This window comes from Anopheles moucheti, chromosome 2 (genome assembly GCF_943734755.1).
Source record: "Anopheles moucheti chromosome 2, idAnoMoucSN_F20_07, whole genome shotgun sequence".
NCBI classification, from domain to species: Eukaryota; Metazoa; Arthropoda; class Insecta; order Diptera; family Culicidae; genus Anopheles; species Anopheles moucheti.
The window spans coordinates 87,101,758-87,222,863 of record NC_069140.1 but is presented as its reverse complement, the minus strand read 5'-3'; the positions used below and the strand labels follow the sequence as shown (position 1 = coordinate 87,222,863).

The 121,106-nt window shown below is 43.9% G+C and overlaps 11 protein-coding genes and 6 non-coding genes across 17 annotated transcripts; 10 read left to right on the top strand and 7 right to left on the bottom strand.

Moving 5' to 3' along the window:
• Nucleotides 1-1,641: 1,641 nt before the first annotated feature.
• Nucleotides 1,642-2,519, bottom strand: LOC128298190 (protein YIPF5 homolog). Its single transcript, XM_053033937.1, has one exon. It carries the CDS (start codon nt 2,517-2,519, stop codon nt 1,677-1,679), a length of 843 nt encoding a protein of 280 aa, XP_052889897.1. The 3' UTR covers nt 1,642-1,676.
• A 666-nt stretch (nt 2,520-3,185) lies between these two features.
• Nucleotides 3,186-4,119, top strand: LOC128299065 (glutathione S-transferase 1-1). The gene is made up of 2 exons (XM_053034912.1): nt 3,186-3,488; nt 3,553-4,119. The coding sequence occupies exons 1-2, from the start codon at nt 3,354-3,356 to the stop codon at nt 4,117-4,119; spliced, it is 702 nt and encodes a 233-aa protein (XP_052890872.1). The 5' UTR covers nt 3,186-3,353.
• Nucleotides 4,120-4,135: 16 nt separating this feature from the next.
• LOC128299064 (uncharacterized) lies at nt 4,136-5,506 on the bottom strand. The gene is made up of 2 exons (XM_053034911.1): nt 4,609-5,506; nt 4,136-4,540 (listed from the first exon to the last, which is right to left on the bottom strand). The coding sequence occupies exons 1-2, from the start codon at nt 5,228-5,230 to the stop codon at nt 4,212-4,214; spliced, it is 951 nt and encodes a 316-aa protein (XP_052890871.1). The 5' UTR covers nt 5,231-5,506; the 3' UTR covers nt 4,136-4,211.
• A 3,488-nt stretch (nt 5,507-8,994) lies between these two features.
• Nucleotides 8,995-9,066, bottom strand: Trnah-gug (transfer RNA histidin (anticodon GUG)). Its single transcript has one exon. It is a non-coding gene; the product is annotated as a tRNA-His (tRNA).
• Nucleotides 9,067-9,428: 362 nt separating this feature from the next.
• Nucleotides 9,429-9,501, bottom strand: Trnav-aac (transfer RNA valine (anticodon AAC)). Its single transcript has one exon. It is a non-coding gene; the product is annotated as a tRNA-Val (tRNA).
• A 3,068-nt stretch (nt 9,502-12,569) lies between these two features.
• Nucleotides 12,570-16,806, top strand: LOC128299825 (zinc finger protein 70-like). The gene is made up of 3 exons (XM_053035941.1): nt 12,570-12,604; nt 12,798-13,019; nt 15,990-16,806. Exons 1-3 carry the CDS (start codon nt 12,570-12,572, stop codon nt 16,804-16,806), a joined length of 1,074 nt encoding a protein of 357 aa, XP_052891901.1.
• Nucleotides 16,807-21,274: 4,468 nt separating this feature from the next.
• LOC128310355 (SET and MYND domain-containing protein 4-like) lies at nt 21,275-23,395 on the top strand. The gene is made up of 3 exons (XM_053046977.1): nt 21,275-21,324; nt 21,398-22,858; nt 22,936-23,395. Exons 2-3 carry the CDS (start codon nt 21,411-21,413, stop codon nt 23,294-23,296), a joined length of 1,809 nt encoding a protein of 602 aa, XP_052902937.1. The 5' UTR covers nt 21,275-21,324; nt 21,398-21,410; the 3' UTR covers nt 23,297-23,395.
• A 540-nt stretch (nt 23,396-23,935) lies between these two features.
• Nucleotides 23,936-24,007, bottom strand: Trnah-gug (transfer RNA histidin (anticodon GUG)). The gene has a single exon. It is a non-coding gene; the product is annotated as a tRNA-His (tRNA).
• Nucleotides 24,008-24,382: 375 nt separating this feature from the next.
• On the bottom strand, nt 24,383-24,455 carry Trnav-aac (transfer RNA valine (anticodon AAC)). The gene has a single exon. It is a non-coding gene; the product is annotated as a tRNA-Val (tRNA).
• Nucleotides 24,456-27,512: 3,057 nt separating this feature from the next.
• LOC128299817 (zinc finger protein 70-like) lies at nt 27,513-31,756 on the top strand. Its single transcript, XM_053035931.1, has 3 exons — nt 27,513-27,547; nt 27,744-27,962; nt 30,937-31,756. Exons 1-3 carry the CDS (start codon nt 27,513-27,515, stop codon nt 31,754-31,756), a joined length of 1,074 nt encoding a protein of 357 aa, XP_052891891.1.
• Nucleotides 31,757-33,974: 2,218 nt separating this feature from the next.
• Nucleotides 33,975-38,209, bottom strand: LOC128299811 (zinc finger protein 70-like). Its single transcript, XM_053035917.1, has 3 exons — nt 38,175-38,209; nt 37,766-37,987; nt 33,975-34,794 (listed from the first exon to the last, which is right to left on the bottom strand). Exons 1-3 carry the CDS (start codon nt 38,207-38,209, stop codon nt 33,975-33,977), a joined length of 1,077 nt encoding a protein of 358 aa, XP_052891877.1.
• Nucleotides 38,210-41,259: 3,050 nt separating this feature from the next.
• On the top strand, nt 41,260-41,332 carry Trnav-aac (transfer RNA valine (anticodon AAC)). The gene has a single exon. It is a non-coding gene; the product is annotated as a tRNA-Val (tRNA).
• Nucleotides 41,333-41,706: 374 nt separating this feature from the next.
• Trnah-gug (transfer RNA histidin (anticodon GUG)) lies at nt 41,707-41,778 on the top strand. The gene has a single exon. It is a non-coding gene; the product is annotated as a tRNA-His (tRNA).
• Nucleotides 41,779-46,292: 4,514 nt separating this feature from the next.
• On the top strand, nt 46,293-66,390 carry LOC128299597 (polyamine-transporting ATPase 13A2). Its single transcript, XM_053035602.1, has 3 exons — nt 46,293-47,430; nt 49,025-50,657; nt 60,104-66,390. Exons 2-3 carry the CDS (start codon nt 49,972-49,974, stop codon nt 63,630-63,632), a joined length of 4,215 nt encoding a protein of 1,404 aa, XP_052891562.1. The 5' UTR covers nt 46,293-47,430; nt 49,025-49,971; the 3' UTR covers nt 63,633-66,390.
• Nucleotides 66,391-67,491: 1,101 nt separating this feature from the next.
• LOC128299264 (catenin delta-2) lies at nt 67,492-104,193 on the top strand. Its single transcript, XM_053035167.1, has 4 exons — nt 67,492-68,016; nt 98,078-100,260; nt 100,341-101,159; nt 101,223-104,193. The coding sequence occupies exons 2-4, from the start codon at nt 98,223-98,225 to the stop codon at nt 101,228-101,230; spliced, it is 2,865 nt and encodes a 954-aa protein (XP_052891127.1). The 5' UTR covers nt 67,492-68,016; nt 98,078-98,222; the 3' UTR covers nt 101,231-104,193.
• A 2,453-nt stretch (nt 104,194-106,646) lies between these two features.
• Nucleotides 106,647-108,779, top strand: LOC128297332 (phosphatidylinositol N-acetylglucosaminyltransferase subunit A). Its single transcript, XM_053032958.1, has 6 exons — nt 106,647-106,774; nt 106,843-107,179; nt 107,256-107,373; nt 107,440-107,562; nt 107,643-108,282; nt 108,358-108,779. Exons 1-6 carry the CDS (start codon nt 106,764-106,766, stop codon nt 108,563-108,565), a joined length of 1,437 nt encoding a protein of 478 aa, XP_052888918.1. The 5' UTR covers nt 106,647-106,763; the 3' UTR covers nt 108,566-108,779.
• A 221-nt stretch (nt 108,780-109,000) lies between these two features.
• On the top strand, nt 109,001-115,491 carry LOC128307041 (uncharacterized). Its single transcript, XM_053044759.1, has 6 exons — nt 109,001-109,014; nt 109,355-109,434; nt 109,517-111,145; nt 112,327-112,859; nt 112,929-113,072; nt 113,156-115,491. Exons 1-6 carry the CDS (start codon nt 109,001-109,003, stop codon nt 113,867-113,869), a joined length of 3,114 nt encoding a protein of 1,037 aa, XP_052900719.1. The 3' UTR covers nt 113,870-115,491.
• The last annotated feature ends 5,615 nt before the right edge of the window (nt 115,492-121,106 follow it).

The window sequence follows — 121,106 nt, the reverse complement described above, 5'->3', positions numbered from 1 at the left end:
GTGGAATTGTGTCCTTTTTGTCAAAAAAAAAGCCCCACGCTTTGGCGACTGCAGCAGGACATTCCACGCTTCACGAAAATACAGCGAACAGGTTCTAACAAATCGTATTAGTTTACCAAGCTTCCCAGTTCCAATTAGGCCCACCGAAAACTTGGCCGAAATTTGACCTCGCTACGGTTCGCCAGATAACGCACGCCGGAAGGTTTACCGGTGGCAATGGTAGCAACGGAAAGAGGCGAGGTGAACACGAAATCATTTGACGGTTCATTAGCGCGGACCAATATTGGGCTAGTCCGCCGGACGCTTACAGTACCCGTCATCGTTGGTTATGTGTTTCGATTCAACAACTCGAACACAGTGGAACGGTGTGTTCCTAGGTGGTCCACACACGAACGACTCATCGATGCGAGAGCTAATTAATTTGTGCAACCAACCGACTCTTCGGTTTGCTGGTTCAGGGAGAAAAAGTGCTGTAGTACGACACGAATATGTATTGCGAGGAATGTTTGCCTCTACTAGGGTTCCATGTTGAGATAAAGGCGAAAACAAAAATTATATAAAATAGATTATTAAATGTGTATAACGTTTTTGAGAGTCGAATGAGAAATTGAAGGGACGTAAACCTCAAAAACATCATCATAAATATGGTCATCAAAACATATTCAAAACTAACTTCATATTAATACTCATATTCAACTTCATATTCAAATTTTTAACTTTTTGAGGCATTCTTTAGAATGTTTTTTATCAGGCATCTTTTGCAGGAGTACTTTAAATCGTTCACGGTCCATCAGCGCCATCGTCTATCACTCTATCGGACGTGATAATTGTATCACATCATTTCAATATATGACGGTCACATATCGTCTGTCCGCATCTTAGCTTAAAAGACTTCCCGGGATGGGTTATCCGGTGTCATTCGAATGACGTGCACAGCTCTACCAAAGTCTTGTAGATCTTATACATTATGCAATAACAATGAAGTAATTATACAACTCACAGAGTTCGTTGCGGTTGACAGTCTTTTGTCATTTGGAATTAAAAGAAAAGTGACGATTTGTCGTAGTTATAATTTGGATTAACACCCGTCATTAAAGGAGGCGCCCAGTAGCTAACTAAACTAAGCAAAGATATCATGAAACTAATGTATAATACTTATTTAAAAAAAATGACTTTTTATAGATTTTATTTCCGATCTCAAACATCCAGAGATGATCTAATACACTTAAAGGTTGGGTGTTAAATCCCTTTTGGACCGGAACCCTGTCCAGCTAGGACTGACTATTTGGAATTACTTTTCAGAAAATGCTTAATGCACCGTCGTTTAAATAGAAGTATGAAAACTGTCTCCAACATATTTTCGATCACATTAAGTGAAGTGCAATAAATTTACATCTTATTTTTATAGTTTTTATGGACAATTACATAAATGATGTTTTTACAGACAGTATTAATTGTTTTTGTATAACATATATAAATAAAACATTGCGTTCCCATTTGCGACATTTTGCGTTCCCGAAAAAACTGTTCTTCCTTTGTCACGTATATTGTTAAGATTCATCATTGTAAAATTCTGCTATTAATCTTGATTTTATGACTAGCAAACTAAATTAATCGTACTTGTTAATACATGCAGGTATATGTACTTTACAAATGCATCACCATGAATTAATGTGTTAAAATAAAACTAGCATTGCAAAGATAGTATATAGCAACGAGCATGGATAGGCTAACAAATATCGCTGGTTTGGATCGCCGGTCATAAGACAAAACATTCGGCTCGAGTGCACCGTAGCAAGCAAAATGGACGTTCCGGCCAACATCATGCCGTGCAAGTTGTTCAGCGAGGTAAACAGTCCAATCACTGCCAGAAACACCACCGTCAGCATGCTGTAACCGAGCACGCTGGCCACGCCCGACACAGTCACGTGCCATACGTCTCCTTGGCACATCAGCCATATGAGACAGTACATTGCCAGCACGGATATAGTTGACAGACCGTAAATGTAACCGAACTGGGCCTTGCTGTTCGAGATGGACAGACAAGCGGCAAGCGTAAGACAGAACATGATCGGACCGGCCAGGTCAGTTTCCTGAAACAGATAATCCGGTGTGTCCGCCGTGGTGACGCAGCTCTGGAAAGGATTTAGTACCCCGACGGCCTTTTCCAGTATGCGCCGAGGATATATCTCCAGCTCTTCTAGCAGGGGCGGCTCGTCAAACTCTGTCGCTTCCATGACAGGGGCAGTGCCATTATAATCGCTATAATAATCCGATGTGTATGTTAAAGGTGGTAGTCCGTAGTGATTCTGTTGATGCATCATCACGTCATATGGATCACCGGATGCAGCTTCGGGTAACGAGTTATAGACAGCATCCGTTTGCGATGAATCATTCCAGTATGCCAATTTGTTCGCATAGAGCGTTTGAAAATCTAGCATCTGCGAGTTTTCGCTGAATTCGTCGTACAAATCTTCTGTCTGATTCGCCCAATATTGACTATCGGATTGGTTGGACATCTTTCGAATTAAATGGTTGATTTGCCCTGCAACAGAATTGTCTGAGATATTATTTATAGAACAGAAACAATACTCTGAAACAAACCTACTTCTTGCTCGCTGATCAACACACCCAACCAAACAACAACAATATCCCTCCCTGCTTTTTAAAGCTACGTCAACAATGTCAAATGCTTTGACAAGTTAGGTTGCGAATGATGAGACTGTTCAAACCGATGGTCAACGAAGTTATCGAAATTAAAATTGTTTCTGAAAATCTTGTTTCATTTTTCCCTAAGATCCATAAGCCACATAATTTGCCTTTTTGTTTTAATTTACACCATGCGTTTTCTATTTCATATGTGAAATTCAATATTAATTATCAGTTTTTCAGATCACTTCAAAAGATAACAAATAGAACCAACATATTCGTTTTGTTACGAACAAAAGTCGACCGTTTTGTCACATGCTAGTGTGGCCGGTCTACTCGCACAAAAAAATAAATAATTAATCATATTCAAGCATCTTTGCGTGTTCTGCATTTGCGCATAACTGCTTTTAAGGCATCAAGGAACAACTTACGCATACACTAGTAATCGGTTACATGCGCACACGCACACAATTACCAAAAAATGCATGTTATAAATAAATTCCTTCCAATCTACTTTCACTGCCCACAACCTGGAGATACGCTAAACCGGTTTCGGTCATTTGCTGGCTTCCTGTGCGAACTGCAACCTACACGTACTTCTAACATATTAATAATTGCGTTTAACTAGCCGTGCAAATCATTTGTGTGACGGAGCTCGATCGCTTAACATTCGGTTCGAATTTGCTGCAATATAATACTGTACGATGAAGCTGTACGCGGTATCTGATGGACCACCATCACTGGCTGTTCGGATGGCCCTCGAAGCGCTCAACATACCGTACGAGCATATAAGCGTGGATTACGGTAAAGCGGAACATCTTACGGCGGAATATGAAAAGGTAGGCTGCATGTTAAAACCATACATTGCGATCGCTTACTGATATTGCCCATTCGTATTCGTAGATGAATCCACAAAAAGAAATTCCAGTACTTGATGATGATGGATTCTTCTTAAGCGAAAGCAATGCCATTCTGCAGTATCTTTGCGAAAAGTACGCCCCGACGAGTGAGCTGTATCCGAAAGATCCCAAGGAACGGGCGCTGGTGAACCATCGGCTTTGCTTCAATTTGGCCTTTCTGTATCCGCAAATTTCGGCTTACGTTATGGCACCGATATTTTTCGACTACGAGCGCACGGAAGGGGGCTTAAAGAAGCTGAACATGTCATTGGCCGCCTTTGAGACGTATCTGAAACGTACCGGCACGAAGTACGTCGCCGGCAATGGTCTAACCATTGCCGATTTCCCACTAGTTACGTCCGTCATGTGTTTGGAAGCGATCGGGTTTAATTTGGGCGAAAACTATCCAACTGTCCAGCAGTGGTATACGAGTTTCAAGCAGACTCACGGTAACTTGTGGGCCATCGCAGCGAAGGGTATGGAAGAGATAGCCGAATTCGAGAAGAACCCACCAGATCTGTCCGGAATGGTGCACCCGATCCATCCGATTCGCAAGGTCGGAACCAAATAAAATACGGCAACGGGTGTGCTTTGCTAACAAGATGCATTTTTCCAATAAACTTTGTCATACAGACAAGCATTACATCAACGTGCTGTTACATTTCATTCATCGTGCTCCTTTGTGCTCGTGTTCTTGTGGCTTGATTTGGATTTAGACGCTGGAACGGCTTTCTGCACGGTGGATGGTGGCTTTTCCTTCGAGGTGAATGCAGGTGGAGGTGGTAGATCGTACTCTTCGTTCAACTTCTTCGCCAGGAAGTAGATCTCCGCCAGTGCGATTATAAGAGCGATGATAATACCGAGCAGTAAACGGAATCCAAAATCTAGCTGTCCTATCAGCAGCTCGATGCCAATGAACCCGAATGCGAAACCGGCGGCCACGGAAAACAAAAACTGGGCTACCGCAATCAAATGCCGATTGATTTGCTTCACTGAAAGACAAGAGCAATTAAGCGTATAGAAATGATTGCAACAACATCAGTTTTGTGGTGATAATTACTCTGATAGCTAATCGTCTCCTCGGGCATGTGCTTGCGAATGCTGTCGACATTTTTCGTCATTCGATAATATTCCCGATCCTCCTGTTCCTTTCGAAGCCGCTGGCAACGCGCTTCCAGTTCTGGGTTTCTCTCCTGTATCGGATTAACTGGCAGTTTCAGTTGGCAGCCGTTCAGCAGAGTATGCAAATACGGTACAGTTGGGTCAGTTTGCCGCATTTCCTTCAGTGTTGCGTAGAGCCACTTGATATCACTGACGTTCAACTGTGTTTCATCTGTGCTCGTATGTTGTGAGTTATCTTGCTCCGGGTCTGTGAAACCCATGGTGTTCTGTTCACCCTGTTGATCCTTCGTGCCGGCTACCATGTGATTAATTAGGTTCCGCTCATCCGCAGTAAAATCAATGGTTACATGCTTTTGTTTACCATCGTCCGGGGAGCCTTTCTTGTTAATGGAAGTTTTTCCCCTTTTGCCAATATTGTAAGTACAGTAAATTTCTCGCACTGAAGCCGGGGCTGATGGTGACATGGATAGATTGCTGCCAATAAACTTGCGCAAATCTTTAGACGGCACGATCCGAATTGTTGGATCCGTAATCGGTAGTTTGTCCATTGTATCACTCATTTCTGCAGAGCCTAATTGTTCGAAAACCTTGTCTGAACGCTGCTTTGCAAAGTGTTCAACGTAATATTGTGTAGCTCACTATGTTTTTTTCGTGCAGGAACCACCTCATGTGACCAGACCAGATGGTTTCACAGCTTAAATTTCATCAGCCAATGCCAATGTACAAGAAAAACCTTCATACAGAACCGACGCACGTTCGTATTCGCTAGTTGCACGATAATATAGCACTTGGCTTGTAACTATTTACATCCTATTCTGTGCAGTTGAATTACCATTCGTAAAATCCATTTTCTGTTAGCAGATACAATAATGACCAAAATATTTACACCGAGAAGAAAAGAGAATGGCGATTTGACAGCCAACCCATTGACAGCAGCTGTCAAAGGTTCGATTCGAAATTACAAAAAGGCGGTTGGACAAACATAAAACATGAAGTTAAATTGAAATAGGGTGAAGTAAAACAATAAATTGTGCAGTGGTTAAATATGCCTCATTAGAAAAATCCACGCATGTAAAAACTATTTGAACTATCCTATTGCTTCGAGGAGGGTTAATTAAAAAATAAAAATGAAGTTAAAATGATGAAAATGATGCTATAAAAATATTTGTTTACATTGAATAGCGGACTTCGGAAAACTATCTTGGGAAAACTAAAAAAAAAACCCGAGTATCTCGAATTTCCGCGTAAGTCGAATCCTGGTGCAATTTCGTTTGTACTTCAAAGTCACCGGGTCAACTTCTTTCTCTGCACTTAATTCATTCAACAAATCAGGTGTCTTTTTGAAAGCATACATTCAAAACAAATAAAAGCAAATGTTTTAAAAGAAAAGGAAGATATTTACATCCAAGTTTTCACCTTTTGCTAAGATTTTATGCTATAAACTAGCGTAGCTGTCAAATTTTAAAAAACCGCGTATTTCCGAATCTTTCAATTAGTCGTCTAATTTGTTAAATAAATTAAGTGTAGAGAAGAAAGTCAACTTGGAGACTTTTCAGTATAAACGAAATTGCACCAGGATTCAAGCTACGCGGATTTTCTCGGGTTATAGCGGTCCGCTATAATAGCGTATCTCGGGAACTGTCTGTTTGTGAAAATGTATCCTTTATGGCATACATTTTATAGTAGACTAATGCTTGCTCTAAAGTCATCCCATGTTGGTACGAAGAGGCAGTAAAAGGAATTGTTGATGTGATTTCACCGGGAATGTCACTACCGGTTTCAAAACCCTCGAGGACCATTTTAAAAAATTGAGCAGTTCTAAAAGAAATTGCTCCATACTCTTACTCCCCTTCCGTGCGCTCGTAGTCGAAAAATATCGGTGCCATAACGTAGGCCGAACTACATTTTGACCAAATGGTTAATTCACATAAAAAACAGTTTTTGCAACAGAGTCAACATTGTGACTAGTCCTAGTATGTCTTAAAAGTTTTATGTCAACGTGTCATTCATTATTTGGCTTATTTTTAGCTTAATTTGGCACCTTAACATTATACTAAAATTAACAATTTTTAGTTTTCACATGAACGTTCAGGTCGTACCCATTTGGGTAACTAACCAAAGCTGCGCCATTTACAAATATGTTCGTAGCGATCAGATTTTATTACACAAGAAATTCTGTCTTGTTCAGTCAGGCGTAGCTTATTGTACCATTGTATCAATTAAACGCGGCTCTGTGCAACCATATAGCTTAAGAGATTTTGCATTTTTAAACCTTTATTAAAACCAGCATCCTTCACAAGTCATTCGAATTATCCTCGATTTCCTCTAATTAAAGTGGCTTTACCCTCATATTACTAAAGTGCAAGAATTTTAATACAACCTAAAAATCTTTAAATCAAGAACTTAAATAATGACCAACGTCAGTTATATGCGTCAGTAATATATATTTTCTTAAAAATACCCAAAAAATTACTCCTACACTATTTTACAAATATTTGAATCATGCTATTATTGCGTTATCGTTGTTAAAACTTTCAACACAAACAAAAAGGTTAGTTTGTTTACTGTTCCTGACAGAAGTCAAATCGAAATACAATTGCAGGAATATACAAAAAGCCCTTCAAGAATCAATTACGTATGAAAAGGCAATCGAAATTATTTCAATAACGCAAAGAATCATATCTCCAATTAAATCGCATCCACTCGACTTTTCCTACACACTGCCGTGATTATTGAGCGATTGTTTGAAGGGATTGGGAAAAGTAATACAGAACAACGTCTAACCAAGGTGTTGGCCACAACGCGAAGAATCGGTCACGTGCAAGGCACTTCGCCACGGGATGTGGGATTGTTTTTGTCACTTTGATAACGCGTAAAGAGCTTACTGGTTCCGGCTCCGGACTAGGCGTTGTAAAGCCCTCGGGGTATGTTCTTCATTTTGTGACACATTACGCGTTGCCGTCGGTAGTTAATAGGGGGTGTAGGAAAATAGAACATTACAACAGGGGTGACAAATAGGGCGTGTGAAATCATTTCATTAATGACATCTTTATGAAGTGACTAAAATAATAACTGTATCAGCAACTCTACCCACAAATTGGGTTGTGCCATTACATTACAATAACGATACTCAATCTTAAATAGTTTAATAGCAGAATAGCTTTCAATCAAACTTTTCCATTGATTATTTTATATTTCTTGAGTTTGAATTTGTTACATCACAAATAATTTGGACCTTATTTGAACATTCATCAACGAACCCAAGCAAGCGTTGTCTATCGTACAGCAAACACTTCAACCACCGAAAAGCTGATGATGCATTGGAACTACAAACACACAGCCTACTCAAACACACTCTCGTACCCCGGGATTATGTTTCCACTATTTACACATCAATTAATTCGAATAATGACTTCTTCCGATTGTTCGTTCGACAACGAAATAGGCTCACCAAGGAAAAGGAACAAACTACGGCGCTCCTGTCCCTATGGTGGTCCTTTTGCCACGCATTCGGAGGTGCATCGAGAGTGCGCCTCCGAAATGCACAACAGCTGAATCAACTCTTGCCTGAAGTGTTTGCCACAGATTGCTTCCCATGAAGGTCCTTTCGTCCAAAAAAAGGTCCTCCAGCAACACCTTTCGCAAGTAAAATGGATTGGGAAACGGAAAAGATGAGATTACTGCAGAGATCCATTACATATTGATCTTATTGTTGCATTCTCGTGGTTAGTGAAATGATGATCACTTAATTTCATTCAATAGGTAAAAAAGATCAGCTGCAGAGCCCGGAATCGACTTGTATCGTTCCAACTTGTGGTGTTCCATGTGAGTTTCTCTTCAATTGGAGAACACACTCACAGCAACACTTTCGAAAGCTGATTTCTACCGACACTCTGTGTACTTCATGTGTACCGAGGGAAGGATATTCCGCTCCCACAATAATCTTTCTAGCCAAAGGCAATGCATTAGGCAAATGAGACATCTAATGTAACACCTACCAACGGGGGACGCAGATATGTCCTGCTGTATTTGCTATGCCAACTCAGAAGCAGCCATCCATAACGCCCGGCAGCGCTAACGCAAGAGCACCCACCGTGGTGTTAAGCTGGTTCTTCCAAGTTCTTCCAACAACCACCCAGGTAAACAAACCTTTGAAAATCTTCGCCCATGGACACTTTTGCAATATTTCAAGAACTTTTTGCCCAATAAGATTATCTTTCAATATTAAAAAAACATTTCTAATCCCCCGTCTTCCGTGACAGTGTGTTTCAGAGAGGAGACTTGAAAGAATGTTAACATTCATCTCTCCTTCTCATTCACACACTGCCGTGACCAGGATTCGAACCTGGGTTACTACGGCCACAACGTAGGGTCCTAACCACTAGACGATCACGGCTACAGACGGTGACTTGAACGAGTTACAGAAAAGCACCATCAAGCTCGAATCGATCCACCCAAATTGGGGCATAAAGTGAGCGAGACTTTCCTCTGGCCAATTCGAGTGAAAGTACACCCAAGCCGCCCGCAACCAAGTGAATGGAAAAACGTGAAACATCGGCCCATTCAGGGTGGGGTGAGAGCAACGTTGGGTACAATTCAGAGAAATGAGATCACTCCATTGCCACTGACCCGAGTGAGTGAACCGAGATTTACAATCATCAGCAACATCTTCGTTTGACAATATTAAACAGTCACATAATATTGATTTCAACAGATCCAAAAGATCCAAAAGATGGTGATCAAAATGAGGATGCAGTTTGTTTCCGCCCGGGATCGAACCGGGGGCCTTCCGCGTGTTAGGCGGATGTGATAACCACTACACCACGGAAACATCTGTTGTTCTCTTGTCGAATGATTTTCGCTAACCCACGCCGTTGCGATGAATGGTCAGCTCGTTAAACAACGACACCGTGGCATGCGGAATGCATCCATGGCTGCGAATGCATTCGTCGTACGTGAGGTGCAACATGAAGGTGCAACATGAATAAATCAACGGAATATTCGATAATACCTTTAACCGGTCAATGATTGGGAAACTTGACCCAGAGGGCAATCGGTGGTCCAGTTGAATGGTTATTGATTATGTTCATGACTCATTACGATAATTGAGTCCAGAGACAGGGTGACATTGTGTGACTTTAATCCCGCTCGGTGTTCATATCATCATCCTAATATAAACTTAACGTAATTTGTCCGACACGATGCAAAATGTTCTTAAAAATGCTTAAAATGCAAAACGAAGTTCATCGAAGTACATCCATCACTCATGAAGTTGAACCAACTTTCCAAATTAATTGTAAACAAGTTGATGGTAGTTGCTGGCGAGGGTTTTTTTGTACTATTGCTCTCTTTTCCTAGCTGATTGACGGTTCAACAAGAACGCAGGGCCTATCATGAATCTCCCTGTTGTTTCATATTGCTAAAATAAAGCGAAACTTCCTTACCGACGCCATGGTGTGTCTATTTCGTCCTTTTTCTGGGAGGTTTTGTTCTATCGCCATCCCTCGAAGCCGATTGACGGAAGAAAAACAACTGCGAGGCAGTTTAAATTTAATTATAAACTGTTGTTTTTCTTCATCCTCGTGCAATCAGGACTCACATCCATATTGGCCAAAGGATCAACGAGGTACCGTCACACGTTACAGCAGGAAGTGGCTTGCGGCCAAATTGCAACCAGACGATACGCCACATCTTGCAACATAAACACGCCACTCGTGGCTCATGTCGATGTTTGTCCTAATCTTTCACGGTACCATGTGGGATTTGCCGGGTGGATTGTGTTTTCTATTAGCGTTGATTGGATGACGCTGAATGGTTCGAATGGACGATGGAAAAAACTCCTCAGAAACCTCGAGTCACTCTCATTTATTTGCTAATGCGCCATCGATACACACTGACGAAACCTTTGGACAGGTTTTGACTTCTTTTCCCGGGGAAAATGAATCGATCACGTCACATCGAATCAGTTCAAGCGATTTGGAACACCTCTGCCGTCGGTATCGCACTAATCGGTTAATAAGGTTTTGCCAAACACATAAACTGCCTTCTGCGACTCCAATGCCGCCTACTTCCGATCTTTCCACTCTGATAAGCTTAGATACGTTATCTAACATTGCGAGTCCTCCCTCACTTATGTATGTGAGTACTTACGTTCCTCCTTCTGCTCTATTCCACCGCGTCCCTGAGACCTCCTGGAGAGGAAGATCGGAATATCAGGGATTAGAGTGTTGTTTTCCTTCGCATTTGGCCAATCGCTTTTCCGATCTCGTCCATTTCATTCCATCTACCACACCATCACGCCATCTTTTGTGTGTCGTTGCCAATTAACAATTGCGCATGGCATTGACGTCACCAAACGGAACAGGATGCGCTTCCTCTTCGCGTGCGCGGTACATTGTCTCTATCTGTTGTCATCTCGCTCCTGCTAGTGCTTTGAGCTTCTTGCTTCTCACTCTCCAGTACCCGAAGACCTCCCAGGTGTCTCACGATTCTCACGCACCAGAAGGAGAAGGATCCTTATCAGATAGTCCACACTACTCCATTACTAGTTATGGATGCCTTCCTTCCGCGCCGAGGATCGGAGAGAAGAGATAAATACATAATCCTTCTAATTTTCCTAAATCACTAATCGTTCTCACCCACCCGACTGACCCGCGCCAGTCGTAGGACGTTTATATGCATCGACAAGTACGAAATGAGCCATTCGTTCATCTTTTTTCCCAAATAATGTATGTGCGTTTGGAGCGTTACATAGGAAGAACACGATTCTCACATAAATGACGGGTCATGCAAGCGAGTGTCCAACCTCCAGAGCAAACATCTTCCCCTGCAGAATTGTAAATCAGATTTGGAAAATAAATAATCGCTTATGTGCAGCGCGCGTGTCCTCGCGAAATGATCCGACTGTGACCGGAGCTTGAACGGGTCCATGCCGATGAGTGAAAGAGTGAGCAGATTGTGAGAAGTGAGTTCCCCGTGTTTCGAGCGTAACCGAAAAGAACAAAAAACTCCGATGGAAAAGCCTTTCCTTACTCACTCTTCCGCTTTTCCGACCTGAGGAGGTCCCAGAAGGTCCGCGGATTATGTGCAGATCAATGTCGTGTGTCCTGCCTTTCCGGCAGTCGGGCACCCTTACTTTCCTACGTTCTCCCTTCCTTTCTGCTGGTTCTTGTTCTGCGGAACCAGTTCTGCCACACACATAAGCGTTAAATTTGTTTACATTGCTGCTTCCAGTCCGGATTTTCTACTTTGTGCAACGCTATCCTTGCGAGGCACCAGGGGGCCGAGGTATGCGGAAGGACTTCCCTTCGACCAGTCCATCTCGAGAAGGAGCGGTTCGAATGGCGTCGCACTGTGTTGGCCTCACTTTTGAACGAACTGTCGGATCGAATAGGTGCAATTGGAGTTGACACCACCGGAGAAGTTGTCAGTGAATCAGAATCTTGTGAGTGAAGGAAAACTATACCATTTGTAGAGATAATAATTCATAGTTGAGGTAGAGATGTGCGAGATCTTTCCGCTTTAATTGTGTAAATGCCCAAACTTCTTCAGGGAATGATATCCTGTTAAATGCAATGAGCAATCAGATAATTGGGAACGCAATTTGTGTCTAATTGTTCGTTTTGTGTGTTAAACGGCCAAATTTACGAACTCGTCGTAGGGAAGCACTTCACAACGGACGGCTTTAGCGAGCGCCTTATTGTGTTGAACTTGCATTGAACGACATCCCTTCAAGCGATTTCCTGGTCCCATTTGTGTGTTTTTTGTGATTTCTTGTGTGTGTGACTTCAACAAAAGAGTCTGTTTCAAAAAACTCTCTTCTGTGACGTGAGATTTCCTGCGCAGTTCCTCCGTACCTCCGCGGATATTGTACAAAGCGAGTGTCTCACAAGACCAATGATGGACGTCATGATGGACTGGGATATCATCGACATGTAAGTAGATTAGTTTTTATATCTTAATATTGTGTGTTGTCTTGTCCTTGTAATGATAGAAGACTCCTCCTGTATCGGGACACAGAACCGTGGTTGAATTGACCCGGAAAATGAGATGTTTTGTTTGTGACATTTGGTTCATCCTGACATCACTTGGGTCTAATTGCCCTCGTTATTTCTCACTTCATCACAGCTTCAACTTCCACACCGAAGACCGAGAGTTGGACATTGACATTCAATCTATTCTGCTGAACGAATCAAGCTACGGTATAATACTCTCGCAAACTGAGGAGGATCTCATGGGGCCAGCAGCGGAATGCCACAACACAACAAACCCCGAACAACCTGATTCCGATTCATCAAGGCAACTCGCAATGGTCCATTCGCCTTCATACTGGAAACCCTCCAAATGCACGTGAGTATGCCACCATCGGGTCTCCTTACCTACGGCGTCATTGAAGGGAGGTTTTAGATTTGGAGTAGTTCCTACTTTGGGCATAACGTACAGAAGGATTAAGACATTACATTCGCACCATTTGAGGTTGATAAATCCGGATCGACAAACGCACGACATGCGTCGGGGAGTATTTCTATTTGCCGTAAACTATTTGTTTGCGCAACTAACAAGCCTGGTACGGATTAGCATCCGACAAATGAGTTGTGATGTTGGAGATGCAGAGAACGCCTTTGTCCTTCCATTTTGGGTTGTTGACACGGTTCTCATAGTTTTCATTTTGTTGACATTACACGGCTTCCTTCAAGTCAACACAGTACAGCATCCCATTCATGCAACTAGAATTAGTTTCAATGTGATGTCGTACTCCACAGACGTTCATTCTTGGTGAACGAGCTCGGTGATTGTGTTGGAAAAATACTTTTTGCGAGCGGTCAAATACAAATTATAACTTGATTGGCTTCATTTAGGGATATGAATACGTAATGAAGTGATCTCGCATGGAAAATAGTGAGTTATTTCATCGCAGATATTACAGAGAAAAATAACCAATGAATCCATAAACATGCACGATTCTACGATAGCAGAGGTATCCAACTGTAAATGATGCTCAGCTGCACATGACGCACGGGATACTGAAGGATTTTTTTCATTCTCTGGTTTATTCCAGAATGAATAGAGATATCCATTGCACGGAAAGAACGGAAAACCCCTTTCAAGCAAGTTCCCACATTTCACACATACGAGAAGAGAAAATAAATCTTGCTTAGTCTACCAGCAAGATATCTGAAGGTCAATGAACTTGATAATATTAGAGCAATTCAAACAATTATTCTACTATTTAACAGCATCTTTTCTAAATCCAATCTTCTTGTAAGATCCTAAATATTAATCCAGAATAATTGAGAACCCAAGAATGAGCAAGAAGGTCAATTTCCGAAAAGGCTTCTTCTTCACACTTCTCCAATACACACACGTGTGACGAAAAGTTTGTTGTCCACACTCCCCGTAATCCCAGTTCCCGTGCCAGGTCACGTTGTTTGGACTTGTGAAACATTTACTGGACGGGTCTACCGGAATCTATTTGCTCGTTGAAACACAAAACTCCAGCCGAGAGCAACATTGTAAACTTTTGCGCAACTTTCCCGAACTCAATCTCGATCTCCACTGAACCGTTTCCGTTTCCCAAACGGATAAACCGACGGCCGACGTTTCTTTCCAGGGTTTTACATTCAACCTCCAATGAGATGATTGTAACATTCGAAAACAATCAGAACAGTAGGACAAAGTTCGAGAGATTGATAAATGTTTAATGACTCGAAAAGGAACATATTTCGCTTTGTTTCTGGAAAATTGATAGACCGGCTGTTTGCCCTATCGAAAGATGTTTGATTAGCCTGGAGAAGTTTGATTTACATTCGGAAGGAACCTGTAAATACCAACTAAGCTTGACTGGAGGACGAATATTACATATTTACTACAAAGTTGCAGATTATAAATTGTACGTACAATTGCAGTAGAATTTTTCTATAATTGGAGCAGTCTAAAGTTAGTTACTTCAAGCTTCAGAGTTTTCCAATTACTCTCAATACCTCAATAACTTATGATATGGCTCAATAAGACCAAATGATTTGTCTTTTCAATCCAAATTAATTTGTTTCGCATTTTCATCTTCTATATAAGCGATTGAATGCAATCTAAACGAGGAAACTCTACGAAGCCATACAGTTTAGCACAAAATTAGGGCGAACGAGTTCGTTTGTAAGAAATCAGACCAATATTTATCCAAAAATTGAAATTATTGCAGGGGAGGTCTACCGTTGAAAAAATGTGCACAACACGGAGTGTTACTTTCGCATTAAATTAAAGTTTTGTTTAACCGAACCCACAAAAACTCAAACATTCGGGATTCGGTACATTAACAGAAGATGGAATGAAGTACAGTATTGTTGCAGGAAGCCTTCTATTTCCGCGTTCTTTCCATCGCGTGATCTTTACGAAGCATATTTAATGAGTGGCTAAGGAAAACAATCACTCGCTGCCAATTATCGCTATTTGTATAGGCACAATCCGGAAGAAACCGTGAAAAAGGTAGACGCGCTGTTTGACAGTCGGCGAAACAAATGGAAATATGCGTTGGAACTGCGGTACTGAATGATTTATGAAGTTCTCCAACGGTATGTCCCCCTTTCAGAGTGCCCATCGCAGAAGGGGTTGACGCTGTGGAGAGCGGATCCGGAAATGTTCCGTGACGGAAAGTTTGTGCTAAATACACATCAGCTTCATTTTCCGATTCGACATGCATTAGAACATGTTTTAATTATCGAATGATGCGGAAGTGCAGTGATCATTGCATAATTTAGGTCGAGCATTACGGTCAGATGCACCGCACCGCACGTTTCCATGGTAATCAATAACAGTTGGGAGTTCTAGCATACTCAATCATTTCTAAAAACAATAGAAATCACATGCAGAAGCCCTTCACGGCGGTCATTTATTATACCCAAGGTTCCTCCAGAGCCTTTTAGCCTTGCATCCACCACACGACACTCATTTCCACGCTTTTCCGTTGATGAGCATTCCGCACAGAATCAATGAAAAAAGGATTTCCAAAGGGGCGTTGCCAGCGAAGGACCAATCAGTGCTCTGTACTCGTCGGAAGCAGGACGACAACAAAAGGACTCAAAGGGAACGCCGATTGATGGCGCTCACATCTCCCGCAGATGAGATTCGCTTACATCTGGCGAGAGATTGGCTGTGTTTAGTTCGCCACAGTTAGTTCTCGTTTGCGGTTAGGTTTAGATATACGACAAGCTCAAGGTATTGTCCAAGCAAAGAATTCCATCATCCGACGGCATTTGCAATAGAAAAGTGATGTTAAACTGCAACTCCCGTCGAGAATAATGTTGTGTGTGTGTGTGCTAATTTCAGAACTCCGACGTCAGAGCTGAACAATTCCGTGGACTGTGATGAACTAACTCCCGGCATGCTACAGGAGGCCAGCGAAACGGAGATCCTGTACAAGGACGATTCTTCAGCTGTTCCGCCAGACATGTGCTCCAAGGATCCGAATCCGTGTGATAACAACAATCTCCGACCATGTCCTCACTGTAACAAACACTTCCCGTGTAGGTCTACTCTCGACCAACACCTTCGGCGGCATACAGACGAAAAGCCTTTCCAGTGCGCCAAATGTCCCAAGGCGTTCCGGCTCTCATCCACACTGTCCGCACACAAGAAGCTGCATGACCAAAGAGGGCCCAGTCTGCGGTGTGAAACGTGTGGACGAGCCTTCACACAGCCCAGTGCCCTGTCGAGCCATCGGCTACTTCATCGGACGGAACGGCCCCATTGTTGCAATCTTTGTGGAAAACAGTTTGTCCGTTTGCACGCCCTCAAGACCCATGTCCTTAGTCACGCGAATGAACGACCTTTCGCGTGTGATCAGTGCGGAAAAACGTTCACCGAAAAGCACGTCCTTGTGCGCCATCGGAAGACGCACAGTGACGAACGGCCGCACGAGTGTGAGGTGTGCTCGAAAGCCTTCAAGGAACGGTATGACCTACTACGGCACACGCTCATTCACAGTGGATTGCGACCCCACAAGTGTCCCGATTGTTCGAAAACATTCATCCAGTCCAATGCATTGGCGAAGCATCGGAGGTGTCACGAGCGGGGACGCTTTCTTGGCCACCAGATGGATCCGGTCGCCTTTTCTGTGACTCGAACGGAAACTGCGTGTTGTTAGGTGTAGAGGTGGTAGTTTGAGCCAAGAAGGGACTATGCAATCGGGTGCATAGGCGGTCCTACATGCGACATTGTCGATTGTTTGATTTGGAAAATAAATAGACACGTGTTTGTGTCAATGTTATCGATTATGTTTTGAAATAATTTATATGTTTTGCATCATTACAGACATAACGTTACTGAAACATATGTTAAAGAATTTATGCATAAATAAACGGAAAAATAAGGTGAATAAAAGTGAAAACCAATTATTTGGAAATACTTAGTAACATACCCATGAGTCATTTGCTTTTCATAGATCCACAGTTTAGCTTGAAGTTACTCTTCAGAAGATATGAGAATTAAAGCGATTACCTGCAAAAGGAAGAAACATACAATTTAGCGAATGGTATATTAAAGAATCCCTTAACATTTATTTTGTTTTATTGGCTAAATTACCTAAGTAAACAGCTAATGTCCACTCTTATGACAATTTCATGCTATTATCAAACCCTCAAGACACCCGCAGGAAGCTTTCTCCGGGATAAGATTGTTCATTCGAGTACTTGATTGCAAAGTAAACATTTACAAGACGGACAGACGGCACAGCAAAGAATTCCTTCCCATTCTTTTGAGACAATCATCACAAAATGACCTCGAACTTGTTTACAAAGAAGACGCACACAACCTGGAATCAAATCCTGCCGAAGGTTTACGAACATTAAAGTCACGGTGCTACGTTCCAGCTACTCCGGGGATTTAAGAGAACATAAATCTCTGTTACTTTTATCACATTGAGTACTACAGAGCAAATAATGCGAAAAAAAGCTTTTATCTAACAAAAGCAAATCAACGTTGGATTATTTTTGATGGTTTTTCTTTTCCGTTCCACTGCAAAACCTTTCATTTCTTTAACAAAAAATCGCTTATCAGGGAAGAAAGAAGCCATGTTGTTCTGTTTTTTTTTTCGTTCAATCTCACAAAATTATGCATGCAAAGTGATCCGCCGCTTCGGGAATGTTTTCATAGGATGCGCTCTAACAAGCGGGTCGGTAATATGAAACCCATGGCGGGGGTTTGGTCTTTTATGTTTGCATCATCCATTTTCATATCGATTTGCATGATGGATATCAAAAAAAATATTGGTGGATGTACATAAACGTAGCCGTTAGCTTCATAGGAAGGCTTATGAAGGCTTCGTGTGGAATTTAACTGACATGATTTTGTGTTCAATAAATGATTCTACGCTATGCCGAGGGATTACTATCGTGTCGCCCTCTAAAGCCCTTTTTCCTTTCATCGTAATGCTCGACCCTATTCCATATCTCATAATTCGACGCCATTTGCAAATCGTATATTGGCAAATATTGAAATAACAATATCATGACGAGAGGGGGAAACCCCGTGACAAAACCGAACCATGATACGACGGTTGGATGCAAATTTTAATATGTCCCGGAAACGGTCATGGTGATTCTGGTACGGCACAACAGTCACGGTAGTCCAACTCTATCGGAACCATGTCGAACCAGCTTAAAGGCAGTCGGGCGTGGCATATAATCCCGTCACTGACTGTGTGTGTCCCTTGTCGTCACAATCATTACCCTCCGTGTTACCATTACACCCAATTATGCTGTGAATTTGGTCGGAAAGAAAGAAAGGGGACACTCAACTTCGTAACAAAGTAATTGAACCCATATTTGGTACAGAAAATTAACGTTTTTTTTGCATAGTCCTCTGATTGGTAGATTTCTCCCCTCGGACATGAATGGAAATTAATTGCATCGTTCGTTTTAATCAATGGCGTTTGCCGACCGTTATCATGCTCATTTTAATTGAAGGGGTTTAAACAATACCGGGTTAAGTTACAGGTTCTATAATCTTAATTAGAATTGACATTTTAAGCGTTTCGAAAGCATTTTGCTAGTTTAAGTTGGTAAAACCAGTTCGTGATTTATAATGTGCCATTTCTGTTAACATTGATAATTTTTAAATCTTGTTGAAATCAGCATTACTTCTTTTATAAAAGTAACTTTGGAGCAAATCATTACAAAACCACTTTGCATAAATAAACCTAGATGGATTAATCGAAGGCATTCTTAGTGAACTTTCATTGTGAAATTAAAATGATACTAATGTATTGCTGTACCATAAGCCAACAGAGTTCATTTACATTTAATTCTAATGGTAAAAACAAGCAAGAAGAGCTCCTTTACCTTATGAGATTAATGTATTTTTCTTGGATATTTCTGTCGAAATTCAAACGAAATATTTTCCACGGCGAACGCACGCATATCAATGTACGAAAACAATATCTACTCGACATTTCTTGCACATGTTCAAGATGGACAAGTGGTTGTTTGTGGTAAGTTATGCGCCGAAGGGATTGGGAAAAGTAATACAGATCAACGTCTAACCAAGGTGTTGGCCACAACGCGAAGAACCGGTCACGTGCAAGGCACTTCGCCACGGGATGTGGGATTGTTTTTGTCACTTTGATAACGCGTAAAGAGCTTACTGGTTCCTGCTCCGGACTAGGCGTTGTAAAGCCCTCGGGGTATGTTCTTCATTTTGTGACACATTACGCGTTGCCGTCGGAAGTTAATAGGGGGTGTAGGAAAATACAACATTATAACAGGGGTGACAAATAGGGGCGTGTGAAATCATTTCCCAATTGATATCTTTATGAAGTGACTGATATAATAGCTGTACCAGTCAGACTGTTAAACTGTTGAAGAAAGTAAACTTGAGATTAAAGCATTAATCAAATGGCAAGCAGCAAGGTCTAGTATAGGCTTAGAGTAGTAGCGGTGCCGAACCCGATAAGACCGATATCAAATGAAATCCGGATCTTTCCTTCGTACTTTCGGGATTTAACTAGCTGGCTAGCTCCGAGTTAATAAAAGCAAAAAGTAGAAGACATGTTGGTGTACTTACCTTTGTTAGTTCTGCGAAGAATAAATTAGATCACTTTAAACGGTTCGCCATCTTGCATCTACAGTACATTCGTCTGGTAACTTTAATTCACTTCACTCAATCCAAGCACGCGATGCCTACCGTATTCACAAATACCAAACACTTCAACCACCGAAAAAAGCTGATCTCGCACTCACTTGGACCCTAATCACACACAGCCTACTCAAACACACTCTCGTACCCCGGGATTATGTTTCCACTATTTACACATCAATTAATTCGAATAATGACTTCTTCCGATTGTTCGTTCGACAACGAAATAGGCTCACCAAGGAAAAAGGAAGAACCTAAGGCGATCCTGTCCCTATGGTGGTCCTTTTGCTGCACTCCGGTGGTGCTTTGAAATGCACAACAGCTGAATCAACTCTTGCCTGAAGTGTTTACCACAGATTGCTTCCAATGAAGGTACTCTTGCCGGAAAATTGAGCCTCCAAATGCATCTTTTTCAAGCGATTTTGTACGCTTTTGTGTTGCAGAGCAGAGATTTGGAGAAAGGGTCCACGGAGGTAGCATGACGATCTTACTATTGCATTTTCGTGGTTACACGATGATTGCTTAATTGGTGGCAGCCGGTCTTCTTTAAGTTTTGGTTTAGGGCCATTTACAGCCGCATATTGCCGTGGGTTGTATGATTACCTGCAAACCATGAAATTGAGGATTAGCTTTTCAGTGTGGATCATCTCATTTTTTACTTGAAAAAAGGATAGTTTTCTGCACGCTGGTACCTGGGTTTTACAATCAGACAGAATAAGGTCATTGTGCTTTGTTTGCATGGATAGAAAGATGGATATGAAAAGCAATAGGTAATACATTTAACGAAAATACTCTCTCGAATGTGCAAACCAACAAAAAACGTACGCTCCGTTCCGGTTAGGAGTTCCGGTGATTCCAGCTTTTCCATGTGCTTTGATCGAGTATGGAAACCGGCGGTCCGTGAACACGATTGATACGACACCAGACAACAACACACATTTCTGCGATGTTTCCAATTGCACTTCACGTAAACCATGATAAAAAGGAAGAGTTCTACAGGTTTATTGCACTATATGCGCGAGAAATATAGAGAACACAGTACAATTATGCAAAACACAAGCCTACACAATTCTCACTGCGACTATTGATGAAAGATTCGATCAACTGAGGCAGTAAACGTTTGCCATTTTGCTGCATCGGCCGTAATCAAACGTCAGTACCAACTTGGATGAAAAATCAGACGTTAGCCTTATTAACTAACATAACAAGCCATTATCAAGTTATCTGAAGGTGATATTTGCAGTTTTTAAACAAAAGTTTTAAAACGTTTCCGATGCCTATTGCAGATTTCTAGTCACATTTCACAGTTTTTTTTCACAAACTGCATTGTTGCCAGTTTATTGAAAGCAATAAATCTGCTGTGATTATTTAAACGAAGTTGTCAAATTGTACAGTTGTCAACTGGGGCGTGTTTGCAACAGCTTTCAGTTTCTCGTGTGTCATCAAAGGAAACTACGTTTTTTTCTGAGTAATACCAGTGTACATTTTTAATTCTGCAATATATTGCACTGTTTTCAAGCTACGGAATATCGTAAGTATGTTACATTACTGTTAGCAATAGCAAATTCAATGTAATTTTAGCTTCCCTTTTGTTAACACACCAGCTATTTCACCGCAATGTCTCGCGCACTCAAAGAACCGGATTGCGACGTTAAACAACTTTTCGATTCCCTGTGGGATGAAGAGATTGCGTACGGCTTAGCTAACGCCAGCATGTCTAATCAGCAAGCAAAGAGTGTTTTTTTCACTCGCGAAATTAGACATTATCTTCGTGATTTTCCGTACCGCGAACTGTTAGCCTTGCACAGTGATGTTAAGAATAACGCGAAAGCGGATGAGCTGCGGAACTTGGGGAATTACATGTTTCATCCGCGCGTCAAGCGCTATATTGAAGCCGTCAAATATTACAACGAGAGCATCACCTACTCAGAAAAAGGATCGGAGCAAAGAGCCCTAGCGTATGGTAACCGGTCATTGATCTGTCTGGAGCTCCGCCAGTATGAGGATTGTTTGAAAAATATTCGTCTCGCGCGGGATTCAAACTATCCCGAGCGGCTTGCAGAAAAGCTTAAGAAACGTGAAAAGGATGCTAAGCTAGCACTGGAAAAGGCATCGAAGAAAGTGCCGAAAGGTCCATCCAGGCGTACGCATGAACAAGCGGAGCGTCAGCTCAAGTTAAGCTACGGTGCGCATGAGAATATGCCGCAGGTTGCAAAATGTTTACAGCTGCAAAGGAATGATCAATTCGGTCGGCATGTAGTGACTAATCATCGCTTAAACGTCGGTGATGTCGTGATGATCGACAAACCGTTCGTTACGGTGTTGGACGACTTGCTTCGCTATGTACGGTGTGCCTATTGCTATGAAGAAAAGATTTTTACACTGATTCCTTGTGAAGGATGTACCCTGGCTATGTACTGTTCGGAGCAATGTTTGAGCAAAGCGTACCAACAGTACCATCGCTATGAGTGTGCGATCATTCGAGACATGTGGCGAATTTCTGGAGATGTTCCCGTGGTTGCAATACGCGCTATTGCTTTGGCCGTCGCTGCCTTCGATCACGATGTACAGGCATTGAAAGAGCATCTGAATGGCTTGAATGAAGCGGGAATAAACGCTTTTTCAATGGACTGGAAAGCTGCTACACCAAAGGATATTTACGACGCAGTGTACGTACTAACAACAAACCAGCAGCTACGCCGACGTAAAGATCTGGCATTTACGATATTCTTCGCAACCATCGTACATCAGCTCGTGTTGGAAAGAACCGAGCTGGGATCGATTTGTGCCGTGGATACCAACACGACGAAGCTGTTGTTCGATCTGATCCTGCGTCATTTGCAAATCGCAAAATGCAATCGACAATGGCTATGTTTCATGGACTACAAGATGGAACAGTCGTTGAACGATAGTGAGGGATATGCAACGGGTTGCTTCCCGTTGATCGGCATGATGAACCATTCCTGTGCACCTAATGTGAAGCGCATCACTTTACGTGATGGACGCTGCGCTATCGTTGTGATTCGTCCAATTGCTGGAGGAGGCCAATTGTTCGACAATTATGAGTAAGTTGTTAAACCACAAGGTGTTCATACTTTTTACTACGTGTATGGTATTCATATCTTCCTTTCGTATCTCTTAGGCGACACCATTTGAAGAACGATCTGGAGGACAGACAAACTGTATTGCTGAATATGTTCAATTTTCGGTGCGGCTGTGAAGCATGCATGAACGACTACCCTACACTGGAGGAGCTTCCGCATAGAGGTATTCCCTTTGAAAATATGCTACATGGGTACATGATACATAAGGAACTTGAGTCACATGATGTAAAAAAGGCGATTAAGTACATGTCGGTGTTGGGGGCGTGTTTGAAGAAGAAAGCAAACAAGTATCCCGAGTTTGAATTATGCCATAGTCAGGTGCAATTTGAACGCTGCTTTCTAATCTTGTATAGTTACACTTCAAAGCTTCCAAAGTTCTGGAAGTATTGCAATCCTTAATACTACCATAGGGCGCTATAAAAATGTGTTCCAATTGGGACTGTTTTTTATTGATGAGCTTACCAATTTTTTTCGACAAGCTATTATTCATTTTCATTATTAAAAAATAATCCAACAATAATAAGATGTTACTTTTCTTACATTTTGTAATTCGAACATTTTTCTGCTTCATGAAAACCAATTTTGTTCGTCAGGTTTAAACTAAAACAATCCATTAGAAATAGAATATTTACTTGAATTTCATAATTCGAATATATACATACAAAATATACATCGCAAACATCGTTTTTATTTCAAAAGAGGCGCTAATCTGCAAGTAAAAACACTGCGTACATATCAATATATCAATTTTGGTCTGTAATTAACATAATAACGTCGCACGCTTAAAATAGTGTGACAAACGAATTCATATACCAAACTTCCATACACCTAACATAGTATTATAAATATATTCAGTATTAAAGAGCGAAATGATCTCCCGGAGTTGTGGCTCATCCTTCCCATCATCGCTGGCGAAAATTTGGGCATTACTAAATTACATTAAAAAACTGGTTTCTCCGTCTTCCGTGACAGTGTGTTTCCAGAGATAGGAGGGCTTGTGAATTGTCAACATTCTTCCCCCCTTTCTCAGTTGCACACTGCCGTGACCAGGATTCGAACCTGGGTTACTACGGCCACAACGTAGGGTCCTAACCACTAGACGATCACGGCTACAGACGGTGACTTGAACGAGTTACAGAAAAGCACGATCAAGCTCGAACCGAATCGACCCCCCCAAAATTGGGGCATAAAGTGAGCGAGACTTTCCACTGGCCAATTCGAGTGAAAGTACACCCAAGCCGCCCGTAACCAAGTGAATGGAAAAACGTGAAACACCGGCCCATTCAGGGTGGGGTGAGAGCAACGTTGGGTACAATTCAGAGAAATGAGATCACTCCATTGCCACTGACCCGAGTGAGTGAACCGAGATTTACAATCATCAGCTCAGCAACATCTTTTCGTTTGACAACATTAAACAGTCACACAATATTGATTTCAACAGATCCAAAAGATCCAAAAGATGGTGATCAAAATGAGGATGCAGTTTGTTTCCGCCCGGGATCGAACCGGGGGCCTTCCGCGTGTTAGGCGGATGTGATAACCACTACACCACGGAAACATCTGTTGTTCTCTTGTCGAATGATTTTCGCTAACCCACGCCGTTGCGATGAATGGTCAGCTCGTTGAACAACGACACCGTGGCATGGAGAATGCATCCATGGCTGCGAATGCATTTGTCATACGTGAGGTACAACATGAAGGTACACATGAATAAATCAACGGAATATTCGGTAATACCTCTAACCGGTCAATGATTGGGAAACTTGACCCAGAGGACAATCGGTGGTCCAGTTGAATGGTTATTGATTATGTTCATGACTCATTACGATAATTGGGTGGGGGTGACATTGTGTGACTTTAATCCCATTCGGTGTTCATATCATCATCCTAATATAAACTTAACGTAATATGTCCGACACGATGCAAAATGTTCTTAAAAATGCTTAAAATGCAAAACGAAATTCTTCGAAGTACATCCATCACTCATGAAGTTGAACCAACTTTCCAAATTAATTGTAAACAAGCTGACGGTAGTTGCTGGCGAGGGTTTTTTTATTATTGCTCTCTTTTCCTAGTTGATTGACGGTTCAACAAGAACGCAGGGCCTATCATGAATCTCCCTGTTGTTTCACATTGCTAAAATAAAGCGAAACTTCCTTACCGACGCCATGTTGTGTCTATTTCGTCCTTTTTCTGGGAGGTTTTGTTCTATCGCCATCCCTCGGAGCCGATTGACGGAAGAAAAACAACTGCGAGGCAGTTTAAATTTAATTATAAACTGTTGTTTTTCTTCATCCTCGTGCAATCAGGACTCACATCCATACTGGCCAAAGGATCAACGAGGTATCGTCATACGTTACAGCAGGAAGTGGCTTGCGGCCAAATTGCAACCAGACGATACGCCACATCCTGCAACATAAACACGCCACTCGTGGCTCATGTCGATGTTTGTCCTAATCTTTCACGGTACCATGTGGGATTTACCGGGTGGATTGTGTTTTCTATTAGCGTTGATTGGATGGCGCTGAAAGGTTCGAATGGACGATGGAAAAAACTCCTCAGAAACCTCGAGTCACTCTCATTTATTTGCTAATGCGCCATCGATACACACTGACGAAACCTTTGGACCGGTTTTGACTTCTTTTCCCGGGGAAAATCAATCGATCACGTCATATCGAATCAGTTCAAGCGATTTGGAACACCTCTGCCGTCGGTATCGCACTAATCGGTTAATAAGGTTTTGCCAAACACATAAACTGCCTTCTGCGACTCCAATACCGCCTACTTCCGATCTTTCCACTCTGATAAGCTTAGATACGTTATCTAACATTGCGAGTCCTCCTTCACTTATGTATGTGAGTACTTACGTTCCTCCTGTCTGCTCTATTCCACTGCGTCCCTGAGACCTCCTGGAGAGGAAGATCGGAATATCAGGGATTAGAGTGTTGTTTTCCTTCGCATTTGGCCAATCGCTTTTCCGATCTCGTCCATTTCATTCCATCCATCACACCATCGCGCCATCTCTTGTATGTCGTTGCCAATTAACAATTGCGCATGGCATTGACGTCACCAAACGGAACAGGATGCGCTTCCTCTTCGCGTGCGCGGTACATTGTCTCTATCTGTCGTCATCTCGCTCCTGCTAGTGCTTTGAGCTTCTTGCTTCTCACTCTCCAGTACTCGAAGACCTCCCAGGTGTCTCACAATCCTCACGCACCAGAAGGAGAAGGATCCTTATCAGATAGTCCACACTACTCCATTACCAGTTATGGATGCCTTCCTTCCGCGCCGAGGATCGGAGAGAAGAGATAAATACATAATCCTTCTAATTTTTCTAAATCACTAATCGTTCTCACCCTCCCGACTGACCCGCGCCAGTCGTAGGACGTTTATATGCATCGACAAGTGCGAAATGAGCCATTCGTCCATCTTTTTTCCCAAATAATGTATGTGCGTTTGGAGCGTTACATAGGAAGAACACAATTCTCACATAAATGACGGGTCGTGCAAGCGAGCGTCCAACCTCCAGAGCAAACATCTTCCCCTGCAAAATTGTAAATCAGATTTGGAAAATAAATAATCGCTTATGTGCAGCGCGCGTGTCCTCGCGAAATCATCCGACTGTGACCAGAGCTTGAACGGGTCCATGCCGATGAGTGAAAGAGTGAGCAGATCGTTAGAAGTGAGTTCTCCGTGTTTCGAGCGTAACCGAAAAGAACACAAAACTCTGATGGAAAAGCCTTTCCTTACTCACTCTTCTGCTTTTCCGACCTGAGGAGGTCCCAGAAGGTCCGCGGATTATGTGCAGATCAATGTCGTGTGTCCTGCCTTTCCGGCAGTCGGGCACCCTTACTTTCCTATGTTCTCCCTTCCTTTCTGCTGGTTCTTGTCCTGCGGAACCAGTTCTGCCACACACATAAGCGTTAAATTTGTTTACCTTGCTGCTTCCAGTCCGGATTTTCTACTTTGTGCAACGCCATCCTTGCGAGGCACCAGGGGGCCGAGGTATGCGGAAGGACTTCCCTTCGACCAGTCCATCTCGAGAAGGAGCTGTTCGAATGGCGTCGCACTGTGTTGGCCTCACTTTTGAACGAACTGTCGGATCGAATAGGTGCAATTGGAGTTGACACCACCGGAGAAGTTGTCAGTGAATCAGAATCTTGTGAGGGAAGGAAAACTATACCATTCGTAGAGATAGTAGTTCATAGTTGGGGCAGAGATGTGCGAGATCTTTCCGTTTTAATTGTGTAATTGCCCAAACTTCTTCAGGGAATGATATCCTGTTAAATGCAATGAGCAATCAGATAATTGGGAACGCAATTTGTCTCTAATTGTTCGTTTTGTGTGTTAAACGGCCAAATTAACGAACTCGTCGTAGGGAAGCACTTCACAACGGACGGCTTTAGAGAGCGCCTTATTGTGTTGAACTTGCATTGAACAACGTCCCTTCAAGCGATTTCCTGGTCCCATTTGTGTTTTTTTGTGATTTCATGTGTGTTTGACTCTCCAACAAAAGAGTCTGTTTCAAAAAACTCTCTTCTGTGACGTGAGATTTCCTGCGCAGTTCCTCCGTACCTCAACGGATATTGTACAAAGCGAGTGTCTCACAAGACCAATGGACGTCATGATGGACTGGGATATCATCGACATGTAAGTAGATTAGTTTTTATATCTTAATATTGTGTGTTGCCTTATTGTCCTTGTAATGATAGAAGATTCCTCCTGCATCGAGACACAGAACCGAGGTTGAATTGACCCGGAAAATGAGGTGTTTTGTTTGTGACATTTGGTTCATCCCGACATCACTTGGGTCTAATTGCTCTCGTTATTTCTCCCTCTAACACAGCTTCAACTTCCACACCGAAGACCGAGAGTTGGACATTGACATTCAATCTATTCTGCTGAACGAATCAAGCTACGGTATAATACTCTCGCAAACTGAGGAGGATCTCATGGGGCCAACAGCGGAGTGCCACAACACGAACCCCGAACAACCTGATTCCGATTCATCAAGGCAACTCGCAAAGGTCCATTCGTCTTCATACTGGAAACCCTCCAAATGCACGTGAGTATGCCATCGGGTCTCCTTACCTACGGCGTCATTGAAGGGAGGTTCCATGCAGATTTGGAGCAGTTCCTACTTTGGGCATATCGTACAGAAGGATTAAGACATTACATTCGCACCATTTGAGGTTGATAAATCCGGATCGACAAACGCACGACATGCGTCGGGGTGTATTTCTATTTGCCGTAAACTATTTGTTTGCGCAACTAACAAGCCTGGTACGGATTAGCATCCGACAAATGAGTTGTGATGTTGGAAATACAGAGAGCGCCTTTGTCCTTCCATTTTGGGTTGTTGACACGGTTCTCATAGTTTCCATTTTGTTGACATTAGACGGCTTCCCTCAAGTCAACACAGTACAGCATCCCATTCATGCAACTAGAATTAGTTTCAATGTGATGTCGTACTCCACAGACGTTCATTCTTTGTGAACGAGCTCGGTGATTGTGTTGGAAAAATACTTTTTGCGGGCGACCAAATACAAATTATAACTTGATTGGCTTCATTTAGGGATATGAATACGTAATGAAGTGATCTCGCATGGAAAATAGTGAGTTATTTCATCGCAGATATTACGGAGAAAAATAACCAATGAATCCATAAACATGCACGATTCTACGATAGCAGAGGTATCCAACTGTAAATGATGCTCAACTGCACATGACGCACGGGATGCCGAAGGATCTTTTTTATTCTCTGGTTTATTCCAGATTGAATAGAGATATCCATTGCACGGAAAGAACGGAAACCCCCTTTCAAGCTTGTTCACACATTTCACACATACGAGAAGAGAAAATAAATCTTGCTTAGTCTACCAGCAAGATATCTGAAGGTCCACACACTGGATAATATTAGAGCAATTCAAACAATTATTCTACTATCTAACAGCATCTTTTCTAAATCCAATCTTCTTGTAAGACCCTAAATATTAATCCAGAATAAATGAGAACCCAAGAATGAGCAAGAAGGTCAATTTCCGAAAAGGTTTCTTCTTCACACTTCTCCAACACACACACGTGTGACGAAAAGTTTGTTGTCCCCACTCTCCGTAATCCCAGTTCCCGTGCCAGGTCACGTTGTTTGGACTCGTGAAACATTCACTGGACGGGTCTACCGGAATCTATTTGTTCGTTGAAACACAACACTCCAGCAAAGAGCAACATTGTAAACTTTTGCACAACTTTCCCGAACTCAATCTCGATCTCCACTGAACCATTTCCGTTTCCAAAACGGGTAAACCGACGGCCGACGTTTCTTTCCAGGGCTTTACATTGAACCTCCAGTGAGGTGATTGTAACAATCGGAAACAATCAGAACAGTAGGACAAAGTTCGAGAGATTGATAAATGTTTAATGACTCGAAAAGGAACATATTTCGCTTTGTTTTGGAAAATTGATAGACCGGCTGTTTGCCCTATCGAAAGATGTTTGATTAGCCTGGAGAAGTTTGATTTACATTCGGAAGGAACCTGTAAATACCAACTAAGCTTGACTGGAGGACGAATATTACATATTTACTACAAAGTTACAGATTATAAATTGTACGTACAATTGCAGTAGAATTTTTCTATCATTGGAGCAGTCTAAAGTTAGTTACTTCAAGCTTCAGAGTTTTCCAATTACTCTCAATACCTCAATAACTTATGATATGGCTCAATAAGACCAAATGATTTGTCTTTTCAATCCGAATTAATTTGTTTCGCATTTTCATCTTCTATATTAGCGATTGAATGCAATCTAAACGAGGAAACTCTAGGAAGCCATACAGCTTAGCACAATATTAGGGCAGACGAGTTTGCTTGTAAGAAATCAGACCAAATTATTTATTAGATATTTATTCAGAAATTGAAATTATTGCAGCGGAGGTCTTCCGTTGAAAAAATGTGCACAGCACGGAGTGTTACTTTCGCATTAAATTAAAGTTTTGTTTAACCGAACCCACAAAAACTCAAACATTCGGGATTCGGTACATTAAGAGAAGATGAAATGAAGTACAGTCGATGCAGGAAGCCTTCTATTTCCGCGTTCTTTCCATCGCGTGATCTTTACGAAGCATATTTAATGAGTGGCTAAGGAAAGCAATCACTCGCTGCCAATTATCGCTATTTGTATAGGCACAATCCGGAAGAAACCGTGAAAAAGGTAGTCGCGCTGTTTGACAGTCAGTGAAACAAATGGAAATACGCGTTGGAACTGCGGTACTGAATGATTTATGCAGTTCTCCAACGGTATGTCCCCCTTTCAGAGTGTCCATTGCAGAAGGGGTTGACGCTGTGGAGAGCGGATCCGGAAATGTTCCGTGACGGAAAGTTTGTGCTAAATACACATCAGCTTCATTTTCCGATTCGACATGCATTAGAACATGTTTTAATTATCGAATGATGCGGAAATGCAGTGATCATTGCATAATTTAGGTCGAGCATTACGGTCAGATGCACCGCACGTTTCCATGGTAATCAATAGCAGTTGGGAGTTCTAGCATACTCAATCATTTCTAAAAACAATAGAAATCACATGCAGAAGCCCTTCACGGCGGTCATTTATTATACCCAAGGTTCCTCCGGAGCCTTTTAGCCTTGCATCCACCACACGACACCCATTTCCACACTTTTCCGTTGATGAGCATTCCGCACAGAATCAATGAAAAAAGCATTTCCAAAGGGGCGTTGCCAGCGAAGGACCAATCAGTGCTCCGTACTCGTCGGAAGCAGGACGACAACAAAAGGACTCAAAGGGAACGCCGATTGATGGCGCTCACATCTCCCGCAGATGAGATGCGCTTACATCTGACGAGAGATTGGCTGTGTTTAGTTCGCCACAGTTAGTTCTCGTTTGCAGTTAGGTTTAGATATACGACAAGCTCAAGGTATTGCCCAAGCAAAGAATTCCATCGTCCGACGGCTTTTGCAATAGAAAAGTGATGTTAAACTGCAACTCCCGTTGAGAAAAATGTTGTGTGTGTGTGCTAATTTCAGAACTCCGACGTCAGAGCTGAACAATTCCGTGGACTGTGATGAACTAACTCCCGGCATGCTACAGGAGGCCAGCGAAACGGAGATCCTGTACAAGGACGATTCTTCAATTGCTCCGCAAGACATGTGCTCCAAGGATCCGAATCCGTGTGATAACAACAATCTCCGACCATGTCCTCACTGTAACAAACACTTCCCGTGTAGGTCTACTCTCGACCAACACCTTCGGCGGAGGCATACAGACGAAAAGCCTTTCCAGTGCGCCAAATGTCCCAAGGCGTTCCGGCTCTCATCCACACTGTCCGCACACAAGAAGCTGCATGACCAAAGCGGACCCAGTCTGCGGTGTGAAACGTGTGGACGAGCCTTCACACAGCCCAGTGCCCTGTCCAGCCATCGGCTACTTCATCGGACGGAACGGCCCCATTGTTGCAAACTTTGTGGAAAACAGTTTGTCCGTTTGCACGCCCTCAAGACACATGTCCTTAGTCACGCGAATGAACGACCTTTCGCGTGTGATCAGTGCGGAAAAACGTTCACCGAAAAGCACGTCCTTGTGCGCCATCGGAAGACGCACAGTGACGAACGGCCGCACGAGTGTGAGGTGTGCTCGAAAGCCTTCAAGGAACGGTATGACCTACTACGGCACACGCTCATTCACAGTGGATTGCGACCCCACAAGTGTCCCGATTGTTCGAAAACGTTTATCCAGTCCAATGCACTGGCGAAGCATCGGAGGTGTCATGAACGGGAACGCTTTCTTGGCCACCAGATGGATCCGGTCGCCTTTTCTGTGACTCGAACGGAAACTGCGTGTTGTTAGGTGTAGATGTGGTAGTTTGAGCCACGAGGGGACTACGCAAACAGGTGTATAGGTGGTCCTACATGCGACATTGTCGATTGCTTGATTTGATTTGGAAAATAAATAGACACGTGTTTGTGTCAATGTTATTGTATAAGTCTTTAATATTTTCCAAAGTGAGCTATCTCTGTCTTAAACTATCTTAAAGTGTACGAAGTAAACATATTCTAGTAAGGTTTGTTGGTTACCGATTTTGATTATTGAAGTTGGTTCGTAATTAACAAGAATTCAGTCTAAAATATTTCATTTTTAAAGTAGATAAACTATAGTTGTTTTAGTTGCTATAACGCAGTAGTTTATATCGCAACTTTTGATTTCATATCATTGATATCTTAAATAGGAATACATTACTTTGTGATTTATATACTTACAATCAGTGGCGAATTTACACTTGTGGAAGCCCTACGCGGCGTAAGGCCCCTTTTGAAGAGCTTATACTGGAAACATTATTTAAATCCTGAGTTAACTAACACATATGTAAATCAGAATTTAAACTATCAGTTAAAGTCACCGTGAAGGATTAATTGTAAAATTGTATTGAATGATTTAATTCTTAGAGGTTTTAATAAACTCTTTCCCTTGACAGATTTAAATCATTCATTTATCCTAAATCATTGTGCATGTCATTGATTAGTCTAAACACAACAGATCCGGTAGCAAATCTAATCTGGGATATCCCCCTGTTAAGTCACTACGAGCTACGAGTGAATTCAGTTAAAGTAAGGAAGCAATTGCAGGACAACATCACTTAACAGGTTCACAGGAAATAATCCTTAGTTATTAGGTTCACTGCGTCTCAAAATTATTGCCTTCCTCTCAATTTGGACCTACTACGCCTCCTCTGTCCATATGGATGACCTAAAAGAACTTTACGGGCTGGGTCGTCCGGTGTCATTCTCATGACGTGCCCAACGGAACCTAGCGAGCATTTTCAGTAGGACAGTGAAGTTCATCGTACAGCGGTTCCTCCATTCATTCTAGCGGTTCCTCCATTGTCCTTTCACACATACGGGACCAAAAATCCTTGTGCGCTTCTTCCTCTCGAACTCAGCTTCGAACTTCGATTGTCGCGACAGGTGTTTGGAGTAGCGAATTTTCCTCAGACTGCAGAAAGACCGATTGGTAGTCAGAACCCTAGCTCGTATCTCGACATCAATGATGATAGCCAAGCACAGTTTTTTTCTGTTTGGGGAAAATTTAAAGCTTCAGCTGTTTTTTAATAATTTCTTATATAAAAAAACATCAGCAACATTGTGACTAATTGCATTATGTTCATGATTCGGTGACAACTTCTGCTGATCGGTTTATGGAAGTATATTCCAATAGCTGCCAAACACCACCTGGCCTAGTTCGTCTACTGTGGAATGTACCTGTCGAGAATAACTTAAATGAACTAACGTCATGTTTGATAACAATACAGTACAATAACTGTACACTACACCAAGCATTAATCTCGTGAGGCAGTTTTTGTAACTAATAATTTAATCAACTATTAAAGAAAATCAAAGATTATTCCTAACTTGTAATAGTAATGTCGTCGTGACTCGGGGCCCCAAACGACCGCTTAGTCTGTTTACCGTCAAAACTGCCCCTGCTTACAATACTGCCAAAAAAGATTGTACAAATTGTAATTTGATTTATTCACATTTAAGGAGTTCTCTAAGATGTTTACATGTAACGAGTAGTTATTTATTTACATTTTTTGCTTTATTTTTACATTATCTAATATATTCAATATTCACGCGATATCCAATGTACTTATATAATATCAGAACAGTATAGATATAGATATAGTTGTAGTTTACTTATTAACATTTGACAACCTCAAGAGGCCTAGGCCTGCCTTTTCTGGGTTTCTGTAACTTTATTTACCCCTAGCTGGATAGTCAGCCCTGCGTACGGGGGATTGGTCCGGTCCGTTCGTGTGAAGATCGGCGTCTACTACCGTCATGCCACCGGGCGGCCCTTATAAAACACTTTCATACATGGGTGAAATTGAGTAAATTAAATCTTTTGTGATAATGAAGAAGCATGCGTAATAAGAGCTCTGGTAACATTGACACAAACACGTGTCTATTTATTTTCCAAATCAAATCAAACAATCGACAATGTCGCATATAGGAACAACTATGCACCCGATTGCATAGTCCCTTCTTGGCTCAAACTACCACATCTACACCTAACAACACGCAGTTTCCGTTCGAGTCACAGAAAAGGCGACCGGATCCATCTGGTGGCCAAGAAAGCGTTCCCGTTCATGACACCTCCGATGCTTCGCCAGTGCATTGGACTGGATAAACGTTTTCGAACAATCGGGACACTTGTGGGGTCGCAATCCACTGTGAATGAGCGTGTGCCGTAGTAGGTCATACCGTTCCTTGAAGGCTTTCGAGCACACCTCACACTCGTGCGGCCGTTCGTCACTGTGCGTCTTCCGATGGCGCACAAGGACGTGCTTTTCGGTGAACGTTTTTCCGCACTGATCACACGCGAAAGGTCGTTCATTCGCGTGACTAAGGACATGTGTCTTGAGGGCGTGCAAACGGACAAACTGTTTTCCACAAAGATTGCAACAATGCGGCCGTTCCGTCCGATGAAGTAGCCGATGGCTGGACAGGGCACTGGGCTGTGTGAAGGCTCGTCCACACGTTTCACACCGCAGACTGGGTCCGCTTTGGTCATGCAGCTTCTTGTGTGCGGACAGTGTGGATGAGAGCCGGAACGCCTTGGGACATTTGGCGCACTGGAAAGGCTTTTCGTCTGTATGCCTCCGCCGAAGGTGTTGGTCGAGAGTAGACCTACACGGGAAATGTTTGTTACAGTGAGGACATGGTCGGAGATTGTTGTTATCACACGGATTCGGATCCTTGGAGCACATGTCTGGCGGAACAATTGAAGAATCGTCCTTGTACAGGATCTCCGTTTCGCTGGCCTCCTGTAGCATGCCGCGAGTTAGTTCATCACAGTCCACGGAATTGTTCAGCTCTGACGTCGGAGTTCTGGAATTAGCACACACACACACAACATTATTCTCGACGGGAGTTACAGTTTCACATCACTTTTCTATTGCAAATGCCGTCGGATGATGGAATTCTTTGCTTGGGCAATACCTTGAGCTTGTCGTATATCTAAACCTAACCGCAAACGAGAACTAACTGTGGCGAACTAAACAGAGCCAATCTCTCGCCAGATGTAAGCGAATCTCATCTGCGGGAGATGTGAGCGCCATCAATCGGCGTTCCCTTTGAGTCCTTTTGTTGTCGTCCTGCTTTCGACGAGTACAGAGCACTGATTGGTCCTTCGCTGGCAACGCCCCTTTGGAAATGCTTTTTTCATTGATTCTGTGCGGAATGCTCATCAACGGAAAAGCGTGGAAATGAGTGTCGTGTGGTGGATGCAAGGCTAAAAGGCTCTGGAGGAACCTTGGGCATAATAAATGACCGCCGTGAAGGGATTCTGCATGTGATTTCTATTGTTTTTAGAAATGATTGAGTATGCTAGAACTCCCAACTGCTATTGATTACCATGGAAACGTGCGGTGCGGTGCATCTGACCGTAATGCTCGACCTAAATTATGCAATGATCACTGCATTTCCGCATCATTCGATTATTAAAACATGTTCTAATGCATGTCGAATCGGAAATGAAGCTGATGTGTATTTAGCACAAACTTTCCGTCACGGAACATTTCCGGATCCGCTCTCCACAGCGTCAACCCCTTCTGCAATGGACACTCTGAAAGGGGGACATACCGTTGGAGAACTTCATAAATCATTCAGTACCGCAGTTCCAACGCGTATTTCCATTTGTTTCGCCGACTGTCAAACAGCGCGACTACCTTTTTCACGGTTTCTTCCGGATTGTGCCTATACAAATAGCGATAATTGGCAGCGAGTGATTGTTTTCCTTAGCCACTCATTAAATATGCTTCGTAAAGATCACGCGATGGAAAGAACGCGGAAATAGAAGGCTTCCTGCATTGACTGTACTTCATTCCATCTTCTGTTAATGTACCGAATCACGAATGTTTGAGTTTTTGTGGGTTCGGTTAAACAAAACTTTAATTTAATGCGAAAGTAACACTCCGTGTTTTGCACATTTTTTCAACGGAAAACCTCCCCTGCAATAATTTCAATTTCTGAATAAATATTGGTCTGATTTCTTACAAACGAACTCGTCCGCCCTAATTTTGTGCTAAACTGTATGGCTTCCTATAGTTTCCTCGTTTAGATTGCATTCAATCGCTAATATAGAAGATGAAAATGCGAAACAAATTAATTTGGATTGAAAAGACAAATCATTTGGTCTTATTGAGCCATATCATAAGTTATTGAGGTATTGAGAGTAATTGGAAAACTCTGAAGCTTGAAGTAACTAACTTTAGACTGCTCCAATTATAGAAAAATTCTACTGCAATTGTACGTACAATTTATAATCTGTAACTTTGTAGTAAATATGTAATATTCGTCCTCCAGTCAAGCTTAGTTGGTATTTACAGGTTCCTTCCGAATGTAAATCAAACTTCTCCAGGCTAATCAAACATCTTTCGATAGGGCAAACAGCCGGTCTATCAATTTTCCAAAACAAAGCGAAATATGTTCCTTTTCGAGTCATTAAACATTTATCAATCTCTCGAACTTTGTCCTACTGTTCTGATTGTTTTCGAATGTTACAATCATCTCACTGGAGGTTCAATCCCTGGAAAGCCCTGGAAAGAAACGTCGGCCGTCGGTTTATCCGTTTGGGAAACGGAAACGGTTCAGTGGAGATCGAGATTGAGTTCGGGAAAGTTGTGCAAAAGTTTACAATGTTGCTCTCGGCTGGAGTTTTGTGTTTCAACGAGCAAATAGATTCCGGTAGACCCGTCCAGTGAATGTTTCACAAGTCCAAACAACGTGACCTGGCACGGGAACTGGGATTACGGGGAGTGTGGACAACAAACTTTTCGTCACACGTGTGTGTGTTGGAGAAGTGTGAAGAAGAAACCTTTCCGGAAATTGACCTTCTTGTTCATTCTTGGGTTCCCATTTATTCTGGATTAATATTTGGATCTAACAAGAAGATTAGATTTAGAAAAGGTGCTGTTAAATAGTGGAATAATTGTTTGAATTGCTCTTATATTATCCACTTTGTGGACCTTCAGATATCTTGCTGGTAGACTAAGCAAGATTTATTTTCTCTTCTCGTATGTGTGAAATGTGTGAACAAGCTTGAAAGGGGGTTTCCGTTCTTTCCGTGCAATGGATATCTCTACTCATTCTGGAATAAAACAGAGAATAAAAAAAGATCCTTCAGCATCCCGTGCGTCATGTGCAGTTGAGCATCATTTACAGTTGGATACCTCTGCTATCGTAGAATCGTGCATGTTTATGGATTCATTGGTTATTTTTCTCCGTAATATCTGCGATGAAATAACTCACTATTTTCCATACGAGATCACTTCATTACGTATTCATATCCCTAAATGAAGCCAATCAAGTTATAATTTGTACTTGGTCGCCCGCAAAAAGTATTTTTCCAACACAATCACCGAGCTCGTTCACAAAGAATGAACGTCTGTGGAGTACGACATCGCATTGAAACTAATTCTAGTTGCATGAATGGGATGCTGTACTGTGTTGACTTGAAGGAAGCCGTCTAATGTCAACAAAATGGAAACTATGAGAACCGTGTCAACAACCCAAAATGGAAGGACAAAGGCGTTCTCTGCATCTCCAACATCACAACTCATTTGTCGGATGCTAATCCGTACCAGGCTTGTTAGTTGCGCAAACAAATAGTTTACGGCAAATAGAAATACTCCCCGACGCATGTCGTGCGTTTGTCGATCCGGATTTATCAACCTCAAATGGTGCGAATGTAATGTCTTAATCCTTCTGTACGATATGCCCAAAGTAGGAACTGCTCCAAATCTGCATGGAACCTCCCTTCAATGACGCCGTAGGTAAGGAGACCCGATGGCATACTCACGTGCATTTGGAGGGTTTCCAGTATGAAGGCGAATGGACCATTGCGAGTTGCCTTGATGAATCGGAATCAGGTTGTTCGGGGTTTGTTGTGTTGTGGCATTCCACTGTTGGCCCCATGAGATCCTCCTCAGTTTGCGAGAGTATTATACCGTAGCTTGATTCGTTCAGCAGAATAGATTGAATGTCAATGTCCAACTCTCGGTCTACGGTGTGGAAGTTGAAGCTGTGTTAGAGGGAGAAATAACGAGGGCAATTAGACCCAAGTGATGTCGGGATGAACCAAACAAAACACCTCATTTTCCGGGTCAATTCAACCTCGGTTCTGTGTCCCGATACAGGAGGAATCTTCTATCATTACAAGGACAATTAGACGACACACAATATTAAGATATAAAAACTAATCTACTTACATGTCGATGATATCCCAGTCCATCATGACGTCCATTGGTCTTGTGAGACACTCGCTTTGTACAATATCCTCGGAGGTACAGAGGAACTGCGCAGGAAATCTCACGTCACAGAGGAGAGTTTTTTGAAACAGACTCTTTTGTTGGAGAGTCACACACACAAGAAATCACCAAAAAACACAAATGGGACCAGGAAATCGCTTGAAGGGACGTTGTTCAATGCAAGTTCAACACAATAAGGCGCTCTCTAAAGCCGTCCGTTGTGAAGTGCTTCCCTACGACGAGTTCGTAAATTTGGCCGTTTAACACACAAAACGAACAATTAGAGACAAATTGCGTTCACAATTATCTGATTGCTCATTGCATTTAACAGGATATCATTCCCGGAAGAAGTTGGGGCATTTACACAATTAAAACGGAAAGATCTCGCACATCTCTGCCTCAACTATGAACTACTATCTCTACGAATGGTATAGTTTTCCTTCACTCACAAGATTCTGATTCACTGACAACTTCTCCGGTGGTGTCAACTCCAATTGCACCTATTCGATCCGACAGTTCGTTCAAAAGTGAGGCCAACACAGTGCGACGCCATTCGAACAGCTCCTTCTCGAGATGGACTGGTCGAAGGGAAGTCCTTCCGCATACCTCGGCCCCCTGGTGCCTCGCAAGGATGGCGTTGCACAAAGTAGAAAATCCGGACTGGAAGCAGCAAGGTAAACAAATTTAACGCTTATGTGTGTGGCAGAACTGGTTCCGCAGGACAAGAACCAGCAGAAAGGAAGGGAGAACATAGGAAAGTAAGGGTGCCCGACTGCCGGAAAGGCAGGACACACGACATTGATCTGCACATAATCCGCGGACCTTCTGGGACCTCCGCAGGTCGGAAAAGCGGAAGAGTGAGTAAGGAAAGGCTTTTCCATCAGAGTTTTGTGTTCTTTTCGGTTACGCTCGAAACACGGAGAACTCACTTCTCACGATCTGCTCACTCTTTCACTCATCGGCATGGACCCGTTCAAGCTCTGGTCACAGTCGGATGATTTCGCGAGGACACGCGCGCTGCACATAAGCGATTATTTATTTTCCAAATCTGATTTACAATTCTGCAGGGGAAGGATGTTTGCTCTGGAGGTTGAGCACTCGCTTGCATGACCCGTCATTTATGTGAGAATCGTGTTCTTCCTATGTAACGCTCCAAACGCACATACATTATTTGGAAAAAAAGATGGACGAATGGCTCATTTCGCACTTGTCGATACATATAAACGTCCTACGAAGGGCGTGGGTCAGTCGGGTGGGTGAGAACGATTAGTGATTTAGGAAAATTAGAAGGATTATGTATTTATCTCTTCTCTCCGATCCTCGGCGCGGAAGGAAGGCATCCATAACTGGTAATGGAGTAGTGTGGACTGATCTGATAAGGATCCTTCTCCTTCTGGTGCGTGAGGATTGTGAGACACCTGGGAGGTCTTCGAGTACTGGAGAGTGAGAAGCAAGAAGCTCAAAGCACTAGCAGGAGCGAGATGACGACAGATAGAGACAATGTACCGCGCACGCGAAGAGGAAGCGCATCCTGTTCCGTTTGGTGACGTCAATGCCATGCGCAATTGTTAATTGGCAACGACACACAAAAGATGGCGCGATGGTGTGGTAGATGGAATGAAATGGACGAGATCGGAAAAGCGATTGGCCAAATGCGAAGGAAAACAACACTCTAATCCCTGATATTCCGATCTTCCTCTCCAGGAGGTCTCAGGGACGCAGTGGAATAGAGCAGAAGGAGGAACGTAAGTACTCACATACATAAGTGAGCGAGGACTCGCAATGTTAGATAACGTATCTAAGCTTATCAGAGTGGAAAGATCGGAAGTAGGCGGTATTGGAGTCGCAGAAGGCAGTTTATGTGTTTGGCAAAACCTTATTAACCGATTAGTGCGATACCGACGGCAGAGGTGTTCCAAATCGCTTGAACTGATTCGATATGACGTGATCGATTCATTTTCCCCGCGAAAAGAAGTCAAAACCTGTCCAAAGGTTTCGTCAGTGTGTATCGATGGCGCATTAGCAAATAAATGAGAGTGACTCGAGGTTTCTGTGGAGTTTTTTCCATCGTCCATTCGAACCATATTCAGTGGCATCCAATCAACGCTAATAGAAATCACAATCCACCCGGTAAATCCCACATGGTACCGTGAAAGATTAGGACAAACATCGACATGAGCCACGAGTGGCGTGTTTATGTTGCAGGATGTGGCGTATCGTCTGGTTGCAATTTGGCCGCAAGCCACTTCCTGCTGTAACGTATGACGGTACCTCGTTGATCCTTTGGCCAATATGGATGTGAGTCCTGATTGCACGAGGATGAAGAAAAACAACAGTTTATAATTAAATTTAAACTGCCTCGCAGTTGTTTTTCTTCCGTCAATCGGCTCCGAGGGATGGCGATAGAACAAAACCTCCCAGAAAAAGGACGAAATAGACACAACATGGCGTCGGTAAGGAAGTTTCGCTTTATTTTAGCAATGTGAAACAACAGGGAAATTCATGATAGGCCCTGCGTTTTTGTTGAACCGTCAATCAGCTAGGAAAAGAGAGCAATAATAAAAAAAAACCCTCGCCAGCAACTACCGTCAGCTTGTTTACAATTAATTTGGAAAGTTGGTTCAACTTCATGAGTGATGGATGTACTTCGATGAACTTCGTTTTGCATTTTAAGCATTTTTAAGAACACTTTGCATCGTGTCGGACATATTACGTTAAGTTTATATTATGATGATGATATAAACACCGAACGGGATTAAAGTCACACAATGTCACCCCCACCCAATTATCGTAATGAGTCATGAACATAATCAATAACCATTCAACTGGACCACCGATTGCCCTCTGGGTCAAGTTTCCCAATCATTGACCGGTTAAGGGTATTATCGAATATTCCGTTGATTTATTCATGTTGTACCTCACGTACGACGAATGCATTCGCAGCCATGGATGCATTCTCCATGCCACGGTGTCGTTGTTCAACAAGCTGACCATTCATCGCAACGGCGTGGGTTAGCGAAAATCATTCGACAAGAAAAAAACAGATGTTTCCGTGGTGTAGTGGTTATCACATCCGCCTAACACGCGGAAGGCCCCCGGTTCGATCCCGGGCGGAAACAAACTGCATCCTCATTTTGATCACCATCTTTTGGATCTTTTGGATCTGTTGAAATCAATATTGTGTGACTGTTTAATGTTGTCAAACGAAAAGATGTTGCTGAGCTGATGATTGTAAATCTCGGTTCACTCACTCGGGTCAGTGGCAATGGAGTGATCTCATTTCTATGAATTGTATCCAACGTTGCTCTCACCCCACCCTGAATGGGCCGATGTTTCATGTTTTTCCATTCACTTGGTTACGGGCGGCTTGGGTGTACTTTCACTCGAATTGGCCAGAGGAAAGTCTCGCTCACTTTATGCCCCAATTTTGGGGGGTCGATTCGATTCGAGCTTGATCGTGCTTTTCTGTAACTCGTTCAAGTCACCGTCTGTAGCCGTGATCGTCTAGTGGTTAGGACCCTACGTTGTGGCCGTAGTAACCCAGGTTCGAATCCTGGTCACGGCAGTGTGTGAATGAAGAAGGGGGGATGAATGTTAACATATTCTCTCAAGTCTCCTCTCTGGAACACACTGTCACGGAAGACGGGGGATTAGAAATGTTTTTTTAATATTGAAAGATAATCTTATTGGGCAAAAAGTTCTTGAAATATTGCAAAAGTGTCCATGGGCGAAGATTTTCAAAGGTTTGTTTACCTGGGAGGTTGTTGGAAGAACTTGGAAGAACCAGCTTAACACCACCGTGGGTGCTCTTGCGTTAGCGCTGCCGGGCGTTATGGATGGCTGCTTCTGAGTTGGCATAGCAAACACAGCAGGACATATCTGCGTCCCCCGTTGGTAGGTGTTACATTAGATGTCTCATTTGCCTAATGCATTGCCTTTGGCTAGAAAGATTATTGTGGGAGCGGAATATCCTTCCCTCGGTACACATGAAGTACACAGAGTGTCGGTAGAAATCAGCTTTCGAAAGTGTTGCTGTGAGTGTGTTCTCCAATTGAAGAGAAACTCACATGGAACACCACAAGTTGGAACGATACAAGTCGATTCCGGGCTCTGCAGCTGATCTTTTTTACCTATTGAATGAAATTAAGTGATCATCATTTCACTAACCACGAGAACGCAACAATAAGATCAATGTGTAATGGATCTCTGCAGTAATCTCATCTTTTCCTTTTCCCAATCCATTTTACTTGCGAAAGGTGTTGCTGGAGGACCTTTTTTTTTGGACGAAAGGATCTTCATGGGAAGCAATCTGTGGCAAACACTTCAGGCAAGAGTTGATTCAGCTGTTGAGCATTTCGGAGGCGCACTCTCGATGCAAAAGGACCAACATAGGGACAAGAACGCCTTAGGTTCTTCCTTTTTCCTTGGTGAGCCTATATCGCTGCAGAGTGAACAATCGGAAGAAGTCATTATTCGAATTAATTGATGTGTAAATAGTGGAAACATAATCCCGGGGTGTAGGAGAGTGTGTTTGAGTAGGCTGTGTGTTTGAAGTTCCAATGCATCATCAGCTTTTCGGTGGTTGAAGTGTTTGCTGTACGATAGACAACGCTTGCTTGGATTCGTTGATGAATGTTCAAATAAGGTCCAAATTATTTGTGTTGTAACAAATTCAAACTCAAGAAATATAAAATAATCAATGAATAATTTGAATGAAAGCTATTATGCTATTAAACTCTTTAAGATTGAGTATCGTTATTGTAATGTACACAAAATGGCACAACCCAATTTGTGGGTAGAGTTGCTGATACAGTTATTATTTTAGCCACTTCATAAAGATATCAATAAGGAAATGATTTCACACGCCTTATTTGTCACCCCTGTTGTAATGTTGTGTTTTCCTACACTCCCTATTAACTACCGACGGCAACGCGTAATGTGTCACAAAATGAGGAACATACCCCGAGGGTTTTACAACGCCTAGTCCGGAGCAGGAACCAGTAAGCTCGTTACGCGTTATCAAAGTGACATAAACAATCCCACATCCCGTGGCGAAGTGCCTTGCACGTGACCGCTCCTTCGCGTTGTGGCCAACACCTTGGTTAGACGTTGATCTGTATTACTTTTCCCAATCCCTTCAAACAATCGCTCAATAATCACGGCAGTATGTAGGTAAAGTCGAGTGGATGCGATTTAAATGGAGATATGATTCTGTGCAATGATATGCCCAAGCGAACAATGCTACCACTTCAATTCATTTGCATTTCAATTTGGTTTGTGTCAAGTACATACATTTAAAAGTAATGAACAATTTTTGCTTGTGCGAATGAAATTCACTTTTTAAGTAAATGGTCAATGATTTATAAAAAAAATAATCAGTCGAGACAAGTTAGAGTGTACATACATATCAAAGCTATATATTGGTTATTATTTTATTAAAAAGTTATTACTTATTACTTTATTCAATAAAACATCACTGTAAGATCAAGTTCGGCATTTAATGTAAGTTCAAACGGCTTTATCTTTATATTAACAACTTCGATAAATCGTTGTCGGTTGACGAATTAAATAAAAAACATTAAACAGTTCTACTGTTCCATGTAAAACGAAAATTGATAGAAGAATACTCCGTAAAATCAAATCCGACGACCCCTCGTGAATATCTATCCTTATTATCAAATACAGTGTAAACACGAATAAGGCAAATGAAAATAACATCATGCAAAAAAAAGTATTCTAAACAAGGAACAAAACACAGGCGTCATGTTACGGGCTCGGCATTCTAACGAAACCCTATCAAAAAACATATTTTTCGGAATGGGTATTATGCACGGATATTTGAACGGATAAATGAACGGATATTTGCATGCATAACGTTACGTTTATGTATAAAAATCCCTTTTAAAAAAAATCGTTGGAAGGTTTGTTTTGATAGGATTTTTCTATCGATTTTTGGCCATTACGCTTTTGTTTATCGTGCTAAAGATTTGCTACAAGGAGTGGCTTAAAGTTTCGGTAATTCTAATGGGGGATCTATTAAAAATACGTAGTCCGTAATGGCACGGCTGAACATCATCCCGGCTTCTGGAATACTGAATTCTGATCGCTTAATGGTTATTAAAGTCACTTCATTATCTATTACTCATGGCAAACTAAACCAAATGTTTCAGAGCTTATTTTAGCGCGGGCCATGTCCTGACATGGCTACCTAGCCATCAATCCGTTTCGAGGCTGCCTCCATCCCTGGTTGCACCCAATCACCGACAGATCCTCCTGAACTTAGTTCAATCAACGCGCTGCGTTCCTCTAAGGCTCGCGCCAAGATGGTCGCAAACGAGCATCTTCCTGGTAGAACCGCATCCTCATCAGGCATGCAGTCTGTTCCGCCAAACAGCTCAGCTAACTCGTGGTTTATTCTCCATCTCCACAAGAGTTGCAGATCGCACAAGTTTGTGGAACCCGTAGTAGGCATCATTATTGATCCGATAACAGCCAGATGATAGTCCGATGATAGTCCGATGGTTGCCCAACGGTAGTCCGATGTTAATCCAATGTTAATCCGATGTTAATCTAATGCTTATACGATATTAAACCGATATTTATCCGATGATAGTCCGTTGTTCATTCGATGTTAATCCGATATTAATCCGATGCTAGTTCGATGGTTATCCGATGGTTTTCCGATGATTATCCGATATTTATCCGATGGTTATCCGATATCATTCCGATGTTTATCCGATACTAAACCGATTTTAATCCGATGTTAAACCGATGTTAATCCGATGTTTATCCGATAATAATCCGATGTTTATCCGTTTATCCGTTCAGACCGCCATCGAACAGTGCGGTCACACCACTATCGGGCAGCCCTTTCAGGACGCCATCGAGCAGTCCGTTCAGATCGTCATCGGACAGCCCGTTCAGGTAGCCGTTGGGCATCGTGGTATGATTCAATGCTTATTCCTCTGTGCCCGCTCAATTGAGCACTCAGTGCTAACATGGTTACCTAGCTATCCATCCGTTACGAGACTGCTCTCCTCCATCCTAATCGCCGCTGCTCTGTTTGTTGCCAATCTCCGACAGGTCCTGCTGCATTTGCTCCTATCAACTTGCTGCGCTCCTCGAGCTAACGGTCGCTAACGAGCACCTTCCTGATAAGGCTTAAACCCGACATCCTCATCAGGCAGGCAGTCTGCTCCACCAAACAGCTCAGCTTCTCCGTTCCGTTTGTGCCTGACCAACCGAATCCCTGGAAAGTCTGTGTCCTGCATATCCGGCGTTCCTCGAGGTAGTGTTCTTGGACCTTTGTCGATCGTCGCAATGATGAGTCAACTGTGATTTCTGGCCGTAAGTTCTTCTTGAATGATAACTAACCTGTCCCTTCTGTTGATGATTGTGACCGTTTAGTCGTTCAAAAACTGCGTTAGCCATACAAGTACAAGTATCCCTGTGGTTAAACCACTTGAAGGAGTTAAAATACTGTTCAGAAAAAATATCATACGCATATCTTCTTCGAAGATATGAAGAATGAAATGTTACGAGAGTAACATAGACACCACAAAACCATGCAGTATGTCGACACATTTTTCTAATATTATTGAACAATAAACTATTAACTATTCGGTCAAATTGTGTATACACCCGCATTTGCATTGTTTGCATTGTTTTAATTCTGAACGAAAAACTCCGTTAAGTCCAACTCCTTTCGGTTTTTGCCCATAGTTTTTCTTCGATGAAGGAAATTTCGGTATGATTTTTTTTCACAAAGTCTTTTGCTTTCCGCCAAATGAACTGTAGTTGCAGCAGTATAAGCATTTTTTTTGTTTTCTTATTATTCACAAATTCGATTGCTGTTTTGTACCACGAATGAAAATAATTTCCACGCTGTTGTGTACAATTTGAATTTCATGTTCGAAAAAACTACCACACATTTCGAACATTGCTTCGATGTTCCGACATTCGAACCTGCGCCGTCGTGTGGTCTTCGTATTCTTCTCGGTTATTTTCGGATCGTACGTTTAGCACTCGGGTTGTGGAGTTCAGTTCTTCGCAAGCATTCAGAAAAAAGGTGCACGAAAAAGGTCTTTTTCGGTCAAGGAAGTAGGCTGCGTGCAAAAGTCTGTCACATTGCAGCATCTTTTCGTGCATAGAAAGGCGAACCTCGCGGGTTTTTCAGTGTTATCTTGTGCTCGTGCCCTGTGTGTGGGAAAGTGGGTTTTCGCACCGTAAAGATAATAAGAAGGAGGCAAGAGAATAGTGTCAGCGCGGAGAATTCATGTCAGCGAACCGGAAGTACCGTGTGTGTGTTTTGCACAGTGCCAGGCATGTTTGTCGTGTGTGACTAAGTGTAGTTCCCCAGTCGGTAGGAGCGAAACAAGGAAAGCCCTCAATTTGCCAACATTGCGAGGCCGTACGAGCCCTGCAATCTTCCCGCATCCCGGACCCGGTGTCCAGCTGCTATGTCCGGCACCATTCCTTACCAATCGTTGCTAGTCAAAAACGCGAAGAGAAGACGGTGAGAACAAAAGAAAAGCCGCAAAGAACAAAACCCGTGGGTTGAGTGTAAAGGTCGTGTGTGAAACCGGGCGACCGTGAGTGAAGATGTAGTTGAGATCCGCACCACAATTTAGCACCTTTATTTGCGACGTGTCACAGAAACGAACATACTGCATGCCGCAGTCCCTTGGAATCATACAAAATACCTGCTTCCTGTACGGTTTTTGTGTGATTGACAAGAGTTGATACAAGCGGCAGAAATCATCAAGGCGACATTTTTGCAACAACGCGCATCCTTTCTCATACTCCAATCGCAATAACCACCACCGGTTCCTGTGCCCGACTACTTGGATATTAAATTCAGCAGGGAAATATCGTTTGTCGATTGATTCGCTCAACGCTCAAACCAGTTACCAAGCGCAAGCCGAAGGATATTCCCGTGGCTCCTACCACATATCAACACACGAAAGACACAACATACAGCAACAAAACACACACCAACAAGCACCGCTCGCTTTATCGAGGACGCGGCGCGTGAGCACACGTTTTTATCGATCCGTAGAGGAAAATCAGGAAGTGCCACACAGCTCCTTCCGACGTCCGCCAGCGAGAACATACCGATGAAAACAGACCAGTCACACTTGTACGCTTGGTAAACGGACAGACCGTAAGGCAAGGAAAGGAAGCAACACAAAAAGCACAGGAAGCCCTCCAAACCAAGGTGCGTATTGGTACGATTTCGCATTAAGCCATTTTCTTATCGTTTTAGGTCAACTTTGTTTGGTCAACCATTAAAAAAAAACACATTGATTTTCTTAATTTGTCCCTCTGCCAGAAGTGGGATCACTAGGAATGTTTTTTTCGTGATGCATAATCGATTCAAAATGAGGGAATTTTATTTGGCCGTTTATAGCAGAACCATCTAGCATTCAACGAATTTGATAGGGGGTCAATTTCCATAAAGCGCTCACTGCGTCATGCCCTGTCGGGTGCCTCTTATCGGACGGGCATTCCCTTGCGCAACCGCCAGATTCATGACACATTTCACACACCGAGGGTTTGCCACGCTACGGAAAAAACCCTACTTGGCCCATATGGTTGCAAAGCCTGGAATGAATGAAACGTGTTGAAAAAGCGGCGACATTGGCTTATCGCGTTGCCGATGTGCGATAAAATAACTATCTTCGCTGGTTGCAGGAAGACAGCTGTGCATTTGCTTTCTAGAACGATTTTACCCCTACCCTTTCTGGCTAAATTATGTTAAATGGTGTAATATATTTATCGCACCATGGACCGGGCACCATAATTGCTCGCATGATAGATTATCAATAATTAAATTAGAAATCATTTTTTATCACGTCTAACGTTTATTGTGTGAGCCAGTTTTTTTTTTGCTGAATGTCGTAGCATTTAGATTATGTAATGTGAAGACCTGCAACACATGCATGTTCGTGTCGGTTCTCCAATAGGTCCTAATTGATCTTCAGGAGTGGCATGATGCAAAATTACCACCCAATGATGGTTGTTGATGACAGCAGCTCGCGCGAACATATGAATCGTTCAATTTGCAATGCCTGTTAAAAAAATATTCCCCGTACAGATTGTTTGGCAACATTCCATCCGCATTACATGATCGTTCACGGATCAGTAAGTGACTCCGGTCAATTGCAGTCAAAATCATGGCTGCATCTTATCTGTATTTTGTTGTTGTTTGATTCATATTTGTAAGCTTATTTGAGCATTTTTTGTGATTAACATTGCTTACGGTGTTTCTGATTTTTTTTAATGTTTAGTTTATATTTACGAAACAAAAAGCGGTTTTTATAAAGCATTCCAAAACCTTTGTAACATGTACAGGAATAGTTATAGGTTTTTGTTTGTACACATGTTAGTTAGTTAGTTCTTGTATTGTTAATATCATTAAGTTTCAAGTTAACGCTAAAAGTACCTGTCCAGTCATTTTGGTCATTAAAAGTGCTTAAAAATTTCATTGAATTTGATTGCTAAAACAAAACAATGGAAAGACTATAAAATTGGAACGAAAAGTAAAATGTGATAAATATTAAAATAATGAATCTAATAATGTTGCTAATTGTATAAACAGTTTGTGAAAAATGGTTTCTAAATTAAAACGCCACGAATTAAGTTTTCGATCCATTACCGGGCACAACCTAGATTATTACGTACGTGGCAGACGCGATTAGACGAGCCAACGGCCCCTTACGGGTAGCGGTGTTGCCCTGTCTAGTCAGCTGTCTTTGGCAGCAGCCATTCATTAGATTCATTTGTTTATTTCTTTCTTATGCTGTTTACAGGCAAGCCACCGTCTCATATGCGAGTAAATGAGTTCGACGCTCGAGATCATCGTGTCCCCGTCTGTCTAATGTGTGACGCCTGCAGGCAGTAGAAAACCGGCTCCCAAAAAAGGAAACAAATCCTTATTTTGCCAGCATTAGTTTCAAGTTCATCGCGATCGCGTAAAGCAGAAGGCGCTTTATACCTCCTGCACTGTGACAGCACAGCATTATTCGTATTTGGGTAGAGCAAAACCAATCGCCATCGACGTCGTCGTCGTCGTCGGTGTACGTTGCAACTGAGTGGCTTCGTGGGACCATGTGCGCGATCTGTACTGCCGTGCCGGAGAGTGACATCTTTGTGCTGAGATAGCATAGATACGCGCCCCTCGTAGCCTTTGTCGCGCAGCTGATAAGCGCCGACCACCAGCCGTTCCTGTCCCGTCCTTCTTCGTGCGCTCGCAGCTTATCAACATCATCGGTAGCGCCGATCGTTCATTGCCACCAACACCGCCAACTAATATAGCATAACAAGAGTGCGCGGTCACCCGCACAATAACACCGGCACACACGCGTGTCCATTACCTCCCACCACCCGGAACGTGGGTAGGTGCAAGGGGTGGGGATTTGCCAGCCGGGCACAGCACAACCCCTCTCTCTCTCTCTCTGTAAGCCGCACACTAACACCAACGTCGGCAATCGCACACGGCCCATCATTACCGCGGTTACGGTGGTCGTTGTAGAAGCGCGTCGCTGTGCCGCGGCAGCCACCGATTGCGTGCCGGCAGTCGTTGAAGGCATCATTGGCGGCGTGCTTGCATTCTCGTGTGCGAGCTACTCCGAGCTCCGGCACCGTGCCTCAGTCAGTCTGATTGCGCGTCGGAGTGTCACACGGGTGAAACCTCCCTGACGGTGGTCCCAACCAGGGCACGAGGGTGCGTGTGTGTAGCGTGTAAGCTGTGATATACATGATGCCACTGACGGAAGGATCGGCCTCGGCCGATCGGTTCTCGGCGGCGGGATCTGCAGCTGGATCGACGTACGACGTTCCAGGCGAGCTGGACACGGCGCTTACCGACCGTGACCAACATCGTCACGGTGATCCAGCTGCCTTGCCAACCGCTGCCGATGAGACCGATCGGTCGACGGTACCGTGTTTAAACGAAACTCCCCGCATACTACCGGAAGCCGAAGAGGAGGACGGGCCAACGGCAGTACAGATCAAGAAAGCGCGTAAGTCCACACTATTCCAAACGCAAAACCATCATCCACATCACCGGTCGCACCACCGGTACGATATCGAGCAAGAAAAGTCGCATCCTGACGCTGTATCCACTTTAGCGGAGCTGTTGCAGGACTCCGGTCTCCAGGCGTCCGTGCACGACATCCTGAACGATGGCGAGGAGGACCAGATGTTTATCACCGGGTACGAGCGGTGCCTGCGCAAAACGTTCCTGTGCTACGTCGGCTTCCTGCTTACGTTCGGCATCCTGCGGTTGGTGATGCATTGGCGGCGCCATTGGTTACTGCTCGCGACGCACCGCGAATGTTCGCTCGAGCACGCCGAAAAGGTGCTGATCCACGAGGCATACCAGCGCAAGCACGATCTGTACTACGTGAAGGACGTTATTACGCTCAGCGGTGATGTTATCAGGTAAGACGGCGGGGATCGTTTTCCATTGTTTTATGTTAATTCGTCAAGGGCGCGCGCACACGAACTGATCGTTATCAAACTGGAGCTCCGTGCTTTCTCGCGTGGCGGAAGTACCTTCCCAAGTGGATTTGCATTGAATTCTCCCCCGGAGTTTCTGTGATTTACATGGACGCATGCGTTTTTATCGTTATGATTTAAAGTATGGAAAATGGCATTGAATGATCAAAACGACCTTCCGCTTCGGGCGGCCGGCTAGTGTGTGTTGTGAAGGGGTTTTTCAGTGGAGTGGAGTGGAGTGTCGTTCCGCTTTTCCTGGGTGTATCCATGTTAAAGCTATAGACATATCTCACCTTGTGTTGTGTTCTGTTCTGTTCTGTTCTGTTGCATGCCGAGCAAATTGTTTGATGTTTGTGAATTTGAATAATTTCCGAGCAGTGATGCGAAACGATCGGGGATATTTTTTTTTTTTTGCTAGCTTAACCTTGTAAATTGTAGAAGTTAGGGTTAGTTAGGTATTGTAGATTAAAAAGTCGTTACAAATATCCTTCAAAAGCAATGAACAGCTCACAGCATTGTTGGAAAATATAATGGAAACAAGCACGTTAAATGTGTAGGTCGTTTAAATAGACTTTTTTGTGGAGTACCACTTGAGCAAATAACTACATACTGGATGGGTTTTGTTTCTTCTATGAGAGCAGTACTCAGTACAACTGCGATCGTTTATCATCGTTCCAAAATGCTGAATAACGCAATACGCGTCCATTAATCGTGCTATTTTGCATATACTATTCCATCCTCTAAAACTCGATGTTAATCGCTCGATAATGTAGAAGTTGTTAATTTCTGAGCAACAATGTTAGTTACAAAAACAAGAAACACAAACTTTAGCGGTGATGAAACACAAAAACAAAACCGGTTAATTATTATTTACGACACTGGGCAGCGCGTGCTCTCGACAACAGACACCGGATACCATACAGGCACAAAAACTCCCCGATTGACTGGTCTTGCATACCGATGGTGTGACTCAAAACGAAAGACGCGAAAAAACCCACTCAACCTGAACTTGCTAAAGAACGCCCGCTTGCCAGCCCCTTTGCCCAACGAGAGATGGATGACCGATGGGATGGCTTCAGGATAGGAAAGTAAGTGTTCGTGTCTCCTGTCGTCCGCACGCTCCCACTTAAACGTTTTTTTGTTTTGCCACGCAAAAGGGACCAACTGCAGGAGAAGAAGGTTGCTTTACCAAAACTGATGAAGGCTATGAGAAACCGTTTGGGTGGTGATTCAAGTGTTTGAGCTTTCCGGTCTCGTCCCAGCGGGAAATATATGTGCTTTAGCGGAATACTTGATGCTTTCCACATCAATCCCCACCCGGCAGCGTTTGCCTAATGATGGATTAAAAGGATTGTGTAAATATATGGTAAACCTACAACTGTGTTAACCTTTGGCATGGAGAGAGGCTAAACGGCAGAGACTGACCGGACCGGACCCCAGTGACTTCGGATGGTTAGATTGAAAAATTGTTTTTATCACTGCCGGACGTTGCAGACCATCATACGGCCAAACGATCCGAGAGGGCAGTATTCTTCCTTTCCACGGTGTTTGGGAACGTTATTAGATTGTGTCTCCGCTATCCGTTTGTCCGTTGTTTCGTTTGTTTTTGGGGCATCCTTTGCGTTGCCGTGCTTCCGGCGTGGATAAACGACGAAGTTCGAGACGAAGATAATGACAAATTCGCTTAGAATGATGTTGGATGTTGTTGCTTCGCCTGACTCGGATGACGCAAACTGGACATCTCCCCGTCCGTTTAAACGATCAACAACATACCTTACCAAGAAATTTTGCACACGCACACGTGTAATTAATGTTTGGCAATGGATTGAGAAAGCTGCCAGAACATCGACTGCTCCAAGGCTGTTGCCATGTTGCGCCGATGTATATTCCTTTCACTTTTGCACACAGTGCAGCTACTGCTCAGTACAGTGGCTATTAGCGGGAGCTAATGACTGTCCTACGATCGAAGAGGTATAGTACAAAGCTTTTGTTTGCCTAACTTCTTGTATGTTAAGATCTTCTTATTTATGTGTTGTCCCAGAGATACTCGATACTAGAATTTGACAGCTCAGTAAATTAAAACCTCAAACTTCAAGTGAACAGGAAATAAATTCGTGGATAATAGCTTCAAATACGATATAATCCTATCGTTACAGTTTTTAATAATGTTTTATATCAAAATGACATCATATGTGGTGAATGCATTACGTGCAGATAAGTAAGGTTAATTCTATAACGTAGTGGAGCTACTTGAATCCTTGCAACAGACTTGTAAAGTACTAGGACTTATAAAAGTATATCTAAGGAACTACTTGTATATCTTATTGTGTAGTATTTTGCTTTATGACTCTTTTGAAAAGGGTCATTCATATGAATCTTACAAATAGAGATTAAGATTCATTCACATTCATCTCAATAACCTTATGGTAATGGTACTGCACAGTTGAGCATCCCCGACCCAATCAATTAGCCGTACTTAATGCAGCCGGGCTTTACATTTCAACTCCACCAAATCTTATCTTGACGAACGATACCCGAAATGTGAATTCCGTGGCGTCGTTCCATTTTTCTTTGTCTCCTTTCCACCCACATTATCTGCGCCGTATGCGGAGATGTAGAAAACACCTATTACAATTGTAAAATCGCTTTGTAAACCCTATTTAAAAATAATAGCAACAAAAATTAGTTGAGATTATTACCCTCGCGTCGGCCAATCAATCAACCCTGTTGACAATATTGAGTACGCGGCACACACGCACCTCTGTGTACCGTCGAACGTGTGCGAATCAGTTTTAGGGGTTTTCTTGGGGATGGGAAAGGAAATACTTGTTTTATGTGCGACCTAACACAAAACGAGTACGGTTGCAATAAATCGGACCTAGTCTCCACCCCAAAAACCCCGATCAATGGAGCGTTTTCGGTGGTGTCGATTCCACCAATACTATTTTGATGATGTGATAATAATAGTTATCGCCGTTCTGCAGCGAACAAACAATAAAATCTCGCCGCTGCTGCCAATCCGCGGTCGGTTGTATCGCTAGCATTTCATTGCCTGCCTATCGTTTGGCGTACGGGTTGTCGATAAGGTCTAATCTGATTTGATGGCCAATGTCGTGCTTTCAGCTGTATTTTAATGTGGTATGTGTGCCCTCCCCCCCTCCGCCTATCTCTTTCTCGTCCTCTTTCGTTGTGACCGGGGGAATTCTGATTCTCATTTATTACGCACGATTGATGCCGCGGACGGACCTCACGCATTGTACAGGGAAATGGCAACTAAGAAAAAAAAAGAAACATTTTAAACATGTGGTCATTTGTGTGTAACGTAATAATCTTTTTCGTGGGATTTATGGCTTTAATTTAACGCGTTCGGCGCCAATCGCTAATCACTGCAATTTCCTGGGGGTGGCAACTTTTCAACATCGAAATTAGCACTAATAACCGCAATAGATGTCAGAGAAAAAAAATACGCATAAATTTGCGAAACTTATGTTATAATCGATCCGCTAGGGTGTATTTAGTAGTGGCATCGGTTTTACACGATAGGACCGATTCAAAATGTCCCATCCCGACCAATTCCCCTGTACGGAGGACTCACTTTAAACTATGTGTGTGAATAAAAAAGTCAAAATTTACTAGAAATAGCCGAACTAGTCCTCTTGAGGTTGTTGTGCCGGTAAGGAAGAATTCTTGCCTTCTTCTGCAAAAATAAATCGAAAAAAAAATCATTTCGGTCTGCTTTAAACCAACCGAAGTTGTTGTAGAGATATTGTTTCAACATTGAACAACATTAAAAAATAAATATTTTGTATTACAAAATATAATACTGTTAATACTCTTTTGTGGTTCATTTGTATTTTGCCCTCAGGAGCTTGTTGAATTAACTGCGTATCAAAAGAGCTTCATGAATCTATTAAGAGTCGATTTGTGTTTTGAATGATTCCTCACTGAATATTAATATGAATAACTCTTCTCAAAAGACCTTTTAAGTACAACACATAATCTCCACTATGATCAGTTATCGTAACTATCGACGTCATCTGCTACTACGAAGGAGATAAAAGATGCATCCAGAAAGATGTTGCCGTCGCGGTACTTCGCTCTGGGCGTACTTGTTGATAGACTTACTTTAATATTATTTCATTTTACTTACCATTATCTACTTTTGTTGTTCCCCGTTGTTGTCACACTCGTGTGCAAACCGGAATTAGTAATCATGGTGGTCTAATCATGGCGCTGTGACTAAGCGTCTATCTACAATGACGTAGACTGTGGCACTCTCCTCCATCACTATATATGCTTGTTATCTTTCAGTTACAATACTACAAATACAAACGATCAGATTTGTTTCCAGATGTTTCTAGACAGAGGAAAATAATACAATATAGAAGACTTTTTTATTTGAAAATTCGACTCTATGGGTTATAAATTCTCGAGTCTCTTTAAGTAGGTTATACTGGTGAAGTTGATTATCTGGTGAATAGGATTCAGTCTGAATTTGTTAATTGTTTGTATAGGTACTCCATTATAATTGACCTTAACAAGTCGTAATGGAATGTTGTGAAAGTGAAATGAAAGTGAAGTAGTAGATTATCTCACTTTCATGGTTATAGTCGCATAAAACTTACCGACGAGAAGGGTTTACATTATAAGTTGCTTTGGAAATACTGATAAATCAAGCGTAACAGGTGCTGTTGACCTTATTACCTAGTCTTCAATTTCTTGGAATACGCGATAACAAGCACCACCGAGCGTGGTGGACAGCCGTCACTACTGATAGGGTGGACAAATTAAATGGCCGGAAATGCAATTGCACGCTGAAGGAAATGGGGTAAAAGTTGATAAACTGGGTTTGTTTGCGATTCTACACGTTGCACGTTAGCAGTTTGTGCACGATGATGCTTGCTGATGTGAACCAGTGCGGTGGAAATAGCATAGAATGGATAAAATGGTAGTGGGCACATGTAAAACTTTAAAGCTATTGTGGGTGGTGGCCTTTCTATATCATGTGATGTAATTGTATATCACAAATTTTGCAACTCCCCATTAAGGTTGAGTCACTTTACGAATTAATCTCTAGTCAATAAACTGAGCAATGTATTCAACCGTAATCGTCATCCCATAAAGCCGATAGGCTTTTCCCTTATCGCGTCTTAGCAATCTCACGCTCAAATAACATCCCTTTGCCAGACATTCCGCTTTCATGTCGCGGCAGCTTTCCGTTTACAAACGGAATGAATGTACAGTACGTAACATGAATATAGGGCCCCTAGAATTTGTCGGGATAAAAAAGAATGAAGAAAGTGGGTGGGTACTGCTAACCATAGTCTATGGGAAAAGTCGAAAATAAACATTTCTAGTATTCTTGGACTTCTTGTTCAATATTCGTCTATGTTTAGTGCGTACTACATCTCTGCTGTACACGACTGTGTGTGTTTTTTTTTCGCTAATAACAAAATTAATCGAGGTATTCTACATTTCTAGTTATAATAGATACTTTCAGCAAAAAGACGTATTTAACGGATTTTAATAAATAAATAGATAAAAATTCTTTTGGAAATCAAATAAGGGCAAACATTGTTCCGTGAAAAGAATGACAGAATAGGAAACAAATGACAACAAATTATTGTACAAATTAACATCAACACGTTAATTGTCTAGATGTCAGCCTTCCGCCACGACACGACTCAAACATGCTGGAGGTTATGGTAGGGATATTGGAGGTTTGGAGCAGTTTTCCGTAATTTCCTTATTTCTTTCCATAATTTATTCTAACTCCGAAGAACGTTGCTTTCAACTGTATCTTCTTTCATTCTCTAAAAGACAAGTGTCGATATAGTTATGTTACACACTGTATAGTTATGTAGAAGCGTTTTCTCTGCTCCACTAAGACATTCCAACTGCCTGGGTGGCTGTGCATGTGCGTGCTTACCAGGAGGTGTATCATTAAGCAAGTATACACAGCAATTCACCCCACCCCATCCCACAAACAGCACCAGTCCACGCGGTTTGTGAAAAAGACCTAGAACAAGCATAATTGTGTCACACCCGTAGAGTACCTCGCACACAATGCTGCTTGAGGTGGAGCAACAATGAATGCAATCCGATCGGAACAGCGAATAACAAAAAAGTGTCGAACAATGACTTATCTGGGCAGAGCTTTGCATATACCGTACGATACGTGCGGGAGGCTTGGAAGTGCTGAAGATTAACACCGGTATCACACGTGCCACATCGAAGATCATCAATATCAATAAACCGTGGCGAAACGTGCATGGCGGGATTCAACCCGAGGGATAATGACATGTGGTGGTGGTATCACACCGCAGGTGTAACGATCGTGTGTAGGTTGTTTTGTAACCTTCGCCTCGAAAGCATTCAAACAATGTAAGTGCATTTTGAACGCGATAAGCCACATGTTTTAGGAGGTCGTGTTCTCAAACGGGTTGACTAAAACTGCACGAACTAAAGCTATTAGTGGCCGATTATTGGTGAAGCGTTTAAATGGAGACGTGCATTTTTGAATGCACTCTCACTGATCTCACGAATAGGTAAACAACAGCATACCACACGAGTTCTCTATGACCTAGATATGAATCCACCATTCTTTCGTCTTCTGTAGCTATGGTTTTGTGCACATACTAAATTTGATATCTTACTTACTTCCTTACCAGGTGCTTCAATCGCTTGACCTCGTCTTGACCTGCTGCAGGGGTCCTCTAATCCGCTCACAGCCAATCCATTTTCCCCGCCTTTTTGGTGGACACATCAACGTCATCACTTCATCTCAATTTACTTAACACGTCTCCTATGTTCATGTGGACAATCGAAATAGACTTTACGAGCTCTGAGTTGTCCAGTGTCATTCTCATGACGTATCAAGCCTACCGGAGCCTGGAGAGTCTAATCATGGCGTATCAAGCCTACCGGAGCCTGGAGAGTCTAATCGAGTCTACAACTCGTAGAGCTCGTCATTATAGCGGCTCCTCTATTGTCCTTCTACACATACGGGGATAAAATCCTTCTGTGCATCTTCCTTTCGAAAGTAGTTAAGATATTCCCGTCAATTTTGGACGTCTTTTGGACATATATCAGATCAATTGTAGCCGTCATTACAGAAATAGTAAACCAACTGCTTTCGACGCTTTGTATGAACTTTAGAAGTTGTAGATCGAAGTTGTAGGTTTTTCGTATCTGATCTCCTTAAGATATCCCAAACAACAGACATCTCCTTAAATTTGCAGCAAAATTCCAAGATGCAACTCGTGGGTAAAGTGATCTCTGCGAGTAACTTGGCTAAGATGGACTTTGATATTCAGGAGCGTCAGTTGATGACATCTGAACACAAGACAATCTTCCAGAAGACGGTACTGTATATTTGGTCAAATATGACTTACTGACTAATTGGTTTAAGATAACATTTTATCGAAGATCGCCAACCGTCTCGATATCCTTTAGAAGCAAAGGAACTTTCTCACAATGGGCAAATCTCTCACGTTGGATCTAATCCAATAACTTCGTTACTAAAAATGGAATAAATATTGATCTCCAAGTCCCCTGCCTAACCAATACGTTACGCTTATCTAGAATTAGAAACTTTTTAAAATTTGGTTTTGGTAAAACAATTGGGTAATGTTTGTCTTAAGTTGACCTAAAATTTATTGAATTGATCCAGTCCTTGTTCAATTAACAAAGCTAATCAAACTTTAATGGTTACCTTCAATTCGATAGCAGGAATCGCATCGTTTGCCTTTTCCTATGATTGTATAACTTGCAACGACACGTGTTACGCAAAAGCATTGGATATAGCGTGCATAGTCATTCGGGGTTAAGCAATTGTCATTATGTTGCATACCAATTCAAATGGTTTAGCCGCAAAGAGTAAGCAAACAGTGCCAATGACACATATAATAGAAACTTTTCCATCATTCACCATCAGCCCCCGTAATGTTGGAAGCTTCGCATGGGACGTAATAAAACAATTGACTTGTGTAGTGTAAACAAATCATGGTTTCGTGTTACGGTTCATCAACGTCGTAGCCGTGGAGCCGAAGTGAGTGAAGAGAAGCTTTGCATGAGGGTTTTAATTAGGCGGAGTTGAAGTCACAGGAAAATCTGTTCTCTGTTTAGAGGACGATACTGTCCTCCGATAAGTATGGAAGCGGAAGGTTTATTACAAGTTATCTATAAATGTTTATTGTTTAATTCGTCCTCCGAGAACGGTTAAAAATCTGATAAATATTATCTGATATTATAAATTATTGCCTTCCATAATTTAGGTAAGGTTGATAAACTACATTCCAGTTGTTTAAGAGATTCTATAAGCGCATTCCTTTGGTGTATTGGTAGGGGCGTCAGTCTTCACAAGACTGGATCGAGCCAAAAAATATATCCCCTGCTGACTAGGACTTTTTTCTCCAAAAAAAGCATCAAATAGTTAAAATGAGCGATATTAATTTCATGCTGAAGAATATCCCTTTTTGGACGATGTATAAGACATCCTTTTCAGTTGACCCAAAAAAAAACAAGGATTGGTTGGCTTTTTTACGCAATCGGCAAACTGTGGAATGAAATAGTATGATAAAAAATGTACATCATTGTCTACCCAACCTTGGGAACTGGTGGAGTGAAGATTTAACCAACAAACAAAAAAAGAACAAATCCTTATAAAGCAATAAAATGGAGCGCGCTTCCCAAAAACAAACGGCAAGAGAGGCGAATGCGCGTCAACAAAAAGTTTATATTGGTTCCGTGCCGTGCCTTCCGTCTTACGCGTAGGGGTCTGGTCCGCCCGGTGTCTTCCGTCAGTTCATTATATCCCATGCTTCATGTGGGTTGGGTTTGGTCCGTAGCAAAAATGTGAATGGCGTCATCTCCCGGTTCAACCGAATCTGATCCGGCACCGTCCAGGTCTAGCAGAATTGATGTTGCAAAACGGCGAACGCCATACTCTACCAGCAGCCCCCGATGTGTTCAATCTTAATTAGAGTTTATTTGTTTGCGAGGTTCGCCGGCACAACCACCACCACCACCGCGTTATGGGGCGCTTGGTTCCGCGAGGTTCCGGCGAGAAATGGGTGAGGGTTTGTGATGGTGCCGCTGTATGCTCTAAACCACGCTGATTGATAGTCGCCGTCCCCGTATCGGCACCGACCCAGAAAGAAGTGAGGGATTGAAACTTTCAATAGGGCAAATCAATTAAAAGCGCAACGATATGAGCATTGATTTAAGGGATTATTTGCCTGGGCGAATCGCGACGCTTCGTTTGTGTGGGTGTGTGTGTTGGGTCGGGATGCAACTGTAACATAATCTTACATCATGTTTTAAACCCTTTCAGATGTTTTGTGTTGTAAAATATAACCTTTTTCTGTGTGTGTTTGTTCTCATTTTAGTGAAATTCTGGATGAAAAGAAGAAACCAACCACAACCAACGCTCGTAACGTGATCAAGGAGCTGACGCAGAATGGAATTACGGATTACGTCGGGTTCTTCCGTTCGCTAAACCCGTTCCAGGTGGCTTACCATCGCACCGGTGGACGATTCGAGCATGCGAGCACGATGCGTTACTTTTGCTGCAAGAAGCTACGGTACATATGGTGCGATCTGACCAAGCGATTCATCAAACTGCAGGGTTTGGACGTGGAGGTCCCGAGCGTACTGATCCACCACACGAAGGGATTGTCCGTGTACGAGCAGAGCATCCGCCGCTTGATCTACGGAAGTAACGAAATCTTCATCCCGCTGCGCAGCGTACTAACGCTGCTGTTTCTCGAGGTGCTCAATCCGTTCTACGTGTTTCAGATATTCTCGGTGGTATTGTGGTTTTTCTACGAGTACTACTACTACGCGGTGGTGATCGTACTGATGAGCGGGTTCGGCATTACCGTTTCGATCATACAGACGCAGCGCAACCAGCGCGCACTCTACTCCACCGTCAAGAGCACCGACACGGCGATGGTGGTGCGGGACAGCATGGAATCGGAAACGATCGAGACACGTTTTCTGGTGCCGGGTGATGTGCTGGAAATACCCGCTACCGGTTGTACCATGCAGTGCGACGCGGTTTTGCTATCGGGCAACTGCATTCTGGACGAATCGATGCTGACGGGTGAGAGTGTGCCGGTCACAAAGACTCCGCTGCCGCTTAAGCGTGACCTGATCTACAATCGGAAGGAGCACGCGCGCCATACGCTTTTCTGCGGAACCCGCGTCATCCAGACGCGCTACATCGGTAGCGAGAAAGTCCTGGTGAAGGTACTGAACACGGGCAACATCACGGCGAAGGGTGGTTTGATCCGTTCCATTCTATATCCGCCCCCGGTGGACTATAAGTTTGAGAAGGACTCGTACAAGTTCATTACCGTGCTGGGTGTGGTGGCGTTCTGTGGTTTCGTCTATACGCTGTACACCAAGATAAACCGTAGTATCGGAGCAGTTAAGATAATTGTCGAATCGTTGGATCTGATCACGATCGCTGTACCGCCCGCCCTACCGGCTGCGATGACCGTTGGGCGTATGTACGCGCAGAAACGCTTGAAGCGGAGCAACATTTACTGCATCTCGCCCCGCGCAATCAACGTGTCGGGCAGTATCGATTGTGTGTGCTTCGACAAGACCGGTACGCTGACGGAGGATGGTCTGGATATGTGGGGCGTACTGCCAAAGGATTCGACCAACAGTTTCCAGATTCCGCTGAAAGACATTGCCCGGCTGCCGATGACTGACCATCTACTGTTCGGTATGGTAACTTGTCATTCGATTACGTTCGTAAAGGGTGAGATGCGCGGTGATCCGCTTGATCTGAAGATTTTTGAGTCGACCGGGTGGATTCTCGAGGAGGCGAATGTGTCCGACGAAACCAAATACGACATGCTGTTCCCGACGATCGTGAAACCCCCGCGTGGTGATTCGCGTGATGAGCTTAACCTCGAGCTGGATGTGGCGTATGACAATTCCAACGATATCGGTATCGTGCGCGAGTTTTCCTTCACCAGTGCGCTGCAACGGATGTCGGTAGTAACGCGCAAGGTGTCGGACAATCACTTCAACGTGTACGTGAAAGGTTCACCCGAGATGATCAGCTCGCTGTGCCGTCCCGAATCCATACCGGAAGATTTCCAATCGAAACTAGGTTTCTACGCACAGCAGGGCTACCGAATCATTGCGATCGCGTACAAACAGCTGGACAAGAAGCTAAACTATCCGAAGGTTCAAAAAATAGCCCGCGAAAAGGTGGAATGTGAATTGGAATTTTTGGGATTTGTAATTCTGGAAAACAGGCTAAAAGCGGACACGGAAGAGGTGATTGAAAGCTTGAATGCAGCCAGCATTCGCTCGGTAATGGTAACGGGCGACAATCTGCTCACGGCGGCGAGTGTCGCACACGACTGCGGTATGATACTGCCCGGTCAGAACCTGGTGACGGTGACAGCGCACGCTGACAAAGCGAACCCGGACCACTACTTCCTGTCGTACGATATTACCGGTCAGGCACAGCTCACACAGTCCGACATCATTAACGATAACCAGATGGTGCCGGATGGTAAGCCGGACGGTGCGCATAAGGTGAAGGAAAATGGTAACTACGCACTCATGACGGAATCGAACAGCATTAGCAGTTCGATCGACACGTGCACGATCTCGACCCAATTGAGCACAAACTTCGATAAGGACCATCACTCGCACCGTATCATGATCGAGGCAGATCACGATTGCAACTCCATTGCGGACATTAAGGTGGCGAACGGCGTTACGTCCGATCCGTTAGCACTTGCAAAGTCGTCAGGTTCGTTCTGTTTTGCGCTGACGGGCAAAACGTGGGCTATCATCAACGAATACTTCCCGGAGCTGGTGCCCACCATTACCTCGTTCGGGACAGTGTTTGCCCGGATGTCCCCGGACCAGAAGCAGCATCTCATAATGGGGCTGCAAAATCTCGGCTACTACGTGGCGATGTGTGGCGATGGGGCGAACGATTGTGGTGCGTTGAAGGCGGCCCACACGGGCATCTCGCTTTCGGAGGCGGAATCATCCGTCGCGTCACCGTTCACGTCCAAGAACCCAACCATTGCCTGTGTGCCGAACGTGATAAAGGAAGGTCGGGCCGCGCTGGTTACCTCGTTCGGCATATTTAAGTTCATGGCTGCATATTCGCTTGTGCAGTTTGCCTCCGTGGTAATACTGTACTCGATCGACTCGAACCTGACGGATTGGCAGTATCTGTACATCGATCTGTTCATCATCTCGATTGTGGCATTCTTCTTCGGTAAAACTTCCTCGTACGATGGACCGTTGGTGAAGCAAACCCCGTCCAACTCGCTGATATCGCTGGCGCCATTGCTGTCGCTGGCACTGCACATGATCGTTGCGATCGGCATTCAGATGGCCGGTTGGTACCATGTGCAAGCGCAACCATGGTTCGAACCGTTCAATTACACCTCCGACCGGGAGTTGAATGATCACGGGTGCTACGAAAATTATACCATCTTTGCCATCTCCTGCTACCAGTACCTAATACTGGCGATCGTCTTCTCCAAGGGCGCACCGTACCGGAAGTCCATCTTCTCCAACTACGGCTTCATCATCAGCATCGTGGTGAACACGGCGATTGCGATTGTGCTGACCGTGTATCCGCCCACCTGGATAGCGGAGCAGTTCGAGCTGGTGATGCCGCCCGAGGGCGAGTTCCGATTCCGGCTGTACCTCGTGGCGTACGGGCTGATAAACTTCCTTCTCTCGCTATTCATCGAGCATGTGATTGTGGACGAGCTGGCATTCAAGCGGCTACGGTACCGTTGGCACAACGTTGCCAAATCGCGCCGCAAGTACTTACAGATACAGCAAAACTTCCAGCGCGATATCCATTCACCGAGCGACTTTAAAACCGTGTACGGGTGGTCGAACGAAAAGTATGATTACTGACGCCACCTTCCTGTTGGTGCTGCGGTGAATGATAGTGATGCTAGCGGCGGCGGTGCGAAGATCCTAGCATCGGCACTTCCAATCGCGTGGCTGCTACTTGGGGTGGCGGTCATGGTCGTATGCCATTGGAAGGCTGCGGGCTATTACAACAGGGAAGCCAAGCTGCGGTAGCACACTTCCACGCACCATGCACAGATTGTACGACAGCTTTGTGCCTGTATCCTTACCGGTACGCTTCCGGCACGTAATGAAAAATGGCAAAGTGTTAAACCAAAATTGTTGATACTGTTTTGTGATATATGTATGAATTTTACACGCTTTCTAGCGTGTGGCTCGGGGGACACCGAAGACGCATTACGGTTAGGGTGTACCATCGACGGAAGAAAGGAGGAAATCTACCAGAAATATCCAATGTTACGATTGAACGACAATAATGAGCTGAAAGGGCTGTTGCTGTACCACCACCGGACCGAATCGACTACCACCTCCGTGGACGGTACACCCTGGTTGTCCCTAACGGATTTGTCTACCGACGTATATATTTGTTTACGTGGAGAAGTGGGGGTTATTCCCCAAGGAACTATTAAGGGCCTTTGCGTGCAAGGTGCTGTGCGAAATGGATATGTAGATATATACACACAAGTAAAGCCCGTATTGATCGATCTATCAGCAGCATTGAGTATTGTTTGAGGGTGCGATTGAAGGACGAAGAAACTAGCGAGAAGGTGTTGAGTGGGTACCGATCGTGTCGATAGTTATTGCGTAGCGATTTGTAATACAAATTTACAACAAAAAAATGGTGGTCGGAAGCGACAAAACAACACACACACACACAGGGGTTTAGGACGAACGATTAGTCAGTTCCGTTCTGTATTTGATAGTAGTTGTTGTAAGGAGCGTGTTACATAATATAAAAACGCTGCACACAGGTTTTTGTAGTTCAGGAAGGGTAGTGAACGACATCTTTCCTACCGGTAGAAAGTAGCTCACGCTAATAGATAGGATCCAAAGGCATATAGTCTTGAGGACGAATCTTCTTCCCTCTTCTAGTAATGTCTTTCTGCCACTTACACCTTAGTTTAAATGAAAATTGTATATTAAAGCATGCGCTTGGGGAAAAGTTTTAGTGAGTAGAACATTTAAAATCCTCTATTCGTTAGAATTACGCTAAAACGTACTCCTAAATCGTTCTATCTTTACACATTTACTAAAAAAAAGCAAACATACAGTTCCGATACAGGCAGTCGCCGAGATACGCGGATTCGAAGATACGCGATTTTTGGAAATTTAACAGCTGAGCAGGTTTATAACACAAAATCATAGCAGAAAGGTGAACATTTGGTGGGAATAACCTATTTTTTGTTTTACAAACCATTTGTTTTTAACTTATTTTAATGTAAACTTTCTAAAAACCGCCAGAGACGGGAGTCGACTCTGTGACTTTGAAGTATAAACGAAATTGCACCAGGATTCGACTTACGCGAAAATTTCAGTTACACGGATTTTTCCGGGGTTATAGCGGTCCGCTCTAATAGCGTATCTGGGGGGACTGCCTGTACTGATTTTTTTCTACGCACTATAACCACCACTATTCTCACAGTCTTATGCAATGGTAAAGGCAGCGAAAAACCCGCAATAGCGCGCACGTTATGCAGAACCGAGCAAATCAGGCAAGAAAAAGCACCGTAATTGGACGGTTAGAAATTGTGCGGGTCTTAAAGACCACCATACCAAATGAATGTTAAGGGACAGGATTAGTTCGTTCATACTCAAAAGTAATAGTGCAAAAGGAAAGGAACAGCGAACCGCAAAGTTAATCTACTTAGGGAAGGGCCAAGGTGTTAGTATGCTGGAGCATAAGTGCACAAAACGCACGAACAGCAAAGGATGTGTTAACGCAGATACAGCAAGCAGTAAATACTTACGCCAGTTTGGGAAACCTGTGCCATGGCACAATATGTAGAAGGCACAAGGAACAGAACTGCACAGCACTTCGGGACACGGTGTTCGGATGGGAATAACAGTAAGAATCATCGGGAAATGGCCGATCCACAGCATCATTCTACCGCAAGTTTAACGATGAAAAGTAGCTGCATTGCTGCCACGTCTATTTAATGCGCCTAGTTTTGCCAGTTTTAGCAGCCTGTTTGGGAACTTCTTATGTATTGCTTTACTTAATACACCTCAGCCGCCGCGCAAGGAAAAGCGAGAGGTTTTTAGTTGGAAAATATGTGTTAGACTCATAAAGTATATTTAAAAATGTACAGCATATGTGACCTAAGTATTGGAGGTTGTGGGTGTTTTGAACGTAAGAGTGGAACTAGTTAAATTGAATTGACATCGTTATACAAACGCCGTGCGGTAAAACAAGCACTCAGCTGGATCATTTGCCCGGGGGAAAAAAACAGTTCCAGCGTGCGTTAGCGAGAATTGATTCAAAATCAGTTCACAGTTGTACAATAAATTATACGCATTTTGTTTGTGAAGCATTTGGTTGTTGACAAGTTTGCAAAAGAAAAGGAACACAAACTTTGAAATTGCGAATGCTGCCTGCATGTATGACATGTACGAACGATTGAAATCAATAGTTTTTAGGACAAAGGTACTCTTTGACGAAGGTGCTATAAATGCCATGAAAGTTGACGTTAGCAAAACGCTAATTGGCAAATCGATTTTGTGTCTCTCCTGTATATAAGCAACAGCAACATGTAGGCGGGCGTTACATTTAACGAAATAAATCGATTCTACAATGTGTAACTAAGTACGATAAGTGAATTATATTTCATTAGTAACAAATCATCTGAAGTTTTCCCATAAGCATATTATCATCCCCCTTTAACCTTTAACCTCGGCCCGTGTAGATCATCAGATGATCAACAGACGATCAGGTGATCGTGGTTTTGATGTAGGATCTATAGGTCTCCACCGACCACTGCATTGAGATTGAGAAACGCGTTAGAGTAGCTGACTGCTAACCGGTCTTTCTACTGTTTGAGGAAGCTACTCTACTCAAAACATCTGTCGCGACAAACGAAGCTGGGACTAAAACTCAGGGAATCACCCAGCACACGTTCGAGAGGAAGATGCTCAAAATAATTTTTGCGTGGAAGGACAATTAAGGATCCTCGACAATGACAAGTTCTATGAGTGGCTTGATGATCTCACTGTCGTACTGTGGATTAGATTCGCCAGACACCGGTGGGCTGGTCCCGTCATGAGAAAGGCACCGGATGACCCAGTTTGTAAAGTCTTTTTAGGTTGTCCACATGGACATGGATGCGTGTTAGACCCAAATTGAGATAGAGTGATGACGTTGATGGGAAAAGATGGGATATTTGGGTGACAGACGACGGTTCGGACATTGTGAGCGGTTTAAAGGAACCTGTAGTAGGCCAAGGTTGCGGTTGTAGTGCCGTATAAGTAAGTATATAGACCTATGTTATGTTTTCAAACGCTGTTATATTCGTTGGCCAGGTCTTTGCTGGAGTATTGTTCATTAATATAATCTTCTACGTAATTTATTTTTCGCCACGAGGGAGCCATCATTTAAATAAATAGATATCAGGATGCTTAGTCTTTGTAACGGTTTGTTTTTGTTTCGAAAATGTTTTTAAACTTGGTACCATTTCTCAATCACAGCCCAAATTTCGATCGTAATTGTCAAACTGTGTTTGATAGTGTGTGTGAAACGATGCAGGTTTGAATCAACCTTTGATTTGTACAGTCGCTCTGCCTATCTCTTTCCTTCCACCGCAGAAACGGTGTGAGTGAAATGTACGATTGTTGGCTGTTCCTGTCATTCTAGGGAGCGCTACACCGAAAAAAACAAATATGGCGACTCGGTTCGATATGAGCTGGAATTAGTGTGGTGCATGTTTTGACAAAAATATCTATTACAAGAGTGTGAATGGTGATACTGCTAGTGTTTAAAACGTAGTTGAAATGTCCCGCTACACGGTGGACATGGAGTTTTGAGCAGATCGGTGCGTTTCGATCGTGAATTCGTGCGTAGAAAAATAGTCCCTTGCCGCAGGGGTACTGCGGGTGTGTGTAGTGTCAAACCTCGGCCGAAGCGGGTGGGTTTCAAAGCAAATGCGCTAGCAAAGGAAGAAGAAACGAAGAAGCGGAAGGAAAGAAGCGAGTGGTGGCGTGTGAACTTGTGTGTGCGGGCATCGGTAAAGAGAAGAAAAGTGTCCGCCAGAAAAAGCAGCACGACTGTGAGAAAGAGCAACGAAGCATCATACGTAGACGGGTGACTGTGTGCGTGGAAAAGTGAGCAAGGGCAGCGAAAGAAAAAGGAGCGCTCAATTGGTGACAACGAAGCATACCGATGCGTTAGCTGAGTGAGTGAAATAGCACGTACCGATCCCGCGCAGTAGTGTGTGTAAGTATGAGGGAGATGAAGCGAAAGAGAAAAAATAACTTATTGATGAGCTGCCTTCAGTGTAAAAGGGCTATATTTGGGGTGTGTGGAGTAGTGTTGGTAGCTGATTCATGAATCAGAATCAGTCTTTTAGTTGAGTAGATGACTCCGAATTTACGAGGTAGCTTTATTTCTCAAATAAGCCTAAAAGAATTGGGATTTATCCCCCGACTTCTAGATTCATGAATCCTCAAAGAATCATAAATAATTAAAGATACACAAATAGCAAATAAATCTTGAATTCCTGAAGGCGGCTTGGTGATCTGGTTGATAGTACTGCCTGGTTTTCACGCGATAGGGTCGACACCAGTGTAAATATTGTCAATTCAGAAGGTGAAACATCAAAATTCTCTAAAGACCCTTTGAGATTTTGTAAATATGAAAGCATTCACATCCTCATTCACTAGAAGCTTCACAAACATTCAAGAAGCTTTTGACAGTCGACTCATGGCTTGCATGAATCCTCAACGAGGATTCATGTGCATGTTTCAGCTCAATCGATTCATTAAGCAAAACTCTATTGTGGGAGTAACCGTCTACAATATACAATCATCTCTTATCAATGCGAAAGGTCGATCAACTCATGACAGGAGTAATGCAATGCTGTATGCGAAAATTTTACCTACTTCGCCATGCAGAAATTTAACATAAGAGGGATTCTATTTATGTAGATTGCTTTTTCAAAGATCGTTTGATTTTCTTATTTTTTGTATTACACGGGATATTATTTTATGTTATTAAAGGCGTTATGAGTTGAATTTAATGTCCGTTTCTCTGGGACCGGTACCAACAAGGCTTGCCTGCTGTTTATGCCCACAGTTGAATGAACCGGAATGAAATTCTTCTCATGAAATTACTATCCTCAGCTTGAATGTACAAAGAAAAGTCGAAAATTTTGCATGCATGCATTTTTGGGGTGTAAAGATGCATTTTTAATTCTAATCTCACTACGGTGGAAAAAAAACCGACACAGCTACGGTTCCTGGAAGGCGGGTGAACTGAGCATTGAGCGTGAATCGGGAAAAGCAAAATTTTCCCGCAAGCGCTGGAGAGAAAATCGACCCCCTCGTTGTTGGGGGTAGTTTTGTCGCGAAAATACGTAGCTCGCGAGAGAGTGAGAGAGTTAAAGGGCGAGCACAGCAGCACCACCATACGGACAGAGATATACATGCACGAAGGTGATGGAAGATGGAAACACTCTCTGCTACACACACGGGCACACGGTGCAAGCGGTGACACCGTACCAACACACGCCCGTGTACAGACGCACACATCGAAACGCAGGCACACGGAATTTGAGAGTGGACACACAGCGGTCGGCGAATGGAAAATTTTGCAAACGCGTCGTCGTCCACAGAGCCGTCAGATAGTGGTGCGTGCGTGACACGAGCGGTACCGCGAACGACAGCCAGTGCCCAAATGTGCACGGGCACGGTGCGTACGATGGTTTTCCGCGTGCGTGAATAGTGATTTTAGCCGTAATTTAAGTTGCCGAAAAACTTGTACGTGTGTGGTTGCATGGGTAGTGTGATGGGATTTTTCCGGAATTATTCAACCAGTAACATATCCCCCATTCATCAACAAAACGGGCAAAAGAGACGTGGCTAATGTGCGTGTGTGTGTGTGTGCGCGCGGGTGTGTGAGAAAATCGTACCACGATTTGAGTACTAGATCCGGTGAAGCTGTGTGGTGTTATTCCGGGTTTTCGCGAAAAAGGTGTGTATTCCGTTGGTGGAGATAGTGATGTGTATGATAAATAGGAAAAAAAACATGCAAAGGAATCCCCAGATAATCAAATATCTAACCCCGTTGGTGGTCACACCTGTCAACATTGTGCAAAAACTTGGGGCTGTGGAAGGACCAACCACCCTCCCCTTGTCCACAACTATAAAGGGTGCGGCAACAATTTTCCCGCTAGCAAGGAACAGCTACTTTTGCGGGAATAAAACAAACACATCCTCGCTAAATCGTGCTAAATGATTGATTGAATATGCCAAGGTTGCTTTGATGGCATTGCGAATGAGAGGGTGGCATAAAAACACGCCTAAAAGGATTACGCCTCTGTGTGTGTGTGCGCGTGTGTGTGTATGTGCTGTGTATTTCGGCATTGAGTGTGATTTTTTTTTCTTCAATTTTTCCTCGTCCTATGTCACCTCGTTAACTGCGCCAAAAAAGGGAAGCACTTTCCCCGGGGCATCCGGAAAGTGCAGCGCGCGTGAGGCCCGCGAGAAGAAAGTGGAATCTGGGTTACTACGATCATTTACGCCACCTTCGGTGCAGCGTTAGAGCGAAGGGAGAAGAAGGTACAGTACAACCATGGGCGTTTGAGGAAGGGAATGGAAGGGTACTCCTAGAGGGTGCGGACCCTCAGCAAAAGTGTCACGCGAAGAAAAGCGAAGAAAACACAAAACCTGTGTGCACGGTGGTTAGTAGTGTAGGTGAAGGATGCGAGCTCGAGGACCCTCTGCACGTACACACCTGTGCGTGAGAGCGAGTACCAACTCGCGTTGTTGTTTCTCTCTCTGATGCCGCTAAAGCGCGTGCATGTATGTGTGTCAAGTGGCAAGTGCGCCGCGCGTATCCTTTGGCGTTGGGATAAATCCAATCGTTTTTCTTCCACGAAGGAGATAAAACGAGAGAGAGAGGAAAAGCGAGCGAGATGAGCGAGCAGTCCATGGATTGTGAGCTGTGAGTGAGGGAAAATTCATCTTCTCGCAAGGAGAGTCTTTTTCACGAGATGAAGCTGATAATTATCCTCACCGAATGGAACCCACCACTGCACACGGCATGTTCGCGTTGTGGAGAAATTGTTCAACAAACAATAACAACAACAAAAAGGCACTAAAATTTGTCACAAACATCGCAACGCTCACTACGCACGCTGTTGCCGCACGCATCCGGTTTGAGGGTGGGAAAAATGGGGAAGTTGGTAGGGAAATAGTGCTGTAGAGTGAGCGGTGTGTGTGTGTGGGTTTGTGTATTTCCACGCTGCGTTTCCCGCAAGGCACACACAAATTGTTTATTGTGCGTCTCGGTAAACATGTTACGCAAAGTGATTGTTTTTGCTGATGTGTAAACGGTGCTTCTGTCTTTAAACTAACAACCGCAATGTTAAACACATGCCGTCTGGGGCAAATTGTTTTAACTAATAGTTTTATTTTACAGTAAATTAACGTATGACATGGTAATGAAATTAATTGATAGTTGAATTACGAAATTAAGCCTTTGTTCTTTTAAGGATGTCCAAAAGAAAAACCGACCCACTATTGATAGTCTTCTTGTTAGTATGATTTTTATTGAATTGAATTAACACAATGGTTTTTTTTGATTGTTATTTACTTTGGAAACATTTTTATAGTATTCCGAATATTGGAATTCCGTAATATTCGGAGAGAGCTGTGCATCTTGTCAACTCCTATGTTTAATCACTGAAGCTTTCTATATATTTGGGAAGGATTTTTATTTTTGGTTCTGTTTTCCAAAGCTTCTCTTTAAGCGTCTCTTGCTCTCACTTACAATGTAAGCAGCTACAAGCTTTGTATAAAAATAATCAGCAAGCACCTTGCAATGAGGCCCACAAAAACCGCACCTGAGCATGGCAAGTTTCCACATCTAATCGTGTCACCATTAGCTAGAAATCGTCACAAATCAGGTACGACCCGGGCCGGCTATCGATTTCTACGGCGATTTGTGGCCACACAGCACCAGCTTGATTGAAACACCGCGAATAATAACGAATAATGACGACGGCCGGCTGGCTGGAAGCATAGCTCCGGTGTGCGCGCCACAGTCATCAAACCGGTTCGTTGCGCTTTGCCTCTGGCACACTTTTGCATCGACTTGTGTGCGCGTGGAGCTGATTGCGCTTTCTCCTTGCGTCCGGCGGTTTATAATACAGAACACCGCAGATCCGCGTAAATATAGGACACAGACGCGAAGCGTGCACTTTACCCGTTCGGTTGCATTTGGGAGCAAAAAAGGTGCACAATCATATTGTAATGTTCTAAAAGCTCAGCCAACCTCCTGATAAGGAGCACTGTTAATGAAAATTTCGTATAATGAGCAAATCGAGATGCTATAGAATTATCGCTATAGACGAACACATTAAGAGCATTTGAGTTCTGCTAAATAACTTTTGAAATTGACCAATGGTTAAGTGTAAGGAACGGTTAACAATGGCATGGAGGAGCTCCTGATGGAGCACATTGGAGAAATCCCTCGACATCTGCTATTAACGAATTTCTCGTACAACAACTTAACAACAACAACACTAGAGCAGATAAAATTTGTTAGATGAACCGATTCTATTTGGACAATATCTCGTCAGTTAATCAACAAAGGCTTAGATAGACAGAATTAGTGCAGCAGGACACTTTAGATACTAGAAGCTTCTTGTTCGTTTTCCATCTGTGAGGCACTTCGATAGAGAGATCTAACTTTCTGGGCCATTGGATCGAGGTTGCGCTCCAAAACCTCAGAGTATACCGGACCGGCAATTTAGACCATATGTTGTCCCCGAGCAACAAAACCGATTTCATGTTGCATTGTGTAGGGCAGTAAATATGTCAACAAAGGACCAAATATAGAACAACCCGGTCAGAGATTGAAGAAGATCGAATATCATCAACCATCAACGCCTCTTCATTCAAAAACCGCCCCTTGCACGGTAATAGAGGCAGCGGAATTCAACTCCGGCAAACAAAAAGAGCTACTGCTGATAACGACGATGATAATGATAATGGTGAAGACGGGCGCTCGCGCTCACTCGTTGCAAACCACTTCATTTCCTCCCGGGGGCAGGCCTTTACCTTGCTTTGCGACACATAAATCGTGCATCCATACGCAACCGAACGGAAGCAGCATTACTTGTTTGCGTCTCTGCTTCGCGTATTGAGTTCGCGACAATCAAAGCGAAAAGCAGCAGCAGCAGCAGCAACACCGGCAGTGCGGATTGAGATGGGCGATCGGCAAAAAAGGGAAGCAATATAACAAATAACCGGAACGACCTCGAAACAAGTAATTGGATATCCTTTGTGTCGTGTGCTGCGGACGCGTAACAACGTGACTTTCAGTCACCGGCGACCCTTCAAACACGCTTGCGATCCAACAGAGAAGTGGTAGCGATAAGCGGTGACGCACAGAAAAATCAAAACAACTCGTGTGTATCTCGGTTTTGGTTGATTCGGTTGATCATCTTACCGTATCGGTGGAGCAATGCGAAGAAAAGGTACTGTGGAACCCGGTTGGGATGCAGTAGAATCCTTTATTTCCTGTTACCATACTGTAGATTCTTTGTTTGATTTATTCTCGGTTCTTTAACAAAGAAATACTACCGATACCGCTGCTTTTATCTCGTGCCTCAAGCCCCCAGCTGCTTTGTGGATCGTAAACTACCACCGAATAGTCGTTTGGTTCGGACACCTTCATCAATTTATGCACAGTAATAGCAATGTGCAGTGTGTAATTCGATCCAGTCTGTTCTTCGTGCTATTTGAACGCCAAAAGATTCTCTACTCACTCTCACTCGCTTCTAGTGGAAGGAAATTAATTTTCCTAGGTGGGAAATGTCTTGTCTGGCGAACTTCCGGCATGCAATCGGCATCCACGTTAAACGGAATATCCTGTTCCACGCCTTTTGTGGGCGCGTGTGCCCTGCAAGGAAATCAATTACGAGAGGCTGTTATGCTATCTTCATCCCTAATGGGCTACAGTTTAATTACCGTTCCGTATTTGTTACTTTCAAAGAGTATAACTTCAAACCTTGTCGAATGCTCTGTTATAAACTGGTGGATTTTAAAATTTACTATTGAGATTAATTGATGAAACTCCCTTCTTCTCGGAAGTTCAAAGATACATGAACTTTTTGACAGTCGATTCCTGGTTTGAATGATTCCTTTCTAAAGAATCATATAAATGGCTCTTCTCAAAATCATCATTAAATACAACACATCATTTTTTTTTTCATTTAAACCTTTTTAAACTCAAATACAAATCGTTGGCATCGTGAAGCTTTAAATGCCCTAAGCGCTCACAATACGCTTTCCTATAAAGATCCCACCAAACAAATTATCCCCGCCTCTTACTTTTTTGCGAAAAATGCGTACATCCTGCAGAACACTGCGCTGGAAGTAAACTAAATTTGCCTTCCTACCGACACTACGATACTAATCGGTATGCTAAACACGTGAACGGAAAAATTCTCTCATTCGCTTATGTGATTGTTTTTTTTTTTCAACGCAAAAGCCATCATCTGGCCTAACCCTCCCCGCACATCGCACTTCATTCTACCTTTTACGCCTTTTAGTTGAATGAAAATTCCCGTCTGCCACACCAACACCAAATCGCATTAGGGTAGTGGTAGTGCTAGCGACCGATTATCTCTATTATCAGTGTGCGAATTTGGTTTCCCGTCGTGTTCATTGGTTCTTTAGCGCAAAAAAAGCAAGCAAAATCTCCATCACCACCCCATCGTTGGTGGCTTTTTGGGGAGGTGAGTGAAAAAATCGTTGCATCTCGGGTGTGCTTGCTGTGTACGGGATAGATTTTTCTTTCCAGTGCACCTTTACCCCCATCCTCAGACAGACGTTTAAAGCTATATCGCGTTAAGGAAGACTCGCAGGACATTCACACTGCTGCGCTACGCATCCGCAAACCGAAGCGAAGGATCGATGCACTACTGCTGCAAACTCGAACCAATAATGGATCGCGGGATGCATTCGGGGAAATGCGGAAGAAAAGCGGAAGAAAATTGATCATCACTCTCTCTCTCTCTCTCTCTCTTGAGAAAGAAAGAGAAAATGAAATACGGCACACGGACAGTACGGACCCACCACCACCGCCCATACCGACGGAGTCTCCGCAAAGTATTATTTGATACGAGAAATTAGTCAGCTCTTCTTCCTACTATTCCGGGGGTGGTAAAACAGGGAAAAGATGCTCCATGCACCAGCTTCCCAAGGATATAAATAATGACCGTTTGGAAGTGTCCTCCCCACCGCCCCCACTACTTGGAAGCGGCCGGTCGGCAAACGTGTTGTGTGTGGCTCCTTAGTTTCTTTTCGTTCCGGTCGTTGTACGGTTTCGAGTATTGCCAATGACGGGGGGGAAAAGCAGAAAAAGACGAACGTTTTCCAGTCCAGTCAGTCGTGTGCGCCGGACCCGCCCGACCTCCGGAAGCGGAAAAAGCAGGTGAAAATACAATTTGCAATCAGGTAATTTGCTAGATAGGATTGTTTAATGTACGTAATCAGATCAACAACAAACGGCGGTGGTAGCACGGTCAAAATTCCCCCAAGGCGCGTGGAGGACTTCACTTTTGCGCTTAAGCTGGATAAGTGTGTGTTTTGTTTAGTCGCACTAGCAAAATATATAACATGTGTCTGTGTCTTCAGTGCGCCATTCCGCCACAGCAGCAGCAGCAGTGTTGTAGGTGGTCATCACGCGGGGAGAAGCATGGCTTTGTTATTGTGCCCCCAGGATTGCCGACTCACGTTCCAACGGGGTAATTAGTAGTAAAATCATTAACACAACCCCCCATCGTGTGTTTTTTGCGCCATGCGGTAAAGTTTGTGTGCTTTATGGGGACAATTTTGTGCCAGTGAGGCTCGTTTTAGAAATGCTAACGCCCGTCTGACTGATGATGAAACGCGGACTTTCGCTCACTGCGTTTAGTTGCATTAGCAGGTTGCTTTATTGATATAAATGATAAAACAAATTTATTTTAACACCTAACCTTTACGAGTAAATAATTGCCCATCGCGCTTCTCACGGCGTAACTAATGGTGTCCGGTGTCCGGTGGACGGGCAAACAGCACAGCACAACCGGGACGGCTTTTCCTTTCTGTTTGCACCTAAACCTTCTTCCCTTCGCTGGGCTTGCGTACCAATGCACGCGTGTACTACCTCCAAAGTAAACATTTTCTTTTAATCTTAGAACGTATTTTACTAAACAACAGCGTGCGCCGTATAATCTTTGGTTAATGTACTGTACAGTGCGTAACGGAAGTTTACGAACACTTTTCTGTTATTTTTTGCACAATACCACAACAAATTTGCAAAAGAAGTTGTTAAAATTGTCTTTTAACATTGTTTATCTGACAATTTATGATTTAACGAAGTTTTGGATTAATATGATTCTGATTCCTGAATCTGAATGACTCTTTGAATCGAATGAGCTTCTCTGAAGATTCATGAATTTTGAATCATGAGTCTTGAGTCATGAATCATGATTCACGACCATTAATAATTTAATATATATTCTCATAGATTCATTAATCTGTAAGAAATCGTGAGTTTAAGCCATATGAACTAGTGAGGTGCTTGATGAATCTTTTGAAAAGAGTCTCTAAATTTGAATCTTTAATGTGGAGTGTTCGAAATCAGGAATTGATTCTCAAATGATTCATGAATCAGAGTCAAGCGGCATGGTAGATGGAGAAGGGTATGCTACATGATGATGTATTTAAGTTCATTTATTATTAAAATTAGTAGAAAAATTCAATCAGATTCACCCAACACGAATCATCTCAAATGATTCATTAAATACGAAACTTCTTGCTTAGTGGCACAACAACGTCAAGAGGTCTAGGTAGGTCTGTCAGTTCTGGCCTTCTATGACTTCCCGCCACCCGTGGTGGGATAGCCCGGTCTATGGTCTATGGCACCCGACTTCTATTGCCACCCGTGGTGGGATAGGTCCCGGTGGGATTTTGGATCCGGTTCTGTCGTGTGAAGACTGGTGCCACTACCAACACACTACCGAACCCGCCTTACTTAAACATTATTGTTCATTGGAATTTGTGTCAAAGTTGTGCAAGTGCACTGCTTTTATAATCTTTATAAAATCCTAAAATAATTTATTTATTTCTGAAAATATTAGTTTTTTTCACAAATCATAAGTGCTCTATTGTATAAGAAGCAGCTAGGATTATGTAGTCAAAAAATATTTTAAATTAAACAAAATTAATGAAATGTAATATTGTTTCATGAAACACTAAATTATGAACACGAAAATAATAACCACACCTCTGACATGAGCAGTGTATTAATTGATGATACATTAGCGTTAGCTTCGTTTTTAGTAACTACAGTACGAAACAACACGTTCCAATCGGAAACTTCGCCGTACAATAACTACCTGCCTGCGTGTCTACATAGTTTCGCCTATTTAGCGCACGTGCTATTTGTTTTTCTTCGTTTAGTTTCTGCTACTTCCCCCGACCCGACATCGGCAAGAAAACAACCCTCACCTCTGGGCCATCTCTCGCGATGCTGAAGCCACACACAGCCACGCAAGCCAGTCCACCAATAATGCACATTCTTTTAATTGTTTCCAGACCGTGCCACCACCACCCGTGGCAAGACAGAGGCACGAAGAAGGAAAGATCGTGCGGGGAACCTTCAGGTCATATTTCTTAACGTTACGATAGGAAAACATTGCGCCATCGGCAGCAAAAATAACAGCAACGGTAGCAATATTGCAACAGCGTGTAATGTCTGCTTTTTCGCAGGTTAGAAAAATCTCGCTTCTCAGAACACTCGATACATAACCGTCCGCTCGGCCACACACACACACACAACCCCCCATATTTACTGAAACAATGGTCGGGTCGGGAAACCCTGCGCGAGCAACAATAATAAATTAATCAAGAAAATGGCCTCCAAACGCCACTACTCCGACAGAAGAGTGCGGGCGTTCGGCCGGTTCTGCAGCAGTTCACTTGCCTTGCGGACGGCACCCAGAGCGCGGCACAGCGAGAAGAAGGAACCTTGTGGGTCGCGTCGTTGGTCTTATAAAGATGAGCGGATGGATGAGGTTATATCTGGTTAAATTGTTCTGGCACAACATGGCAATGGGTGATTAATGGGTTGTGTGATCCTGCGAGGAAAGCATTTTATGGCAGCAGTGCACAGCCAGGCCAAACCAAAGAATTGCAAGCGCCACTTGACGTGTTGTGTGTGTGTGGCCAGGACGTTGAGATTGAGTCATTTCGTGTGTGCAATTTTTCAATTTCCTTTCGCTTTGCTCACCCGATTTTTCTCGGGTGGAACGGAGAAATAAATCCGCCATCGATTGAGACTTTTGCTACTTTTCCTGAGTGGGAAAGTGGGAAAAGCTTATTGAGAGTTGAGGTACAAGTGTTTTAAGCAAGGCAACAAGGTACAACTTCACCTCCGCAAGTGTTTTAACAGTTGTGGAGCTTCCGTAAGGGAGTTAACAAAGGGTTTCTTCAAGTTCAAGTGAGAAAGTTGGGACTTCAATAACTTTGAAGTTTGCATCGTCAAGCAGTTCTGATACTTTTGTTAATTTTAACTACACATATTAACTTTAAAATGTACATGGTGCTGACTTGCTGTCAGTTCTTGTTCTGATAGAAGGATCTCATCGGCATAAAGAGGGGTAGATTCATTAAAAAAACGCGGACACTTCCCTTTGGTATTCTTTGAAAAACAACACTAAATGCAAAGAGACGTACCTTCGTATCACTCGGTTTTAAGTGTAGGTTGTCGCCTGCAGTCTTCGAAACATCGACAAAGATGATCACTACGTACGCCAAGCAACACACTAGAATTTACCGGAATTTGGTGCTTATTTGTGAACGATTTTACCGACTTTTTGGACACAACCTTATGGACTTCCAGATCCCCGGATTAGAACCCTGACGACTATTAGTTTGGTTCTGTATGAGGTCGATTCTCAACGAATACAAGGACATCGATTTTGATCAGAATATGACATGAAGTTCGTGAAGTAATACAAAGTACTTTTTTTTAATTAAAAATATATAATATAGGTTATACACCACACTCACAAAGGTGTGAGTTTATAGAAGATTCGCTTAAGAAAATATTCTACTTTTATCTTTTAATTTTCCATTTCATCATGGAAAGAGTTTAGAGATGGCTAAGTCTTTACTGATGCACCTGAAAACCACCTCCCCAATATAGTCTTAAGCTTAAAGTGCGCTTGACTTTCGTTCCAACTACGTAAAATGAGGAATATTCTACATGAAACAGTCGAAGATTTCTTAGCTTTTGGGAAGAATCAATCATTAGACCTCATCAAAGACACACCTTAAAAGAAACACACCTTAAAGCAATAGCTCCAGAATTATAGTTTCAACAATATCTGAAAGTGTCCCAATTATTCATCCATAGCTCGGAAACAGTTACAGCCTTAAATCGTTATATCAAAAATGTCTTCACATCACTAATTCTGGATCGCTCTTGTCTCTTTCCATTGTGCTGCCAAGCCCCAGCAAAGCACACATGGGCAAAGCTTCCCCAAAATTCCCTTTTACTCAGCAAAAAAACCCAACGATAAATCCATGTAAGTTCTGTGCTGAAATCATTCTTTCGGGGATGAGCTCTAAGAGTTCGCCCAGAACTGGGTGTAGATTTTACGGCGACCGGGCAGAGCTTTGCCACTATTACCGCTTCAGCACATCGTTAAATGTACTTTTTGGAAGGTGGTTATTATAGCATCGAATTCATCTCCTACCCAAAGACCGGAAGGAACCCCAAGTCAACTTCACCCTCCACACACGGGGTAATGATGCACTTTTGGATGGGGGAGGCTTGAGGTTGTAACCGGATAAAATGATGGTACCGCCGGTTCCTGCGATGGAAGGATTGGTCGGGACCATCCGAACTATTGGCTGCACACTTTCCGCTCGAGCTGTCGTCACTGATTGCATTCGGTTGGTCCTTCGTTCGGACGGGATCACGGGTAGTACACACGAAGACACCGAAGGACGTTTGTTTGATCAGACAAGTCTCACTGCACTCTCTCTCTTTCTCCCTGCAGGCAACACTCTCCAGGGAGCTTCTGCCAAGTTGCGGCCTTCCGCGACCATTGAGGGCAGAGAAGGGAACATTATGTCCCCAATTGTGTTTTTTTTTTGTCGGAGGCCCCCTTAAGATAAGGGCGGAATACAGTTGGGGTGTGCCGAAGAATGGGAAGCTGTCGTCGAGGACCGTGCAGAAGATTCGCGAAGTTCAATGTTGAAGCGATCCGGGAAGCGTATGGGAGCGAAGCGAAACGTCATCAGCGGCTGGCTGGCGTTAATATAGGAACGGACGTCCTTCTTCCCGCTGTGGGGTGCTTACGGGCTGGCTGGTTGAAGTGTTTCCTACTACTTCACCGGCACCGGGATCAACGGTGGTGCCCCATCAGAGCCTCCGTACTCCTTGTCTTCCGGTGTGTGTGCATCAAGTACATTCGCGTGATACCCCCGCGCCATACCCCAACAGAGGGGAGGATTTTACTTCCGGCGTGAGAGTGTGAGTCTCGCTGAATATGACCCAATCTGCTAGTCGGTAGTAGCCGGTTTTTTTGCGCACACACAGGCAAGATGTGTGTACCAGCACTTACGCCATCGCTTGCGAGCATGGGAAAATCGATTTTTTCCCGACTCTCTTGACACGAAGCTCACACACATACGCCAGTACACGGCATAAAACCACGGAATATAGAACCCTTTAGTACTGGAGTCATCGCTTCCGGTACGGGGGTTGTTCCTTCGTAGAAACAATTGCTGTAGTCGTTTTGTTTGGGAGAACGTGTGGTGATGACTGCAACAACAAAAAACGAGAAAAGAAAAGTAACATTAGCACTGGTTTGATGGTGTTGTACAGCCAGCCAAAAGGTCGAGTATGGCTTTGTAAGAAACGAACGGTCCTATGGTTTCTGTACATGAATGTTTATGTTTCATTTTATTTATTGTACAACTTGTAATACTGTTTTTTCCTTTCTTTCTTTTTGTTACTCAACAATTGCTCTTACTTAATCGATTTGTTTTGTTTTGTTTTGGTTTTACATTGTCTTGTTACTTGTTTGACATTGACAGACACATTACAGCCAACAAACAAATCACTTTCTGCATTTGATGATACTTTCATCTGTTTGTGAATACTGCTCAATAAGCAGCTTTGAAATACGATTACATCTTTACCGGTAGCGCAAGCAAGCAAGTCACAGCCGGTGAGATGAAATTTGATTCTTCCCTACTTTTAAGGCCACGCTCCGCACTCTTCGCTCCCAACGCGTTTTTGGATAATAAGACCCGTGACAAAAATTATTCATCCAGTGGGACTCATCGAGCGAGCGCAACAAACATAAACGAACACTCAACCCGATTGGGGTTTTGCATTATTTTTCCATATCGATTACAATGGCCAAACAAGTGAACAACGCGAGCGCGTACTACAACACCCCGCGTGAACCGTTTATCCCTCTTGTTTCGTTGCTTCAATTGGGACATTGTAATGAGAGCTGCCTTGCTTTTTTTCGTGTTTGCTGCTTGACTCTCGATATCTTTCATATTTTTTGGTGTTTTCTTTATGGTATATCGAGACACGAGTTTATTTCGTTCCGTTTCGATTTCAATACAATTGCGATGTTTTTTTTTGTAAAAGTGTTATTGAAGAACAAACTTCTTACAGTAAGAAACATTAATTTTGGGCATTTTGACCTGGCAGATCGTTAGACAAAAATTGCCTTAAATGGTTTGTTGTTTAAGCCCTTTCAGCATATTTACAGAATAGAAAAAGAGAGAGAAGCAAACTCCTTCCAGAGTGTCTCCTCAGATACTTTGAGGGTAAATCTTTCGAATTCCCGTTTTTGCTACAACCTTAGACAATGTCTCTTTCCATGCAGGAGGTTATGATCATCGGTCATGTAAAACCTGACCTGTAAGGACTGATCAAGGATTCTCCAATAGAAGGACACCCCTTCCTTCCTGTAAAGTTAAAATCTGAAAGCTATTGAAATATTTCCATATTTAAAAGAATAATTTGTCTGATTTATTTTTAGGGTTACGATCGTTGATGTCTATTTGATAAACACTATCAACACTTTCACTAAAGAGAGCACGTTCGACAATAAACACACATCAATTGTGTTAGACAACGCCGCATAAATTGAAGTTCCAACAGATTGCTCAGAGACATTTGAAAAGCCCGAGCCATAAACCGACCCGTGGAGGGCAGGAACTAAAAGAAAGTGACAGTAACGACTCCGCCAGTCATAAAAGCAGTCGACGAAATGGTTGTGTGCATTTAATAATGGACTTTAGCCGAACCGCTCGGCAATAATCCGATACGCGTACTCTACTGTTTTGAAGCAACTGAAGTTGGAATGAATGAATTGTGCCTCCGAGTCGGATGCGTGGTCATCCATAATGGGGGTGATAAACTTGAAAGGAAGAAAAAAGTGTTTCATAAAAAAAGACGCATGTGAAAGATTTATGCATCTTTTACGGCTCAGCAACAACCGAGATGATGCTGTTGCACGCCCTGTGGACCATGCTCTAAGGCATGGTTGCATCGAATGTTTCGTTTTCCGTGCGTTGTTGGACAACCGCGCGAGCATTAGCATACGAATGGGGTGCTGCATGAAAGATGGCTTCCAGGTCGTTCATTTGTCATCAAATGCTAGCAAGAATAGGTGTTGCCGTCACGCTGTGTACATTGGCCTTGCGTTAAGATGCTATTTGGGATTTGCTTTTGGATTTTTGGATTTTTTGTTTTTTTTTTCAATTACGAAACTAAGGTGGAAAACCAATGAATTGGTGGCTAATCTAACAAGCCTATAAATAAACGAGTAAATTCGGGACTGGAATTAACGGGCAAAATCACGGGCAATTTGTATGCTGAACGTAATCATCGAACGAATTAATTACGGCCCATTTAATGCCGAACGTAATGATTTTGCTACTTGGAGAAGGCCATTCACAATTACTGGGCCGAGGGAATGAATAAATCAACCAACGAACGAAAGCTTCTTTGTGTACTCGAAAATGCACCTCCGTGCAACAATAGCAGCGGAGAAATAAATGCTAACGAGCTATTTAAATAGTCAAAAAGGCCGGATTGCAGACGAAGAGGTGGTTTGCTGCCGGTTGGTGGTGGGTTACGTCAAATCGTGTATTTCACTTCATTTCAATCGGGACAAATAATTGGACGGAAATAGTTGCATGTTTAAGTCATGCAAGTAAAAAAAAAAGCATTAAATAATTAGAGTAAACGTAATAAAGAATAATTAGAGTATTAAAATAAATAAATTAGACTACTATCTGCTCAAACGAATGCATTTGGGTTCGTGAAGCAAAATGCTAAGGCCTCAATGCGTATTTATACCTTCACTAAGTCAAGTAAAATCGAGTCAAACCAATCCTCTTTTTCTGGTTTCGTTGGTTTTACATTAGATAACAAAAGATTACATAATAGGAACCAAATTCTACAATGTTGTGTACGGAACGTCCGATCCTTTCCTGGAGACGGTTAGACCATACAGGAGCGTCCGGGTACAAGTAATGCCAAATATTACTGTAACAATTGGATGCGCTCGCAAAATGGACGGCGGCGGGTGATAACGAGCAGTACGGGAGCTTGTCGAAAACCGCAACCCCTCAACATTTGCTCAGCAAAAGAAGGATGACCGGATTGCGGAAAGTCCTTGCGGTTGTGTCCGAATGTTTGGGCTCTGATTTTTTTTATATATCACCCATTGTGCCCTAACCTAAGGGAAAGGTAAAGGGTGGAAACAATCTGACATAAGTGAGTGGGTAAAATGGGGACGATAAGCGAAAAAGTTGTCTCCATAGAAACGCAGAGCAGGATTTACTTTTTTTTGCTTTCGGGGAAATGCGAGCCTGTCCGGGGAAAAGTAATACCGCTGGTTGTGGAGATGGATGAAAATATTTGGTCAAATTTCCACCCCAGTAGTGTATGTGTGGATATGTGTGACGTGTCCAGCTATAGGCGGATCCCAACGGGACGGCTGCTAAACAGCGAACAAACCCCCTTGTGTATGATGTAAATAGCGAACAAAAAAAAAACAAATGAAACCAACCAAGCCACATCGTCCTCGAGACTGCTTCTTCGACGAAACAGCAAGGGATTGTCTTTTGGGGCCAACATATTACAAACTAACACTTCGTTCTCGACCATTGGACCACAGCCCCACCAGCTGGCACCAGCGGCCATGGTTTTGGAGAAGAATTTTATTCAAAGCTTTGACGCTGTCAGCTTATGTTGTATCTTTTTTTTTGTCGGTGCTGGTTTTAATGATCGTTATCAACACCACAGCAGCGAGCATCCAAGCACCAGCAGAGATAGAGAGAGGACTATGAGTAAAACAAAAATATTTTGACGTGTGCTTACGCCCTGTTACTACATCATCCGGCAACCCAAGGATTCCGGTTCGTTTGCAGCATTTGCTGTTGAATATATTTTCCCACAAAAATTCCTACGAATTTCACTGATATGCCGGTGACCATGTCACAGCGAATGATGGATTTTGCTTGAAACGTGAAATACACACAATACACACAATACACACCCTCACACAAAATTTAATTCCCTTCTTTCTGTGGAAAACCAATTTCCCATGCAAATACAGAATATTGTCGGAATTTTGGTGAGATTTTTTCCAAAAAAAAGTAACTTTGTTTGCCGTATTGCAGAAATTTAGGCGTTGCGTCAACAACACAACATCCATTTCATGTTTGAAATACTATACGCCCTAATGTATGCAAACGGTACGACACCTTCACTAGCTTATCGAACTGGAAGTTCGTCGATGTGGCAAATGAACGGTCCCGATAATCGTAGAAGTGTTCCCCTGGTATTTGCGTAAGTGGTAACTGTTCGCTCATTATTTTTTTTGTTCACATGTTTCCATTAATTTTCTTCTTTCCAGTGAACCGACGGAAATTTACGTGCCAAAATCCCTTTTATGATGCGGATGAGTACCACTATCTTCCCCTCCCATCGGCCGCAAGGTGAAAGGATGTGCGCAATGTTTTTTTCCCGTTTGCGTTGTTGCTGCGAGACAACCGCAATCGAGAAGCGATCTAAACCGATGCTGCAGCTCGTTGCACGCCTTGCTGTCTCTAATCCATCCAGCAGCGCATCAGCTTTCCGCTCGATAATTTTCAATTCTCGTACACATCGACGTGGAAATGTGCTGGGGCTGGTTTGGTGTTGTTAGATAGATAAGCAGCAAGGCAGATTGCCGGATCCCTGCGGATGAAAATTCCCCTTTTGCTTGTCCGTGTTTCATTGGTTGGTGTGGCGACCATTAGGCGAAGAATAGGGTTAAGATGAAGGGCAATTGTGTGGGATGGGTTCAATGAGCCATACAGTGATGATGTGATGTTGATAAGAAGTGATTTTTTAGCTTCGGAGAGGCAATCTTTCTTTAAACTCATGTCCTTATCCTACCTTTGAAACACTTTGAAGCATTGCGGGTTTGATAATTAAAATGAAGCTTTATAGCTTTTTAGCGCATTTTAGCAAATTTCGATTGTTTTGCAATGGAAGTAGTAGAGCCCGCCAACAATAGACAAAAGAAGCAGTAAATGGTCTCACAATCACGGCTACTTTGAAGAAAATGTATAAAAATACAAATGAAAGACGCTCTTACAATAGTCTCAAAACTCGCGATGGTGTGTCCCATCCATCCTGCGGTGAATAATTATTGTTATTATTTTTATTTTTGCAGTCCTAACATTCCACTGTGAAACGGATAAATAAACAAAAGTAAAGACTTCGTGATGATGCTCCAGCGGTGGTGTACCGCTGTTGTTCGTAGGATGTTTAGCATAAAAAATGGCGCTCAAAAATAGCAAAACAATGAATATTTCATGGGTTCAGTCAATTATATGCTACTCCAGAAGCCAAAAGTAGCTAATGGTGTGTTAGAGCTGTCACGGATAGTATTGTCCTTCCCACGTCCCATCACGGCATTGCTTCGTCTTCGCCGAACAAAAAAAAACCCAGGACAAACTTGAAACTCGAAAGGAGACGGAAAGGAGATCCGACAAGACAACAAATTCTCTGCTGTTTTGCTGTCCCGCGCGGGCTCCTTGTTGTCCCCCAATAACTTCGCGGCGGGAGTCCTTGTGTTCTTCTTGGGGGGCCCGGTAAGCGCTGCTGCACATTGTATTTAGGTCTATATCGTCTATTGTGTCCGTGATGGGTTGATAGTCGCACGTCCATCAGCGGAAGTCATTTATCAAGCCACGGCGCGGACATGGTTGGGTATTGAGCCGCGGGAAAGCACAACTATTGGACTGCTGATATGGCATCGGACGAAGAGGTGCTCCCCTGGTGCTCTAGTTCTCCTTTCACTACTACACTGGCTGACTATGGTCGGGAAGTTTTGCAGACAGACAACGGTGTATGATGTCAGTGAAACTGGGAGAAGAAGTTGTTCTCCGTTTTGTTTCTAGAATAGAACAGTTGTGTCATTTTTACGACAACAACCCCTGCGAGGGTCCCAACTTGGGATCAGTCTGGTGGATAATATCTGATCAACGTCATTTACAGCTGGAGAAGTTTGAACAGATCTCATTCGCGAACTGCTGGTAAAGTAAGAAACGCTAGCTTATATTTTATTTTAAACATTTTATTTAAAAATGCTCCATCGGTCTTGTAATGTCTCGCGTCTCTTGTGTAATGTCTCTTACGTAAACGATACTATCAGACAAGCTGTAAAGAATACGCTCACAGTGGACATCCGCATAAGTTCATGATAAATGACAGTATCAAGAACCGCTCCAGAATTCAGGACAAACTCAGAAGCGTATGCGGTAAATCTATCTAATGCGAAGGAAAGCAGCTGGACAGAGTCACAAATAAGGTACAGACACATACAGACACACGTAAAGCGATGGGGAAGATGGGACAGTTGTCAGACTGCATTATTCTTGATTGCACACAAAATGTCCGGGAGGCATGCTGGGAGTGTCTCTCCACTGCCGTGCCGTGTGTGGATGGGTCGATAGTAGTTCTCGATGGTCCAAACGGCGCTACGGCGGAGTACGTATTGCAAGATGCTATAATTTATGGCAGATGTCACTTCCAGTGCTTTCCGATTGTTATTGTTTCTGTGGCACAGTTTCAAACCACATTCCCTTCAAAACACACGGGGCTGCCCAGCATGGGGCTGTGCATGATGATTCCAGGATCTTAGCCCAATGATCAACCGCTATTACATCGCCATTGCTCCACGTAGAGGGGGTTTTTGAAGGAGTCTTCTTCTCGCAGGGTGACACAAAAAATAATACATTTAATAGTTGCTCCATCTGGGTCCGGTCGCACGTATGCTTCTCACCTTGGGCGTGCGTCATTTGTGGAGGATGCGAATTTAAATTGTCTTTTATTCTGCTTTGCCTTCCACACGCGGTACGAATCGTTTAGCGGTAGTATCCGTGGGGTTATATCGTGCACAATATCTGCAACAAGTCGTTGCGCTTCTGCTTGAAATGGCCGTAACAATACCACCACCATCGTGCCGTGCATGGGAGTGTCGTTGCCTATATCTATGCAAATACCCACTGTGCACAAGCTTCCGTTTCGGCACGTCCGTATTAGGATCAATATTCCGGGTAAATCCGGCTCCTCTCGCCGTTATAGCAACCAGAAGTCCGCCCCTGGTCGGACATCTTTGGGTGGACACACACACACACACTCACACGTCGTATAGACACCATCGTCTCCTGTGGCGTTGTTAGAGAATGGCCGGATTCTAGTCGGTCGTGGTGTGCTTTTTTTTTGGTGCTATTCCTCTTACGCCACCCAAACCAAGTAGTCAAGCGCACACCTTGACACGGCGGAAATGAAATTCAGATAAAAACTTTGCCAACACAATTTCAATGTGCTCCGCGCGCGCTCTTTACGACCGGGAATCAAATTTTTCAATAAGGTCAGACTTGAGGCATCGTCAGACAACGCATCATCCACCGGAAGAAGATGCTATGTGAAGGAAGTGTTCACACAAGTCGGCTGACTGTACATGGAATGGTGCTATGTAAAACAGTAGTGGGAAGTGTGCTATTGGAGATGTATGTGCTGGAAAGGTATCTTCAGAATTTATAATATGAAATATCGTCTTCGGTACTAACCCAGTTTATACTTCTTCATGGGGTTATAATAAAAGGACCCAACTATAAGGTCCGAAATAGCTGATATGCTTGAGAGTTCGAGATGAGGATACGCGATTCACGATCTTCTGTATTTATTAGTCATTCATTACATTGCTCTTAGTTTAGAAAGTCCCGATGAGTCGCCTACTAAGAGCTAAATTCCTTCCTGTTATGAAAAACTTGAGATGAGGTGAGATTCGATCAACGGTCGTCTGTGCATTGGAGCGAACTCAAAGCCACTAGACCATTCCACCACTCTTCAAAAGAATAGAACAACAAGCGTTTTGTGTCGAACTGTCTGGGGAGCCCCAGCCCGTTTTTATGTTCCAATTTATAATTTTATTGCTAGTTCCAATGTCCCACACCGTAAACGTCGTAATTGTGCGCAAAAGTAGTGAGAATACGACATTCTGCGGTAAATATAGCAAGAAGCATGGCCGAGAAATAAGTGAATAAGATAAAATTTTAACTTTACGTTTTTTCCGATATTCTGCTACCACCGGTGTAGGAAGTCAAAGGGCGACATTTATCGGAACAGCAACCACCAGCAGTCACGTACGATGGATTTGGTCCGTAAGCTAGTGGGGTTTTTTTTTTTTAAACATTTTATTTAGCATTACGTTGTTATCGGCGGTGCCACGAGTCGAGCTTTTCAGGGCGCGCATTTGTTTAAAAGAGCACCCTTGGACAACTGCTGTGCTGCTGGTGCGGCGCGAGTTCCTTCGTACACTGCTGCTGATGTCTGCGTTCATCATCGTTTCCGTCCAAGAAACAGAACCGAAAAAAAACCCGAAACCATATTGCTTCCTTCTCCTCCGGGTGCGTGTGTCCATGACGCAACAGCGGAACACAGCCGAATCGGGGGTCTCCACCAGACGGAAAGGCAAAAGTTTTCACGCTGAACGGCTCGAAGCACGCACCGAACTTTAGTTTTCAATTTTGTCCGTAATCATTCCGCGCGCGTCCACCAAACGCGCAACGAACTCGCGTGTAGGGAAATCTCTTGACCGTTGAAATAGCAGCAGGGAGAGGAGAAAAAAAAGAACAATTCCTTGCTCGCATTATGACCTGCAAGGGAACACTCCTCACGGGTTCCTTTTTTATTTGTGGGTCACTCTTCCCAATGTTGTTGACTAACCCCACATTTGCAAACCGATCCGAAAAGCTGCGCTGGGACCAATTCAGTAGTACCGACATAAAGTAAAGAAGCGTCGAAAATGACGGTTCCATAAAACCGCGAATATTTCCCCCCAGGGTTACCCCCGACGTCCACACAGGGGAACACAGGACCGTGGAGAAGTGTCAACGGTGTTTGGCGTGGTTTGCAAAAAAAAAACACACACGCAATGGCACGCGGGAAAAGGTCAATTTACGACGCCGCAGTGTCAACAACACAACGCGGCCCACCCTTTCCTAAAGTCGGGCAATTTTTTTTTTAGTAGAACAGCAGCGACGGGGGAACCACGGTTCGTGGCGCATAAAGTGTGTCGCGGTGTTTCTTACCAAAACCCTTTTCGCAGTTGGGAGTGGTCGGGCCGTGAGTGTGTGCGCATCAACTGATGCCCCGGAGTACAATTTGTGTATTGCCCTGCACTGGAGATTGGCCGGCCATCCGCGAAGCTCCTTGGGTTCCTTGAGTGACGTGTCCATCGCTGGTTGGTTTCTTGTGTGTGGCCAGAGGTGACCCTTCAGAAGTGTCCGGGTTTTTTTTTATTTACCATCACCAAATCAGTCTTCAAACCCTCTCCCTGGGGCCCTTGCCGGGATGGCAACATTATGCGCATCACCGTGTCGATTGTTGTCACGGTTAGTAAATAAAGTTGGATAGTTAAATGGAATTTTGCGGTGTTACGCGGCAGTACAGCTTATCTGCTTTGCACAGCTGCTCCATATGGAAGCATTTCGTGCCATACTGTAGTACTGTCGTGTGATTGGTAAACGATGTTCGATAAAGGGTATTTTTAAATTGATCAAACAACAATATTTTTCCAAGACGTTCTGGAATATTCAATGATTTTATTACTTTATTGAACTTACTTACTTACTCATTCGTTGCACTTATTCACTCCTGTCAATACGCATCAACTCATCAACATCTACTCATCATCAGTCCATCTCAAATAAGGCCTACTATGATTGCTCTGTCCATATGCAAAAACCTAAAACGACTATGCGGGCTTAATTGTCCGGTGTCATTCTACTCACCAATAGAACCAATAGACCAATAGCGATGATCGGAGCCTTGCAATTCTAGTTCGTTGTACGATACACTTATTTTTATTTAATATATAATCCCTTATCCCATCCCTTAATATTTTATCCCATCTAAACTAATCCAATAAACTGACTATCCAAGTTGACACTGACCTCTTTGCAGTAGAAGAAGGAGTATTGTTATTAAGGACTCCTTAGGTTATGTGGTTTTTAAAAGAAATCTCAGGTGTCACAAAAACAATCGGAAACCAACCAAAAATACGTAAAACTACGGGCCATGGTGAGAACATGAGTTCCCGTCTCTAAGTAAACTTTTTGGTAAACATCTGACTTTTCAAAGAACTGACAAGACAAGAGGTCTTTGTGCCTGAAATTTCTGGCTCTCTATGACGTATTGGTCCGGCAGAGATTTTGAACCCAGTACTGTCGTGTGAAGACCAGTGCCACTACCAATACACCACTGGAGGCCGTCTCAATTCCGAGAGCTCAATCAATGCACTTTTGCATCAATACCTAAGCTTGATGTCAACTTCTTTAATTTTGCAGTTATGATAGTTCATTGTGTAACTTACTTTAGTACTATTTCTGCTTACATGCAAGAACTCGCTGCAATTCTCCTGTATTTTGCTTTCTGCACAGTTCCAATTTTGAAAACTATAATTAATAAACTGTTAAAGTCGCGTTACGCTTCGGGTATTATTTTCGTTTTCTTTCCCCGCTTGTTATTCGACCTTCAATGATCTAAAATCAGTTTGGCACAATGTCGCGTTTCGACAGGTCAAATTTTATTTCGGATTGCATGGAAAATTTAAATTCCATCTCCTTGCCAAACGTGACGGTTAATTCCGCCGTCTGCTTACTATCAAACTCCACCCTCGATTGAATGTTGGCCAGTTTGAATTAGAATTCAATCGAAACCGAAATATTTCGTACGACCCACTAATGCCCGGGGACAACACCCCACGAGAGTTGTCCTTCAGTAGCTCAACACTACTACAGATGGGTATTGACGATGACGATCTGCTGATGGTCAAACCGATTTGAAGCCGCCGCGGGTCGCTAGAATGTATCGACCTTTGCGCATGTTTCTTTACCAACAATTTTCATTGCCTTTTTTCTCACGGTTGTGATTTTTATGGCAGAAGCGCGCATTTGAAGTGTGCTTCCGGTGACAACGATAGCCACCGCCACCGAAATGGTTGCAATCAGCTGTATTTGTGTGGCGCACAATTCAGTCGAATTTAAATTTTTGACAAACACGAATCACCACCTACGTCCACCAGCCTCGGGCTCTACCTGCGCAGGAAGGAAGAGTTATAGCTCCGATGAAAGCGAATCTTTGCCATTGGTCCAATTTCGAACGGGTGTCTCCAAAAACGTTACCGTAAAAATCAACGGTCGAACCTAGCGCATAAATCCCCCCCGAGGGAAGGGTTGTTTTTGTTTTTTGTTTGCCGCGGTGCCAAAGAGTGTCCAGGCATGTATTGTGCATTCATTACCCGGAAGTGCAGCAGTAAGCATGTTTTACTTTGCGCGCCACTCATAAATCATCGGTGCTGAGCTCATTTCGACCAAAAGTTCGGATAGGTTTTTGCGCTGTCAAAAGCTCGCGCATCTCGTGCTGTGCGTCAAGGCATTCGAGAGAGCATGCAAAACTATGAAACAAAATCACACGCCCGGTGACAGTATCCGCGCAACAAAGGGGGAAAAAAAGAACAGGAACGAATAAAATCGTGAAACGCTTTTGTCCACCACAAATATAGTAAAGCGTCAAACAACCAAAACGCATTTACCCTACCGTGGCGCATTTTCCCCCGGCCTCAAGCGGTACCCCCCTCTCCCCGGCACACCTTCGGGGCTGCATTTATTATGTTCCGTTCGAGCGATTTCTGGTTGAATAATTGATTTCAGCCGCGCAGACGGAAATTCGATAAAGCGCATCAAGCATTCGGCCGCTGCCTTTTTCCTCCGTCCCCCCTTCCCGCACGCTGTCGTACGGGAGGCTTTATGATAAATTATTACTCCTACTCTGGAAGCCAGTGATCCAAAGCCGTGTGATGAAATTTAGGAAATGCAAATGTTCACCGGTTGGCCGTTTATCACACGCCTCCCAGTATGCGTACGTCATTTCGGCGAGGACAATCTGCGTTTAAAACAGTTTCATACGCAAAAGCACTCCGTTTTAAAATGAAAGTGAATTAAACTTATAATTGGACGTACGGTGACGTACTGTACTGGTCAGCTTGGAAAACCCGTTGAAATGGGTGCAGGTTTTCTAACGAAATCATTTGAAAACTATTTCGGCGAGGACAATCTGCGTTTAAAACAGTTTCATACGCAAAAGCACTCCGTTTTAAAATGAAAGTGAATTAAACTTATAATTGGACGTACGGTGACGTACTGTACTGGTCAGCTTGGAAAACCCGTTGAAATGGGTGCAGGTTTTCTAACGAAATCATTTGAAAACTTTAAATAATGGGTGCATTCCCCAGTAAGTCAATGTACACCCACCAGGGTTGGGTAAAGTTTGATGGTTTCAAAGTATGCAAACCTCTTTCTCCCTCTCTCGTCGATCTTTACGAAACTTTTTCCAATTGATCTACGATATAGCGATGGGAAAGAAGGAACACGAACCTGATGGAACGGTGGTTCCGATGCTTACCTGTAGTGAACGACATCAGGTTTAAGACAATTTCGCCCTGCAATTTTTTTCCGATACCAAGTATAGCTCCCAGGATTCACTTTCCAAATATCGTTCTTTCCAACGACGCTCCAAATATCGCTCCTTGGAACTGCGCTCCAAATATCGCTCCTTGGAACTACGCTCCAAATATCGCTCCTTGGAATGATGCTCCTTCGAAATATCGCTCCTTAGAACTGCGCTCCTTCGAAATATCGCTTCATAAAACTGCGCTCCAAATATCGCTCTTTGGAACGACGCTCCTTAGAACTGCGCTCCAAATATCGCTCTAAATATCGCTCCTTTGGTCGACGCTCCAAATATCGCTCCTTAGAACGATGCTCAACACATCGCTCCTTGGAACGACGCTCCTTCGAAATATCGCTCCATAGAACTGCGCTCCAAATATCGCTCCTTGGAACTGAGCTCAAAATATCAAAAGTTCATTGCTTTGAAAGAGTGAACGGATTCGTTCCGCTCCTTTTTTTCGGAACTATGCCCATCACTACTGCGGTAATAGGTTTTCTAAAAGTTTCCATTTAAAGATAGTTTGAAAGACTTTGTCACCCAGCGACACCAGCAATTAAAATATTGCTGGAAGTCATACAACCTCTGGGAACGAGCGGTCCTCTGGTGGAGTGGTGTGTTAGCATTCCAATTGAATCCTTTGCTTGCAGACCTTTCAGGGCCGGACGAAGCCGGAGCTTGATGTGGATGACTTCTGCTGTGTGTGAAATACATTACAAAACATCGATCGGATCCTCTCCGAGTTCCTTCTCCGGGGGGCATCCGCCGGGGGGTTGGAATGCTATCCCTCACAAATGGCATACAGTGTGCCATGCACCCACCCGGTTGAGATGAAAGTGTAATAAACCACAACATTTCATAACCTAGCAACTATTTAATTATAGCTTGAATTAGTTTCTAATTGGACCCCGTACTCCTGTGCTGTGCGATTGTATTCCGATTGAAGGATTAATTTCGGTCCTGCGAGTGTGTGTGTGTACACAAACCCCCGGGTGCAGTAGAACAAGCAGCTGAGGCAGATATCCTGGTGCCGCCTGGTTTCATGTTTCCAATCCACTCTTCTCAACCATTAGCCCCGGCAGCCAGTGTTGTGTAGTGGCAGTTCTGGCGCGGATTGAAACTTTTCATACGCCCGGAGTAGTGGGATGACGGGCTTTTAGCCAGTGTCGTGTGCTCCAATAGCTTCAATAGTTTTGATAGTACGTTTCCCTTAGTACGTAAAACCGGTAGAAACTTCGTAATGAATATCTGCTCTAATTGCTTTTCCTCCTCTTCCTGGGGGAGCCTGCCCAGACGCGGCGGAATCCTTGATGTGTGTGCCTGTGTGTGTGTGCCGGCGGACGTTCGCTGGGAATGAATTTGAGAAGAATTTCCCAAGAAATGCTCAAGTGCACCATGCTCTGGTTGGTGTAGTGTATGTACGATGCGTTATCACACACTTCCAAACCGGATGGATGTGTTCTTCTGGAACCCCCCCCCCCCCCCTCCCCACGCTTTTCCTTGGCAGTCGAACTCTTACCCAAAACCCACACAAACCACTCTGTTATCGATGGTGTTCGGCGTTTGAAGTGGTTGTGTCGGTTTTGGTACGCAAGACCATCGCAAAGGCTAACCACGACTATTCCCCGTGTCCCATGCAACGTTCGTGATTTTAATCGAGTTTTATCGAGGGGTATGTTGCTCGGTCACCTTTTAAGTTGTTGTTGTTTTAATGCAAAATGGAAATGTGTATGCAAATTTTTGAGCGTATCATATTTATTGGAAACTAGTAATTATTACACGGCTTCACAGTTTCCACAGTGCGGAGAAGGCCTATGGGAATTCAAAAGTGATCTAATGTTGGAGCTACACTTTACTACAAATTTATCAACATTTTCAAGACGAGCAGCTAATTTCAATGCATTTATTTCGGATACATACCTCAGAAGAAGTGAATATTTAGCAGTGTTACTTGGGAGTTAAACAATACACTGGTGGTAATAAGTATAAACACAACACAACACAACTACCCTTGTACGCGTGCCCTAACATGTAATCCGACCTCCGAACAACTCGGTATACTCGGTACACTGTAATGCAAAAGGATTCCATAGCCTTGTTTTACCAAATGAATAAAGAATAAAGATTTCTCTTGTAGGACATGGGACATATTTAAGAGTTAAGCGCGATTTGACATACGAACGAGGTTGTGGAACGAATTCGGCTCGTATGTCGTGCTACCACTGTGTTAGGTATTCCTGAACCGCTAGTAATATTAGTATGATAAATACACCCAAATATATGAAAAGGTAAACAATAAATGTCATTTAGCGAAATTAAAGTTCAAAAAGACACGTTCAAAAACTTTGTTCATAACTAGCTTAAAGTGGGTGACGGATATTCCATCAATAGACGACAATAGACGAGGTAAAGTAAAACAGAAAATATGCTGCTTCCAGACAACAAATTGGATATATTCTAATTTGTAAATGTCATGTATGGCATCCGCGTGATATGAGTCGTTGACAATGAGCGACAATTAGAAACGGACTCTAGGAGGCCGTGCTTTTCACTTTGGAATCACGCGTATCGAAGTAACCTTCAGTATTGTAAGTTGCATGAAATAAAGTAGTTGGCATAAGAGTAATATACAACAGTAAATTAACTCGACAACTGGAACTTTCGTCCAACTTGCATGTCCGATTTCGTAAAGGGATATGAGAAAATCCGGTTGTTTCTATAACTATTGCAACCAGTGTATACCAACGCAGGGACGTTGTTGTTGTTGCATGTTGCTGTTACGAGCATAAATGATCAATCTTTGCACCATTTGCCACTGTGTTGCCGTCAATGAACGAAACGAAATAACCTCTAATTTTAGTCATAGAAAAAAGGATACGTACGTACGCAACCTCCCCAACTCTCGTACCACAGCGCCTACTGCGTCATCGTTATTGTTTTGTTCGAGTTTCTCCCCCCCACCTCTACCGGTAGTGGTGCTAAATTAGTATGAATTCAAGAAGACACTTAGCTCTCACGTGTGTGAAAAAGGCTTCCGCTTTCGAGCCCTCACTCTGCTCACCCTGCGCCGGCACATATGTTTATGTTGCTTTTTCGGTCCATCCTACTACTACTCACTGTTCCACCTATTTACGTCAGCTTAAAATGGTCCTTCGTTATCCCGGGGCTGCAAAGAAGATGTGGTGGCAACGACCAACGACAACCGAAATGCCAGAGCCAGAGCAAATTTACGTTCAACCTAATGGGGGGGTTGCGATGAGGTTCGGGAAATATCTCATGCTGCACCACCACCGAGGCAGCTACTAACGGCTCGGATCCCGCGGTTACTGTGAAAGATGACGCAGTTATTACGGAAGAGCCGAGATACGGAACATCCATTCGTTCGACACCGGGAGGAAGAAACACATCCAGAGGACACTTCAGGAAAAACTTGCTGTTCCCTCTTTGGCTTGGTTTAGAAAACTCCTCCCATGACCGTTATACCGTTAAGCGTGCCATTGCCCGACAGTATGGCGCGTACGAGTGTTTTTTGTTTTTGAGGAAAGATAAGAACAGGGAACAGGGAATTTGCCCTATACCACCACACACGAACGCGATGCGTCTCGAGTTTGGGCATCGTCTTTTTGGGAAGTTCCGCTTGTGCGCTTTATTATCTTCCCTGGTTTTCTGGTCCCGAAGCGTCCCGAAAAACGAAACCACCGCCGGTGAGTCAGCACGATGAAATGTGAAGGAAAGAATGTCAACCGAAGGCAACGCAGGATGGGCCGGTGAGAGGGAACACACATCGTTTCAACCGCTGCCCTGCCACATGCTCGGTAAAGTAACGAGACACACACCACCCCGTACGTGCAGCACGACACAATCGCACTTGACACTCTTCTGAGGAGGGCGCTCGGCGACATGATGATGATGAGGTCCTGCATGCATTTCGTCTGATGCAGGTTTTCCTTCAAGGGGGGTAGTGGATGAATATACACGAGTGGTTTCCAGTGTTGGTGGGAAGAGGGCCGATGCTTGGATACTGCTAATCCCGCGCTTGTCATGAATATATATGCTACACAAGGACAACCGTCTCCTTATTTTAGATCCTCCGCTAGACGATGATGGAAGCATCCCGATCCCCCATGGGTTCGTCACGGCGTCCGTCATGCCGTACCCCCGGGTGACGATGGAGGAGATAGCATGTAATTAGCGCTAAATGAAATCGCTGGATAATGAGTGCAAGCATGCACCGGCCGTGTGTCGAATCTGTGCAAGCAAAAAGGGTCGTCACGGGTGGTAAACATTTGTGTGTGGCGTTTGTTTTGTTTTTTTTTTGTTTTAATTTATTGTATGACAGTTTTTTTTATTCCTGCGAGATGGCATCATTCTGCAACGAAGCAAATGGAGCGAACATTGCATCCCAGTGGAATGAAATATATGCAATATAATGCTGTGACTGTGAATAGTAGGGATAAAAGGGAAAGAGTGCACACAATTGATGCTAGCGGGGTACTTACGGGGTCGTTTCGAATGCCGAAAATACGAATTTCATTTTAGGCACTGTTTTATAAGCTTCAACGTGGAAGTGATGAATTTTCTGGATGTTATTAAAAACTGTACCGCCAGGGAATGCTCTTTGCCACTAGCTTAACAGTGATGGGTTATGTTACACTGAAGGAAACGCCTATTCACATCGCTTCTGATTATGAATATCTGCTGATCAACATCCCAACAATTTCGCCTGCTAGTGTATTCCACCGGAACAACTAACTCATATTAGACACTCCAATTCGTAATTCGTTCTACTACAGTGTGATCTTCATAGACCTCATTGAGGTCGTCAATAAAAAGGGGCTCACTCAATTGTCCTTCTACACATATTGCAATAGGTATAGGTGCCAAACGGCCGTACTGTCTCAAGATGAGTGAAATTTTGAACTACTACTACTACTACTCCATCGCCCGATGATTTATCGCAGTCCTCTGTTAATTTTATCGTGTAAAAGGAATTAGCAAACAAGATTAGATAACACCAGTTAGCGATAATACGGCGAGCGGACGTGGAAGAAAAATATAAACATTCGAATACTCATCAATGTGTCACTATGTTTAAAGGTTTTCTAACCAAATACGTCGTGTGTCAATATCAATTTATTAACGATGCTTTATCTTCTCCATTTATTTTTAGATTCTCAGCGGAACGGAGCATCAGTGTAGTCTGTAGTGTTCGGGAAGAGGTGTGCTAACGCTTTACGCAAGAGTGATAGACGAAGAGTCACCAACAGTTTAAACTGGCGTGGTTGAAACACAGCAAGCGACTATAATCACCATCAATGCATAGTGAGGATGATTTAATTGCTCGAGCACACAACCAGCAAACGACACAGCAAATCACGACCATCACGAAGGTCGTACGCGAGGTGAAGCAGTTGGGACCGGATGCTGGACAACCGTTCGACTATGTAGCAATGCCTCTAGACATGGGAACCGACGGACAACCAATCGACTACGTGTCGATGCCGATGGGTATGTACACGACCCGGACGCAGTACTTGAACTTCAACCACATGGACCAGCCGGAACAGATGGTGGGCGGTCCGCCCCAATCGCATCTACCGCCGGGCACAAAGGTGATGGGCGGCGGCGGTGGCGGTGGCGGACCGGGCGTTCCCGGGTCAATGGGAGGCGGTGGTGGTGTTGGGGGCGGCCAGGGACACTATCAGGATTACGAGCATTACGCGCAGTACACGGACGCTGGGTACGATCTCGGACAGGCGGCACACCATCCGGCCCACGCGCAATCGTATCTCGGCGAGTATCAGATGAACGATCGCTCCAACACACCGCACACATCGAGCGAGAACAGTGAATCCTCCATTCCCATGCCGATGAGCGTACCGCAGATGGGCAATCCGTCGGCGAACCTGATGGGTGGCCCCGGTGGTTACCTCCAGGGCCAGTACGACGAGATGGGCGAATACGTCATAGCACCCTCGCAAGGTGGACCGGTCGATCGGCTCTACCCGGACAATCCGTCGGCAATGGTGTACGGGTACGTGTCGACGCCTCCGTACGGCACGATCAGCTCCCACATGGATCCGAACGGTGGTGTCGAACCGACGTACGCGACGAAGCAGCAGCTCGCGTACGAAGCTGCCAGTGCACAGCAGCGGGCCGGCGGTGGTGTGGTCGGTAACGTCGCACCGGACGGTTCGTGTTACTACGACGGGGATGACGATCTGCACCAGCAGCTATCGAACCTGCAGATACATAATCACGTGTTTTTACAGCACATAATCACGTCGCCGGGCGGTAACAACCGGCCGGGGGTGAGTGGTACCGCTAACGGTGGCGGTGGCGTCCCGGACGGTAGTGGCGGTGTGGTCGATATGGACGAGCAGCGCCAGATGAAGTGGCGCGATCCCAATCTCACCGAGGTGATCGGATTCCTCAGCCATCCGAACAACGCAATCAAGGCGAATGCGGCCGCCTATCTGCAGCATCTGTGCTATATGGACGACCCGAACAAGCAGCGGACGCGCACGCTCGGCGGCATCCCGCCGCTGGTGAAGCTGCTCGGGCACGAAAATACCGACGTCTTTCGGAATGCGTGTGGCGCCCTGCGGAACCTATCCTACGGGCGGCAGAACGACGAAAACAAACGTGCAATTAATGCGGCCGGCGGCATCCAGGCGCTGATCCATCTGCTGCGCCGGACGGCCGAGTCCGACATCAAGGAGCTGGTGACGGGCATCATCTGGAACATGTCGTCCTGTGAAGACCTGAAGCGTTTCATCATCGACGATGCGGTCGTGGTGATCGTGTCGTACATCATAATTCCACATTCGGGCTGGGACCCCACCAACCCGGGCGAAACCTGTTGGAGTACGGTGTTCCGCAACGCGTCCGGCATACTGCGGAACGTCAGCTCGGCTGGTGAGTACGCGCGGAAGAAGCTGCGCGAGTGCGAGGGACTGGTCGATTCGCTGCTGTACGTCATACGGATAGCGATCGAGAAGTCGAACATCGGTAACAAGATCGTGGAGAACTGTGTGTGCATACTGCGCAATCTTTCGTACCGGTGCCAGGAGGTGGAAGATCCCAACTACGACAAAAACCCTATTCCACACCACGGTTCCGATGGTGGGGTGAGTGGTGGATCGCACAGTGGTAGCGGTGGTGGTGCGATCGTAGTGAGCGCCGCATCTTCCAAAGGCGAAAATCTCGGCTGCTTCGGGGCGAGTAAAAAGAAAAAGGAACAGCAGGCAGCAGCTGCCGCTGCCCAGCAGCTGGCTGCCGCCGATAAGGACCACTCGAGTGCCAACGGTGATCCGGCACGAATGGCGTACAAAAACACTGCTCACTATAAAGGTACACGTGTGCGGGGAGACGCATCTCTTCGGGGCTTCTTTGCGCTTGATGGTTAACATGCTTTTCTTTCCCTGTTTTAGGAGCCGAACAGCTGTGGCAACCAGACGTTGTACATTCTTATCTTGCCTTACTGCAGAGCTGTTCCAATCCGGAAACGCTTGAGGCGGCGGCCGGTGCGCTGCAGAATCTGGCCGCCTGTTACTGGCAGCCGAGCATAGAGATCCGGGCGACCGTGCGCAAGGAGAAGGGTTTGCCAATCCTGGTCGAGCTGCTGCGCATGGAGGTGGACCGGGTGGTGTGTGCGGTAGCGACGGCTCTACGCAATCTAGCAATCGACCAAAGAAACAAGGAGCTGATCGGGAAGTACGCGATGCGCGATCTGGTGCAGAAGCTACCGTCGGGGAACCCCCAGTGCGACCAGGGCACGTCCGACGACACGATAGCGGCCGTGCTGGCCACGCTGAACGAGGTGATCAAGAAGAATGCGGAGTTTGCGCGATCGCTGCTGGATGCGGGCGGTGTCGAGCGGCTGATGAACATGTCGCGGCAAAAGTCGAAGTATACGCCGCGCGTGCTTAAGTTTGCCAGCCAGCTGCTGTTCACGATGTGGCAGCATCAGGATCTGCGCGACGTTTACAAAAAGCACGGCTGGAAGGAGCAGGACTTTGTGACGAAAACGATAGCGTCGCGAAATCTGAACAGCAGCAACGGTGGCGCAGGCGGCAGTTACAGCGACAACTCGCCCAACTCACCCAACAACACCCTCAACCGTCCGATGGCATCGCAGAGCGGTACCAGGTACGAGGATCGCACCATGAAACGTCAACAGGGATCCTCGTCGGCGAACAATGGTGGCCAGGCCATGTCTTTACCTCCGGGCGATGGCACCATCAAGATGGGTACGTTTAAATTGACCGATGGGATCGGTATGAATCGTATTAATGGTGGTTTTCTTCTCGCAGGAAGATGAATGGACATGCTATCGGCCACCGAGTACTGATAGCTCTAATTGTGCAGATATCGCATTTAAGCAGTGACACATGCCACCAACCGTAATCTCCGCTGTGAGATTACGCTTAGAATCGAAAGCGGGAAAGACATATTAATGTTGACACCACACCACACAAAGGTGTGACGAATGGTGATGCCACCCAAAAGGAGTTCCAGTAGTAGCATAGCAGCAGCAGCAGCAGCAGCAGCAGCAGCAACGCGTGTGTGAATATAACCGCAAACTACACACCAAGCATCTCACGCTTTTCCATCTTCGGTGGGGAAAGGAAATGGAGACGACATGGATGGATGGAGTTGGATAGTAGAAGAGTATTGTTTTCGTTCATTGCACTGGCTTCCAAATTCTCTTTCTATCTCTCTTTCTCTTTCTCTCTCTCTCTCGACAAACACACACACACGCACGCACACAACCTGTTCCAATATTATTCTTCATTATTAACCTCAAAGTATAGCTGACATCCATTTGTCACAACCACTAGTAGGTAGCGTAGACAAAGTCATGTAAGCAGATAGTGTACAGCAAAGCAAAAAACAAAGAAGGATTATTATCTGTAGTGTTGCTCTTCCCCCGATTGGTTTCTGTAACATTCGCTTCAGTGTGGGATGTTACTGTTGGAAATGGTGTGGGACACACATGGAATGGAATGGTTTTACGCGATCGCACGGCGCCATTACCTTGCCGCGTTTAATGGTGCTCATTCTGGGTTTGTTGGTCTGTTTGATGAAAACCTTTTTTTATGAATTTCGTTTGATCGGAATATCTTCAAGCAGAAGGGTATTAGCAAATAATTTGTTAAAATATTCCACGAGGAAAATACATTCGTGGAGAATGTTAAACAAATTCCAATGCACTTTCTTAGCTTAGTGTACCTACCGCTTCGTCGTTCTGTACTTTTTTTTTAACGGATGGAACCTCGTTTTAATTCAATCACAAAATAGGAAGAATCGATGTGATAAACCATATTTCCTACTGGTTCCTAGTGTAAAACTGTGGAGTTCAAGCACAGTAAGGACATGATTTTGGCACCAATCGTTTTTATCCAAAAAATCCAACCAATAGTGACCGATTCAACAATCCACCTCTATCTACCCAATGCATCGGTCTCATGCACTATGTTTTCACTCTTAACATCGATTGTCTTATCTCAAAAAAAAAACAAGCGTAGAACATAAAATGGAACACCGATAAGTCTTTTACACGGATGTGAAGCAACTGGATTATTATTAAATTCTACAAAACATATAGTGGCTGGTAAAATAAGATAACTTTACAGCGCATAACATTACCATTATCTTACCTCCCCTTTTTGCAAATGAGAACAGGAGAGCATATACAACCAAACCAAACGTTTGAATGCACATAGTGGTGCGCTCGCAAAAGAACTGAACAAATGGTGTCGTTATTCAACCCTCAACCTATGTTTAAAGCAAAAACATTCCTCAGTATAAGCTCACAGCAGCGGAACGAACGGAAGCGTACAATCGCGTCGATTAGTGTCGATTTTTTGGATCTCTAATGCATTAAGGCTTTAGTATGGGAAGCCATGCCGGGCAAAAGGACGGACGGACCTACGAGTCGAGAACCCGCAGTGTGTGTGTGTGTAGTGGTGTGTTCAAGAGTGCACGGGTAATGGAGCGGGACAAATACGGATAAAGGCATGACGCATCACTCTACCAGAGACACTGTTGACAACATTAAAATAATCATTCAAGTCATTTAACGAAACGATACATCTCTTAGCGGCAAAACACACACAAGGATCAATGTAACTCACGTTAAACGAACGACATATTTATCATCATTACTCTGCATACGTATTAAATTGAACCTTTTTCCCGTAGTCCTGCGGTTGGCACACGGGGTTGCAGGTGGAGTGAAGCAAAGAGAATTGCTAACGACAACACACAAGAGGGCTCGGGGGTGTGTTTGTGTGCGGGGAACGCACGCATTCCAACATGAGAATAGAACGCAAAAACGCATACACACAAACGTATTTATTATAGGCATATTTGCACTTCGACAGTATAAAAAACCCGACACAAACACGCCGAGCACCATCCTTGCCGCGAAGAAGCAGCATTAAGCAAAATTATTCCCTTTTCATTTTCGTTGTATTGTCTCCATGTTGTACAGCTCTCCTCCTTCCGGGATAGTGAGCACGAAAGCTCGAAGGGCCCACAGCTGTTTGGGCGCACCTACGAACCATGGGGGTGACATGTATGCGTGTGCAGGACACAAACCTCCTCCCCGTAGTGTGTGCAGCCCATTCAATCAATTTTACTTCCCCGCACTCGAACTTACTCTCGAAGTACGATTGAAGCGATTGAACAATGGAAACAAACACTATGCTAGCTCAAAAGTAAATATATATATACACACACACACACATGTATTGCGACAGCAAATAATGGAATATTTGGAAATGTACTAAATACTATCGTGTAAAAGAAGGGACAGCAGGAACAAACGTGTAGGTTAAAACACAAGTAGCTCATATACAAAATTCAGCCATAGCACTTAACGAGGCACGATGCCGTTGTCTTCTACACTTGACTGTTAGCCGAAAACCACAAGCATTGCTGGCCGAAAGGGGGCACATAATCACAACCACTAATTATTAGTTGATTTGGTCCATTTTCTAGGTAACCCCCCCAATCTACATCACGTGCGCGCCTCGGTGCTTAAAATCGTGCATTTTCCTCTCTATCTCTCTCACACACACGCTCACACATACATACACTCAGACTCACCTTTCACACCTTTCCGAGAAGCAAGTAGAGAAAGTCGGAAGATATACAGTAAAGTAAGCAAAACAAATTAAAAAAAAAACAAAAATAACAAGAAAACAGGATAACTTGCAAATGCAAATGGAAATGAAATTTCTTCGAACGATTTCTTCGCTCCTTCACAATTGAATCGAATCTGAATGTAGAATATTGATATAAAATTACAAATTCATACACGCAACAACAACAGCAAACAAAAAAAAGAAAAATCGAAAGCAAAAAAGCAGCAAATGTGTGTGTAATAGTGTGCAGGGCGAAAGGGGATCTGCATGAAATTGATGAAAAACTCCAATACATAAGGTAACAGGAATCCGGGGGAGAGGAAAACTCGTAGCTCATGCATGAAACCAATACCCACGCTGTGAAACAAAATATTGACTAGGAATACATAAAATACATTATAACTGCAAAAGAAAAGGGGAAGACGTAAAAAGCTGCAAAAGTGAAACAAAACAAAAAAAAAGCATAAAACACATACACACACACAAACACCGAAACACATAAAAGAAGGTAGAACAAATGTTAGATTAGGAGTAATTATACAAAATAACACAAACCAGAAAGCAGGAACATACGGTCAAAAGCGAGGGCAGAAAAAAGAAGGCAGAAGAGAACAAGAAAACAAACCCGTCAGCGAAGCGATTCACTTTCCCACCGTGTAGGTGGAGAATCGGCAGTTCGTCGTGACTCAAGCGCTCAAAATCCTGTGCAAAGCATCGTAGCATCCTCACCACAAATCCGTTGACCAGGACCCGGGTGTGTGTGTGTGTGGGGGTCATTGGAACGAGGAAGCGCTATCGGGGAAGTGGAAGCGAAAACACATACTTTAAACATTACACGATTTTACGGTCAATTTTATCATATAAAAATATACACAACAATGCAGCTAAAACACCCCCGCTCTAGCCCTAGTCCCCGTGGAACACAGCCGCGGGAAAGGTGGTGGTTGGTGGTGATGAGGAGTTAAGGAATCGGGTAAGCGAACGATCGAATGGAATATGATGCCATAGGGAACCGAGGTAGGAAACTGAGGAAGCTTCGTATGTCTAAATGTGGTTCGCACATAATTGATAGCCGCGAGTTATTACTTCCATTTTCAAGAATTTTCCAGAACAAGAACTTCTTAGTTTCCAAAAAATATCATGCAATCGTACAACACAATGGATTAGTTTAGTATTGTTTTATGCTGCTGGCTGGAAAGTGGTTCAAACAGACCGCAATGATGGGTTGTAATTCATTTCTGTTGAAGCAATGTGCAAAAACACTCAACTTGCACACGACGTAGAAAAGAAAAATGCTTTGAAGCAAACGCAAATGGGGGAGACACGCTAAAACATGCAACGTGATTGAAAGGAAGGTAAAAAGTGGAAAATTGGGTTAGCAAACAAAATAGACGAATATAAAAAAGACAGAAGAAAGGAAATGGTGGAGAGTGCAAGAAGGAGCGACGATGGAAAACCGAGCGTGTGAGGGGTTTTATACGACTTACCCCAATTAGTAATCTAATGAACAAGTTAAAACGGGATAGCACATGACAGGGTAATAGCGGATCGACGCATAACCGATAGCCGGCGGTGTGCGCGTGTGTGTAACAACACGTATGTAGCTGAATTATTGCAATTCCATCTAATATACTTAATTATTATCTTAACCGGGTGAACAAAACCCTCCCCCGCCCCTCCCGGTCGTGGTGTGTGATGGTCACTATTGCTGATTTTGACACTATTTTGAATTAGCTCTTCCGTTGGATGGTTTTATACTAAGATGTGTATTAGTTATTATGATATATATATATATACGTTTATGTACTGTGCGTAACATTGTTTATTTTATTTTATTTTTGCCTGTATTCCAGCGGGGTTTAGGATAATATATGCATCTACCATTTTAAAAGTGTAGTTTCTTTTCCGTTCAAGAAGAGAGAGAGAGTAGTGCTGATTTGGAATGGCAAAGACGCGCAAGGATATTAATGGGGGAAGCGGGTGAGGAAAGACAGGACAGGGTCCCATTTTGTCAACACACTCATTACATCAGAGGAGAGGCATGAATTGTCTCAGACGTGTGGATATTGGGGGAATGGATCGTTTGGGAACGGAAGGAGAACATTCGGACAAGGAAACAGCAAAACTAACACAATGAGGACAACAACGTGTGTATGTGTGTATGTCCGTTTGTGCTCTATAAAGGTGAAGAAAACTCCTGCTGCAGAAAAAAACCGCAAGCAAAAACAACAAAGCAACAAGGTATATTTTAAACCATGAGTAAGCATACAAAGAAAATGAGTTTTTTTTGAAAATGCAATAAAAATAAATTATTGATATTCAAATAAAACATAAGTGGGTGCGCGGGAAAGTTACTCATTGTGATGGACCACATCCGAACCTGCGTGTGGGAAACTCGCTCGTTTTACATGAAAAGGTACAACCCGGCACCAAGTTGACTTGGCCACTAATAAGCTGTGTTACAAATAGAGCACTCACTGTACGTTCACGCTACAAGTCGATGTTCGCAATGATTTGAAATCGATCAAAGCAACACGAAGAGTGTCGATATGATTCAGCCTCTGCTATTTTCCACTGACAGCGTATTGCAAACCTGCCACGGAACGGAAACAAACATTGGTTTGCCAAAAATATATCCCCAGAACGACGACCCGGATTTTCGGGGAAAGCACGTACCGGCAGAAAGGCATTCATGGAAATACGATGAAAATATGGTAGGTATCTATTCGGTGGGTTTCCTTTTTGCAGCGAATGTATTCACGAACGCGTCCTCCCGTTGCAGCATGGCATCGGACTTCTTTTACCCAAACATGGGTGGAGTTGAGGAGCATATATTTAACCTCTCGCAATGTTTACTTGCCCGCGGCCACAAAGTAATCGTCATCACGCACTCGTACGGCGACCGAAAGGGTATCCGGTACATGACGAACGGGCTGAAGGTGTACTACATTCCAATCAAAGTGTTCTACAATCAAGTTGTGCTTCCTACGATGATCTGCAACATACCGCTCCTGCGCTATATTCTACTCCGGGAGCAGATCGACATCGTGCACGGTCATTCCGCGTTTAGTACGCTAGCACACGAAACCATGAACGTGGCGAAATTATTGGGACTAAGGGTAATCGATCAAGCTTACCTGTCCGCTGTGTTACCAGCGAGTTTATAAACGTTTTCGTTTCATCTTTTACTTGCAGTCTGTGTTTACGGATCATAGTTTGTTCGGGTTTGCGGATTTGTCCGCAGTGGTTACAAACAAGTTTTTGGAAATTTCGCTAGCCAACTGCAATCACTGTATATGCGTGTCACACACGGGTAAGCTCCTGGCCGTGCACTGCCATTGGCATCGTATGTTTATTTGTGCAATTTATCTCTTTCCAGGGAAGGAAAATACGGTTCTACGCGCCAAAGTACACCAGGATAAGGTTTCTGTGATACCAAACGCTGTCGATACGGCCTACTTCACACCGAACCCATGGCGTAGGCCCAACGATGATGAAACAAGTAAAACCGCTACACTTGAAAAGAGTATTTTGTTTGTGTTTTTTCGGTTATTGATTTCACATTTCCTCTCTTTCAATCAGTCAATATAGTGGTTGTTTCTCGGCTCGTGTATCGGAAAGGCGTCGACCTGCTAGCTGGAATATTGCCAAAGCTCAAACATCTGCCCAACGTACACTTCATCATCGGTGGTGACGGACCGAAGCGAACGCTGCTGGAAGAAATTCGCGAACGGAATAACATGCAGGATCGCGTGGTAATGCTGGGTGCGCTAGAGCATGCAAAAGTGCGTGATGTGCTGATACAGGGCCACATTTTCCTAAACACCTCCCTGACGGAGGCATACTGTATGGCTATAGTGGAGGCCGCCGCCTGTGGCTTGCAGGTGGTATCGACGAAGGTTGGTGGCATTCCCGAAGTACTACCCACAAGTCTGATTATTCTTACCGAACCGACCGTCGAATCGGTTTATCGTGGTTTGTGCGAGGCTATCCGGCGCGAGAAGGAAAAGAAACAAATCACCAGAAATCGATATCTGAACGGATTCATTGACGGACACGTGCCGACGCCTTCGCGAACGTCCTACACCGGTTTGTGCGCTTTCGAGCGTAATCAAATCGTAGCCAATCTGTACAACTGGAACGATGTCACCGAGCGGACGGAAAAGGTGTATAAAACTGCGTGGCAAGAAGCACCGGCCACGCTTGAATCAATGATGAAAAAGTAAGACCTGATTCTTTTCGCCACATCAATTCGATTGAATACTTACTGACAGATATTCCGTTCTTTTCTTTGCAGTTGCCTGAAGAGTGGCGTGTGGCCATTTGTATTAGTAATTTCATTGTGCCATCTTATCTTACGGTTCCTCGACTGGTTTGTGCCTCGCAGGAATATAGACATGTGCGTTGCGGAAAATCCATTCCTCAGCCCGGATTACGACCGACAGACGGCACCGGAAGATGTTCTTACTACGACGGTACGAAAAAAGCGAGAAAAATTTTCCTGACGGCAAGCGGCCCTTTGCTCGGTGGACGAATGATTTGCTGCAAAGGGCTGCCGCTGAACGCTTCGCACAACGCGTTGATTACGAACTGAGTATTGAGACGGAAAAAACATCCCATTTGTGTATTTATCAAGGTGGACTTGATTGCAAACCGTGTAGCTAATTTTATGAGACAATTTTGCTAATAATTAAAACAGTAAATATACATTAGTTCTTGATATTATAGCACAGATTAACCGCCTATTATGTGTTTACGCAGCCTATCTGTTACCCTTTTGAACTGAAAGAGCTCGAGCTTCGTCGATGTCGACTTCGGCAGTCGATAAAGTTGCGCTCAATATGGCGACGTCGACGAATGCGCTGATGAACCGACCCGTTTTTCCACGGTTTTTAGCTTGGTGCGCCAAATGACAGCGATTGTCAAAATAGCCCATAAAGATGTCCGAGACGAAGTAAGTTGAAGCGATTTATTTCTACAATTAATCTACTTTTAGGAAAGTTTGTACGCCTATTTTGAGTTTCAAACATCCGGCATATGTATCTCCTGTCCTCGCGATTGCCGGTGGTGATAAATTTGTATAGTTTGGTGTAATGGAAGCGAGTACAGAAGCGTTTGTAAAAGTGGCTCTGCCGTTCCCTATGCTTTGTACATGTGTTCGTGGTGGTTGGCTTGACGGCAGGATGCTTCGCTAAATTCGGCAATCGGCAATTATATTCGGCAAAGGACCTTCAACATACGAAGCGATGTAATGTTACTAATAGTACTGCGATTTGTTTCTTCCTCCTCACCAGTGACGACTCGCTTACCTTCGATTTGGGCAACGATGATCCTGCCATTCTTAATGAGGACGAACTGCTGCTGTCCGACGATGGTAAGCTAGTAGAATAAAATCGATTTTCTCCCGACCCTCACTATAAGCACGTTCGGCATGGTACGGTTTTTTTTGTTTGCAGAGAACGGCATCAAACTCGACCAACCGGATGAGGATTTTCTCCTCGAAGACACGGACGATTGGGTTAGCAAAGAGTTAGCGTCGAAGGAAGGTGAACCGACGGGCAGCAGCAGTGTTGTGGTGAAGGATGTGCGCAAGAATGATGACAGTCCATCGCAAAGTGTATCCGCCAACAGCCGAACGTTCGGATTGCAAAGTGAACCTAGCAACCAGTGCGATGAGAGTGACACCGCACACGATGCCGGTTACCATGAAAGTTTGTGCCCGCCGGTGCCGCAAGCGGAAGTTGAACCACCTATCGAAGTAAACCGAACAAGGGACAGTGACCGAAGTGCCGCGAATGCGACGGATGAAAGTAAACTGTCCGCTAGAATCGATGAGATCGAAGTGAGTGTTGAAACGACGTCTCCCACAACCACGGGCGACGATGCGGGTGTTTTTGGATTCGATGAGCCGCATCCCGTTCACGATTTGATCCCGGTCGAATCGAAAGAATCATTACGTTCGACATCATCATCAGGGCTGGATGATACATCAACGGTGGCCTCATCGGTCGAGTACAGTACGTCTGTTCAAACGCTTTCGGAGGCATCCCCGCAGTCTAGCAGAACACGCCTAACAGAAAAGACAACCGCCAGTGAACAGTGTGATACGACATCTTCCGAGGAGGTGCTGTACCTTTACACAAATAACCAGGATCCTGACGGTTCGTACGATACGGATGAACTGAGTGAAAAGCGTGGCTGGAAAAATGAAACGAAAAATGATGTCCGTCATCCGATGCATGCTCAGCATCTTCATCAACAGCAACACCATGGTGCTTCGGGTTCGGCTGGAAACCGACCACAGGCAGGTTATGGGAAACCCGGCATGAAGCATCCGCTGCTGCCTCCGCAACAGCTCATGCAACACGGTTCCGGACTGGTCGCACCGAATATACTCGGGCCACATCGGCCAAACAATTTCGGTGGAATGCATCCGGGTGCCCGGATGGATTTTCGACCGGGCAACCGCCAACGCTACCCACTGCGACCCGGTTTCGGGCCTGAAATGATGAACCCATTCCGCGGCATGGGCCGAATGAACTTTCCGCCCGGACCACTCCCACCCGGTATGCATCCCGTTGTGTTAATGCAGGGCGGTGGGCCCGGTGGCCCAATGCCACCAATGCGAGGCTTTCCTTCCCGCGGTCATCCGTACGAAATGGGACGACACATGGCGCCACGTTTGATACGTCCAATGGGTGGTGCGAATGGGCCACAAATGTTTCGCAATGCTGGTCCACCAGGTGGTCCAGGAGGGACAGTGAAAGTTTCGTCAATTGGCACGCAGCAGGGACCGTTCGGGCCTTCGGTATCGCAAGGAACGCAGGGTCAGGTCGGTAATCCGGGGACCGGCATGAATGCAGCACCGCCACCTCCGCAGTCGCTTCTCTCCGGAACATTCGACCCTATGACAGTAGGGGGTGGAAGTGGTGCAACGGGTGGTGTTGTTAGTGGTGCAAGTGGTAGTGTTATTGCCGGTGGAACTGTCGCCAATGTTATCCAGCCAGCACCCGCTCCCGTTCCCGGATTTCCACAGAAAGTGCTGATCAATCCTAATTTTAAAGGTGGTGTTGAGGCGGTCAAGAGTGAGTATAACACCAGTTTACGTTATCACTGTATAGCTTTCACTATTCGATTATGTTTGTCGCACGTTTCACTAACTTTTGCTAGGTTAGTTTGGTAATGACGAATTGGAATGTTACTGTTTAATTTGGTAGATAGTAATAGACTTACTACATCATAACCGTATGCATTAGAAAATGTGAACTCTTTTCAGCGATTTCCTTTACGAGTTTTCTGTCACCTCGTGAAGAACCCAGTATTGATTTCGTGTTTTCCTACTATATACATATACAATTTGATAAAACTATTATTAAATTTGTAACAGCAACAACCCAGTTAGACAATCGTTTTAAAGGTTTTGATCAAGCTGCATGTCTCACACCGGAACGTGAAGTGTTACATGGGGAGGCATTTCGTGTTGTTTCGAACGTGATCTCTTCATTCCCGCTCGAAAACAGCGAAGAAGTACTTCGTAAGATGAACTTTGTTACGTGAAATTGTCAGTCGAGCCCCGCCTCATCTGACCAGTAGGCAATCTCTCAAACTGAGGATTTGAAAAAAGTGTTCAAATGATTAATATTTTACCCATCGGCGAAGGACAAGCCTCAAACCGAGGATCTAATCTAACACGAAGAATCAGTTTATCACCAGGGCCATGAAAATGCTAAACTAAATGCTAACATAAGCATTTGCTTATTTATTTGTTATTACATGATTGTTTCACTCATCAACAGCATGTTTGAATGCTATTAATTTACATACCGACTGTATTTGCCATTTTCGGCAAACAAGAGCTGTAAAACGCTGCGATAAACTGTACAAAAGTTAAAGAAACAATCCATTGTATGATGTACCTGTGTGTAATTGTATGCTGCTTTATGTTATTTTAATTGTTAAGTTCTAGAATTAAGCTATCCTATTGCGTTAATATAATTTTAAATCCTGGTAGTTAGTTGGCGTATACGCTGCGAGCTTGAATCATTTATTAACTCTGTGTTAATATTTGTGGTCGCTGGGTTGTTTTTATTTCTGGGTTTTTTTCCTTATTTTATCCTTCGACCCAACATGCTAGCAAATAAATAAACCTGCACATTGATTTTGAAGATAAATGATGTCTTTTCTGTTTGGAACACGGAATAGACGGTGTGAGATTCTCTTTTTAATGCCCATACATCAATGGTTTCGTCAACTTCGAACCTTGCAGATCAGTTAATGCGTGATGCAGCGCTCAGTTCGCAGCAGTTTGTGGCCGGCGTTAGTGCCCGGCACGTAAGTGACGCCGAGCTGTTGCGCCAGCAGGAAGAGTTCATCAATAAAAACCGCATCGAGGTGGAAAAGCGGCGACACGAACGTTCACCATCCCGGGAGCGCGAGCGTGATCGAGACCGTGATCGCGACCGTGCCAGATCCCGTGACCGGGAACGTTCGCGCGACCGTGAACGGGAACACCGGGAACGTGAGCGGGACAGGGACCGTGAACCGCTGCGTGGCCGGTCGCGTGATCGTTCGAGGGAGCGGGATCGCGAGATGCGGCCGCGATCGAGGGACCGGGACCGTGAACGGGAATACTCACCGCGCAGGTATCATCGCGGTGGCAGCAGGGATCGGGATCTGAACCGGCCCGGTCGGAGAAACTTCGGGCGGAGTCGAAACGCTAGCCGGGAGCGGGATGACGACAGTCGATTCCCGAAGCGTCGAAAGAGTAGCGACTACGGCGAAAACCGTGGACACTACGAGGTAAGTGAGTGGATCCGATCGCCGGCCCGGAACGGTTGTTAAAATCCTTTTTTTATCCTTTCTTTTTAGCGAAATGATGATGATGAAGATCCCGAAACGAGGGCTTATCGGATGGAAATTGAAAAGCAAAAAGCCACACGCGAAAAAATGTTACGCGAAAAAGAGATGCGTCGAAAGCGGGCCGCAGAGGAGAAGCTTAAAACACGATCAAATGTAAGTGGACAGAGTTTGGCCATTAATTTGTGCTGTGAAATAGGGCTTAAGTATTTCTAACTATTTCGTTCTACAATAAGCAGGACACAAAACCTCAGGAGAACACTCCACCCAAGCTGACACCTTTAGTCGTGACGGAGAAAAAAATTATTACCCTGAAAAAGAAATCGGAACCGATCGCAACGGAACCGACGCGCCGATCACCGGTCGAACGCACGAGCACCAACGCCCGAACGGTGATCGATTCACAGGATCGCTCCCGCACGCGGCTCGAAAACGAACCGCACTCGAGCGATGGCGGCACCGAACGGCAGCGCCACAATAGTGAACTGAACTCGGAAGCAATCGAGCTGGATCTGCTTGAAGAATTGCTGCTCCGTGAACCGACCCCGGAACCGATGCCATCGAAACCGAGAGTAACGACCAGCAGCGGTCAAGTGTCGACGACGAGTGGTACGGCGATGGTTACCACCTCCACGAAATCTGCCGACAGTGGCGCAGTGAAGGGCGGCCGGGAACGGAACAGCGCAGCAACGATCAACAACACGGGAGGGGGAGCAGGAGGAACAACGGTTGGCGGTGGTGGTAGCAGCCGACGAATCGTTTTAATGAAGCAGACCGGCGAGCGGAAGGACAGGACGGATGGCGGCGGCGGGTTGACGGCCGGACTGCACCATACAACGGCGACCAGCAGCCTCAACAACCGGAAGCCACGCATCTTCGACCGGCTGGACAAGCGGATCGGCGTGAACGAGGCTGACAAGCGTAAAATTCAGAGGTTAGTCAAGGATAATTAACCGTTTCTCTGTCCCGCAGTCGTCGTGAAACATTATCCTTAGAGGGAATGGTGTTATCTCGAATGCACACCAACCCTGGCCACACATTCGCGTATGCAAGTGTGAGTGGGTGAAGCTTCTTTCGCGGGCGGGGGGGAAAGCCGTTTCGGAGCATTTGTTTTTGGAAAATGACCACTGATCGTGCGACATTTTGTCTAGGACAACCTTATCGTAACCCAGCTCTGATGGTTACACCAGAGTTGAATAGTCCTTCTGGATGAAAGTTTGTAACACCCTGTGCATGGTGGTGGTGAACGTATTGTTCACGTAGATGTTAGTCTTATCAAGTAGGAAGAAAGTTAAAAAAGTGCCACGTGCCACTTTGGGAATATCTTTTTTCATAGAGTTTTTTTTTGTTTGTATCACTTTTACCATGTTTCATAAACGCTTATTTCGAAACACACACACGGGAACGCGGTATGGAACAGAACGTTCAATTCATTTTGTCATTAACCGAATGGGGCGCAGCGTGTGTCGGAAGTGTTTTCACCCAAATTGTGTATTAAATTGGTTCTTTGTATCACATTCGTTTGATACCACCTTCGCATTGGAAAAAGGCGTCTAGGGGTTTCCCCGCACTAGTAATCGTGACCGTGAATGCATTTGTTTTGTTTAGTTAGATTACTTTTATCGCACATTTTACTGATCGGACCAATTATTTTTCCCTTATTTTAAACTAAACGAAGCTCGTTCATTGTGGTTGTTTTTGCAAATATTTTTGTTTTTAGTAATTCCATTAAAAATCCTTTCTCTTCAAACCATGAATCAGAGGAACGGTCACGGTGTGTGTGTGTGTGTGTGTTTTTAGGAGGTCACTCCGTGTGGGCATAAGAAGATAATAGTTGTGTAAAGTTTTAGGATTCGGTAAGGTTTTTCTTTTTTGTTTTGTTAGTTATATTAAGCCAACAAATTCAAACAATTTTATTGTGTACGTAGTTTAATAGTGTTGCTTTAGCTGCAACTGAATTAGTTGCCGACGGTTAGCAACGAGCAAACCCCTCAAATCAGTAATGGTAGTAATGTGAGGGGGTGCACAGACTTGACAAAAGAATAATAACACTCAATATAACAAACAGATAAAATTACTAGACCTATAGGATGCAAGAGAGAAAAAGAGATAGAAAGAGAGGGAGAGAGGGAAAGAGAGAGAGAGAGCGAGAGAGAAAGAGTTAAAACACAAAACGGAATAATGAAAACAAATGAGCAGGGTTTAACAAAACCACTTTATAGCCAAACTTATAATGCTCCACATTTTTCCCCCATTTTATCAAAATTCCCAATCCGATGCGATTGCTGATATTTTTGATAAAACCATTTGCAAATTTCTGCTCCTTTCTTCCCCCCTCCCCCCTCCCCCTCCCCCTTTCCTGGATCTTAATTGTAACTCATTTCCAAACAAAAACAATTCAAGCACACCGCAATTTGCCGGAACGCACTACTTTAAGATTAACCAATAAAATAAAAGTATGGAAAGCTGTTCATTCAAATACGTGTGAGAAAGCGTAGCCTAATACCAAAAACAAACCCAACACAACGTGATTTTATTCGTGTAAATACCCCCTTCCAATTGCCTTCTATTAATTAGGTGTTATCGTTTTTTTTACTTTCTCTACACCCCCCAGCCGGGGTAAAGAAAAAGGGATTGTATCTTTTTGTATCGGTTCGTTGTAGTATTCTATTGATTTGTTTTATTTTTAGAATTATGATGTTAATAGTATTAGGTGCTAAGTAAGCGTGTGTGGACGATGGAGATCGAAATGGATCGTGCGCGATCGTTCGCATAGTGTTGTGCTAGCTGACGGCACAAACAAGCAAGGCTTACGCACGTCAGCGTAATTGACACGGTACATACTTGTTAGTAGCAATAGTAACCAAATCTTAAGTTGTCATATGTCAGACTGTGTGGTAGCGAGCAGCAAGGTGCATCGACGGGCAGATCCCGTGGTAGGGATTTCGCTGTTCACACAAATGCCACTAGGGTAGGATAGAGCGCGGTTAGGCAATGTGAGAAACAACAGTACAGTACAAAGCAACACTGGAGCGTTACGTTTGGCAAAGACGACATACCCATACGATATAGGAAAGGGCTCGGTTGCCCACAGCAAAACGGCACGCCAATACTTGTGATAATGTTTATTCACCTCCAATTGCGTTCTCAGCAGAGCAAAGAAGCGTCTGCATTTAGCTGTCTGCTGGAGCGTCTGCATTTATAGTAAATATTACGTAGCAAACATTGCTGCAAAGGCGTTGTTGCGATGGAAACTAATGACGAGCGCAGCGTGTGGTGTAGTAGGCCATTCTTAAAGCAATGTAATGTTAACGTCAGTTTTTTAGAAGACAGCAATGATAATGATATATCCAACCACATTCCAGTCGTTTCCCGCGCGTACGACACTAATTTCTACTTAATTTTTAACATACGTTGCAAACACTCCGTACTACTACCCTTTTAAGTGCATCAGGTTGTTGTACGTTTTGAGGAGGAGCGGTATTCCTGCTCAGACTAACTACTTGCTCTAGATCGTATTCGTTTACTAGTGCATTTACTTAGCTGTGGGGACGACGGTGGGGAAACATTTGTTGTCGTGCTCCGAGAACACGACACTATCTCCCCCGTACAATGTTTTCAGTTTTAATTTAATTGTTATGTTCTGGAGGGAACTTCTGGGTGGAACTCTGCTTGTTATGTTTCCCCGGGCATCCTGCAATCCATATTGCAGACAGGTTATAGTATTGCTTCTTCTTTAACAGTACGGGACTTTTAATGGGTGGTGTTTTGTTAAAAAAAAAACAATATCATTAACACATTAAAATCAATTTTACACGGGACGTAACCCGCGACCTGAATACAAAAAGATGCGAAAAAAAATAATCTCGCCCAACAACATCCCTGGAGCTAAATAAATAATTCCTTTCGTTTTTGCAAAGGATTTCTTAACAAAAACAAACGGTTTTTAGTGTTAACTTAATTATTTTGAAAGAAACATAAAGCAGTTGCTATGAATTTTAATGTGTCTGAGGCATTATTCAAACTGACGAAAACTGTCTCATCAGGCGCGTTCGAAAGGAACACCGCGATGAAGGCTCTATCTTACTGCGATTTAGACTCGCCAGGCATCGGTGGATTGGTCATGTCATGAGACTGACACCGGACGACCCAGACCGTAAAGTTTAACGACGACGAACGACAGGGTGTTCGCCGTACAGCTCGTAGAACTCGCCTTTGTAGTGCCGGTCCTTCCCTACATACAGAACCAAACATTCTTCTGAGCATCTTCCTCTCGAACGGTTTCGTCAGTTTTGGGCAAGGACACTATGTAAGTGCTACATAGTTTTATTTCGAAGATTTATTTTAAATTATTAAATGAGTAAAGCTAGGGAGCTAACTCCAACGGCTCGATCGATGGCACGACACCGCGGAGCAAGCCAATGTGTATGGAATTTTCACTGGGAAGCAAAATCAAATGAACGCTTATGTTGGTTAACGTGCCACATTTTACTAAAGCAGTTTAAACCCTTGATTGATATTTTATGAATCCTAAAATAAGTTGTACTCTGCAATAAGCACAGCTTTCGCTTTACCATTGGTAAGAATTAAATGAAATGGGCAATACAAATTGGATGTAAAAAATTCACTCGAAAAGCTTCGATGAACTGCTGTCAAATTTGACATTTGCAGGCGATGGTCCAGCCTGATCTCTCCACACACACACATTCTGGAGCAAATTGTGACACACAACAAAGTGCAAACAAGAAGAAGACGTTTTGTTTGAAAATGGAGTCGGACGACGAGGTGCAGCTCAATCTTCTGACGCTGTTTTTCCTTTAAAATCATTTCGTTTCGTGCATTTCGTGTGGCGCAAAGGGTAATATAGTTAATGCACTCGGTGATACACGTGAAGGTTTGACCGGTTATGGAGTGTGCGTGCGTGAAGAATCGTAGCAAGATTTTGCGATGCGGCAATGATGCCTCCGGAGTGGTTCACATGATTTTTTTCTGTCTTCTGCCGTACAAGTGTTTGATTTTGGTGTAGCAATAAGTATACGCTTTCCCTGTTTACAGTAAGCAGTGCTACAGTGTGTGCAGGATAACGAGTACTGTGAATAATTAAATTCCTCAGTTTCGGTAGCACAACGGCTAGTGAGATGAATGGAATTCCATCAGATGAAAACCATGTATGCATAATACATAGGCCAACGCACACACAAACACGCGCGCGTCTGCATCAGCCACGCACACAGCACACGATATGCTCAGGCCGCAAAACATTGGTGTGCGTTTTTTTTTTTCGGTGAAGCATTCACTTGTCGCGTAGTGTCCGCCGTTGGGAAAGGAATGCATACAAAACATATTTTCCTTCTTGGCGGCACAGGGCGGCCCGTCCACAGGGCGTTTATTGATCCGCTGCTCAGGATGGTAAAAGCGCAATTCGGAGACAACGCGTGCGAGAAGAGTGCTCCAATCGATCATTTCTCAAGTGGCCGCCGGTTCACGATACGCGGAATGGAAAAAAAGGGCAAGCAGAAGCGAAAATGGAGAAGAAACAAAATTAAGATGGAACCGTTGCACCCTCGTTTTTTTTATTATTAAAGAACAACTCCCCACCCAAAGAAGCATAGCGGGCGGTGGGAAACGTACGATTACCAGAGGGAATCGACGAAGCGACTTTCATTAATGTGTGGTGTACATAATTATGTATCCGTTGCAAAGCATGCAGTCGCGATGTTGCTGAGTTGGTGTTCGGGTTTGTATGTGTGCTGCTACGGTGAGAAAAAACACCCAGCACACCCGCTGTCCATGTGTGTGTGTTTGTGTGTGTATGCAAGAGAGAAGGGGAGCAAAGAAAACAAAAGTTTACGGTTTAGTAGCCTTTGCCTTTCTGTCCCATGGAACATCATTAACCTGTTTGCACGGCGTGCATAGGCAATGCTTCTTGTTGCGAGATCCATCGTAGTAGCAGGTGTGCTGCGACGAGGAAGAGAACTTGAGAAACGCCACCATCATCAACATCATCAAGCATGAGAAGTAGCATACGGCATCGAGCGGAAAGGGGCAATGGGAGATAAATGATAGAAGTGTAATGACATGTTTATTATGCAACTTTCGCCACTTCGCTCATTCCACCGCGTTTCGCTTGCTTGCCATCTTGGTCACACCAGTAGCAGTAGTAGCACCGGGAACGATCTGCTCTACTCACGGACAGAAGGCACCATCGGTGATGATTCGCGCGGACAAAATTTTTCATTCGCTGGTTGATTTTTCGCTGAAGAAAGCTCTCTTGGTCAACCCTCCTACCCTATCGTTTGCTCGGGAAAATATGTGACCATCGAAGAATGAATGAAAAGAAAGTTAAAGAGCACCGTGAAAGAGCCGAACCCTTATCGAGTGTGTGCGTTTTTCTTCTTTCTTTCTTTTGCCCATCGCTCGTTGAAATGACCCTCCCAATTTGGTTGGTGGACGATATGTGTGCGGTGACCGATTTTTATGCTCAAAAAACCGGGGCCGACATGAAGGGACCAACAGGTTGAATGATAATGGGCAGTGTAGAGTTTACGTGTTTGTGTGAGGGAAAAATAGCATTCCAATTTAAATGCTTCACCGTTCATTTTTCACTCCATTTTGTAACGTTCCGCGGTGCGGATATTTAAAGAACCGGTACGAAACCAAAATTAGTAATAGTTTTTAAAAGTTCTAGTTACAATTGTTGAAATTTATTAATGAAATAGAAAAATCTTAGTTAAATCGTTTAAAAATTTTGTAGCACCGAACGGGGTGGCCCGATGGTGTATTGGTAGCGGCGCCGGTCTTCACACGACAGAACTGGTCCAAAATCTCATTCGAACCAATCCTCCGTACCTTCTCTTCTTTTCGAGAGTCCTGAAATGAGCTCTTTGACATCGAGATATTGCCTAAGAATTACATAATCCTAAGACCTCCGCAGGAAAGATGCTATGTCCCGAAGTTGTTGTTGAAAGGACCAGACTCCAGACTGGAGAATGATGTAGAAATGTGATCGAATCTCAGAAGCTGACTACCGAATAGTTACACGTTCGATATTCAATGGTAGAAGAGGTTGTTTCTCTTCGAAAATTCATGGATCTGGCAGTGGATAAGAGAATTGTGGCCGAAGTTTTCAAGGAAGAGCCTCGTGAACTGACAACTGAGGAGTAACAAGATCTAGATTCACAGTAAGAGGCTGTAAGGAAATCCTAGGAATAGATCCTTAGGATCTTTTAATAGAAGAAAATGTTGTTCATGAATATTCTTCTGAAGATTTCGTTTTTTGCCATCCAATGAGTTTCATTGGAGAAAAAAAAACACGCGACTAATTTGACATACGAGCAAATGTTACGATTTATGCTCGTATTTCGAGGTACCACAGTACATTTTAAACAGCCTACTATAAACATTTTTACTTTGTTTTTAATAAACCCACACTCACGCGCCCAGGTAAAAGTGATTTTTATTGCAGTGTGTTTACGCGTGTGTGTGTAAAGGTATTTCCGGTGAAGGGTTAGCAGCTTGAAAAACAAAATCACAAAAAAAAACACCACCAGTCCTGTACAAAACCGTGTGCGGACTCCGAACCGTGTATTAGTGACGGGCGGTGACCAAAAGCACGTAAATTGCGAATCACCACTGTGGGTGGGGGTGAAACCCTTTTGTATGGTTGTGGTGGAATAAAACAAAAATAAAATACCTCGGGTCACATTCCATGCCGTGGTAGCTGTTGTTATTGTTGTTGTTGTTTTTTATCGACCTGCGTGTGCCTATTGCTTTTCCAGTGTTAGCCCATATTCGTGCACAAGCGGAATCTCATCGTCCGTCCGCAAAATCACAGAGTGGTGACCAGTGAGCATGTATTAAATTCCGTGCACAGTGCTTCGACGATCGTCGCTAATGTGTGAATCAGAAAGAAGAGAAAGAAGAAAGGAAGAAGAAAACACATACCGCCGGTAGTGATTCATAGCCTTTATACAACACCGCGTATTAGTAAAAGGTGGAAACGTGCAACGGCGGTTGAATGATGATGCTGATGATGATATACCGCCGCCAGCTTCGATCGTACCAGAGAAAGGAATTTGTTGGTTCATAAGGCAACGTCATCAACCGGTCATACGGCGACTGCTTCGTGTCTGTGTTTACCTCGCACCACAACGCATTGATTCGCAGTTGTGTCCCCGCACGTGGATGCAC

Bases quoted from the DNA above. Each gene is read 5' to 3' on its own strand.
- LOC128297332 (XM_053032958.1), top strand. The intron at 107,374-107,439 runs GTAAGCTCCTGG...ATCTCTTTCCAG, and splicing joins TATATGCGTGTCACACACGG to GGAAGGAAAATACGGTTCTA. The intron at 108,283-108,357 runs GTAAGACCTGAT...TTTTCTTTGCAG, and splicing joins CTTGAATCAATGATGAAAAA to TTGCCTGAAGAGTGGCGTGT.
- LOC128298190 (XM_053033937.1), bottom strand. From the start codon at position 2,519: ATGTCCAACCAATCCGATAGTCAATATTGGGCGAATCAGACAGAAGAT.
- LOC128299264 (XM_053035167.1), top strand. From the start codon at position 98,223: ATGCATAGTGAGGATGATTTAATTGCTCGAGCACACAACCAGCAAACG. The intron at 100,261-100,340 runs GTACACGTGTGC...TCCCTGTTTTAG, and splicing joins AAACACTGCTCACTATAAAG to GAGCCGAACAGCTGTGGCAA.
- LOC128299811 (XM_053035917.1), bottom strand. From the start codon at position 38,209: ATGGACGTCATGATGGACTGGGATATCATCGACAT. The intron at 37,988-38,174 runs GTAAGTAGATTA...CCTCTAACACAG, and splicing joins GACTGGGATATCATCGACAT to CTTCAACTTCCACACCGTAG. The intron at 34,795-37,765 runs GTGAGTATGCCA...TGCTAATTCCAG, and splicing joins TGGAAACCCTCCAAATGCAC to AACTCCGACGTCAGAGCTGA.
- LOC128307041 (XM_053044759.1), top strand. The intron at 111,146-112,326 runs GTGAGTATAACA...CGAACCTTGCAG, and splicing joins TGGTGTTGAGGCGGTCAAGA to ATCAGTTAATGCGTGATGCA. The intron at 113,073-113,155 runs GTAAGTGGACAG...TACAATAAGCAG, and splicing joins AGCTTAAAACACGATCAAAT to GACACAAAACCTCAGGAGAA.
- LOC128299064 (XM_053034911.1), bottom strand. From the start codon at position 5,230: ATGAGTGATACAATGGACAAACTACCGATTACGGATCCAACAATTCGG. The intron at 4,541-4,608 runs GTAATTATCACC...CTTGTCTTTCAG, and splicing joins GGAGACGATTAGCTATCAGA to TGAAGCAAATCAATCGGCAT.
- LOC128310355 (XM_053046977.1), top strand. From the start codon at position 21,411: ATGTCTCGCGCACTCAAAGAACCGGATTGCGACGTTAAACAACTTTTC. The intron at 22,859-22,935 runs GTAAGTTGTTAA...CGTATCTCTTAG, and splicing joins CAATTGTTCGACAATTATGA to GCGACACCATTTGAAGAACG.
- LOC128299817 (XM_053035931.1), top strand. From the start codon at position 27,513: ATGGACGTCATGATGGACTGGGATATCATCGACAT. The intron at 27,548-27,743 runs GTAAGTAGATTA...CCTCTAACACAG, and splicing joins GACTGGGATATCATCGACAT to CTTCAACTTCCACACCGAAG. The intron at 27,963-30,936 runs GTGAGTATGCCA...TGCTAATTTCAG, and splicing joins TGGAAACCCTCCAAATGCAC to AACTCCGACGTCAGAGCTGA.
- LOC128299065 (XM_053034912.1), top strand. From the start codon at position 3,354: ATGAAGCTGTACGCGGTATCTGATGGACCACCATCACTGGCTGTTCGG. The intron at 3,489-3,552 runs GTAGGCTGCATG...TCGTATTCGTAG, and splicing joins TTACGGCGGAATATGAAAAG to ATGAATCCACAAAAAGAAAT.
- LOC128299825 (XM_053035941.1), top strand. From the start codon at position 12,570: ATGGACGTCATGATGGACTGGGATATCATCGACAT. The intron at 12,605-12,797 runs GTAAGTAGATTA...ACTTCATCACAG, and splicing joins GACTGGGATATCATCGACAT to CTTCAACTTCCACACCGAAG. The intron at 13,020-15,989 runs GTGAGTATGCCA...TGCTAATTTCAG, and splicing joins TGGAAACCCTCCAAATGCAC to AACTCCGACGTCAGAGCTGA.
- LOC128299597 (XM_053035602.1), top strand. From the start codon at position 49,972: ATGATGCCACTGACGGAAGGATCGGCCTCGGCCGATCGGTTCTCGGCG. The intron at 50,658-60,103 runs GTAAGACGGCGG...TTCTCATTTTAG, and splicing joins CTCAGCGGTGATGTTATCAG to TGAAATTCTGGATGAAAAGA.